General features: G+C 43.5%; 7 protein-coding genes and 1 long non-coding RNA gene across 10 annotated transcripts in view; 5 read left to right on the top strand and 3 right to left on the bottom strand.

The window, feature by feature from the left end:
* Positions 1–4,257, top strand: part of LOC137905388 (cytochrome P450 2K1-like) — a 4,750-nt gene extending 493 nt beyond the window's left edge. Inside the window, exons 3-9 of one of the 2 annotated variants that reach the window (XM_068749624.1) lie at positions 101–250; positions 398–558; positions 1,756–1,935; positions 2,038–2,179; positions 2,414–2,598; positions 2,670–2,811; positions 2,885–4,257. In XM_068749624.1, coding sequence (XP_068605725.1) covers positions 101–250; positions 398–558; positions 1,756–1,935; positions 2,038–2,179; positions 2,414–2,598; positions 2,670–2,811; positions 2,885–3,072 — 1,148 coding nt within the window. In that variant the 3' untranslated portion in view covers positions 3,073–4,257. Of the gene's footprint in view, positions 1–100; positions 251–397; positions 559–1,755; positions 1,936–2,037; positions 2,185–2,413; positions 2,599–2,669; positions 2,812–2,884 lie in introns of both variants that reach the window. The other variant, XM_068749625.1, reaches the window with a different exon arrangement.
* Positions 4,258–29,466: 25,209 nt separating this feature from the next.
* LOC137906167 (uncharacterized) lies at positions 29,467–30,775 on the top strand. The gene is made up of 3 exons (XR_011105875.1): positions 29,467–29,513; positions 29,589–29,656; positions 30,322–30,775. It is a non-coding gene; the product is annotated as an uncharacterized lncRNA (long non-coding RNA).
* Positions 30,776–36,605: 5,830 nt separating this feature from the next.
* On the top strand, positions 36,606–39,417 carry LOC137905697 (homeodomain-interacting protein kinase 3-like). The gene is made up of 6 exons (XM_068749947.1): positions 36,606–36,672; positions 37,199–37,322; positions 37,417–37,536; positions 37,674–37,843; positions 37,924–38,022; positions 38,118–39,417. Exons 1-6 carry the CDS (start codon positions 36,647–36,649, stop codon positions 38,257–38,259), a joined length of 681 nt encoding a protein of 226 aa, XP_068606048.1. The 5' UTR covers positions 36,606–36,646; the 3' UTR covers positions 38,260–39,417.
* Positions 39,418–43,121: 3,704 nt separating this feature from the next.
* hmox2b (heme oxygenase 2b) lies at positions 43,122–44,787 on the top strand. Its single transcript, XM_068750475.1, has 5 exons — positions 43,122–43,189; positions 43,265–43,382; positions 43,510–44,001; positions 44,154–44,277; positions 44,659–44,787. Exons 1-5 carry the CDS (start codon positions 43,122–43,124, stop codon positions 44,784–44,786), a joined length of 930 nt encoding a protein of 309 aa, XP_068606576.1. The 3' UTR covers position 44,787.
* A 2,989-nt stretch (positions 44,788–47,776) lies between these two features.
* dnaja3a (DnaJ heat shock protein family (Hsp40) member A3a) lies at positions 47,777–51,997 on the bottom strand. The gene is made up of 11 exons (XM_068750474.1): positions 51,796–51,997; positions 51,088–51,224; positions 50,915–50,998; positions 50,600–50,806; positions 49,955–50,107; positions 49,718–49,865; positions 49,335–49,399; positions 48,964–49,092; positions 48,764–48,879; positions 48,521–48,618; positions 47,777–47,914 (listed from the first exon to the last, which is right to left on the bottom strand). The coding sequence occupies exons 1-11, from the start codon at positions 51,995–51,997 to the stop codon at positions 47,892–47,894; spliced, it is 1,362 nt and encodes a 453-aa protein (XP_068606575.1). The 3' UTR covers positions 47,777–47,891.
* A 415-nt stretch (positions 51,998–52,412) lies between these two features.
* LOC137905323 (mitochondrial import inner membrane translocase subunit TIM16-like) lies at positions 52,413–138,434 on the top strand. 2 transcript variants are annotated; one of them, XM_068749548.1, is made up of 32 exons: positions 52,413–52,472; positions 54,037–54,133; positions 54,333–54,413; positions 54,624–54,694; positions 54,920–55,106; positions 56,147–56,223; positions 59,863–59,913; positions 73,357–73,440; positions 74,238–74,320; positions 115,165–115,170; positions 129,392–129,446; positions 129,590–129,647; positions 129,739–129,884; positions 129,991–130,089; positions 130,173–130,262; positions 130,347–130,515; positions 130,625–130,800; positions 130,879–130,987; positions 131,078–131,164; positions 131,293–131,435; positions 131,621–131,725; positions 132,025–132,110; positions 132,236–132,377; positions 132,451–132,540; positions 132,661–132,777; positions 132,889–133,024; positions 133,544–133,635; positions 133,824–133,910; positions 136,698–136,782; positions 137,435–137,571; positions 137,914–137,979; positions 138,275–138,434. In XM_068749548.1, exons 1-32 carry the CDS (start codon positions 52,413–52,415, stop codon positions 138,353–138,355), a joined length of 3,153 nt encoding a protein of 1,050 aa, XP_068605649.1. In that variant the 3' UTR covers positions 138,356–138,434. The 2 variants fall into 2 exon arrangements, with proteins under 2 accessions (XP_068605649.1, XP_068605650.1); XM_068749549.1 differs by lacking the exons at positions 52,413–52,472; positions 54,037–54,133; positions 54,333–54,413; ... (23 more) ...; positions 133,544–133,635; positions 133,824–133,910 and adding an exon at positions 136,358–136,460.
* Positions 94,187–96,293, bottom strand: vasnb (vasorin b). The gene has a single exon (XM_068750271.1). It carries the CDS (start codon positions 96,291–96,293, stop codon positions 94,212–94,214), a length of 2,082 nt encoding a protein of 693 aa, XP_068606372.1. The 3' UTR covers positions 94,187–94,211.
* A 3,393-nt stretch (positions 138,435–141,827) lies between the features above and the next one.
* Positions 141,828–142,828, bottom strand: part of glis2b (GLIS family zinc finger 2b) — a 3,420-nt gene continuing 2,419 nt past the window's right edge. Inside the window, exon 6 of the mRNA XM_068750318.1 lies at positions 141,828–142,605. Within this exon, the coding sequence (XP_068606419.1) occupies positions 141,869–142,605 (737 nt within the window). The 3' untranslated portion in view covers positions 141,828–141,868. The remainder of the gene's footprint in view (positions 142,606–142,828) is intronic.

Genomic DNA, 142,828 nt, shown 5'->3' with positions numbered 1-142,828 from the left:
AAAACTGTTTAAAAAATATATATATATCTATTTCGGTGTTTAGTCTTTTACATTCTAGACAATACACATACAGTTTTTCTTTTTACCTCATATTTAATAGGGATTCTGTTCGCAAACGGAGAAACATGGAGAGAGATGAGACATTTTGCCCTCACCACCCTGAGAGACTTTGGGATGGGCAAAAGAATAGCAGAGGATACAATCTTGGATGAGTGCAGCCACCTGATCCAAAAGATTGAAGAGCACAAAGGTCAGGAGCTAAAGGAAGTGATCATTCATAACAGGCTGTGCATTAATTATTATTCATGTGTCTGTCCTGAGATACATATTTGCACCTTTTTTTTGTTGCACTTCAGTCTTGCTTACACATTAATTTGTTCATGCTACCACTTCACAGGGAGACCGTTTGAAACAGCACTTCCTGTCAATTATGCAACATCAAATGTCATCTCGGCCATTGTTTATGGAAGCAGGTTTGAATACGATGACGAACGCTTTACAGACATGGTGAAAAAGGCCAACGAGATCATACGAAATGTTGCCTCTGCACAAATCCAGGTATGCTTCTTAAACTGCACACCGCAATAATTTAAATCAAATGTGTCAGAGATGAAGCATCGTCATGATTTCTACAGCTGTGTGCTGTCATTATCACCAACAATCTGATTTTCTTCATTGGACATTCATCAGTATAAATGATAAATGATAAATGATCTGATCTGATATTTATTTAATGAGCTCCAGAGTTTATCTGGAGGCCAAATCCCTGAGTCAGACAGATTTGACAACGACCTGCTTTTTCATCAATGATGAGATGTTTGAATGTTAATATGATGGGAGAAACGTGTGGTAATTTCACACCATCTTATCTTTGCTGCATATCCTGTCATTGCATTCTGCGCGACTGCTGGCAGAGTGGACAGATGTACTCCTGGTGGTACGCCCTTGCCACAGGTGTGAAAGCATAGAACAGTTGCTGATGGCATTGAATGTATTGCATAACAAAGGCGTGGCGCATTACACACCTTTAATCCTTTTTTTAAAGTTCTCTAGCTCCACGGTTCATAAAATAAATCCCCACAACAATACAGGAGACTCAGGCTGTGACCACAGCCTTTGTCAGTATACAGACTGCAAAGTATTCAAAACAGATTTACAGATAAGAAGGTGAAAACAAAAAGAAATGTAAAACGAGTTAACAGGTGGCAGTATTATATAACACTGAAAATTAAAGAGTAAGGCCACACAATTATTTTATAAAAGTTTTAAGTTCCCACAGACTCATTTAATCAGGTTATAAATTACAACTATTTACCTGCTCTCCATAGGAGTCATAAAAATAAAAAAAAAGACTCCTATGGCACACTGTGGCAAATAAGTGATAACCATTGTAATAAATACAAATTGACAGAGTCAGTTCTGCACATAACGAGCTCATTGCATGTAATTATTCCCTTATTTCAAATAGTGGATAAGGGGATATTTGAATGCAGTTCATTTTCTTTAAAAAAACTTTGATGATATGGGAATGGCAATGTGGACAGTTTTGTAATCTGTTATTATAGATTGAGTTAAAAAAACAAACAGGTAAAATTACCTTCGGTCCTTGACTTCAATTGTGCACTTACTGTTCATGTGATCGGATTTTCAAAAAACTAAACAGCATACATTCGTGCCGCACAAACTTTTGAATCTATAAAGAGTATTATAATTATTCATTCATTAATCATTGTTGTCTTCTCTTTTGCATCACAGCTTTACAACATGTTTCCCAGGCTCTTCTGTCGGCTTAGAGAACGGCAGCTGGTGTTGAAAAATCGGGACCAATTTATCTGTAATAGCAAACATTTAATCAAGAATCTGAAAGACACACTGAACCCCGAACTATGCAGAGGATTTGTGGACTGTTTTCTGACCAGAAAGCAGAAAGACGAGGTAAGACTTTTAATCGTTTCCATTTCCACGCAACAATAATTAACGTTATTGATTAATAATGTCTAACCAAACAAACTGAGCTACGGGTGTTCTTTCTCAAAGGATTCTTGTGTGATGGAGACTCAGTACAATGAGAACAACTTGATTTATTCAGTCTCCAACCTGTTTGCAGCTGGCACTGATACCACAGCAGCTACACTGAGATGGGGTTTGCTGTTTATGGCCAAATATCCACATGTACAAGGCAAGGCCAGAGATGATACTTAGACATTTACGTCGTAGCCTGTGGTTGCCCTTGTATTTACCGGTATACATTTTTTTTTTAAATCCAAGGACCATGGTGGGTAAGTTTAGGTGCTTAATATTATAAGACAAAACACAAGCATAGCAGTTAAAACTGCTGGCAATGATGTAGATGCTTGTCTTATTAAAGTAAGGGCAGGCAAATAATATGAACTTACTGTTTTTCTATTGGCAGACCAGGTGCAGGAGGAAATGAGCAGGGTGTTAGGAGACCGTCAGGTCTGTGTGGTGGACAGGAAAAACATGCCCTACACTGATGCTGTCATCCATGAGACACAAAGACTCGCCAACATTGTCCCCATGGCTGTTCCTCACAGAACTACCCGAGACATCACCTTCCATGGATACTTGATCAAAAAGGTTGAGTGTTCATGTCGCCACTGAGAAAGAGCAAGACTGATGACAAATATACGCTCTTTGTTTCCTGATAGGGAACGACTGTGCTCCCCCTTCTTACCTCTGTCCTGTACGATGAGAGTGAATGGGAGAGCCCACACACCTTCAACCCTTCACACTTCCTGGATAAGGAGGGTCAATTCACCAGGAGAGACGCTTTCATGCCCTTTTCTGCAGGTAAAACAACTGCAGAGTTTGAGTTGTTCAGAAATGACAGCTAAACAATTTGCAAATCTCATGGTTCATATAGGTCGCAGGGTCTGTCTGGGAGAAGGTCTGGCTAAGATGGAGCTCTTTCTCTTCTTCACCTCCCTCCTCCAGCGATTTCGTTTCACTCCTCCATCTGGAGTTACAGAGGACGAACTGGATCTGACACCAGCTGTGGGCTTCACCCTTGCCCCTTCAGCTTATGAGCTGTGTGCAATCAGCCGTCAGTGAGGAAGAGAACGAGAGCATGGCTTTTTTTTATTTTCAATTACTAAAAACTGCACAAAAATCTTTCTATGAGTCCTACGTAGGGTATAACATGCTCAGCAATCTGGATTTTCAAGTCTAAAATTAAATCTATTCTGTTACTTTAAAATTGACAAGTTACATACAAAAGTAGTGGGACATTTTAATTATGTTGTTCACCAGCAAGCATGAATAATTTAGGAATTTACACATGATATTTCATAAAAATATATAACATTTGTCTTTGTATTTTTAGAATGAGAAAGTGACTTCAACATATATTCATGCATTTGTATCAGAGTGTTGGATTGTGCAGATTGTACTAAGATGGAAGCTTAATTTTTTATAAATTACAATGAATAGAGATAGTGTCATGTTAACACCTCAAGAACATCTAAAATTAATATAAACAATATTTTCACTTCAATCTTTCCATGGATTATCATCCGATTGTCAAGCAATCAATACATTCCTGCAAAATAATTAGATTTATGAATGCTTTATATTTCGAGCCTGCTATTAACAAAGTGATGATGATGATGAATATATTTATTAGATAGAATGTTAGCATACAGGTACAGTCACACAGTAGCATGTATTACAGTACAAATACAGTCAAACATCCTGTCTAAGAGGAGCATTTCAAAAAAGCCCTTGTGGGCTTGTTTCCGCTGAAAGTCCTTAGTACATAAATCATTGACATTTAATAACACAAATAAAACTAATATTAGATTACTAACTTGATGCAAAAGTCAAATAGAAAAACAAACAAACCAAAAACAATGACAATAGTCAAAATGACAATAATAAAGTCAAAACAATTATAATAATATGAACGCAACATGTCCGAAAAGGAGTAGGATGAAGCAAATTGTAGATTGTGAGAATCTCTAAGAAGCTGACAGCGTGAGAGGCCTTAGAAGCCAACCTTTCATCGCAAGTACACTGAAAGCTGGAGGTGACAAACAAACCTTAGTGGAGAAACTATTGGTAATGAGTTTAATATTCTGTCTGTCCTTTAAACATTTGGTGCATGTAATTCCTATTAAGTCCTATTTTACTTGCTTATATGTTTGTGTTGTTATCAAAAAGAGTGGATGCTTAATCAAGTCACGGTAATATGATTTAAAGTTGTTTGCTATACGCCAATAAAAATCAGAAGAGAACAAACATCCCTACAAGACCAGTGATCTCTGCATTTTACGCCTGGGCCTTCAGTGAGGTCTGACACAGTCCCACCCGAATTTATCCACCTCGTATTACCATCATTATGATGCCATGGCTCTAGACACAATACTTTTAGACAGAATTGCAGCGTAACTGCGTGTTGTGTCACCTTAAACATAGACGGGTGCAACAGACTTATATTAATATTTCCGAAGCATTTAAAATCAATATTTGCATTACTAAGAGTGTTAAACTAGGAGACATATTATGAAAATCTCATTTTTCCCATGTTTCTACACTATTATGTTTTGGGTCATTATCAACCGAAAAACAGCTAAATAAACCAGCCAGTCAATCATGCATAGTTTGCGGAGTTCTGTAATCACTTACTGAAACGCATCTGGCAGAAATCCCCCCCCCCCGTGATGTCACAGAGGGCGAACGTGCACATGCATGAACGTTCATTGCGTGCAAGCTGCTGTGTGCATGCAGATATTTACAGATATTTCATAAAGGTGTCTGGGAACTGTGATACCTTGTGGAAAAAGAGTATACGTGATCTTTAAATTGCTTGGGTACTGTCGAAAGGCTTTTAAGGGATTAATCTACAAAGTTGTATTAAGTCCACCAAAAAAAGTATGTGAGCTTTAACAATTAGCAGCGGTGTTAGAAGGCCGAGTAAACAAAGTTCCAGTCATTCTTTTCAACATAGCTGGACAAGGGAGTATAGATTTATCTCAAGAGGAGACTGGGCGATATGCGCCCTTTGCTGTGAAGGGCGAGATATTGAGACTGTACTGTTAAGAACCAGACAACGGAGGAGAGTTCTAACATTTCTCACTGCAAAAAAAACATGGAAACATTTGTGACGGAGACTACATGCAAGGAGGCTTTCATATTGACTGCGGTAAGTTTTGTGTGTATCCTGCACAAGACTGATTTATAGATGTGCACTATTATATACAACAGTCAACTAAGGCACCCGGTAGATACATGAACATTTTTAAATACTGCAAAAAACTGTAAAAAAAACACATCATTTACAAATTATTTTATTAAATTATAGTGTAAAGTGGCACGCGCCATGAAAAAGGCTGCCGATGTAAACTGACACTGAACATAGGTAGGTGGTTGTCACATCACATGACCATATTATGTGATTTCAGGCATTCATCCAATTTCAATTTATCCTGATGATAATCGCATCCCACTTCTGACCCCATGTCATGTAACTACACTGTAATTTCTGTATTCGCTTACAGCATCATCCTTTAGAGTTGTAAATTCAGATTTTCTGATCCAATAGGAAGAAAAGACTGAACTGCATTCAATTATTATCTACCGCTACGTTTCCCTTTTCAATTTTCAAGGCATTGGCAGTTGTGGATACCAGCAGCTTTTCTATTAGCATGACTGCCAAAGCATCAAAGCCAACAGCATCTGACAATTTTTCAGTTTGTCAGTCATCATCAAAGCTAAAAACTAAAGGGTGACATCAAAGGAAAAAAATATGATAATAAATCCTTTGAACATTTATTATATATACATCTGAAATATTTTGTGTTGACTATCTGAACAAGATGACAGGTAATATGGAAATAAATCTTAATGAACTGTAATGTCCTTTGACAAAACACTGCAATACTGATTTCTTCTCAACCCATGACACTAAATGAAATGCTTTTCTCTCACTAATTTTGACAGGAACTGAGGAAAGATTGACAGTCCAGCCCGGATTGTGCCGGTATTCTGTGCTTCAGAAACTTGGCTCAGGCAACTATGGCGAAGTGTTCAGCGGACAAAATGAGACCACGAAAGAGGAAGTGGTCCTCAAGATCTTTAAAAGTTATATTCAACTCAAATCCATAAAGAAAGAGGTAGATTCCATGTGATTTATACACAAGTTCTCTCCAGTTATTTGTGTCTGAATGTACTGTGACACTTGTCTATGTTCTCTCCTCAGATGTGCATTTTACATTGTTTGAAGACAAAGACTACCTGCAAATACACAGTCAACTTCCTGGAGGCATTCATGTACCATGAAAAGCCATGTCTTGTCTTTGAAAAGCTAGATAAGAGTATCTTTGATATGATGTGCACAGAAAGGAAGCCACAGTCTCTCCATATGATCCGGCCTATTGCAAAGCAGGTTTGTATTATTACCTCAGAGAATGGAGAATGAATGTTTTCATGGATGTTAGACTTGTTTTTAAAGTCTTGTTCGTCTTGTCTTGTCCTTTGGTGGAGCTTTACATATAGATTGTAGTATGGAGCCGTCCTATTCTTCAGCAAAACTGCTTCTTAATGGAAACCTGAATCTCAAACTTGTCTTTCTTGTTTGTCCCTGCAGTTGTTCCTCGCTCTGAATGAGCTAAAGTCGGTCAATATCGTGCATGCTGATATCAAACCAGATAACATCATGTTTGTTGATCAAGAACTTCAGCCATACAGGATCAAACTAATCGATTTTGGCTTGGCTTTAAAAGCCAGCCAAGCAAGGCCCAAAATGATAGTTCAGGCGATCGGATACAGGTATGTGTGCACTGCAAAGCTCTTTCAATAATTTAAACAAGCATATATGTTTCAATAAGACATACACATTATTGTTTTCATTGCTGCTTCACATTTCTCTTGCAATGGCTCATATTTCCTCAGGGCTCCAGAAGTTGTGTTGGGTCTTCCCTTCACAGAGGCAATCGACATGTGGGCAATTGGCTGCACCCTGGCATTCTTCTACATGGGTCGGCACCTGTTCCATCTGAATACGGCATATCAATATGTAAATATAACACACACAAATGTACATGTACACGCCTATTTAAGGACATTGTGCAGAATGTCAATTGATGTGACTGAAATATTTCTCTGCAGTTGGCGGAGATTGTTGAAATTCTGGGCCAACCAGATGACCAGTTGCTCCGTGATGGGGAATATGCTGATCGGTATTTCATCGAGGATCTAGCTGCTGATGATTCCACCTGGAAGCTCAGGGTTGAGTAACCCACTTATAAACCTTTGTTTAAATTGATTACTTTATCGAAACCTTTTTAAATTGGTTCTCATATATATTTTTTTGTATATGTGTGTGTCCTTTAGCCACCATATGCGTCAGAAGCAAGTGCAAACCCAAAGATCAAGTCTCTGTTCGACCTCATGGAAGTAAGCACTTTTTGTTGTATAAGATTAATTCATGGCAACTGGTCAACTGACATGAAACTCATCAATTCTAGACATACCCATCAAGTGGACCGGCTGAATCACAGGACAGGTTGAACTTCATCAAGCTTCTGAAAGGGCTGTTGTGTGTGGACCCAAAGAGCCGCCTCACTCCAGAAGAAGCTGTGAGGAGCCCGTTCATCACAATGGAGAACCTGGCCGGGCCCTTTCAGAACACCACATAGTAAGTGTCTCGCTACAGGTCTCTTGTTTTTTTAATGACTGATGGGGAGATTCACTAACTACTCTTTCTAAATTTTCCAGTGTTGCCTTGTCTAAGGACGCAATGAGAACAGTGAGTCCAGAGGAAGTGAGCCAAAAAGGTCTGATATCTTGCCATCCGACTTCTTGTATGTATTATATATTAGAGGCATGCCAATAATGATTCTCACACCAAGAGGTTTTCATTGTACTTAAAATCTCTCTCTGATGATTTCACCACAGGGAAACCCGAAGGAATACCGGTGGGTCACTCAGAGGATAGTGCAGCCGGAGAAGACCCACAGGACCTTTCCAATGGGAAAAAAGAACCATCAAAGTCAGGCAAGCTGTCTCCAGGTCTGGGGAAATTCCTGAAGAAGGTGAAAAGAATCTTCAGGAAAAATAAGGTTCAAAAATTACATCACGGGGTGGTGCCTCCTGTCTCAGAAGACAAAGTTCCAGAAGTGTGTTCTGAGGACAGAGGGGTACCACCTGTGAAAGAGGCCTGGGGAGATAAAGGAGGCAATCAAGAAAATGATTTCACCCCCGATACTTCAACACACTGTGGCTGCTGCTTTAATTTTAAAAGGACAATTAAGGCCTTGTTTCGTGGAAGCAAGGCCAAAAAAATTCGTCCAGTTAATTAAATTCAGTAAGTCGGACCTATTTCCAGAGCGAGTTGGACTCCGCCAGGGCTGCACTTTGCCGATTCTGTTCATATCTTTCATGGACAGAATTTCTAGGTGCAGCCAGGGCGTTGAGGGGGTTCGGTTTGGTGACCTCAGGATTGGGTCGCTGCTTTTTGCAGACGACGTGATCCTTTTGGCTTCATCAGGCCGTGCCCTCCAGCTCTCACTGGATTGGTCCGCAGCTGCATGTGAAGCGGCCGGGATGAGAATCAGCACCTCCAAATCCGAGGCCATGGTTCTCAGCCGGAAAAGGGTGGAGAGTAACCTCCAGGTCGGGGGGAGATCCTGCCCCAAGTGGAGGAGTTCAAGTACCGGTGACTTGTTCACGAGTGAGGGAAGGATGGAGCGGGAGATCGACAGACGGATCGGTGCAGCGTCTGCAGTAATGCGGACTCTGCACAGATCTGTCATGGTGAAGACAGAGCTGGAGTCAAAAGGCAAAGCTCTTGATTTACCGGTCGATCTTCGTTCTCCTACCCTCTGACCTATGGTCGACCGAGCTTTAGGTAGTGACCGAAAGAACGAGATCGCGGGCACAAGCGGCTGAAATGAGCTTCCTCCGTAGGATGGCTGGGCCTCCCTTAGAGATAGGGTGAGAAGCTCAGTCATCCGGGAGGAGCTCGGAGTAGAGCCGCTGCTCCTCCGCGTTGAGAGGAGCCAGATGAGGTGGCTCTGGCATCTATTCAGGATGCCTCCTCGACGCCTCCCCGGTGAGGTCTTCAGGGCACGTGCCACCGGTAGGAGACCACGGGAAGACCCAGGACACGCTGGCCTGGGAACGCCTCGGGGTCCCCCCGGGAGAGCTAGAGGAAGTGGCCGGAGAGAGGGAAGTCTGGGCTTCCCTGCTTAGGCTGCTGCCCCCGCGACCCGAGATGATTATTGCCTATTTCCCCAGGACCCTGCGGTCCCAACATGCTGGCCTGCTTGTGGTTCCAAAAATTTCCAAGAACAGACAGGGGGGCAGAGCTTTCAGTTATCAAGCTCCTTTATTGTGGAATCAACTCCCTGTTTCGGTTTGTGAGACAGACACCATCTCTATGTTCAAGAGTAGATTAAAGACTTTCCTTTTTAACAAAGCTTATAACTAATCGATGCAGTAATCAATATAATCAATATGCTGTCACTGGGCAGCATTGGTGGACACTGAGTTCTTCCCTCTTTATGGTTATTCATGTTATAAATATATGTGTGCAATCGTCTCTATTCTCCGTAGTCTTGTGCTCTCTCTCCCTGTTTGTCCCTCTTTCTCTTTCAAGTCCTTCTGTCCGTGGTGCTGCAGAACCTGGGCCTGTGTCCCTCACCGCTGATGTCCACGTCGCCGGCATTAGCATCTTGTTTTTGTCTGCTCCTGCTCTGTCTTGCTATCGCTTCCCTATCCATCTCCTTGTTTCTGACTCGCCTCCGACCTGCCATTCTCCCTCTCTCTCTCTCTCTCTCTCCCTCAACCCAGCCAGTCAGACAGATGGCCGTCCACCATGAGCCTAGGTTCTGTCCAAGGTTTCTGCCTGTTAAAGGGAAGTTTTTCCTTGCCTCCGTTGCCAGAGTGCTTGCTCTTGTGGGTCAAGTTGGGTTCTGTGCTTCCCTGCAGGTCTTTCCCTGCTAATCCTGTAAAGTGCCTTGAGATAACTTTATGTTGTGATCTGGCGCTATATAAATAAAACTGAATTTAATTGAATTGTGAACAATAAAATAAATCATAAAATGTTGGAAATGAAATTTGACATACCGTATTTTCGCAACCATTAGACGCACGTAAAAGTCTTAAATGATCTTCAAAATGTGCCGAACGCCCTATGGTCCGCGTGCCCTATGTTTTATTGTAAGGCGGACTCAGTCAGGCGCCTCACAGAGTATGGAAAGCGCTGGACTGTGTTAAAGCGGAGAGAGAATCCAGCATTAATGAATCAATGGAGGAAGAGGAGGAAGCAAGAAGAAGACCTGCAGCAACACGGCTCCTGCGATCTGCGACTCTGTGCGCGCTGATCTCACCGATACGGTCTAAACCGGAGTGAAGCTAGCTAACGCGCTAACGGGCTAACTAGCAAACAAGCTTATCATCGTCATCCCCGGTGGATTAACCAAAGAGCTCCAACCGCGCAACGTTAAACTGCGAGCTGCGTGGGAGCGCTGGATAACAGGAGAAGACAGTTTCACTCAGTGTCCATATTCTGCCTTAGTGCATATACCTTATTTATGAAGAAATCACTAAAATAATTCGCTATATCAGACGGTTTTGTCAGAAGTATACCTTCTGCTTCTACAGAGGAAACCCCACCCATTGACCTTCTGCCCATTATTTCATTGAGGGTTTTCCAGAGCTCTTTACCATCTCGCTTCACAGCATTTATTCTTTGGCTGTAATATTATTTTTTCATCAATCTATTTAGTTTTGTAACCTGGTTTCTCAGTTGACAGTACTTGAATCTGTCCTCAACTAATGCAGACTTTACTAATGTAGATTTGGCTTCGTCTCTTTCCTTCATGAGGCTCTTTAGAGTCTCATTCAGCCACGGAGCTGGTCTAGCTTTAACAAATACACTTTCGCATAGCGGCATGCTTATCAACAATCTTCAAGAATCTTTCCATAAAGATATTCAAAGAATCCTCAGCACACACACGTATACTTTCTGATTCAATTTTCTCATTTTTCTTTGTTAGATTGTCAATGTCCTTTTGGGAGAAATGCAGGCTGCTTCTAAGCTCAGGCTGCTTCAACAGATCCTTTTGTTGACTCATTAGATCTCGTACCTGTGAGGGTGGCACCAGCTCCTCTCCATTACTTTGGTTGAGGCTTTGGTCCTTTGGTGGCATGATGTGCTGAGATTCACTGCTAGGAAATCCTCAGGCTTCAGTAGATTCAGCAGGCCGAGATAGTATCCACCAACAATCTCAAAGTATGAAGATCATCCACCACTTTTCACTTGGTTTCTCATAAAGTATAGAGTCTCCGAGTGGATATTTAAAAAGGTATGGTTCTGAAAATAAAATAAAACCATTTAAACAAAGTTCCAAGGAATGGGATTGCCTTGTTTGAGAGTATACTATTGGTCGTGTAATATCCGAGCTTTGTCTTTCTGGTGCAATTCGCAGGGGGCTGACTGGGTAGAGATGGAGAATCAGAGTTGCAATTCTACCTCATTACAAGCATTGCTTTATGCCTCCTTGAAAAATAATAAACCCAAAGTCAAGAGTCTTGTGGTTTCCCATTCAGTTAAGATTTGGCATCAAATTAGGAGACATTTTAATTGGCAGGAGATCTCAACATTGACCCCGATCACACATAATCATGAGTTTGGTCCAGAACTCAGTAAGGTCTCATTTCATCGATGGAGAGCCAAAGGGATAAATTCCATGCAGGACTTGTATGTTAGTGGAAAATTCGCAACCTTTGAGCAATTGAGAGAAAAATATAAAATTGAAAATATGGACTTTTTCAAATATTTACAAATTCGTAGCTTTGTTAAAGCAAAATTTTCTGGTTTCCCCTCTCGGCCCCAATGACTCCGAGATGAACACTGTACTCTCAAAAGACCCGCTGAAAAAAGGTTCAATTTCTAAAATACGTCGTGAAATATCAGACAAAGAATACATGCCTTCACTTGATCATCTAAAGGAGGCCTGGCAACAGGATATCGGGATAAACATCACTGCCTCTCAATGGACTGCAGCTCAGGTCAACGTCCACTCATCTTCAGTTTGTGCTCGGCATGGACTTCTGCAGTTCAAAGTTTTGCACAGACTACACCTCTCTAAAGTGCGGCTCTCCAAAATGTTTCCAGGGGTGAACACTGCTTGTGACCGGTGTGGCCAAGAGCAGGCCACACTGGCTCATACGTTCTGGAAGTGTCCTGACATAATGCCTTATTGGGCCAAGATATTTAACATGTTGTCGAACATTTGTCAGACACAACTACAGCCTGATCCTGTGTTGGCATTGTTTGGAGTTCCCTCAGCCTTGACTGGTCTCTCGAACAGGCAAAAAACGGTTGTTAAATTTGTTACAGTGTTGTCTAGGAGATTGATCCTATTAAACTGGAAACAAAAAAAACCTCCGTCCTACTTAAATCTCTTAAATGATGTAATGAAGCACGTTCAATTGGAGAAGATTAAATTCGAACTGAAACGGAGGGTAGATGACTTTTATTTGACGTGGGATGCGTTTTTGGAGTACTTCAGCAAAAATAAACAGAAATAAACATACAAATGCATAGATATGACTAGCTTGACCCCCCCCCCCCCCCCCCCCCCCCTCACTCCTCCCACCCCACCCCACCCCTTTTTTTTGTCTCCCTTGTTGGTGTCAGTTTTTATTATTTTAATTATCAATGTAAGTGTGTATGGATATGTGTACATTGTATGTGTATGAGTATTTGTACATGCTGTACTTCAATGTTTTATGTGTTCATAAGAAAATAATAAAAAGATTTTGGAAAAAAAAAAAAAAAAAAAGTTCCAGTCATTCTTTTCAACATAGCTGGACAAGGGAGTATAGATTTATCTCAAGAGGAGACTGGGCGATATGCGCCCTTTGCTGTAAAGGGCGAGATATTGAGACTGTACTGTTAAGAACCAGACAACGGAGGAGAGTTCTAACATTTCTCACTGCAAAAAAAACATGGAAACATTTGTGACGGAGACTACATGCAAGGAGGCTTTCATATTGACTGCGGTAAGTTTTGTGTGTATCCTGCACAAGACTGATTTATAGATGTGCACTATTATATACAACAGTCAACTAAGGCACCCGGTAGATACATGAACATGTTTAAATACTGCAAAAAACTGTAAAAAAAACACATCATTTACAAATTATTTTATTAAATTATAGTGTAAAGTGGCACGCGTCATGAAAAAGGCTGCCGATGTAAACTGACACTGAACATAGGTAGGTGGTTGTCACATCACATGACCATATTATGTGATTTCAGGCATTCATCCAATTTCAATTTATCCTGATGATAATCGCATCCCACTTCTGACCCCATGTCATGTAACTACACTGTAATTTCTGTATTCGCTTACAGCATCATCCTTTAGAGTTGTAAATTCAGATTTTCTGATCCAATAGGAAGAAAAGACTGAACTGCATTCAATTATTATCTACCGCTACGTTTCCCTTTTCAATTTTCAAGGCATTGGCAGTTGTGGATACCAGCAGCTTTTCTATTAGCATGACTGCCAAAGCATCAAAGCCAACAGCATCTGACAATTTTTCAGTTTGTCAGTCATCATCAAAGCTAAAAACTAAAGGGTGACATCAAAGGAAAAAAATATGATAATAAATCCTTTGAACATTTATTATATATACATCTGAAATATTTTGTGTTGACTATCTGAACAAGATGACAGGTAATATGGAAATAAATCTTAATGAACTGTAATGTCCTTTGACAAAACACTGCAATACTGATTTCTTCTCAACCCATGACACTAAATGAAATGCTTTTCTCTCACTAATTTTGACAGGAACTGAGGAAAGATTGACAGTCCAGCCCGGATTGTGCCGGTATTCTGTGCTTCAGAAACTTGGCTCAGGCAACTATGGCGAAGTGTTCAGCGGACAAAATGAAACCACGAAAGAGGAAGTGGTCCTCAAGATCTTTAAAAGTTATATTCAACTCAAATCCATAAAGAAAGAGGTAGATTCCATGTGATTTATACACAAGTTCTCTCCAGTTATTTGTGTCTGAATGTACTGTGACACTTGTCTATGTTCTCTCCTCAGATGTGCATTTTACATTGTTTGAAGACAAAGACTACCTGCAAATACACAGTCAACTTCCTGGAGGCATTCATGTACCATGAAAAGCCATGTCTTGTCTTTGAAAAGCTAGATAAGAGTATCTTTGATATGATGTGCACAGAAAGGAAGCCACAGTCTCTCCATATGATCCGGCCTATTGCAAAGCAGGTTTGTATTATTACCTCAGAGAATGGAGAATGAATGTTTTCATGGATGTTAGACTTGTTTTTAAAGTCTTGTTCGTCTTGTCTTGTCCTTTGGTGGAGCTTTACATATAGATTGTAGTATGGAGCCGTCCTATTCTTCAGCAAAACTGCTTCTTAATGGAAACCTGAATCTCAAACTTGTCTTTCTTGTTTGTCCCTGCAGTTGTTCCTCGCTCTGAATGAGCTAAAGTCGGTCAATATCGTGCATGCTGATATCAAACCAGATAACATCATGTTTGTTGATCAAGAACTTCAGCCATACAGGATCAAACTAATCGATTTTGGCTTGGCTTTAAAAGCCAGCCAAGCAAGGCCCAAAATGATAGTTCAGGCGATCGGATACAGGTATGTGTGCACTGCAAAGCTCGTTCAATAATTTAAACAAGCATATATGTTTCAATAAGACATACACATTATTGTTTTCATTGCTGCTTCACATTTCTCTTGCAATGGCTCATATTTGCTCAGGGCTCCAGAAGTTGTGTTGGGTCTTCCCTTCACAGAGGCAATCGACATGTGGGCAATTGGCTGCACCCTGGCATTCTTCTACATGGGTCGGCACCTGTTCCATCTGAATACGGCATATCAATATGTAAATATAACACACACAAATGTAGATGTACACGCCTATTTAAGGACATTGTGCAGAATGTCAATTGATGTGACTGAAATATTTCTCTGCAGTTGGCGGAGATTGTTGAAATTCTGGGCCAACCAGATGACCAGTTGCTCCGTGATGGGGAATATGCTGATCGGTATTTCATCGAGGATCTAGCTGCTGATGATTCCACCTGGAAGCTCAGGGTTGAGTAACCCACTTATAAACCTTTGTTTAAATTGATTACTTTATTGAAACCTTTTTAAATTGGCTCTCATATATATTTTTTTGTATATGTGTGTGTCCTTTAGCCACCATATGCGTCAGAAGCAAGTGCAAACCCAAAGATCAAGTCTCTGTTCGACCTCATGGAAGTAAGCACTTTTTGTTGTATAAGATTAATTCATGGCAACTGGTCAACTGACATGAAACTCATCAATTCTAGACATACCCATCAAGTGGACCGGCTGAATCACAGGACAGGTTGAACTTCATCAAGCTTCTGAAAGGGCTGTTGTGTGTGGACCCAAAGAGCCGCCTCACTCCAGAAGAAGCTGTGAGGAGCCCGTTCATCACAATGGAGAACCTGGCCGGGCCCTTTCAGAACACCACATAGTAAGTGTCTCGCTACAGGTCTCTTGTTTTTTTAATGACTGATGGGGAGATTCACTAACTACTCTTTCTAAATTTTCCAGTGTTGCCTTGTCTAAGGACGCAATGAGAACAGTGAGTCCAGAGGAAGTGAGCCAAAAAGGTCTGATATCTTGCCATCCGACTTCTTGTATGTATTATATATTAGAGGCATGCCAATAATGATTCTCACACCAAGAGGTTTTCATTGTACTTAAAATCTCTCTCTGATGATTTCACCACAGGGAAACCCGAAGGAATACCGGTGGGTCACTCAGAGGATGGTGCAGCCGGAGAAGACCCACAGGACCTTTCCAATGGGAAAAAAGAACCATCAAAGTCAGGCAAGCTGTCTCCAGGTCTGGGAAAATTCCTGAAGAAGGTGAAAAGAATCTTCAGGAAAAATAAGGTTCAAAAATTACATCACGGGGTGGTGCCTCCTGTCTCAGAAGACAAAGTTCCAGAAGTGTGTTCTGAGGACAGAGGGGTACCACCTGTGAAAGAGGCCTGGGGAGATAATGGAGGCAATCAAGAAAATGATTTCACCCCCGATACTTCAACACACTGTGGCTGCTGCTTTAATTTTAAAAGGACAATTAAGGCCTTGTTTCGTGGAAGCAAGGCCAAAAAAATTCGTCCAGTTAATTAAATTCAGTAAGTCGGACCTATTTCCAGAGCGAGTTGGACTCCGCCAGGGCTGCACTTTGCCGATTCTGTTCATATCTTTCATGGACAGAATTTCTAGGTGCAGCCAGGGCGTTGAGGGGGTTTGGTTTGGTGACCTCAGGATTGGGTCGCTGCTTTTTGCAGACGACGTGATCCTTTTGGCTTCATCAGGCCGTGCCCTCCAGCTCTCACTGGATTGGTCCGCAGCTGCATGTGAAGCGGCCGGGATGAGAATCAGCACCTCCAAATCCGAGGCCATGGTTCTCAGCCGGAAAAGGGTGGAGAGTAACCTCCAGGTCGGGGGGAGATCCTGCCCCAAGTGGAGGAGTTCAAGTACCGGTGACTTGTTCACGAGTGAGGGAAGGATGGAGCGGGAGATCGACAGACGGATCGGTGCAGCGTCTGCAGTAATGCGGACTCTGCACAGATCTGTCATGGTGAAGACAGAGCTGGAGTCGAAAGGCAAAGCTTTTGATTTACCGGTCGATCTTCGTTCTCCTACCCTCTGACCTATGGTCGACCGAGCTTTAGGTAGTGACCGAAAGAACGAGATCGCGGGCACAAGCGGCTGAAATGAGCTTCCTCCGTAGGATGGCTGGGCCTCCCTTAGAGATAGGGTGAGAAGCTCAGTCATCCGGGAGGAGCTCGGAGTAGAGCCGCTGCTCCTCCGCGTTGAGAGGAGCCAGATGAGGTGGCTCTGGCATCTATTCAGGATGCCTCCTCGACGCCTCCCCGGTGAGGTGTTCAGGGCACGTGCCACCGGTAGGAGACCACGGGAAGACCCAGGACACGCTGGCCTGGGAACGCCTCGGGGTCCCCCCGGGAGAGCTAGAGGAAGTGGCCGGAGAGAGGGAAGTCTGGGCTTCCCTGCTTAGGCTGCTGCCCCCGCGACCCGAGATGATTATTGCCTATTTCCCCAGGACCCTGCGGTCCCAACATGCTGGCCTGCTTGTGGTTCCAAAAATTTCCAAGAACAGACAGGGGGGCAGAGCTTTCAGTTATCAAGCTCCTTTATTGTGGAATCAACTCCCTGTTTCGGTTTGTGAGACAGACACCATCTCTATGTTCAAGAGTAGATTAAAGACTTTCCTTTTTAACAAAGCTTATAACTAATCGATGCAGTAATCAATATAATCAATATGCTGTCACTGGGCAGCATTGGTGGACACTGAGTTCTTCCCTCTTTATGGTTATTCATGTTATAAATATATGTGTGCAATCGTCTCTATTCTCCGTAGTCTTGTGCTCTCTCTCCCTGTTTGTCCCTCTTTCTCTTTCAAGTCCTTCTGTCCGTGGTGCTGCAGAACCTGGGCCTGTGTCCCTCACCGCTGATGTCCACGTCGCCGGCATTAGCATCTTGTTTTTGTCTGCTCCTGCTCTGTCTTGCTATCGCTTCCCTATCCATCTCCTTGTTTCTGACTCGCCTCCGACCTGCCATTCTCCCTCTCTCTCTCTCTCTCTCTCCCTCAACCCAGCCAGTCAGACAGATGGCCGTCCACCATGAGCCTAGGTTCTGTCCAAGGTTTCTGCCTGTTAAAGGGAAGTTTTTCCTTGCCTCCGTTGCCAGAGTGCTTGCTCTTGTGGGTCAAGTTGGGTTCTGTGCTTCCCTGCAGGTCTTTCCCTGCTAATCCTGTAAAGTGCCTTGAGATAACTTTATGTTGTGATCTGGCGCTATATAAATAAAACTGAATTTAATTGAATTGTGAACAATAAAATAAATCATAAAATGTTGGAAATGAAATTTGACATACCGTATTTTCGCAACCATTAGACGCACGTAAAAGTCTTAAATGATCTTCAAAATGTGCCGAACGCCCTATGGTCCGCGTGCCCTATGTTTTATTGTAAGGCGGACTCAGTCAGGCGCCTCACAGAGTATGGAAAGCGCTGGACTGTGTTAAAGCGGAGAGAGAATCCAGCATTAATGAATCAATGGAGGAAGAGGAGGAAGCAAGAAGAAGACCTGCAGCAACACGGCTCCTGCGATCTGCGACTCTGTGCGCGCTGATCTCACCGATACGGTCTAAACCGGAGTGAAGCTAGCTAACGCGCTAACGGGCTAACTAGCAAACAAGCTTATCATCGTCATCCCCGGTGGATTAACCAAAGAGCTCCAACCGCGCAACGTTAAACTGCGAGCTGCGTGGGAGCGCTGGATAACAGGAGAAGACAGTTTCACTCAGTGTCCATATTCTGCCTTAGTGCATATACCTTATTTATGAAGAAATCACTAAAATAATTCGCTATATCAGACGGTTTTGTCAGAAGTATACCTTCTGCTTCTACAGAGGAAACCCCACCCATTGACCTTCTGCCCATTATTTCATTGAGGGTTTTCCAGAGCTCTTTACCATCTCGCTTCACAGCATTTATTCTTTGGCTGTAATATTATTTTTTCATCAATCTATTTAGTTTTGTAACCTGGTTTCTCAGTTGACAGTACTTGAATCTGTCCTCAACTAATGCAGACTTTACTAATGTAGATTTGGCTTCGTCTCTTTCCTTCATGAGGCTCTTTAGAGTCTCATTCAGCCACGGAGCTGGTCTAGCTTTAACAAATACACTTTCGCATAGCGGCATGCTTATCAACAATCTTCAAGAATCTTTCCATAAAGATATTCAAAGAATCCTCAGCACACACACGTATACTTTCTGATTCAATTTTCTCATTTTTCTTTGTTAGATTGTCAATGTCCTTTTGGGAGAAATGCAGGCTGCTTCTAAGCTCAGGCTGCTTCAACAGATCCTTTTGTTGACTCATTAGATCTCGTACCTGTGAGGGTGGCACCAGCTCCTCTCCATTACTTTGGTTGAGGCTTTGGTCCTTTGGTGGCATGATGTGCTGAGATTCACTGCTAGGAAATCCTCAGGCTTCAGTAGATTCAGCAGGCCGAGATAGTATCCACCAACAATCTCAAAGTATGAAGATCATCCACCACTTTTCACTTGGTTTCTCATAAAGTATAGAGTCTCCGAGTGGATATTTAAAAAGGTATGGTTCTGAAAATAAAATAAAACCATTTAAACAAAGTTCCAAGGAATGGGATTGCCTTGTTTGAGAGTATACTATTGGTCGTGTAATATCCGAGCTTTGTCTTTCTGGTGCAATTCGCAGGGGGCTGACTGGGTAGAGATGGAGAATCAGAGTTGCAATTCTACCTCATTACAAGCATTGCTTTATGCCTCCTTGAAAAATAATAAACCCAAAGTCAAGAGTCTTGTGGTTTCCCATTCAGTTAAGATTTGGCATCAAATTAGGAGACATTTTAATTGGCAGGAGATCTCAACATTGACCCCGATCACACATAATCATGAGTTTGGTCCAGAACTCAGTAAGGTCTCATTTCATCGATGGAGAGCCAAAGGGATAAATTCCATGCAGGACTTGTATGTTAGTGGAAAATTCGCAACCTTTGAGCAATTGAGAGAAAAATATAAAATTGAAAATATGGACTTTTTCAAATATTTACAAATTCGTAGCTTTGTTAAAGCAAAATTTTCTGGTTTCCCCTCTCGGCCCCAATGACTCCGAGATGAACACTGTACTCTCAAAAGACCCGCTGAAAAAAGGTTCAATTTCTAAAATACGTCGTGAAATATCAGACAAAGAATACATGCCTTCACTTGATCATCTAAAGGAGGCCTGGCAACAGGATATCAGGATAAACATCACTGCCTCTCAATGGACTGCAGCTCAGGTCAACGTCCACTCATCTTCAGTTTGTGCTCGGCATGGACTTCTGCAGTTCAAAGTTTTGCACAGACTACACCTCTCTAAAGTGCGGCTCTCCAAAATGTTTCCAGGGGTGAACACTGCTTGTGACCGGTGTGGCCAAGAGCAGGCCACACTGGCTCATACGTTCTGGAAGTGTCCTGACATAATGCCTTATTGGGCCAAGATATTTAACATGTTGTCGAACATTTGTCAGACACAACTACAGCCTGATCCTGTGTTGGCATTGTTTGGAGTTCCCTCAGCCTTGACTGGTCTCTCGAACAGGCAAAAAACGGTTGTTAAATTTGTTACAGTGTTGTCTAGGAGATTGATCCTATTAAACTGGAAACAAAAAAAACCTCCGTCCTACTTAAATCTCTTAAATGATGTAATGAAGCACGTTCAATTGGAGAAGATTAAATTCGAACTGAAACGGAGGGTAGATGACTTTTATTTGACGTGGGATGCGTTTTTGGAGTACTTCAGCAAAAATAAACAGAAATAAACATACAAATGCATAGATATGACTAGCTTGACCCCCCCCCCCCCCCTCACTCCTCCCACCCCACCCCACCCCTTTTTTTTGTCTCCCTTGTTGGTGTCAGTTTTTATTATTTTAATTATCAATGTAAGTGTGTATGGATATGTGTACATTGTATGTGTATGAGTATTTGTACATGCTGTACTTCAATGTTTTATGTGTTCATAAGAAAATAATAAAAAGATTTTGGAAAAAAAAAAAAAAAAAAAGTTCCAGTCATTCTTTTCAACATAGCTGGACAAGGGAGTATAGATTTATCTCAAGAGGAGACTGGGCGATATGCGCCCTTTGCTGTAAAGGGCGAGATATTGAGACTGTACTGTTAAGAACCAGACAACGGAGGAGAGTTCTAACATTTCTCACTGCAAAAAAAACATGGAAACATTTGTGACGGAGACTACATGCAAGGAGGCTTTCATATTGACTGCGGTAAGTTTTGTGTGTATCCTGCACAAGACTGATTTATAGATGTGCACTATTATATACAACAGTCAACTAAGGCACCCGGTAGATACATGAACATGTTTAAATACTGCAAAAAACTGTAAAAAAAACACATCATTTACAAATTATTTTATTAAATTATAGTGTAAAGTGGCACGCGTCATGAAAAAGGCTGCCGATGTAAACTGACACTGAACATAGGTAGGTGGTTGTCACATCACATGACCATATTATGTGATTTCAGGCATTCATCCAATTTCAATTTATCCTGATGATAATCGCATCCCACTTCTGACCCCATGTCATGTAACTACACTGTAATTTCTGTATTCGCTTACAGCATCATCCTTTAGAGTTGTAAATTCAGATTTTCTGATCCAATAGGAAGAAAAGACTGAACTGCATTCAATTATTATCTACCGCTACGTTTCCCTTTTCAATTTTCAAGGCATTGGCAGTTGTGGATACCAGCAGCTTTTCTATTAGCATGACTGCCAAAGCATCAAAGCCAACAGCATCTGACAATTTTTCAGTTTGTCAGTCATCATCAAAGCTAAAAACTAAAGGGTGACATCAAAGGAAAAAAATATGATAATAAATCCTTTGAACATTTATTATATATACATCTGAAATATTTTGTGTTGACTATCTGAACAAGATGACAGGTAATATGGAAATAAATCTTAATGAACTGTAATGTCCTTTGACAAAACACTGCAATACTGATTTCTTCTCAACCCATGACACTAAATGAAATGCTTTTCTCTCACTAATTTTGACAGGAACTGAGGAAAGATTGACAGTCCAGCCCGGATTGTGCCGGTATTCTGTGCTTCAGAAACTTGGCTCAGGCAACTATGGCGAAGTGTTCAGCGGACAAAATGAAACCACGAAAGAGGAAGTGGTCCTCAAGATCTTTAAAAGTTATATTCAACTCAAATCCATAAAGAAAGAGGTAGATTCCATGTGATTTATACACAAGTTTTCTCCAGTTATTTGTGTCTGAATGTACTGTGACACTTGTCTATGTTCTCTCCTCAGATGTGCATTTTACATTGTTTGAAGACAAAGACTACCTGCAAATACACAGTCAACTTCCTGGAGGCATTCATGTACCATGAAAAGCCATGTCTTGTCTTTGAAAAGCTAGATAAGAGTATCTTTGATATGATGTGCACAGAAAGGAAGCCACAGTCTCTCCATATGATCCGGCCTATTGCAAAGCAGGTTTGTATTATTACCTCAGAGAATGGAGAATGAATGTTTTCATGGATGTTAGACTTGTTTTTAAAGTCTTGTTCGTCTTGTCTTGTCCTTTGGTGGAGCTTTACATATAGATTGTAGTATGGAGCCGTCCTATTCTTCAGCAAAACTGCTTCTTAATGGAAACCTGAATCTCAAACTTGTCTTTCTTGTTTGTCCCTGCAGTTGTTCCTCGCTCTGAATGAGCTAAAGTCGGTCAATATCGTGCATGCTGATATCAAACCAGATAACATCATGTTTGTTGATCAAGAACTTCAGCCATACAGGATCAAACTAATCGATTTTGGCTTGGCTTTAAAAGCCAGCCAAGCAAGGCCCAAAATGATAGTTCAGGCGATCGGATACAGGTATGTGTGCACTGCAAAGCTCGTTCAATAATTTAAACAAGCATATATGTTTCAATAAGACATACACATTATTGTTTTCATTGCTGCTTCACATTTCTCTTGCAATGGCTCATATTTGCTCAGGGCTCCAGAAGTTGTGTTGGGTCTTCCCTTCACAGAGGCAATCGACATGTGGGCAATTGGCTGCACCCTGGCATTCTTCTACATGGGTCGGCACCTGTTCCATCTGAATACGGCATATCAATATGTAAATATAACACACACAAATGTAGATGTACACGCCTATTTAAGGACATTGTGCAGAATGTCAATTGATGTGACTGAAATATTTCTCTGCAGTTGGCGGAGATTGTTGAAATTCTGGGCCAACCAGATGACCAGTTGCTCCGTGATGGGGAATATGCTGATCGGTATTTCATCGAGGATCTAGCTGCTGATGATTCCACCTGGAAGCTCAGGGTTGAGTAACCCACTTATAAACCTTTGTTTAAATTGATTACTTTATTGAAACCTTTTTAAATTGGCTCTCATATATATTTTTTTGTATATGTGTGTGTCCTTTAGCCACCATATGCGTCAGAAGCAAGTGCAAACCCAAAGATCAAGTCTCTGTTCGACCTCATGGAAGTAAGCACTTTTTGTTGTATAAGATTAATTCATGGCAACTGGTCAACTGACATGAAACTCATCAATTCTAGACATACCCATCAAGTGGACCGGCTGAATCACAGGACAGGTTGAACTTCATCAAGCTTCTGAAAGGGCTGTTGTGTGTGGACCCAAAGAGCCGCCTCACTCCAGAAGAAGCTGTGAGGAGCCCGTTCATCACAATGGAGAACCTGGCCGGGCCCTTTCAGAACACCACATAGTAAGTGTCTCGCTACAGGTCTCTTGTTTTTTTAATGACTGATGGGGAGATTCACTAACTACTCTTTCTAAATTTTCCAGTGTTGCCTTGTCTAAGGACGCAATGAGAACAGTGAGTCCAGAGGAAGTGAGCCAAAAAGGTCTGATATCTTGCCATCCGACTTCTTGTATGTATTATATATTAGAGGCATGCCAATAATGATTCTCACACCAAGAGGTTTTCATTGTACTTAAAATCTCTCTCTGATGATTTCACCACAGGGAAACCCGAAGGAATACCGGTGGGTCACTCAGAGGATGGTGCAGCCGGAGAAGACCCACAGGACCTTTCCAATGGGAAAAAAGAACCATCAAAGTCAGGCAAGCTGTCTCCAGGTCTGGGAAAATTCCTGAAGAAGGTGAAAAGAATCTTCAGGAAAAATAAGGTTCAAAAATTACATCACGGGGTGGTGCCTCCTGTCTCAGAAGACAAAGTTCCAGAAGTGTGTTCTGAGGACAGAGGGGTACCACCTGTGAAAGAGGCCTGGGGAGATAATGGAGGCAATCAAGAAAATGATTTCACCCCCGATACTTCAACACACTGTGGCTGCTGCTTTAATTTTAAAAGGACAATTAAGGCCTTGTTTCGTGGAAGCAAGGCCAAAAAAATTCGTCCAGTTAATTAAATTCAGTAAGTCGGACCTATTTCCAGAGCGAGTTGGACTCCGCCAGGGCTGCACTTTGCCGATTCTGTTCATATCTTTCATGGACAGAATTTCTAGGTGCAGCCAGGGCGTTGAGGGGGTTTGGTTTGGTGACCTCAGGATTGGGTCGCTGCTTTTTGCAGACGACGTGATCCTTTTGGCTTCATCAGGCCGTGCCCTCCAGCTCTCACTGGATTGGTCCGCAGCTGCATGTGAAGCGGCCGGGATGAGAATCAGCACCTCCAAATCCGAGGCCATGGTTCTCAGCCGGAAAAGGGTGGAGAGTAACCTCCAGGTCGGGGGGAGATCCTGCCCCAAGTGGAGGAGTTCAAGTACCGGTGACTTGTTCACGAGTGAGGGAAGGATGGAGCGGGAGATCGACAGACGGATCGGTGCAGCGTCTGCAGTAATGCGGACTCTGCACAGATCTGTCATGGTGAAGACAGAGCTGGAGTCGAAAGGCAAAGCTTTTGATTTACCGGTCGATCTTCGTTCTCCTACCCTCTGACCTATGGTCGACCGAGCTTTAGGTAGTGACCGAAAGAACGAGATCGCGGGCACAAGCGGCTGAAATGAGCTTCCTCCGTAGGATGGCTGGGCCTCCCTTAGAGATAGGGTGAGAAGCTCAGTCATCCGGGAGGAGCTCGGAGTAGAGCCGCTGCTCCTCCGCGTTGAGAGGAGCCAGATGAGGTGGCTCTGGCATCTATTCAGGATGCCTCCTCGACGCCTCCCCGGTGAGGTGTTCAGGGCACGTGCCACCGGTAGGAGACCACGGGAAGACCCAGGACACGCTGGCCTGGGAACGCCTCGGGGTCCCCCCGGGAGAGCTAGAGGAAGTGGCCGGAGAGAGGGAAGTCTGGGCTTCCCTGCTTAGGCTGCTGCCCCCGCGACCCGAGATGATTATTGCCTATTTCCCCAGGACCCTGCGGTCCCAACATGCTGGCCTGCTTGTGGTTCCAAAAATTTCCAAGAACAGACAGGGGGGCAGAGCTTTCAGTTATCAAGCTCCTTTATTGTGGAATCAACTCCCTGTTTCGGTTTGTGAGACAGACACCATCTCTATGTTCAAGAGTAGATTAAAGACTTTCCTTTTTAACAAAGCTTATAACTAATCGATGCAGTAATCAATATAATCAATATGCTGTCACTGGGCAGCATTGGTGGACACTGAGTTCTTCCCTCTTTATGGTTATTCATGTTATAAATATATGTGTGCAATCGTCTCTATTCTCCGTAGTCTTGTGCTCTCTCTCCCTGTTTGTCCCTCTTTCTCTTTCAAGTCCTTCTGTCCGTGGTGCTGCAGAACCTGGGCCTGTGTCCCTCACCGCTGATGTCCACGTCGCCGGCATTAGCATCTTGTTTTTGTCTGCTCCTGCTCTGTCTTGCTATCGCTTCCCTATCCATCTCCTTGTTTCTGACTCGCCTCCGACCTGCCATTCTCCCTCTCTCTCTCTCTCTCTCTCCCTCAACCCAGCCAGTCAGACAGATGGCCGTCCACCATGAGCCTAGGTTCTGTCCAAGGTTTCTGCCTGTTAAAGGGAAGTTTTTCCTTGCCTCCGTTGCCAGAGTGCTTGCTCTTGTGGGTCAAGTTGGGTTCTGTGCTTCCCTGCAGGTCTTTCCCTGCTAATCCTGTAAAGTGCCTTGAGATAACTTTATGTTGTGATCTGGCGCTATATAAATAAAACTGAATTTAATTGAATTGTGAACAATAAAATAAATCATAAAATGTTGGAAATGAAATTTGACATACCGTATTTTCGCAACCATTAGACGCACGTAAAAGTCTTAAATGATCTTCAAAATGTGCCGAACGCCCTATGGTCCGCGTGCCCTATGTTTTATTGTAAGGCGGACTCAGTCAGGCGCCTCACAGAGTATGGAAAGCGCTGGACTGTGTTAAAGCGGAGAGAGAATCCAGCATTAATGAATCAATGGAGGAAGAGGAGGAAGCAAGAAGAAGACCTGCAGCAACACGGCTCCTGCGATCTGCGACTCTGTGCGCGCTGATCTCACCGATACGGTCTAAACCGGAGTGAAGCTAGCTAACGCGCTAACGGGCTAACTAGCAAACAAGCTTATCATCGTCATCCCCGGTGGATTAACCAAAGAGCTCCAACCGCGCAACGTTAAACTGCGAGCTGCGTGGGAGCGCTGGATAACAGGAGAAGACAGTTTCACTCAGTGTCCATATTCTGCCTTAGTGCATATACCTTATTTATGAAGAAATCACTAAAATAATTCGCTATATCAGACGGTTTTGTCAGAAGTATACCTTCTGCTTCTACAGAGGAAACCCCACCCATTGACCTTCTGCCCATTATTTCATTGAGGGTTTTCCAGAGCTCTTTACCATCTCGCTTCACAGCATTTATTCTTTGGCTGTAATATTATTTTTTCATCAATCTATTTAGTTTTGTAACCTGGTTTCTCAGTTGACAGTACTTGAATCTGTCCTCAACTAATGCAGACTTTACTAATGTAGATTTGGCTTCGTCTCTTTCCTTCATGAGGCTCTTTAGAGTCTCATTCAGCCACGGAGCTGGTCTAGCTTTAACAAATACACTTTCGCATAGCGGCATGCTTATCAACAATCTTCAAGAATCTTTCCATAAAGATATTCAAAGAATCCTCAGCACACACACGTATACTTTCTGATTCAATTTTCTCATTTTTCTTTGTTAGATTGTCAATGTCCTTTTGGGAGAAATGCAGGCTGCTTCTAAGCTCAGGCTGCTTCAACAGATCCTTTTGTTGACTCATTAGATCTCGTACCTGTGAGGGTGGCACCAGCTCCTCTCCATTACTTTGGTTGAGGCTTTTGTCCTTTGGTGGCATGATGTGCTGAGATTCACTGCTAGGAAATCCTCAGGCTTCAGTAGATTCAGCAGGCCGAGATAGTATCCACCAACAATCTCAAAGTATGAAGATCATCCACCACTTTTCACTTGGTTTCTCATAAAGTATAGAGTCTCCGAGTGGATATTTAAAAAGGTATGGTTCTGAAAATAAAATAAAACCATTTAAAAGCACTTTAAAAATATAAATATCAGGAGGATCAGGGTGTTGGCTCCATGTGTGACCACTTCCTGCTTGGAGATATTGTTAAACCGACTCTGCGGACCATCTGTGTGTGACAATAATGACAATAGCAATGCTGAGCTGCAAAAATATCAAATCAGTCAAACAAAATTGTTTACTTGGGAATATCTTCATGCATATAAAGCATAAAAAGATGTTGCTATAATGGGTTAAACATGCAAAACATTATTTGGTCATGTACAGTGAACTGTATTACATTCATATTACATATGATTGCAGAGAATAAAAAATATTTTGTGAAAAAATAAATTAGATTAAGGGTTGATGTTACATTGAAACGCAAACATTAAAAAAATTCACCGGGGAAATAGGGTCTGATGGTTACAGAACAGGTAAAGGTGATCACTAAGACTCCTTTTTGATCACTATATTTACATGTGAATTTGAGCAAACATATAGTCTTTTCAAAAGAAAATATGGACTTTGGCATTCAAAATTCACCAGATTGTAATGGTTTTGAGTGCGTGTCGCTCAGTTGAAGCCGTGAAGAGAAGAAGGTGACAGGCAGAAACTCACAGCCAGACTTGTACTGGGATTTCACGAACTGCTCGTCTTTTATTAAAATAACTCCAACCTTACCAAGCCCGGTTGTACGGCGAGTAACATTTCAAACATGAAATAATAGTTGCCAGCACTCAAACCACCACTGAATATTAATAATTGATTAATACTATGCTGAAGGACACCATCGGTACCCATCACTCCGCGGGGCGCCTGACTGAGTCCGCCTTACAACAAAACATAGGGCACGCGGACCATAGGGCGTTCGGCACATTTTGAAGATCATTTAAGACTTTTACGTGCGTCTAATGGTTGTGAAAATACGGTATGTCAAATTTCATTTCCGACATTTTATGATTTATTTTATTGTTCACAATTCAATTAAATTCAGTTTTATTTATATAGCGCCAGATCACAACATAAAGTTATCTCAAGGCACTTTACAGGATTAGCAGGGAAAGACCTGCAGGGAAACACAGAACCCAACTTGACCCACAAGACCAAGCACTCTGGCAACGAAAGCAAGGAAAAACTTCCCTTTAACAGGCAGAAACCTTGGACAGAACCTAGGCTCATGGTGGACGGCCATCTGTCTGACTGGCTGGGTTGAGGGAGAGAGAGAGAGAGAGAGAGGGAGAATGGCAGGTCGGAGGCGAGTCAGAAACAAGGAGATGGATAGGGAAGCAATAGCAAGACAGAGCAGGAGCAGACAAAAACAAGATGCTAATGCCGGCGACGTGGACATCAGCGGTGAGGGACACAGGCCCAGGTTCTGCAGCACCACGGACAGAAGGACCTGAAAGAGAAAGAGGGACAAACAGGGAGAGAGAGCACAAGACTACGGGGAATAGAGACGATTGCACACATATATTTATAACATGAATAACCATAAAGAGGGAAGAGCTCAGTGTCCACCAATGCTGCCCAGTGACAGCATATTGATTATATTGATTACTGCATCGATTAGTTATAAGCTTTGTTAAAAAGGAAAGTCTTTAATCTACTCTTGAACATAGAGATGGTGTCTGTCTCACAAACCGAAACAGGGAGCTGATTCCACAATGAAGGAGCTTGATAACTGAAAGCTCTGCCCCCCTGTCTGCTCTTGGAAATTTTTGGAACCACAAGCAGGCCAGCATGTTGGGACCGCAGGGTCCTGGGGAAATAGGCAATAATCATCTCGGGTCGCGGGGGCAGCAGCCTAAGCAGGGAAGCCCAGACCTCCCTCCCCCCCGGCCACTTCCTCTAGCTCTCCCGGGGGGACCCCGAGGCGTTCCCAGGCCAGCGTGTCCTGGGTCTTCCCGTGGTCTCCTACCGGTGGCACGTGCCCTGAACACCTCACCGGGGAGGCGTCGAGGAGGCATCCTGAATAGATGCCAGAGCCACCTCATCTGGCTCCTCTCAACGCGGAGGAGCAGCGGCTCTACTCCGAGCTCCTCCCGGATGACTGAGCTTCTCACCCTATCTCTAAGGGAGGCCCAGCCATCCTACGGAGGAAGCCCATTTCAGCCGCTTGTGCCTGCGATCTCGTTCTTTCGGTCACTACCTAAAGCTCGGTCGACCATAGGTCAGAGGGTAGGAGAACGAAGATCGACCGGTAAATCAAGAGCTTTGCCTTTCGACTCCAGCTCTGTCTTCACCATGACAGATCTGTGCAGAGTCCGTGTAACCCACATGAAAGATATGGTTTCCAAAACAATATACATAATTTAGAGATGTAGTTGCAACTCCTTGCCAGAAGGAGGCGCACGCGTCCGTGTTGCACTCAAAAAGTGCCGTTGCAGGCTCGCGCTCACTCATTCTGCTAAGACAGCGAAAGAGAACGTCACGCGAAATTGAAGAGAACCTTGGTAGGAAACAAGACTTATAAATTAGTAATCCATCATCACATTCATTGCTGTTATTAATAAGTGCTTGCTTGTTAGGACCGAATGCCATTGAACTGAACAGGGGAGCCGCTATCATCCAGCGGGCCCTCTCAACTTGAGCTCCGGTAAGCAAGCAACAAAGGCTAAAATGCTAGCGCTAGTTGCTAACGAGGCCATGAACCGTTAAGCTGTTTCTGGGCAAATAACACCTAGTTCTGATGATTACTTTCTAAAATAAACCAATCGGAGATATGATGCCATATATCTAGCAGTAAAATGGTATGTTATATCATTTAAATTGTAAAGAATGATTTGGAAAAAAAGACGCTAATAGCGCTAGCACAAAGCTAACAGCCAAGTTCAGTATCAAATTCAATGCGAATGCTAACAGCAGCTATCGACCGTTAGGCTAGCTATCATCTAGCTGCTGCAGTGACGGACTAATGCAGCATTAAAGCTGCGTCACACGTCATTCTGTTGACTGTTAAGTCATTTTATTGTGTAAATATGCCCTCATGCTGATTGCTATGACTTGGATTCAGTTCATTTAATTCTGAATGTTAAAATATGAAAGTTCCTGTTGAAATACAATGATTATATGATACTCTCTGATCTAATTGAACTTTTATAATTATTTGAAATATGTCTATGTTCAATTCATGATTGAATACGTGTGTGTATTTGAAATTGATTTCATATGGAAAATATATTTTCATTTATTGAAGTGATTTGAGATCACAAGATAAGAAGGAAACAAGATAGTAATTTACATTCTGCACTATGTGTGTAGATTGGTTTTTCTTTTAGCGGATGAAGACCGAATACAGATTCTGAACCCTGGAGGGTTCAGTGGCGAGCCGGTTTCAAAGAGACTGTGGACGGACCAGACGCACGGCGTGGCCAGCCGTGGGTTCTATCCTCAGAGACATCAGACCACCGATTCACTTGAATCACACATCATTACTGCAGACGCTGCACCGATCCGTCTGTCGATCTCCCGCTCCATCCTTCCCTCACTCGTGAACAAGTCACCGGTACTTGAACTCCTCCACTTGGGGCAGGATCTCCCCCCGACCTGGAGGTTACTCTCCACCCTTTTCCGGCTGAGAACCATGGCCTCGGATTTGGAGGTGCTGATTCTCATCCCGGCCGCTTCACATGCAGCCGCGGACCAATCCAGTGAGAGCTGGAGGGCACGGCCTGATGAAGCCAAAAGGATCACGTCGTCTGCAAAAAGCAGCGACCCAATCCCGAGGTCACCAAACTGAACCCCCTCAACGCCCTAGCTGCACCTAGAAATTCTGTCCATGAAAGATATGAACAGAATCGGCAAAGTGCAGCCCTGGCGGAGTCCAACTCGCTCTGGAAATAGGACAAATTTTTTTGGCCTTGCTTCCACGAAACAAGGCCTTAATTGTCCTTTTAAAATTAAAGCAGCAGCCACAGTGTGTTGAAGTATCGGGGGTGAAATCATTTTCTTGATTGCCTCCTTTATCTCCCCAGGCCTCTTTCACAGGTGGTACCCCTCTGTCCTCAGAACACACTTCTGGAACTTTGTCTTCTGAGACAGGAGGCACCACCCCGTGATGTAATTTTTGAACCTTATTTTTTCTGAAGATTCTTTTAACCTTCTTCAGGAATTTTCTCAGACCTGGAGACAGCTTGCCTGACTTTGATGGTTCTTTTTTCCCATTGGAAAGGTCCTGTGGGTCTTCTCCGGCTGCACCATCCTCTGAGTGACCCACCGGTATTCCTTCGGGTTTCCCTGTGGTGAAATCATCAGAGAGAGATTTTAAGTACATCGAAAACCTCTTGGTGTGAGAATCATTATTGGCATGCCTCTAATATATAATACATACAAGAAGTCGGATGGCAAGATATCAAACTTTTGTGGCTCACTTTTGTGGCTCACTTCCTCTGGACTCACTGTTCTCATTGCGTCCTTAGACAAGGCAACACTGGAAAATTTAGAAAGAGTAGTTAGTGAATCTCCCCATCAGTCATTAAAAAAACAAGAGACCTGTAGCGAGACACTTACTATGTGGTGTTCTGAAAGGGCCCGGCCAGGTTCTCCATTGTGATGAACGGGCTCCTCACAGCTTCTTCTGGAGTGAGGCGGCTCTTTGGGTCCACACACAACAGCCCTTTCAGAAGCTTGATGAAGTTCAACCTGTCCTGTGATTCAGCCGGTCCACTTGATGGGTATGTCTAGAATTGATGAGTTTCATGTCAGTTGACCAGTTGCCATGAATTAATCTTATACAACAAAAAGTGCTTACTTCCATGAGGTCGAACAGAGACTTGATCTTTGGGTTTGCACTTGCTTCTGACGCATATGGTGGCTAAAGGACACACACATATACAAAAAAATATATATGAGAACCAATTTAAAAAGGTTTTGATAAAGTAATCAATTTAAACAAAGGTTTATAAGTGGGTTACTCAGCCCTGAGCTTCCAGGTGGAATCATCAGCAGCTAGATCCTCGATGAAATACCGATCAGCATATTCCCCATCACGGAGCAACTGGTCATCTGGTTGGCCCAGAATTTCAACAATCTCCGCCAACTGCAGAGAAATATTTCAGTCACATCAATTGACATTCTGCACAATGTCCTTAAATAGGCGTGTACAAATGTACATTTGTGTGTGTTATATTTACATATTGATATGCCGTATTCAGATGGAACAGGTGCCGACCCATGTAGAAGCATGCCAGGGTGCAGCCAATTGCCCACATATCGATCGCCTCTGTGAAGGGAAGACCCAACACAACTTCTGGAGCCCTGAGGAAATATGAGCCATTGCAAGAGAAATGTGAAGCAGCAATGAAAACAATAATGTGTACGTCTTATTGAAACATATATGCTTGTTTAAATTATTGAATGAGCTCTGCAGTGCACATGTTACGGTTGTCTCTGCGTTGTGTGTTGGGTAACATATGAAGGTCCACACACGGCTGGTTTTGTCGTCATTTACTGGATTTATACAAGTAAAAGTACATTAGCACATCTCGGCATCATGGCTGCTCCTCTCAGCGTGTTCAAGCGAAGTGCTGAATATTGTACGGAACAATATAATTAAACATTTCCAACACGAACTGTATTGCAACTCAATATAACCACAGGTTAGCATTTTAAGCTAAGCGGAGCCTCAGCTTACTGCATAGAGATTAGCTTCATGCTAGCGGACTGCGTTAGAACAGAGCTCCAAACATGAAAACCAAATAAAATTAAAGCTGCGAGCAGCCTTGAGAGGTTCCTCGAACCCGGCGTACGTTGGGGCTTGGCGCACGTTGGGGTACGCGCTTATTCGCAATCCACAAATGTCAGAAACACGCGTACGTCCTCTGGACGTGACTCTGACGAAGCGTGTCAAGTTTGGGACCGATCGGACAATGTATGCTCCTGTTCCTGTAGGTGGCGCTGAGACCATCACCGTCAATGGCATGTACTCGAGTTCAGGTCTGGACTCTCATCCAGCGTGTGAAATTTGGAGACGGTCGGACCGTGTAAAGTGAAGCTCCAACAGCCACGCACGTCACGCCAAAACATCAAAGTTCGCAAGGCCGCCACGGCAACAGCGATTGGCGAAAACGCAAAAGCTTCGCAATTTAGCGTCGTCAATGAGTCGAGAGGCTGTCGCCCGACGTTGAGATCGATATCTCGAAACCTCTAGGAGGAGTATCGCAAAGTTCGAGACCTATAAAATGGTAAAATGGCACATTCAAACGTGGCCTGTGACCTCATCGTTTGATCGATCAAAAATCCCTTCGCAATTGAACGTCGCGGGTACTTGGCGATCACGTCACCAGAATTCGACGCGAATCCGATAAAGCGTCTGGGAGGAGTTTGTCAAAGTATGCCAAAAAACGTACATAATCCAATATGGCCGACATCCGGGTGGGCGGGGCTAAAGAAAGCCAATTACAAATATGTCTGGAATGACGATTTGGACCTTCCCACCAAACTTCGTGACTATCGGACAAACTACGTTCAAACTACGGCCTCCCGTGCGTTAGGGGGCGCTCTGGAGCCCCAGAAACACGCCGAGAGCAATCGCTTTACGAGCAGGTCGAGTTGGCCGATGTCCGTCTCCCGACCGATTTTCAAGAGTTTTCGCGTATGTTGAGGGGGTCAAAGCTACGCTACAAGGGAAAAAAATTCAAGGGGGCGCCAAAGAGCCAATATGCGACGTAACGTTAAAATTACACAATCAAATCCTCGGAAGTACCGTTGCGAACCCGCGCGCAAAGTTTCGTGGGTTTTCGTCGATCGTAAAGTCCTCGAAAACGCGTTCGTACATTTCAAATTTTCGCACGCCATCCAAGATGGCTGACTTCCTGTCTGTGTATAAAATCTCAAAAATATTTACTAGCCTCGGGACCCCCAGAGGTACGACGTACTCGGATTTCTCGACGATCCGAGTACCTTTTCGGAGAAACCAACTTCAGGTGGTGCTATGGAGCCCCCAATCCATATACAATTCCAATCAAATTCCATATTTAGAAACTAGACACCAGATGTGACACTCCTATATGGTTTCGACACCTCTAGGTGCCCGGGAAGTGCCTCAAAAAGCCATTTGAAAATAATAATAATTTCTCAAAAAACAATAGGTTCCTTGAACCTTCGTTCTCGGAACCTAATAAATGAAAACCGTGCTAGCGGAGCTGACTAGCGTTAAACTCGTAACATCAGCATCACAAAGAAACAAATAATTAAAGCTGCGAGCAGCCTTGAGAGGTTCCTCGAACCCGGCGTACGTTGGGGTAGGCGCTTATTCGCAATCCACAAATGTCAGAAACACGCGTACGTCCTCTAGACGTGACCCTGATGAAGCGTGTCAAGTTTGGGACCGATCGGACAATGTATGCTCCTGTTCCTGTAGGTGGCGCTGAGACTATCACCGTCAATGGCATGTACTCGAGTTCAGGTCTGGACTCTCATCCAGCGTGTGAAATTTGGAGACGGTCGGACCGTGTAAAGTGAAGCTCCAACAGCCACGCACGTCACGCCAAAACATCAAAGTTCGCAAGGCCGCCACGGCAACAGCGATTGGCGAAAACACAAAAGCTTCGCAATTTAGCGTCGTCAATGAGTCGAGAGGCCGTCGCCCAACTTTGAGATCGATATCTCGAAACCTCTAGGAGGAGTATCGCAAAGTTCGAGACCTCTAAAATGGTAAAATGACACATTCAAACGTGGCCTGTGACCTCATCGTTCGATCGATCAAAAATCCCTTCGCAATTTAACGTTGGGGGTACTTGGCGATCACGTCCGCTGCGCTCGTCAACTGTGTTTGTCGATGTCTGTGTGTGTGCGTGTGTGTTGTTGAGTGTCGGTGTGTGTGTGTGTGTGCTGTTGAGTGTCGGTGTGTGTGTGCGTGAGTGTGTTGGATGCCGAGGGTTGACGAGCTGCGCTCGTCAACTTGTCATCTTCTGCGTTGCAAAAGCAATAGCCCCTTACGCCTAGTATAGGCGCTCGGGCCTAATAATAATATTTTCTCAAAAAACAATAGGTTCCTTGAACCTTCGTTCTCGGAACCTAATTACACACCTGGATTTATACAAATAAAAGTACATTAGCACATCTCGGCATCATGGTTGCTCCTCAGCGTGTTCAAACGAAGTGCTGGCGGAGGGGAACCCGGAAATTGGGCAAAACCGCAGGACGGAGAACCAGGAGGGACAAAATACTCCAAATCATCAACACCCCGAGATGTACCTACATTAAAACAAATGAAATAAAAACGTGCGTAATTATAAAAAGGAAAACAAGACAAATACATTAATGGAAAATAAATAAATCCCCTTCATGCAGGATTTAACTGCATCCAAATTTACTCCGTTCATACCTGCCAACCAGTACGTTTTTGCCGTACAAAGTACGGTTTTTATGCATTCTAAGACGTGTACGGCGTAGAAGAACATCTGTACAGGAAAACGCAAATTTGTAGCGTCCGTCAGACGCTGAAACAAGGACGAGATGGGTCTCAGAACAAGCTTTTATTAATCGGTAACCCCGCCGCTAACAGAACAGATAGCCTCTCCCGTCTCTCTCACCCCCTCCCTGGATGCCTTCACTGACTCCCTGCAGGGTAGGAATTACGAAAACGAATACGAACTGTTACAGTCCCATCCGGTCTGCACCGAATATCAAGAAACGTGAAAAACATGTTTCCCAATCACAAGCCAGCAAAGGTTTGTATTTTCTGTCCCTGTTTGAAATTTAAATTACAAGCATCATTGATCGATACTTAAGTTTAGGTAAAATATCAAAATTAAACTGTATCCTAATTAATAATGTCCAACTATGTACATAAATAAACGCATTTGAAAAAAAATATATGGTGTAAGGTTATTTTGTATTTTGTAAAATACAACGGTTTGTAAGGCCATGGAGCCTTGGAGGTTGACAGGTATGTCCGTTACACACACACATACCTGTATCCGATCGCCTGAACTATCATTTTGGGCCTTGCTTGGCTGGCTTTTAAAGCCAAGCCAAAATTGATTAGTTTGATCCTGTATGGCTGAAGTTCTTGATCAACAAACATGATGTTATCTGGTTTGATATCAGCATGCACGATATTGACCGACTTTAGCTCATTCAGAGCGAGGAACAACTGCAGGGACAAACAAGAAAGACAAGTTTGAGATTCAGGTTTCCATTAAGAAGCAGTTTTGCTGAAGAATAGGACGGCTCCATACTACAATCTATATGTAAAGCTCCACCAAAGGACAAGACAAGACGAACAAGACTTTAAAAACAAGTCTAACATCCATGAAAACATTCATTCTCCATTCTCTGAGGTAATAATACAAACCTGCTTTGCAATAGGCCGGATCATATGGAGAGACTGTGGCTTCCTTTCTGTGCACATCATATCAAAGATACTCTTATCTAGCTTTTCAAAGACAAGACATGGCTTTTCATCGTACATGAATGCCTCCAGGAAGTTGACTGTGTATTTGCAGGTAGTCTTTGTCTTCAATTTGGAGTATTTTGTCCCTCCTGTCTCTCCGTCTTGCGGTTTTGCCCAATTTCCGGGTTCCCCTCCCCCAGCACTTCGTTTAAACGCGTGGAGGGGCAGCCACGATGCCGATGTGTGCTAATGTACTTTTATTTGTATAAATCCAGGTGTGTAATTATTTGTTTCTTTGTGATGCTGATGTTACGAGTTTAATGCTAGTCAGCTCCGCTAGCATGGTTTTCATTTATTTTATTTGGTTTTCATGTCTGGAACTTTGTGCTAACGCAGTCCGCTAGCATGAAGCTAATCGCTATGCGGTAAGCTAAGGCTCCGCTTAGCTTAAAATGCTAACCTGTGGTTATATTGAGTTGCAATACAGTTCGTGTTGGAAATGTTTAATTTTATTGTTCTGTACAATATTCAGCACTTCGTTTGAACACGCTGAGAGGAGCAGCCATGATGCCGAGATGTGCTAATGTACTTTTACTTGTATAAATCCAGTAAATGACGACAAAACCAGCCGTGTGTGGACCTTCATATGTTACCCAACACACAACGCAGAGACAACCGTAACATGTGCACTGCAGAGCTCATTCAATAATTTAAACAAGCATATATGTTTCAATAAGACGTACACATTATTGCTTTCATTGCTGCTTCGCATTTCTCTTACAATGGCTCATATTTCCTCAGGGCTCCAGAAGTTGTGTTGGGTCTTCCCTTCACAGAGGCGATCGATATGTGGGCAATTGGCTGCACCCTGGCATGCTTCTACATGGGTCGGCACCTGTTCCATCTGAATACGGCATATCAATATGTAAATATAACACACACAAATGTACATTTGTACACGCCTATTTAAGGACATTGTGCAGAATGTCAATTGATGTGACTGAAATATTTCTCTGCAGTTGGCGGAGATTGTTGAACTTCTGGGCCAACCAGATGACCAGTTGCTCCGTGATGGGGAATATGCTGATCGGTGTTTCATCGAGGATCTAGCTGCTGATGATTCCACCTGGAAGCTCAGGGTTGAGTAACCCACTTATAAACCTTTGTTTAAATTGATTACTTTATTGAGACCTTTTTTAATTTGCTCTCGTATATTTTGTTGTGTGAGATTAATTCATGGCAACTGGTCAACTGACATGAAACTCATCAATTCTAGACATACCCATCAAGTGGACCGGCTGAATCACAGGACAGGTTGAACTTCATCAAGCTTCTGAAAGGGCTGTTGTGTGTGGACCCAAAGAGCCGCCTCACTCCAGAAGAAGCTGTGAGGAGCCCGTTCATCACAATGGAGAACCTGGCCGGGCCCTTTCAGAACACCACATAGTAAGTGTCTCGCTACAGGTCTCTTGTTTTTTTAATGACTGATGGGGAGATTCACTAACTACTCTTTCTAAATTTTCCAGTTTTGCCTTGTCTAAGGACGCAATGAGAACAGTGAGTCCAGAGGAAGTGAGCCACAAAAGTGAGCCACAAAAGTTTGATATCTTGCCATCCGACTTCTGGTATGTATTATATATTAGAGGCATGCCAATAATGATTCTCACACCAAAGAGGTTTTCGATGTACTTAAAATCTCTCTCTGATGATTTCACCACAGGGAAACCCGAAGGAATACCGGTGGGTCACTCAGAGGATGGTGCAGCCGGAGAAGACCCACAGGACCTTTCCAATGGGAAAAAAGAACCATCAAAGTCAGGCAAGCTGTCTCTAGGTCTGAGAAAATTCCTGAAGAAGGTTAAAAGAATCTTCAGAAAAAATAAGGTTTTAAAAATTACATCACGGGGTGGTGCCTCCTGTCTCAGAAGACAAAGTTCCAGAAGTGTGTTCTGAGGACAGAGGGGTACCACCTGTGAAAGAGGCCTGGGGAGATAAAGGAGGCAATCAAGAAAATGATTTCACACTTTCCCACTTTCGCGAGCTTCCTGTAATATTCTGAACACCGGACTTCCTGCCGTGTTTCGTTAAAGGCCTATTTATTGTCGTTACGAGCCGTGTTTTGTTTAAGGCCTATTTATTTTCGTTACGAGCCGTGTTTCGTTGAGGCCTATTTATTGTCGTTACGAGCCGTGTTTCGTTAAAGGCCTATTTATTTTTGTTACGAGCCGTGTTTCGTTGAGGCCTATTTATTTTTGTTACGAGCCGTGTTTCGTTGAGGCCTATTTATTTTTGTTACGAGCCGTGTTTCGTTAAGGCCTATTTATTTTCGTTACGAGCCGTGTTTCGTTAAAGCCTATTTATTGTCGTTACGAGCCGTGTTTCGTTTAAGGCCTATTTATTTTTGTTACGAGCCGTGTTTCGTTGAGGCCTATTTATTGTCGTTACGAGCCGTGTTTCGTTAAAGGCCTATTTATTTTTGTTACGAGCCGTGTTTCGTTGAGGCCTATTTATTGTCGTTACGAGCCGTGTTTCGTTGAGGCCTATTTATTTTTGTTACGAGCCGTGTTTCGTTGAGGCCTATTTATTTTTGTTACGAGCCGTGTTTCGTTAAGGCCTATTTATTTTCGTTACGAGCCGTGTTTCGTTAAAGCCTATTTATTGTCGTTACGAGCCGTGTTTCGTTGAGGCCTATTTATTGTCGTTACGAGCCGTGTTTCGTTTAAGGCCTATTTATTTTCGTTACGAGCCGTGTTTCGTTAAAGGCCTATTTATTTTTGTTACGAGCCGTGTTTCGTTAAAGCCTATTTATTTTCGTTACGAGCCGTGTTTCGTTAAGGCCTATTTATTTTTGTTACGAGCCGTGTTTCGTTAAAGCCTATTTATTTTCGTTACGAGCCGTGTTTCGTTAAATCCTATTTATTTTCGTTGCAGCCGTGTTCCGTTAAATATAATTTGTTTCAATGTACCGGTAGACACCTGCGGCTTATTTTTTTACAAAATAAATATTTTTTTAAAATTCAGTGGGTGCGGCTTTTTCACAGGTGCACATTATAGTTCAGCAATTACGGTAAGGGTTTTTTTTCGTGGAAGCAAGGCCAAAAAAATTTGTCCTATTTCCAGAGCAAGTTGGACTCCGCCAGGGCTGCCCTTTGCCACCGATTCTGTTCATATCTTTCATGGACAGAATTTCTAGGTGCAGCCAGGGCGTTGAGGGGGTTTGGTTTGGTGACCTCAGGATTGGGTCGCTGCTTTTTGCAGACGACGTGATCCTTTTGGCTTCATCAGGCCGTGCCCTCCAGCTCTCGCTGGATTGGTCCGCAGCTGCATGTGAAGCGGCCGGGATGAGAATCAGCACCTCCAAATCCGAGGCCATGGTTCTCAGCCGGAAAAGGGTGGAGAGTAACCTCCAGGTCGGGGGGAGATCCTGCCCCAAGTGGAGGAGTTCAAGTACCGGTGACTTGTTCACGAGTGAGGGAAGGATGGAGCGGGAGATCGACAGACGGATCGGTGCAGCGTCTGCAGTAATGCGGACTCTGCACAGATCTGTCATGGTGAAGACAGAGCTGGAGTCGAAAGGCAAAGCTCTTGATTTACCGGTCGATCTTCGTTCTTCTACCCTCTGACCTATGGTCGACCGAGCTTTAGGTAGTGACCGAAAGAACGAGATCGCGGGCACAAAGCGGCTGAAATGAGCTTCCTCCGTAGGATGGCTGGGCCTCCCTTAGAGATAGGGTGAGAAGCTCAGTCATCCGGGAGGAGCTCGGAGTAGAGCCGCTGCTCCTCCGCGTTGAGAGGAGCCAGATGAGGTGGCTCTGGCATCTATTCAGGATGCCTCCTCGACGCCTCCCCGGTGAGGTGTTCAGGGCACGTGCCACCGGTAGGAGACCACGGGAAGACCCAGGACACGCTGGCCTGGGAACACCTCGGGGTCCCCCCGGGAGAGCTAGAGGAAGTGGCCGTAGAGAGGGAAGTCTGGGCTTCCCTGCTTAGGCTGCTGCCCCCGCGACCCGAGATGATTATCACCTATTTCCCCAGGACCCTGCGGTCCCAACATGCTGGCCTGCTCGTGGTTCCAAAAATTTCCAAGAGCAGACAGGGGGGCAGAGCTTTCAGTTATCAAGCTCCTTTATTGTGGAATCAGCTCCCTGTTTCGGTTTGTGAGACAGACACCATCTCTATGTTCAAGAGTAGATTAAAGACTTTCCTTTTTAACAAAGCTTATAACTAATTGATGCAGTAATCAATATAATCAATATGCTGTCACTGGGCAGCATTGGTGGACACTGAGCTCTTCCCTCTATGGTTATTCATGTTATAAATATATGTGTGCAATCGTCTCTATTCTCCGTAGTCTTGTGCTCTCTCTCCCTGTTTGTCCCTCTTTCTCTTTCAGGTCCTTCTGTCCGTGGTGCTGCAGAACCTGGGCCTGTGTCCCTCACCGCTGATGTCCACGTCGCCGGCATTAGCATCTTGTTTTTGTCTGCTCCTGCTCTGTCTTGCTATCGCTTCCATATCCATCTCCTTGTTTCCGACTCGCCTCCGACCTGCCATTCTCTCTCTCTCTCTCTCTCTCAACCCAGCCGGTCAGACAGATGTCCGTCCACCATGAGCCTAGGTTCTGTCCAAGGTTTCTGCCTGTTAAAGGGAAGTTTTTCCTTGCCTCCGTTGCTCTTGTGGGTCAAGTTGGGTTCTGTGTTTCCCTGCAGGTCTTTCCCTGCTAATCCTGTAAAGTGCCTTGAGATAACTTTATGTTGTGATCTGGCGCTATATAAATAAATCTGAATTTAATTGAATTGTGAACAATAAAATAAATCATAAAATGTTGGAAATGAAATTTGACATAATAAACAATTTTGAACTTTCACTTGTGTCTATTTGGTAACTTGTACCTTTCACATGTCTTTAATTTTCAGCAGCATCCAAAACCGGGTGAATTTTGAATGCCAAAGTCCATATTTTCTTTTGAAAAGATGATATGTTTGCTCAAATTCACATGTAAATATAGTGATCAAAAAGGAGAGTCTTAGTGATCACCTTTACCTGTTCTATAACCATCAGACCCTATTTCCCTCGTGTAAGTGTCATCTTGTAAAGTCCTGATCGTCCAGCTGTTCTTCTAACTCAGAGGTGGCTGGCAGGTTTTATAAGTGTCAGTTTCTATCTGATTTTTTAATGTTTGCGTTTCCACTGTAACATCAATCCTCGATCGAATGTATTTTTTCACAATATATTTTTTATTCTCTGCCGTCATATGTAATATGTTTTACTGCCATAATTTTCGTTTATCTATTTTCGTTTTTGCGTTGTGCATATTTACATATTTATTGTTATTTGATAGTTTCAGGGTCGGAACTATTGTTTAGAAAATGTTTTCCACACGTGCACTAATTAGTGATGCACGCTCGTTAAGGAGAAGTTACAGCGGAGTACGACCAATAAATGTTACGGTCAAGTTAAAGTCCTCGTTTCTGCCTCTAAGTAAGGGTCAGCCAACGAGGTATGTTATTTACGTTTACACATTTATTTATATGCAATTGTTGGTACTTTATTGTATTTTATGTTGCTTTTAGTTCGATGGCGGCGTCGTATGTTGTAAAGAAAGACAAGTCCTACAGCCTACATTAAACCCGCTATTGCCAGCAGTAAAAATAACTCTTTATTGACTTCGAACGGACAAGAAGAGGTGGAAGTGATAATATGAATGTAATACGGTTCACTGTACATGACAGATAGCGAAATCGGATAAATCACCGCTCCGGATGTAAACTGACCAAATCCCACTCTGGTGACGCCCCTAGCGCACTGTAGTCTGACACTGATTGGATTACACTGACATTCCACTCTGACACTAACCAATAATCACCCGCCCTATTGGTCAGTTTGAGCAACCCAATAAAACCGAGGAACAAGCACTAGCCAATCGGAGGGTAGGATCTGCAGCACGTCATCCTGTACTGTAGAACGCTGTCAGGGCTTTGATTTAGCAACCTGCCCGCTAGCCTGTGTTTTTGTCGACCGGATTACGTTGCGTCGCTGCCGACTGAAGGTTTGCAATGTCCTTGTGATGCCAAAGCTCTCTAACGTTATAATAGGAATTTGTGTGTATAAAGTTCATACTCTGGTGTATTGTTATTATGCTCGTCAAGCTAAAGTTTGTTAGCTTAATGAAATGGTAGCTAATTGTAGTCAGTGCCATCTGGTAAAGTTATTTAACATTAGTAAGTAGTAACATTAGCAGAACATTTATTTGTATCACGATTAAAGTTGGGATCCTATATTTAAATGAATTGATCACTTGATGTGACACATTTGACAACGGCAGTTAGCTAGTACTAGTACAACCTACCAGTAGTTCTATTCTTTGTGATTCCTCGTAAACGCTGGAAGGCCGTTGCTTTGTTGTATGAGCGGCCCTTTGTTTAGCTTTGTCCGTAGATCAAAGACTTTTCAAACAATGAATCAACTGGCAGGAGGCACCTTTCCGATGAGCATCATCTGGAAATGGGGTGACGTCAGCTCCCCTTTTCCCAGAGGAGGCCCTTGCTGCCTCTTTGTCAGTAATACAATCGCTAGACACTGAATTAGTTTTAGATCTAATTGGATGATGAAGAGAAAATCGAGAAAGCAAGTAGCTAGCTGTCCTGCTGTATATTTTGACTGTACCTAGTGTCTCCAGGGTGAACTTACTGGCAGACGGTCCGCATAGCTACTGCCGGCAGACACGATGGAGACATTGGCGAGCGCGTCTAATGGAGAGAAGCCTCTGTACGAGGACAAGGAAGACATCCTCAGGTAAATGCCCATCATTGTTGTGGATCAGGTCAGGACAAACTTTATACGTCATGTGTTCGTCTTTTCTCCCGCCAGTCCCGAGGATCTGTCTGAGATGCTGGCAGAAGGGACCAAAGAGGTTCATGAAAAGGCTGAGAACACCCAGTTTGTGAAGGATTTCCTCAGGGGACGCATCCGCAAAGAGCTCTTCAAGGTTGGTAGGGAGGAAAATCACTTGGAAATAAAGAAGATCAAAGATGAAATGGAACAAACGTTCTAATAAAACAAAAAAAAAGGGATTTGCAGAATTACTCCTTGACATCTCTTTCTCGTCTCGCCAGCGCGGCGCCGTGGCTCTCTACTATACTTACGCTGCCATGGAGGAGGAGATTGAAAGAAACAAAGACCATCCGCACTTTGCCCCTTTATATTTTCCCGCAGAGCTGCACCGCCACGAGGCCCTGGCCCGTGACCTTGAATACTTCCACGGCCCCGACTGGCAGAGTCGGGTCAGCTGCTCCGTTGCCACTCAGCGATATGTGGACCGTATTCACCAAGTGGGGCAGGAGAACCCAGTGCTGCTGGTGGCTCATGCCTACACCCGCTACATGGGGGACCTCTCCGGCGGTCAGGTGCTGAAGAAAGTGGCTCAGAGAGCCCTGAAGCTTCCGCCCACAGGAGAAGGCCTGGAATTCTATCAGTTCGATGCCATCCACAGCGCCAAGGCGTTCAAGCAGCTGTACCGTAGTCGTATGAATGAGCTGGAGCTCGACATGGAAATGAAAAAGGCGCTGGTGGAAGAGTCTGTCAGGGCTTTCCAGTTCAATATAGAGGTAGGCAGTAAGGGGAAGAATAAGAAATGTAATCAGTGTTTGGAAACACGAGTTGAGTGTCCGTTCTGTGGTGGTGAACCTGAAAAAAGGGAAGAAATGAACGGCGTGCGTTGAGCTTGACATCCTTGCATGCTGCATGTTTGTGCTGGCAGGTGTTTGCAGAGTTGGAGGAGATTGGAAAGAGCATCCAGGAGGATGTTTTAGATGCCGGGGTGTCTGTCCATGGAGAAATGGGTGGGGACATCAGCAAGTGTCCCTACCACGCTGCCAAAATGGGTATGGTTTCACACCCTTTCTAAGTGCTTTGCTTGGGTAGCGAATAGTTAAATGAGATTGAAGGCCTGAACGTAAACTTGAAAATCCCTAAAAACAAATCAATCATATTTGCTGCAGATCATTAAAATGTATGTCCAGTTGAGCAGAAATGCTGAGATGCTTTGAGCTGGCATAAATTTTGTGTTTTTCCTCAAAGGCTGTAAAAGAAATTATGTCCCCGATTCAAATGAATCTTTTTTTTAATGATTGAATGAATTCAGCAACAACATATTTTGCCAATATTCCTAATGTAAATTAAATAAGCATAAACGTGTTAGATATGGAGCCGACAATCTCAGGAAGAATGAATGTCCGATTGCCCTTTTTGTGCTCTTGATTCAGCGGCATCGGGTGGAACAGCGTACGTCTCTCAGCTCGCCGTGGCTCTGCTTCGACACCCAACAGGACAGGTCCTGTTTGCGACTTGGTTTGCTGCTCTGGCCGGATTGGCTGCGTGGTATCTGATGTGATTCCTTCATCACCGTGACGATGTCCTGCCGTGGGAGTGAGGAAGGAGACTAGAACGTCCCCCAGAACGATGGACCTTGCCAGGGCTTTGGATAAACGTTCTAAACGGCTCTGAGTTCATGTAACATTAGCCTTTGTTGATGATTATAAAAGCAACTTGGATCTGTTCCTTGCATGGAATTCCGACGTTCTATAGGATCAATTCCACCCGACCTTGTTAGATTGTTTTTTGTTTTTTTAATTCTCCTACCTAATATTAATCGACCCTCCAGCATGTGTCAATGTTTCTGAGTGTCTTCGGTAGGATTCCAAGACTTTCTTTAATAGTTTTGATTTTTGTCGTGGAAGTTCTAGCCATGAAAAAAGGACATTTTATTGTATTTTTGATTGAAACGGACACTTTGTCAGAACTTGATGGCTTACATGAGACGTCCGTGTAGAAAATCAAATTGGTTATGCAGATGTCAACTATTTCATGATGATTAACGGTTGCTCGAAGTGAATTCCACGGGAGGTGAAACACATTATTCACATGTTCTGCACCAATAACGTGACAGGATTTTGCTGGTCAGAATACTACGTTGTTACGAGGACTTTGAATTAGAACTGCAAAATGTGCACATTTTCACAAGAGACGGGAGGTAATGTAATAATGGCAAAAGTGAAAACAAGTTGAAAGTGTATTTGAAGTATATTTTACATTTAAAGTTTCAAACATGTGCTGAAATGTTGCAATGTTGTTTTTAAGTGTGTACTATAAGATAGTAAGACGCCTACACTTTGACCAGGGTATAATAAATAAACATCTTTCATACACTAGTGGATGTAGTGGGCATATGGCTCTAATCTGATGCACCTTCAGTTATATCAATCTAATGACATACTGTATGCATGGGTAAAGAATCTGTGATGACTGACTCAGTTGATTCTGGAGCCTCCATCAGGGCAGAGCTGCTGACGGGCGATGGCCGCTCATCTTGTGAAGGAGCTAGTTTTGCTATATAAAAACCAGCGTTGTGGTTAACTGAACGGCTGCAGGTTGAGTACTCACCGTTCCTTCTGCTGCTGGAGCCGAGAGCATGCATCAGCATCAAAGCCGTTGTTCTGATGTTTTTGATTCACGTGATATTCCCACTGCTTAATATTTCCCGAGGTTATGCTTCTGCCGGCGTTTGTCTGTTAGCAGGATTACGGATGGATGGATGGATGGATGGAGGAACTGTTTACATCTTATTGGCTGCTTTATCTTTCTAAAGAGTACCAAAGGTAGTGACTGCATTTCAAGCAGGTTCCTCTGTTTGCACAAATCATTAACACATGAATGGACATGGTGTTTCTTTTTAAATAGCAGAACTCATTCATAATAGTTCTCGTACAACTGAAGTGATTTCTGTTTGAGTCTCTGGTCTCGGATGACTATACATCATTTCTGTACATATGAAGGTTCAATAGACTGACTGCCATGCTGTGCCGTCCCATTGCCGTTATGTCCATGCGTTGTGTGTCAAAAAGTATTTCTGGAGCATTTGAACAGAATTAAATCTCACGAGTTCAATTTCTGCTCATTGATGGATTAAACCTTAAAATGAGTGGTAAACATGTGATTTGTATTTTTTTATTTCCACAAACTGTTGTTGGTCCATTTGTGTGCTTAACCGGACAAAGCTTTAGTAGTGACTGGCTAGAATACTCTCCTAATGCTTTTGCTGTCTAATGGAACAAACTGTTTTCCTGCTTTTGCAGAAATAAAGATTTATTTGGGCTGGTGTGTTGTTTTTACAGTTGTAGCCACATGGATGTACGCAAAGGTTTGACATTTCCTCTGGTCAGTTCGCAGCTTGAATCCAGACTGGAATCACTCCTGGTGCTCCTCATCCTCAGGGGATGAAGCCTTAACGCTGATTCAGCGGGATGTCACTGGTTTAAACTTTTCAACATGTATCTGACGAACACTACCGTATATTCCACGCAGTCGTGTTCAGATCCGAGAAAACTCCCATGAGCCTTAGCTGTACGAGGCTTTTCCCAATGTGAGCATGTTACTATGACAAAGGTTGGTGAATATTATAACGGCAACTTAATTTTAGCATCCAACTGTAAGATGGCTAGCATGCTAAATGTAGCATTTCAATCAAAGCACCTGGCCAGTGAAGTCAGGTTGTCTCCGGGCTGACAGACACATTTCTAAAGAACATGTATTTGCAAATAGGTACATTTCACAGAAATAAGCACTTTTATGACATCTAATACAATGTCTCTGCAAACATGCATTTTTTTTAATGTTCAGACTTTATTGGATCAGGTTGCAAGTTAATATTGTAAATATATTAAGACCTAGAAGAATTCAATGCAGTTGAATTAGCACAACTCCAATGAGTTATGAGCTTCTGCTGCAACATAGATGTACAATAGACCTCTTCTGCCACGTCGATTCAAATCTATGGTCTGTCGTCTACACACAAGTGCTGCGAAGATTAAGAACTCAAGTAAACTTGTAGTGGAAAAGGTTTCCAAGCGAGAGTCCCGTCCATCCGATTTCACAAATCAGGAGTCCGTGTTTTCCGTTTATCCCTCAAACACACACTAAACCCAAAGGTGCATCATCTGGTGATGTCCAGCCCGATTGGAACAACAGCAAAGAGAAGAACTGCTGAAAATAAAACCCAAGCATCCAAGCATCAAGGAAAGAATTACAGACAAGAGGCTAATTTAACCCCAAATAACACTTTTACTGCATCTGTCTCTAAGTACAATAATTAACTTTGCGTCACACGTTTTCACTGTGATGTTTTTCTTCTGATCAATAGAAAACCAAAATGTAGTGACCTAAGAGAAATAGTATTTTACTTCCCAAATGGTCTCTCTGGAATTTTGACAGGTGGCAAAGGGGATGTTCTCTGGTAAGTGGGTTCTCTCTGACAGAGGAGCAGAGGGGGTAATCCTTGTATCGCTGCAGGGCTGGGTGGTCGGGTCCAAAACGAGCCATCCAGAAGCCTCATCCAACAACCAGTGAGTACCGTACTCCTCAAACACCTGTCCTCTTTGAATGTGGCTGCTTTGCTTTATGGTGACCTCCCTCCTGCAGTCTGATCTACACACGAAGAACTTCAGTTCCACGACGACTTTTTACCTACAGAGACAAACACAAAAGTTCAACAATTACATTGATTCAGAAATGCCCACAGCTATAAAAAAAATAATAAAAAAAAAAGCCTTTAGCAGATACAAAGATATCTTCCCTCCCCACTAGTGAGGGGAGGGAAGGCTATGTGTGTATCTGAAGAGTATGTTGGTTTTTATATATATGTGTGTGTGTGTGTTACGAGCAACAGGACATACAGAATTCCCCCCAGGATTAATAATCCATCTGATGAAGTAAACATCAAGATCAATGCAAGTCTGTGGGCATCAGTGCTTTAATGGGGCAGCCACACACCAGATAATGATATCCTAAATATTTAGTGGTGCATTAGCCCTGCCTGGTTTGTGGCTGTCAAGGAATAACCCGTCTGGTGAATTCGGAGAAGACAGCCCTTTATTTAATGTATTCTTCCTCATGCTCGCCTTGCCCTGCCTCAGTGCTCAGTACCACTGCTGCCCCCACCTGGACAGAAACCGATACTGCATCATCCTAGTTTGTGACTAAAACCGCCCATCACAGATGTTCATCTACTCTAGGGAAACAAAAGCAAGCATGATCGGTCAGTGGGAAGTCCACCAGGGGCCGTCCTCTTACCTGTGGCCGTCACAGTGATGCCGTTCACCGTCCCCTCCACATCCATCTCGTCCTCCGCGTAGCCCATCAGCAGAGATCTTTGTCTGTCGGTCAGTGTCCTGCAGAGAAAGAGCATCTTATGATCCTTGACTAACAAATGATTTCAGAGAATCTTCTGGTGTTAATGCAATAGCTGGACTTGTTTTCTGTTTTTTAGACAGAAGTCCAGTCCAACAGGGTGGGTGCGTCCCCATGGAGTCTTACTTGGGTATTTTTATTTTGACATGGACATAATGGTCTCCGTAGCCGTAGCCACCGACTCGAGCGATTCCCTTCCCTGCCAGACAAATCTTGTGGTCCGTTTGGGTGCCTGCAGGTATCTGAAGTCAAGAACAATCCCATCATTCATTTCACCGAATGCTTCAGAACGGAACAGACGCCTGGGAACGAAGCCGTCTACTTACCGATAAGTTTAGCGTTTCGTACAGGCCTTGTGACCTGGCTGCACCGCCCAGGATGGCTTGTGCCACAGAGACAAACAGGCTAGAGTGGATATCTGCACCATCCCTCCTGAATATAGGACTCTTTTGGACCTGCAGACCAACTCAGAACACGTCACAATCAATCACACGCAATATTGAAATGGTTTTGAATACCAGGATGCCAGACGGATCGATGCCTCTTGCTAGATTTTTCTAAAAGTTGTTCTTGGTATTTATTTCTAGACTGGAACTGGAAGTAAAATGATCTTATTTGCATGAACAGATGATTTCAAACATTGAGCTATTTTTTTCTCCTTAGATTCCCGTTTTAAAAACATGTTTATTTCACTCACCCTAAATGTGATGAAGATCTCCTTCTTACCAACAGGCATTCTAACGGTCTGACCATCCTCCACACCTCAAAGTGAAAAGATACACCATTTACATTCTTCAAGTGCAAACCGAAAGCAGTGCCTGATTTTCTACTTTCTAGATTTAGGGTCGCCGAAAAACTTCTGAGGGTAAGAAAACTTTAACGACAGACTTCAGTTTAAAACAATTTTGCAATATTTTAACAATTCCACATTAATGATAGTTAAACAATGAATAATACGAGTCACATAGCAGATTAATCTGCAGCTGGGTGATGATCAAACTCATTCATCATGAGAACAAAAATGTCTTTGAGGCATCTACAGTTATTTTACAGTAGTGTAGGTATATAAGCGGGACTGACCAGCAGGCACAGGAACCATCACGCTCTTCTTCTGTTTGGTCTCTCCCCTCCCACGGCAGGAGTGGCAAGGGTCGGAGATGACCGAGCCTTTGCCGCCACAGCGGCGACACGTGGACCGCATCACAAACGGACCCGTGTTCACCGTCTCCTGCGTTGAGGACGACAAATATGCGCGTGCGTGTTGACGCCGCGTACGCAGAATAGACTTGGAAGGGAAAGGAGTGCTGCAGCTCTTACCATGCCGGAGCCGTTGCAGGAGTGACAGTGCTGGGCCTTAGAGCCCGGCTCGTAGCCCTTGCCGTTGCAGCTTTGGCACGCTGTGTTTACGTTAACGGAGATCTCTTTGTTGACACCCTTCGCTGCCTGAGTGAACGTCAGCTCCATGATGTACTGCGTCAAAAACAAAAAAAGACGCACTTCAGATTCATCGCTCTAATATAAAGGATTGTGCAATTAGATACATTTTGTGTAGAAGGGGTTGTATTTGTACTGCTGGTCACTTAATGTAGGGACATTGTCTCGGGGAGGGGGGGTTGCTATTAGTAACGTTCCTCTGAAGCCCCTCAGTGACTTTAAGTGTATGTTTGGAAACTATAATATGAAATTTTGGATTGATGTTGATATAATTTGCGCTGAAATAATCCCGTTGCTTTATCAACAAGAGCATCTGTTACTCAATGATTAAATATTCTGTCAAATATACAGCCTAGTTTGGGGACAATATCTTCATTGATTGAACTGAATTATATTTTTTGCCATTTGCTTTTTGTACTTTTATGCCGATTGACCGCAGCGCAGTGCGTCTTCAAGATCATCCGTACAGAGAACATTAAAACATCTCTGAAAAGCTGACTTGAAATGCACTACTTGGCTTCCACTGACCTCCTGCGGCTGATCAAACATGGCACTGAAGTCTCCATAGCCACGGCCTCCGGAGAATTCCCCAAAGATCTTCCGGAAGAGCTCCTCCGGGTCCACGCTGCTGGTCTGTCCGCTCCAGTAATGCTGCCCACCCCTGGCCTGACCAGCGTCGAAGCCTGCTGAACCGTACGCATCGTACTGCTTCCTCTTACCCTCATCACTCAGGACCTGCAGGAAGCACGCAGCAAGTTCATAAAGACTGTAATTTAATTCGATTGTTCGAATGTTAGAGATGAGAAACACGCGAGGTGAAATGCACAGTAGATGAAATTAAACCTCGTAAGCTTCAGCCAGCTGAGCAAATTTTTCCTTGGATTGCGGGTCATCTTTGTTGGTGTCCGGGTGGTACTTTTTGGCCATCTGAGGGATAGGAGACAGACAGATTGTCAGCTTCTGTGATTCCTGAAGACCCAGTATAATCTGTAAATGCGTGTCGGGAAGGGACGGACCTGGTAGTAAGCTTTCTTGATCTCTTTCTGGGTTGCTGTGCGAGATACGCCGAGGACGTGGTAGAAGTCCTGCTTCCTGCTGGACGGGGCGCTTGTGTGAAAGAAGAGTGTGCAGAGAGCATGGGGCGACCTGACACCTGAAACGTGGCGTAGCAGGAAACACGTAGAGACCATTAATTAACCAAAGATGGACAACGGCGTCATCAGAGGTGCGTGTGTGTCTATGGGAGGAAAAATATATATTAATAAAAAAACACAAAAAATGGCTGAAGAGTGTTTCATCTTATAGCATCCATTGCAGCTGAATTTTTGTTGATGGGATCATGACAAACGATGAAAAGCATAACATTAAAAACTAACGAGAGACTTTAGTAAAAATAATCCGGTGTCAAATCTGTATAATCTACTAAACCGATTGAAGGATAATGAAAATGGGGCAGAATAACTAATTGGCAATTCAATTTGGAATCAGGCAAAAAACAAACAAACAAAACAAAAGCAGTGAAGTCACATCTCAGGAAGGAGCCAGAAGATAACTGAATTATAATCCAATAAAACGTGTACAATAATTCACACAATAACAATAAAAATAGGGTAAACGCAGCTCACTTTACCTTTAATGTTTGTTTAACACTCAATCCTATTTAATCTAATTCCCAATAATCACAATTCGAGCCCGTCTTAACTTCGCCTAGGCCAAACGCTCACCTGGAAACCCTCTCAATGTCACCGCTCTCCCCGCACCGCCCCGCACCCGGTCCCCCCCCAGCGTCTCCGCTCCTCGCGTAAACAAACCGCGAACACCTCCATGGCGAGTGCAGACACCTGCACCGGCGGCCCTGAGCGGCCCAGAGGACACGACGACCGGAATCCAGCGTGAGGAAAGCCGAGCTGTCGCGGACGCCATCATCCTCTGAGTCCGGCTACATTGCGCATGTCCGGAACAGAACGCGCGTCACTGCAAAGATTTGAGTCAAGATATTACCCTCCGCAGCAGATTAAGAAACGTATCTGAAACCGGACCACAAAGGCCTAAAAGGAATTACAAATCACGCGGCGGCTAAAAGTATATATGTTACACTAAATATAAATGGAGTTTATCTGCGCAAACTAGCATCACAAGTCAAACATAACAAGGAAGGCTTGCGTTTATGACCCGGAGTAGCACGTGACAGAGCAGGGTATTGGCTCGACACCAAAAAAGAGACACTCCGCCCAATCGCCCGGCCCCGAAGCGCAAAGCGAGCGGACACCGCGCTGTCAGCTGCGGGAAGAGCCTCCGCCGAGACACCCGGAAGGCACGCAAGTCAGTGTGAGAGGGCAGGATGAATCGCTTCAAGACGTCAAAATTCAAAAACACCACTCCGAAAATCGCCAAGAAAGACGTGAGTAAGCCCATTGTCATGAATGGGCTTAGTAAGTTCTGTTAGCTAACATTAGCACTGGCTATTGGCTGCGCTGCCTGCAGGGGATGTTGAACTTCCTGGCTCTGGAAGGATGAGGCTCAAATCTGAGCCCGCAGTTCGGTATTCACGTGGACGACAGAAAACCAATGAAAGGACGACCAGTGTCGCAGCACATAGCTGCTAGCCTGCGTGGGACCTGGCGTGAATCTGATTGCAGCCTACATGCTTTACAGATAGAGTCGAGGGGAATGGATATTTGAGAAAAGTCATGAATTGCATCGCCGTCCATCGCAGCGCTTCTCTTTCCGGTGACGTCCTGCACGAGGAAACATGTCTGGACGCGATTGGAGTATTTGGCACACAGATCTGTGTTTCCCCCACTCAGAATCTGACACAGCAGCAGGCGGATTGGCTCCAAAGCAACAGTCCACAGAGTGTGTGTGTGTGTGTGCGTGTGCGTGTGCGTGTGCGTGCGTGTGTGTGTGTGTGTGTGTGCGTGTGTGTGTGTGTGTGTGTTTGGGGCTATCCCAGTGCTGAGCCCCACGTGACAGGACGGGAGCTGTCAAATATACAAATATATACAAATATACACTCTTTCCTCTGCCGAGCAGGCTCACGCGTTAAAATGCCGTCTGTGGGACCGGGTTGGCGTCTTAAGGATGAATCGCTGATGGGATCTGTTTTGCTAACACTTTGTTCTTTCTCCAAGCTGGTGTTGTGAAAGCGGTAGTGAAGTGTCTTCTGCTGTGCAATGCTCAGAGCGCTTCCACTTCCTCACTCAGAAGCACTTGATCAGCCGGATCCTTTGTCCACCTACGTTGTACATATTATGTATTTTTAATTTATTGATATTTTGCATCAATTGAGTAATTTATTTTTATTTTATTTGTATTGTTACACGTCAATGATTTATGTACTAAGGACTTTCAACGGAAACAAGAAAACAAGTTTTTTTTTGAAATGCTCCTCTTAGACAGGATGTTTGACTGTTGTACTGTAATACATGCTACTGTGTGACTGTACTTGTACTCCAACATTCTATCTAATAAATATATTCATCATATGTATTCATCATCATCCCATTTCGTTCATTGTATCAGTCACGTGGTAGTTTGAGCTCCTCAATATTATGAAACGGAAACTGTGTTGTTTTTTTTAAAGCTTTTTCTATCAGGATTCTTCAGCTAAGTTAATTTCCGCCGATCTTGAGTGGACTCATCATTCATCAAGTTTAACTGCACTCTAATGAAACTCTTGAGCTTCAGTTGAATTCTTTCTTCTGTCATTTTTTTCTGAGACTTAATGTGACTTAGTGTGTCTAAAAATGTGGCATAATATGGCCTCCTCTGAAGTCTATAACCAGTGCCTTAGGTTTTCCTATATACATGGAGGGATGTTTGTGTGACCTGTGTGTCTTGGTCTGAAATGAAAATAGGTGGCGGGGGGGGGGGGGGGGGGGCGGTCCAAAGTTCTGGGGGTGAAAGGATCTGATGCATTGTATCACTCTTCCGTTTTGATCCCTCACGCTAGCTTTTTGTTCCAGGGATGGATCAACAATGTCCAAGCTGGATCCTTCTCTTCACAGGGAAGCCACATCAAAGCCAGCTCCAGGCTGGTGGTCTTCAACACCGAACAGGCTGGTAGGCCGAGGAAACTGTGCCCTATAGCAATATCTGAGACGCAGTCCAGGCTCCGTCTGCGGGAGTCTCCGTCGTGTGATCGGTGCTTGTCTGTTGCTTAGAAGATGCTTTCGTTTGTCCAGTTGTAAAGCCAGAGATTCGCTGTGTGAGCTGGGGAGACGTTTTGGGTCAAAAACATTTTGTCTTTGTGTGTCTGCAGGTGGAGGAATGCTGGGCCTGACCTCAGTCAAACCGGGCTCAGATGGTCAATGGACGGTCTCCCACATCTCCTGCCATTCAGGTTTTTACTCATCTTTCTGTCAGGACGTCTGAGTCCTCTTCTTTCCCTCCCTCATCCTAACCCGTCTGCATTCATGCCTCCACTCCAGCATTGCAAGGCCATTCCTTTGAGACATTTCTCAACACTTGAGGAATGTTTTATTTAGAATTTAAAATTGTGACCATAATGTAATTTGTTTGCCATTTGCCCCCCCCCCCCCTCCTCTCTCAGATCTGGTGACTGATATGGACTTCTCTCCTTTCGATGAACTTTTACTGGCGACTTGCTCTGTGGATGAGACTGTGAGTCGGATGGGAGTGAATGTGGGAGTGTTTTTATGGAAGTAAAATGAATGCAGTTTTATTTCTTCTGTGAAGTGGTATCTCCACTTAACCCGAACACCTTAAAGCGTGCAGAAATTCTCTGAGGATTGTTTCCATCATGGCGGAGGGGATAGGAGGATGCGTAATGGCATAATGGTAATGCGAATCCCTGCTTTGATATTCCATTTCTGTGTTTGTCTGCAGGTGAAGCTGTGGCATTTGTGTGATCCAGAGCTGCAAGAGTCCAGCATTCCAGAGCAGACGCTGCGTCCGGCTCACGGGAGGCTGGAGCTGGTGCTTTTCCACCCCACCTCTTCTGGCTTGCTGGCTGTGGGCGCCACAGAGTCCCCTTTGATTTGGGATGTCAGCCGCCAGGATGCACCACTAGCAGGTAGCTATACAGCTGCAGATATTAGCACGTGCACACACGTGTTTTATGCACACTCACTTTCAATTGAGAGACAAACCTCAGCTCAAATGAATTTTGCCGTCTTTCTGTCGTACGTCATGCGCCGTCTGTTCCGTTTAACATTTCAGTCTCTGTCAGTTTGTCTTACGTGTTTCTGTGTGGCCTGTTTTGTTTCTTTGTGCAACATGGATCTGTATAACTGGAGCGCAGGGAAGTGGCTGGGTTTCTTTTTCCTTTGTCTTCACCGGGGACAGTCTGACTGACACTGCCTACGTCTTACAGCCCCGTGGCTCTGTCTGTGTGCCGGAGCAGCAGAGGTAATGTTTTGCTTTACAGTCTCATCGGACGGGCCTCAGGATGTAGTCACTATCCTTTGCCCCCCCCCCCCTCAACAAACACTGCTCCCTCCCAAATCCCATGACAGCTGGCCTGGCTGCTGCTGCTGCTCACTGCTGCTCAGACTTTTTCATGCGCTCTGCCCCCCCCCCCCCCCCCCGCACTCACCTTTCCTCATTCGTATGTGACGGAGGAACAATGTCAATGAAGAATAAGAATGGATATTTGAGTGGGTGTGTTTCATGGCAGATCCCTTTGTGTGTTTGTCTTAACACGTAACCCCCCCCCCCTCTTGTCATCTGTTTGGTGTTATAATGAAACTGAGCAATTTTAGCTGTGCTGCGCTCACTTCTGGAACTCATCCTGTGTCTCGTGCTGATAACGTCTCTGATTCGCTGAAACCATAATGACACTGTTTTGTGCAAGTCATCCATTTTTTTTACATTTTTATTTTATGTTTCCTGAATTCCACCTGCTTGAGTCATGGCTTCCTCTCTCCCCTGCGTTTTCTTTCTCTGCAGTGACCTCATAGATGTTTTTCTGTAGCGTTTTATTTCTCAGCTGTGTACACGCCATTGTTTTTGTATTCATGCTGGGCAGCTTCATGATTCCTAATTTTCCACCTTTTCAACTTGTCCCTGTGTAACGTCAACATTGCGCTTCCTCTGGATGATGTGTGTTTGCAGTTCTGGAGCAGCACAGTGACCAGCTGCAGAGTCTGAGCTGGAAACCGGACGGTTCCCTCCTGGCTTCCTCCTGCAAGGTAATGACAACTTGCACTGCTCCAGATGACGTCCCCGGTGATTGGCAAGGTCTTACGTTTAATTATAAAGCGAGTTTAATGATTGCGTTTTATTCCCCTGATAGTTCTGACAGCTCCCTTCATGTATGACCTTCCATCGGGTGGCTGTAGTGGCAGTATGTGACCACTAGATGCCACCAGTGGCTCATATTCAGCGCGGCATGCCTCAACTTTGGACACGCTCTTTATTTATTTGGTGTTTATTTAATCAATTAAGCTCATAAAAATGGTGCGTCTCAGATCGCACATTTAATGAGACATTATCATAGACTTGGGCAGCCCTGCAACATTAAAGTTATTAGCTAGTTTGTTTTTAATATGCCCATAACAATGAGAGAGAGAAACCTTGGCAGCGTTTGCTAAGAAGTCTTTGAAGATTTTCCTCCCGAGACAAAAGCACAAACGTGTGTGTGAAGGAAAACTTTATAAGGGATTTTGCTTTGTTTTCAAAGCACACACCTTTGCATGCCACTTTGAATCTACCTGTTCTGGTCCAAGATTAGTTCTTGTCACTGCTACTCTAGTTAAAAAGCTTTCAGAGGCAAGCTATGAGAATAAAGTTCATGAGTTTATCCATCCACATGGTATTTTTCTGATTGCTGTCATCAGGAAATAATTGCACAGCTTGAAGAGCGTTCCATTGGGGGCATTAATATTTTATGTAGAAGGAGGAGGAAGGCGGGAGGTGGTCTGGGTTTATGGGTCGAGGGCAAGAAAGACAGGTTTTAATGAAACTGCTTCATTAATATACTTTATTTGTGAGCGTTAACATAATTCTTGAACAGTCTTATACTCAGATGTTCCATCACTATTTTCATCTTTTTTGTAAGTGAACATAATACGATTGATGCAAGGATGAGCCAGAGGGGGGGGGGGGGGGGGGGGCTCAGTGTTTACTTTACAAACTGCCTTATGAGCTTACTTGTGCTCGAGTCGGACGCAACGATTGACCAGATGTGCATCCTAAGTACGTTTTGATGTCAGATGAACACACGTTGTTTGTCTGCGCTCTGACAAGGAACCAATTGCTCCAGCCGTCACAGGCCCGTGTCCCAAACGTGACATTTACCATGACAGCATAATCGTCCTCAGTGGAGCTACCAAGCCTCTCAGTGAAGCGTGAAAGAACAAGGTGCCTGAAGAGAGTGGGATTGGACCGGGGGGGTGGGCCTCGGAAGGTCTTGCCCTCCAGGGCTCTGTTGTCATTTAACCCTAGAGGCCCCCTTCAATCTCTCCAATTCAATGTATTAAATAGGGCCCGTCAACATGTGGGTCCAATCCCCCCTTGGTCTCCGTTGGGTAAACATTGAGGTATGGAACACGGGAGGGGGGGGGGGGGGGGGGGGGCTGTATTTAGCCGTATGATGCTGTGGAGAGATTGGCATGGACGCCACCTTGAGTTTCACAATGACAGCGCCATGCGTGTCAGAGCGAGAAGCATGAGATAGACGGTCTCAAACTGCCGATCACTCCAGGCTGTGACACTGGGAACTGTGGGAGACTGGGAACGGGGGGGGGGGGGGGGGGATTGTTAGCACAGTGTGTTTGTTGATGGACGGCGACAAAGAGGGATTGACGTTTCCTAGTGTCTTTGTGTGTTTGCATAAATAAATGCGAAAGTTGTGTGTCGGCAGAGAAAACCCGTTAAGAACAGCTTGAGAAAGAAGCCTCCGCTACTTTGATTAAACAGCTGCTGTCCCAGCGCGCACACACACACACAAACACACACACACACGGCTATCCTGGTCCTCCGTCTGCGTGTTTATGAGACGAGGATTGTGTGTCTGTGTGTGTGTGTTTACATATCTGAGTGTGTGTGTGGTGACTGGGTGGACACATCTGTGTTTGTGGTTGCACTGCCGGATAATTTCCGTCATCGTGTTTCTACAACAGTGCATGTGTTGGTTTCAAAGTGACTGGCCTAATATGTCAAATGTGTGTTTATATTTACGTGCAGTAGACGTGTGTGTGTGTGTGTTTGGTCAGAATCCATCTCCATAATAAAAGTCAGGAGGGGAATGGAGGAGAACGTCCATCTGTCTCATTCTTTCATTTCATTTGCTTAACTTCAATATTTTGTCAGGATGTTTTCTGCACACAACTTTCAAGATTTGTACTTTTTAGTTTCCATGGTTACAAATCAAATAGAGGCAGGGAGAGCAGTGAGCTTGTGTGCTCTGATGATTGTAGAGTCACAAAAATGAACTTATTGATTTAAAATTGATTAAGATTATGTAGGGCAGCATGGTGGCACAGTGGTTAGCGCTGTTGCCTCGCAGCAAGAAGGTTCCGGGTTCGTTTCCTTTCTGTGAGGAGTTTGCATGTTCTCCGGCTCCCTGAAATTGTCCGTAGGCGTGTGCGTGTGAACGATTGTCTGTCTGTGTGTGGCACTGCAATGAACTGGCGGCTCGTCCAGGGTGTGCCCCACCCCTCGCCCGCAGACAGCTGGGATAGGCTCCAGTAAATCCCGTGACCTGGATTTCGGATAAGTGGCTGAATAACTATTCCTAGCTCCGGTCGTGTTAGCATGTGACGCCTCTCTTTCTCAAATGTGATAGAGAACTGATTTTGACTTTGGACTGTTGTGCTGCCAAAAGAGGTTTCTGGACGTCAAGCAAGGCCGCGGGGGGCGGGGATTCGTTTCACTTTGTTCTATTGTTGTTTTATAGTGCTCTCCAACATGTCCATCGATCATGTGGATTGGAAGTGTGTGACTTGTTCTTGGTCCTTCATCTTTTGGCTTGGGCCGAGGTCACAGAGGCCTGACGATGCATCCTTGGTTTGAGACATTCAGGGTGGGCTCGGGAAAGGGTGTGTGTGCAGGCGTAGATGCTTGACTGTGTCACTGTCGGCCTCTTGATTCCTTCTGACGCTCGTGTGTGCAGCGTGAGCATTGTTTAGTCTAAGCTCTAATTATTATTACCTGCTATCAGCCTCGTGTGTCTCCTGTGATCACAGTCACACAGCAGTATTGAGTGACATGGCTGCATGAAGGCATGTCCCGGCCACAGCCTGATCCCATTAGGACCCATTTCCTCTCAATCACGCAGGAGCCTCTTTGATTGGCTTCTCTGATTGATGCCGAATGCGTGTGAGGGCAGGCAAGAGGCCACAGGAAGGTCACCGCTCTGCTGAAGACGAACCACTCGGGTCGCGCTGATGCATTAAATTCACAATCCTTACACGAACCAACACACTCATAGCTTCAATATGTAGTTTTAAGTATATTTCACCTATCCTCGTTAGTTTCTATCAAAGTGCTGGATGAGGAGACTTTTAATTTCTTCCTCTTTCCTTTGTGACAAAACTTTAATCTTGATATTCATATTCATATTTTAGGATTGCAGCCCTAACGTCTGTTCAGTACGGGCGTTGCGTCCCAATAAGCACAGGTTGTATTTGTGGATTTCCAGCGCTGTCTCTAGGAGTAGTTTTGCGCTGAGAATGAGACCATAGCTACCTGTTAATCACCACACGGACTAAATTATTTAGCAAAATCAACGCTTTTGAGTTTAGCGTTTAATAATGCTCTATATTTAATTATTTTTCTGCTTTCTTTCATCCCACAGTAAAGTGTACCTTTTCTTTCCTCTTGTCCAGGACAAGATGCTACGTGTGTTTGATCCCAGAGCCCAGCTGACACCCGTCCAGGTAAGTCTCTCCCAAAAAAGACTCAATCCCAACTCCTCCGTTTAACCCTCCAGCTCCTCCGTTCAGTGCCTCTGGCTTTTTGACTTTCCCCAGTGATGAACTAGCTTCCTCCAATATGAATCTATACTACAAGCCTGTAGCAGTTGGGACGCTGACTGGCAGATAATTTGTGTGTGTGTGTGTGTGTGGGGGGGGGGGGGGGGGCTTTGGGGATGACGTGTATTGTCTCGAGGAAATGTTCTCACACTTTTCTCAGAGCTGTTGGGCCTCCCTGGGCCCAACAGCTCTTATTTGTAAATGTGAGGAATATTGCAAAAAAAAATCTGCAGCAGGTTAAATATTAGAAGAAGAAGAATACCCGGAAGGCACGTCACACCTGTTTGGGTGTGTTTTGCTTGTGTTCATGATTCTTTGACATCTGAAAGTCATACTCTTTCTGAGAAAATGCGTTTTCAGAGAGGGGGGGGGGGGGCTGGGGAACATCAAGAAGAGTACACACTATTGTCTTTGTGGCATGCTTAGAGCTGTATGCTTTAGCAAAATGCAGTTCAAGTAGAGTGTGTGTGTGTGTCTGTTTGCTCAAGCGTTTGAACCTGGATGTTTGTCGGGCGTCAGTTTTTAAATTACGGGTGGGGAAAAAAAAACATCTAATCTTGGATGCTTTGTGAATCATGAAAGATGCATTTTGATGCACAAAATTCAAGAACTGCGGAAATTAAAAGCCAGTTGTCACCATTATGAATCCCTGTAATTGGGTCTGGGAAATTAACTACTAGCTGGAGTCAGTCTCTCAAAACTAAAGTGTATGCAAAGCATGTAGTGTATGCATTTTGCAGCAGCAGATTTCTGATGACCAGAAATAGGCGGGACAAGGCTCGGACATTCAGAGCTGAAGAGGTTGCCCCACGGAGTTGTAAGGGAGTTGTGGGAGGTTTTCTGCAATGCTAATTCTCCAGTGTGCTTTAGATTCAGAAACGCGAATCGGCAACATTTGAATTTGATGTTGTCTCAGAAGTCACGGTTCACATCATTAAAAATGTCCCTACCCCATTTGGCATGACCCCCCCCCCCCCCCCCCCCCATCAATTAAGAAAAGAGAGGAAGGTGTGCAGGAGTCAAACAGAGTACGTGTGTGTGTAAATGAGAAGGTTCCAGAGGGAACAGTGAGGTTACAAGGAGTAGACGTAAAGAACGGAGAGGACTTTAGGTACCTCGGGTCAAGAGTGCGGAGTGATGGAGAGAATGTAGAAAGGAGGTGAAGAATGGTGTGCAGGCAGGCTGGAACGGGTGGAGGAAAGTATCAGGTGTGCTCTGTGACAGGAGAGTGTCAGCGAGGATGAAGGGAAAGGTCTACAAGACGGTGGTGAGGCCAGCCATGATGGACGGCTTAGAGACGGTGGCTCTGAGGAAAAGACAGGAGGCGGAGCTAGAAGTGGAGGAGATGAAGATGCTGAGGTTCTCCTTGGGAGTGACCAGGTTGGATCGGATTAGAAATGAGACAACAAGAGGGACAGTGAAGGTCAGACGTTTTGGAGACGAGGTCAGAGAGGCCAGACTTTGAGGATTTGCAGTGTTAAACAGCATGAAGCATTCTGTGACATTACATGTTGTAACTGGTTCAACAGGATTCAGTTAAAGTCTTTTGTTTTATCCATTCTTCGTCCTGTGCAGAATGCCTCATCGTCATCAATCACTGATGAAGTTAAATTGGTGTAGCCCAGTTCACAGGCCAGATCCTCTGGAGTCAACTGTCCCATTTAAAGCCTTTTTTTTGAGAGAGCCTTGTTCTGTCTGCATATTGATGACAAAATGAGCGTTTCATTCACACAGTTATCCCAAAACTGGTATTCTCACACCATCTGCCAGTTCTGTCCTTTATCAAAGGCTTAAAATTTACGCCGTAAATTCAGGTGTCACAGAAAAGTTCCCACTCCATGGCTGGTATTTGCTCTTAATGTGCTGTTGGAACACCTGGGGGGTTTGCACAAACTATCCTTGCTTAAACTAACTTAAATCACCATTCACGAGTATCACAATGGTGGTTATCAACCTTGTTTGTTAATACAGGCTTTCTGCTTCAGGGTGTGTGTGTGTTCCCATAGAAAGGGCTGTTTGATGCGAGGTTTGACTCTTCTTCCACGCAAAATTGACCAGTGTACAGTGTATATATATAAAAGTCACATTCACATGTACTGGCATTTGTGTTCACCTTTCCACCGTCCATCGTCTTTGGACCCGGAGTGCCCTGATCCACATCTGGATCCATTTTTTGGCAGCAAATCAGCTCCCAGAATAACAAATATAATCCTACATGGTCTACAGTTGACATGAATTCCAAGTTATTTTAATGTGTGGTTGTTAAACTGTGTAAAAATATCATTGTCAATATTATGTGAAGCCTAATAAAATGAAAACATTCATCTTGTATATGCAACACTCCTGTGATGAACTTGGATTTTTTATTTATTTTGAACTAAATAGATCTATCTGCGACCATGATTTGTTTCCCATCTTATCCATGTGAAGAGCTCCTGAGCTGGGACACAGCTCCGATGTCCTGGTTCCACCCATGGCAACACAGTTGTGTGGGGCTGGCTCATCCTTGTGGGCAGCGCCGAACTGGGTCCTCCTTTAGCCAGGTGGGGTAAATATAGGTCCTAATTACAGCCCTTGCTGTATTTATGAGAAATAAGTCTGTGCAGGATAATTAAAGTCTTGGACAGGAGGGAGTACTATATACTGCATCTGTAATCACTGCAAGTGTGTGTACTGTATGTGTACACGAGCGTACAGACTGTTGTATTTAGGAAGCTTTGAGAGTGTGTGCTCATGTGGTATCCTTTAACTCGCTGCAACTGAAGTTATGTTGCTTGTCATTTGTCTCCTACGGTCTGTCCATGTAGGTGGAACCTATAAGCAAAAGTGCTAATATGTTTCATACATCTTTACGACGCATCTTTAGGCTTAAAACGGAAAAATAACAATGCCAGAAAATCTGTTTTTCACCCACACCAGGGCTGAGTCCTTTCAGCGAAGTACGCCTCGGACACAGAACTGTGAAACACAGAGCTATTGTGTCACAATATCTGTTTGTGGAGCGATGCCAAATGCCTTTGTTTGATTAAAGACCAATTACTTTGGAGACCTGGCTAGAGGACATCGCTTCTTTTTTTAAGAATTGTCACATTAGCTGTTTTTTTTAGCTCAACACTTGATTGGTCCTGTGCACACTATTCTGTATGCAAGTATGAATATGTGTCTTTCTGTTTACCTTGTGTTCTTCAAATTACAGTGCTGAAAATACCCCTCATAGTTTCGGGCCTGTGCTGGCCATAGAGCTGTCAATCTGTGGTCGCTGGAGGAGGAGGGATACAGGAAAAGGGAATAGTTTGCTCAACCTGGAGGCCAGATTCCTCCTTTTCAGGTCAAACTTCTGCTGCTTTGGGTGAAATTAGAGAGGACCGCAAGATGGAATTGGTTTGGACTTGAGGAGGGAGTGCTGGGCAGGGCCAAGGAAAAGCATAGTGGTTTCACTGCTATAGGTGGCTTAGAATGGCCCGCTATACCATCTTTTATATTGTGCTTTTTGCTTAAATTACACAGGCTGAACCCCACGGTTGTTTAATATCAAAATAAATGTAAATCAGACTCCACAGAAACATCCCTTTGTCCATGCAGTGACATATTCTTCACAACATCTCCGTCTGCCTTGTTGTTGTGTGACGAGCTAAAGCACTTATTGTAGCAGAAGAATGCAAGATTAAATATAATATACAAATTTCCAAATCATTTGTTGTCGTTTTCGCCATCGTGCACCCACACCTTCCCCTGATTTTAGACATTTCCTGTCTATAAATATCCCAACAGACAAAATACACCTGACAGAAAATATGTCTTTAATTATGTAAGGTCAAGCTGTGAATTTGTTGATGCTCGTGTGAGGGGTGTAGCTTTGTTTGGCCTTTTTTTTTTTTTACCTTAATAATGCTGTATCCTGTTTTTATTCACCTCTCAAATGAGCTCAAATTTGCAACTTTATAGACTCACCCCTGCAGTGTGTCTCAGTTTAAGCACAATCGCCACCATGTATGGTGCCTCATGCTCGCTCCTTTCTCCATTGGCCCCTGCTGGGTTCAGGAATTGCTAATGGCAATGATTAACTCATCCCAGATGCTGTAGCCCCACCCCCTTCTGTCTTCTCTTCTTCCTCCATCACTAGGCTCCCTGTTTTGCTGGCCGCCCATCTGTCAGTGTTAGTTATAGTTTGAGAGAATCTGGTCCTTATGAGGAACATGATGTATTCTGATCTGGACAGTTTTTCTAAACAGTGGCATAAAATCTGGATGGAGTCTGTCTCGAGTATGATTGATGCTCCAATGCGTTTTTATGACCCAACTGCTCTATGTCCTTATTTCTGTTATGAATTAAGATAATCTTGCCTTTGGTTTGGTTTAATGTCGTGCTTGAATTTCACTTTGTGTGCCTAGGTATAAACAGAGGGAGGGTGCAATGAAGGTTCATCAGTGTGGTTACTGGAAAAAGATGAACGGTGGGCGTGGGGGTCAAGAAGTTCATGCCGGAAGAAAGGATTTGGATGAATAAACTTAAGTTGCTTTCACACCAGAGTTGTTTGACCGGCACAGAGTTTGTCTCGTCGGATAGTCCGCTTCGTTTGGGCGGGTGTGAAAGCTCATCCGAACTCTGGTCCGCCTGAAAACGTGGGTCTCGGTTCGCTTGCAAGGGAACCCTGGTTCGGTTTGTACGCGGTGTGAAAGCTCACCGGACCAAACGCGGGGCCAAATGTACGTAGTAACGCTATACGCAGTGCATCTAGGGTGGAGGAAGTACAGCGCGCACTCCCATTCTTCTTTGTTTTAGGGAAACGTGTGAGAGCGTGTGCCAGCTGGAAGCGATGTGCGTTGTTTGTGAGTCGAGGCCTCATTAGTGTGCTGACTGCTCTGGGACAGTTTCCAACTATTTAAGGCCCTATGTGCACATGTGGGTGACACCTGGAGCCAATGATGGGTAATAATTAGCTTTCTCCTGGGATTTGCTACCTCATTCAGTGAGGTAATGTTTTCACCAACATTAATTTGTCTGTTTGCGGGATTGACCGGGGGGGGAATAAAATCCCAGATTGTACAAATTGATAAACCTGGGGGGAAATGAGGTGCGGCATGGGCTCCATTTGCACTTCTCCGAGATGAGCGTAGCATGACCAGAGGCAGATTTCAGTTACTGTATCCTGGTTTTAAAGTGCATTTCATATCCTGTGTTTTTAAGAGTTCAATCACTCCAGTGGTTAGGTAAGAGAAAACGGTGCTTTATATAAAAGGAGTCGATGTCCAACTCGGAGAAGACAATGCTCCTAAAAAAAAAAAGTGCAACTTGCTCCTTGTTAACAAGCACGCTTATGTTTTTTGTTTTCTAGGATATAAAGTCAAGTTGTAAGACATGCTCTGAAGGCATGAATGTAATTACTGTGAATAATTTAGTGTCTACGTAGCAGCTGGTGTTTGTCAAATACCGGAACTGTATTCATAAGAGTTTCCATTATTTCAACAGTCTGCTGGCATGAGCAGGAATATGAACAGGGCTTCCATATGGTTGTTGAATCTAGTCTGTCCAAGTCCCTCATTGTGAAAACAGATGATTTTATGCTGCGAGATTGGAGCAGCTCAAGTTGAAAAGCAGCAAAGTGAGGTTTTACTGGAATCTGACGATATGAAGCCATAAATTCTTGGTGAAGGAGAGAATTTTAATTTAAACATGCCACCATGACTACTTTGTAGAATACAGACCAAAATCACATAAATAGACTCAACAGTCTATCATGATCATTATTAGTAATTTTATTACCTAGAAGAAATGTTGATGTGTGTTTTTAAAAAAACAATAAAGTGGTATCACAAATTCTCATGGCTGTTGTCAATGAGTGAAGTTGTTATGGTTCGGTTGAAGTCATTCTTGTGAGTGGTGGCAGCTGATTAAGCTTTTTGTTAGCTGTGGCATTCAAGTTGTAAATAAGTTACCGCATTCTCTGCTGAGAAGGCCAACCTGCACAACAAGCCTCTGCATTGGCTAATGAGTTATCCGCTGCTCATGGATGTCCATATACTGTCTTGATAATTAAAAAGAAATATATATATATTTTCTACAAATGATTTCTCAAGTCCTTGAAGTTGATGCAGGGAAGTTCCGTTATCATACTCGGATTACAGAAAAGGAATCGTAGATTAAGAACACACTCCTCGCTACTTTTACTCCACAAGGAAAACATATTTAGTGATTATACACAAATGAAATGGACGTACTGTAAACACATGTGCCTCCTGAGCAAAACTCGCCGTGGACCATTTATTTCTTCTATTCAGTAATGTGGGGATGCTTTGAAGATGTGAAGCCTCTATGATGTGGTTTCAGAGAAGGGAGTACAGTACTTCCAACCAGCTGTTTCCATGGCAGCTATGAAAGAGCCACACAGGACAGCAGGCAGCGGAGGGTTGGGCTCAGCCTCGGGGATTGAGGGGCTTTATGGCGCCTGATTAGCTGTATGATCTGTGCTCCTGCTCTGTTGGACGCACCACGTCTTCCTGACAAACCCTTCCAAAGAATCACCTCTTTGTTTTTCCGGAGATTGCAGATTCTCGTCGTTGTCTCGGTTATCAGAATTCTTGCTTCTGTAATCAGTATCAATAGTGCCCTGTGTTTTCTGCCCCATGGATCTTCTAGATTTAAAATATTGAGCCACGACTTGCATCTCCGGTGTGTTTTTCCACTCGAACCTCAACCAGAAAAGCCTTCAAAAGCCTTGGTGATCCATGATGCATGAGCTTGAAATCTTTGCTGGCTCTCCAGTGCTTCTTTTGGACCAAAGCTGTTCCCTTCAATCATGCTAATTCCAGGGAAAACGTTGGCTCTTATTGAAGACTATTGTGACCTTGGGCAGTTTTGCCAGAGGGAAGTCTCTGCCAGTGGGCGCAATGCAGTTTGGTTCCAGTTGCCCAACACTGTGGTGCGATTTTTGTCCAATCCGTTGTCCCCTCCCAGAGAGGGGTGACCACAGCCGAAACAGTTACTGTTGACTGCCTCAGCCACACGGCCCAATTAGCACCGTGGCTCAATAAACACAGCTTTCTTGCCACTTCAGTGCTTCATTTTACTTAACAGGGCAGTTAAAATGATTTGTTGGCCCAGGCCGGACCAAAAGTCACAAAGCAAGTCTGCACTCCAAACCTAGTTTTAAAATCACCGAGGAGGATGCAGAGCTGAGTTTAGGAAACCGTTTCTGAGATCTGGGTGTGATTCATGTGTCTGATAATTATTAGACAATACAATTCTGAATTTCTTTTTTTTCCTGTAACTAAATATTTGTCAGGATTTAAGCATCTCTTTTTTGATATTCTTTAAGAGCCTCTCACCCTCTATTCGTGTCAAAACGTTACTTTGGTGATATCTATTGAATGAATCGTTTATGAATCCAGGTATTGGATGTACAGGACAGTGCGAAGTCAGTTCATTATCACATGGCACAAATAAAAAGAATATGAAACCTTCTGATTTCCACAATCGTAGCTGTTCTTTTCTGAGCCATCTGTGAAGTGCATGAATGTAAATGATGATGAGTGACAGACTGTAGCTTAGAAATGGTTGCAACAACGGCGGAAGAAAGGCTGTCCTTTAAAGCAGGGCCTCCGACACTGCAGCAACCAGCACATTTATGCATACAACTTTTCTATTTTTCCTGCCTATATTTTTTGCTGCTTGTGGAAAACCATATATCTTATGATGTATCTATCCTGGATTTTTTTTCCACTTATGCTACAGCTCTTTTTGCATTTTCCTCCAAAACAATAAGACATTCCCTTTCTTTTTACTACCATCATCAACTATCCAAAAGTGAGCCGAACTCTTGTTAAACACCATTTTTCCATCTACCTCTTCCTCTACCACCCCCCCTCCACCCCTTGATTTATTTTTCCATGGGATAGAATGACTCCTCGGGCCAAATTTCTTTTTTCCTGCCCTCTTAAAATACAGGATGACGTCTTTGTGGTGGGCAGTCTGCAGTGATCGGTCTCTCAAAAAGTCTTCTGTGGCCCGCAGACGCTGAGCCAGCTCCCCTGTCTGCCAGAAATGTGGCGTATCGCTATAGACATTGTTGAAGGGCTTTAGGCGTGGAGTTGATATGATTAGTTGATAGACTGATTATCAAAATATTTTGTCAATTGTTATCTATTAACAGTGCAAATATAATATTCTCCACTATTCACGTGGAGACATGTGCTACCTTTTCAGTCTTATTCATCACTTTGTGTATCTTAATATCGCAGGAAATGTTTTGAAACTCCTGGTCCAACAAAATAAGACATTTGAAAGAAAAGAAACTGTAATAATACTTTTTCATACATATTTCAGTTGTCTGCCATGCTTTCATTTTCCTGAAGCCAAAGATGGAAATCACAACAACTCTCATGACAACATTTCACTTACCACCTGATAAGTAAAGACATATAGTGTGTATTATGTCAAGGCGTGTGCTGTAGTGTTTGGGGAGTGTGTATGATGAAATTGTGAAAATCCTCCTTGATCCCAAAAGATGGATGTGCCTTTTGCATTAAACGTAAGGTTTAGTGTTCCCTTTCTTTCACTATTCATCTCATATCTATCCGTCCATGCTTGCTCCTATTACAGCCAGTAGAAAGACTGCAGGGACGGAAGAGAAAACAGAAATCCAAACTGCTGGTTGAGGGAAAAGGTGACTGGGATATCCCATTCTAGCTGGATTCTGTATTTAACTGGGGGTCAGCCCAATTCCTATCACTTGTTCCTCTCCTGAGGCTGAAGCTTTAACCTGATGTCTGGAGAGCAGATCTCGTAGCTCTGGTCGCTGTCTTGTTTGGCTTGAATCTCAGCTGTGTTTTTTTTCTGTGCAGACCTTTACACTTGCAAACACAAACGAATGACTGCAGTTTAGGCAGATGCGGAAAAGACAATGGTAGTAACAGGCCAGGTGGTATAGTCAACATGAGTTCGACTACAACAGAACGTTCTTTATTGTAGATTTTAATTTTGATAACAAAGAATAGTTTGGAAAATGTCGAGTAATAAATGAGCTGACTATCCTCTTCACGACGGCTCGCTTCTCAGATTTATGCTACTGCAGCTGCGCCTATTGATTTATTCTGTGTTGTCATTTCCTTATACTCTTCCTGCCTCACTTCAGACCTTGCACATTCATTTTAATCTTCAGAAAAGAGCAAGGAGAAGTGTGTCAAAGTAACTTCTGGACTTTGGAAGAATCGAATTAAAGTAAGATGGATCAGGTCTCTCTTGTAAAAAGAGATCTTGGCTCTCAATGGGACGAACCTGGTTAGATAAAGGTTAAAGAAAAAAAGAAAAATGTACCATGTATGAAATGTAAACCCCTGTTGGTCTCATTTTAATTACCACAATCAATATCAGGGTCAGCATCACTTTCTTCCTATTGTTTTCATCCATCTTTGACCTGCTCTCTTCGTGGTTAAATTAAATAGAATCGAGATCAGTAGCAGTCTGAAACATGCATTCCCATATCTCGATCCAGACAGTTGTATTGACGATGCTCCTTTGCCAGATGTGATCTGTTTTTGTAAGCCAGTCATTCAAGCGAGAGTAACTGATTCTTTCTTCCTCCTTTACATATTCTCTCCAGTCACGAACCGATTCTATTTTCTTTCTGTCCTTCTGTTTGACTTCCACCCATTTGGATGCTTTGCTAGGCTGCTAAGGAAAACATTTATCTAGTTCACCCCCCCCCCCCCCTCTTCTTGTCATGCCCCCATGCCCTTTTGTCTTTGTTTCAAATGTGTAGCAAATTCATTCATAATGAAGGCGGGGGTTTAGGCGAATGTGATTTAAATTACATTCATGGATAAAGAGGAGAAATACTCTTTGGCAATATGTAAACACGCACAGCAGATCCAGATGTGATGTCCTCTGGCTGCCCCGGGGTGTTAGTAGTAACGCAGCTCTCTCTGAAGGCTACGTTACGCTTCCTGAAGCTGAAACGCTGTTTATTGTGAAAAGGTGAGCGGAGGTCACTCAAAACCCTAGACTGCAGATGTGTCATTCCAGCCCACCTAGCTCTGATGACATCTTCATCAAAGAACTCGTAGCTGCGTGTGCCTTTGTATCCGGATAACAGATGACATCAGGCGTCGGCTGTGGGGTAGTCGGGTCGATTATTTTCCTTCAGCTCTGGAGCCGGTTGGCTCAGGCAGCTAACTATTACATTTTATTTTTAATGTATCTCTGGGTTGCTTTAAGTTTCGTACAGATGACCATGCCTTCCTGGTATCCCACTGATGGCTGTCAGGCTGCACCTACGCCAGTGAATATTTGTGTAATGACAAGCCACGGTTGCAACGAGGTTTGTCCAGTGCATCAAACGTATATTGTATATTTTTCTAATTTGTTGAGCATGCAGAGGTGTTAAATCATGTGTGCTTCCTCCTTTACACAGTTTATGTATTTCTCAAGATAAAGCCACGCTTTTGAAGGCTGCTTGCTGTGGGCAGTGTCTGTGCGTGGCTCAAAACGCCGATCCAGCTTGTGAGGTGAAAACCATCGAAGCTGCATCAGAATCAGAATAACTTTATTGCCATTGTCAATGAGGGTTCACAGAATAGGAATGCCACCACTAAGGAAACAGAAACCATTAAGTACAAGCTAAATATTTTTTTAAACAACTTTTTATCAGAGTTTTGGATGCCCAAACTTATTAACTGATATACCAGGAATGTTGGGGGGTGCTGCAGTGGATGGTGCTGTTGACTCACAGCAAGAAGGTTCTGCGTTTGATTCTTTTCTGTGCAGCGTTTGTATGCTCTTGCCGTGTCGGCATCGGTTTTCTCCTGGCTCTCCGGCTTCCTCCCACCTCTAAAAACATGCAACTTTGATGAATTGCTCATTCCAAATTGTAGGTGTGGGTGTTTGTGTTAGTTTCTTTCATGTGGCCCTGCAATGGGCTAGTGTCTCATCCGGGGTGTACCCCGCCTCCCCCCCCACAGCAAGCTGAGATTGAGTCCAGCAGGCCCATAACTCGCGAGGCAGATAAGCGGCTATAGACGGTTGTGATGGATGGATACCAGGAATGGGCGTTTGTTTGTATTTGGTTGCCTTGCTGGATATCCCCTTTTTGCAGTCATGTCTTGCCTGATGACCTTTTGTTTCTGTGCTGCCAATTATTTCTGCATGGCTCAAATTAGCCTGAAGGTGCGGGCCTTAGTTTTTTCCACCGAGGGGGCTGCTTTTCAGCTCTTCAGAAAGACACACTGGTCTCACACTCACTCAATAGATCAGCATGACTGAATATGGCAAAACGTTTAATTATGTCATGCTGATTCTTGCATGTGAATGCAATTTAAAATCTCCTCCTGCAAGCCAGCAGGATGAATCAGACCCTGATTAGATTAAAATAGTCATAGCTAAACTTGCTCCTACTTTGGTCAGAGTACCACTGCTGCATTGTCTTGCCCCTGAAAGGAAATTAGCCAGTTGTAATGAACAGTCCAAATAGCAATGAATTCTCTGTGTCTGTTTATATCTCGCCGCCTTTAGCCGTTCTCCTTGCATGACTCCTTTCTGATGTATTGCTTTTTGGGGGCCTTGGTTTACTCTGAACTTCTTGCGTGCTGCTTTGAAATGTCTCAACCGACCTACTTGCAACCGACCTCAAGTCAAAAGCGAGCTTAGTTACCTGCATGAGGCATACCAGCTGACTGTGAGCTGAAAAATGAGTCACAATTTACGTGTTTATTCGATCCAGGACTTATTATCAACTCTGTCAGTGCGTTTGGCAGTGTAGCTTCTGGAACATATTTGAGAGCCAGTTCAGAGTGAATTGTAAATCCTTTTAGTGGATAAATCTATTTATTAGCACACAAATGAGAGCAAGGAAACATCTGCATTGCATTTGGACGGTGTCAGATAAAATGCTGATATGCACAAAGATGCATCACCCTTGAGAGAGGGCCACAAGTACACTTTAAAACATTTCCCCTCAAAGCTGAGAATAATGCATTTGGATTCATCGACCTGTTTCATTCGCACATATTCAACTGACTGGCTGTGATTTGTAGTCAGTTCTTCTTCACTGTCAGGGAAGGTTTCAACACAAGAGTCTTGGAATAAGAGTCAAAAATGTCAGGAAGTAATCTTCAAACCATGCAACTCAGAATTGACAGATTTTTCTCCATTTATCACAGGGATGTGTGTAGTACGTAGCGTGTTGGATAAGAAGGTTTTTATCACTGACGAGTGTTCAACTATAAAGCTAGACCAAAAAAAGTGAATACCATAGTGAACTAGAAAAGCACTCTGAGAGCAAAGACCTCCACCCAGCAGCTCATTGCCCTCCTAATTGGATTTAGACCGTCCACATGGTCCACATCATCTTTATCTTCTTTATACGCCGAACCATGAAATGTAAAAGTGAATCGGAGTTGAAGTGCACTTTTAACATATTTCTGAATCCATAAATGGGGTCTTCATTGTTAAAATTAAATATTATTTCCTGACTGCATTCTGGACCAGATCCAGAGGAAGTTTGGATTAAAGTAAAGTTTGGATTCATAATGGACATCATGAGCGTTTTAATCCTTCTCTGTTTATCCTTATTTGTCCTACTGTTGGCTTTAGTTGGACCCACTGGACTCAAACGAGGTCCTAAAGTAAGCTGATGCAGGTTACTCCAGTTCTGAGCCATATAATAATGGTCCTGGAGAGAGGATGGGAGTATAGAGCCTTCGGGGAAATAAGACTCTGTCCTCCTCCAGCCATAAAAATGACAACAGTAATTTGATGAGACACAGTAGGTTTAGCGGCTTAAGACTCCTGTTGCATAGACACTCCCTCGCTGTTCTCAATCCTTATGGGAAGGCTTGGTGTAGTTCTTGTATTAGTACACAGATACAAAGTGACATCACATCACAAGTAGTTAGGACTTGACAGATGACCTCTGAATAATTGAATTTCAGGATGCTTTAAAGCTCGGGTTACTGCAGCCTAGTCCACTGTTTTTCTTCGACTTGACGATGCCCCTTCCACGTGCATCTTGACCATCTTTTACATGTTGTTTTTACAAGTTGGTACATTCTCCCGTTTCAACACTGAGGTGTTTTAAGATGCTACGTCGTCAGATCTAGCCTGGCTGTGTGTTTCGGTTGCATTCCAAACAAACTCAAAACTGCGAACATGCACACAGACACCGTGCCACAATTTTGTAATCTAAGCTGCACTCGGGGGGGAGGGGGACTTGAACTTCATCCAAAACCTTGAACTCTTCCTCAGGGTTATGTTTAGACGCAGGCTTGAGAGAAGTGAAAGCTGAAGTCGTGTGTTTTTTTATTTTCTTTCATATCTGATTAACAGTTGTGCAATTGTGTTGTGTTTGTCCCATAGAGTGCCAAGGGCCTTCAGAACAACAAGGATTCAAGGATCCTCTGGGCTAAAGATGACTTTTTACTCACTACTGGGTTTGATATGGTTAGAACCTCTTATTCATCGCTATTTTCTCCAGTGTTGTTGTTTTTTTTTTTTCATGAAACAGTCACTTGTTATATGCGCATACTACCCCACAGCCGACGCCTGATGTCACCTGTTATCCGGATACAAAGGCACATGCAGCTACGAGTTCTTTGATGAAGATGTCATCAGAACCACAACCTAGTTTCGGCTAAGTTGTGGTTGCTTAGATGTTAAATTGCTATCAGCGTTGTCTTTGGGCCGGTATTCAGTTAAATATAAGCAATTCAAATAAAATAGTATTTGCACATTAAACATTCATTCTAGATAGAATGCAAATATTTATCATGGTGTGGCTCCTAAGATGGTAATTTCTTTGATATTATAAACAGATTCATTGGTTCAGACTAAAAGGACTCTATTTGCTAAAAAGCCCTGCAGTATTTACTTACTGACATTTAAATGGCTCCGAATTTACTCCCTATCTCTTGAGCAAAATCTTAACGATAGCATCAAATGCAGAACAAGTTCATTTTGTACGTTGTGCAATAAAAATAAAATAAAAAATAAAAATCAATGAAATGTATATCATATGCCTCTAACAAGATGGTATAACTAGTAAAAATAAACCTCGTAAATAACTGCATCAGCTCAACATCAAACAATCATAGATCTATCCTCTTGAGAATGGCTGAACAAAATAAAATAAAAGACTCATTAAAATGTCTTAAACTATTGGTCCAACATTACTCTACTTGCTGTATGTCTCGTATAACTGCGTTTATGGTGACTAACCTCATGTCGTTGTTTGTGTGTAGATGCGTAGTCGCGAGCTGAGGCTTTGGGACAGCAGGAAGCTGAGTTCCTCGGTCGGTTCAGTGTCAGTCGGTGCTTCCAGTGGGTGAGTACCTCATCAGTGTAACTGTGTGCAAGTGCGATTTGCCTTACCCAGCATGCATTTTATATGTGTGGTATGTGGATATTGACATGTGGTATTTCCGTATATGGAGGAATTTATTGAGGGCTTCCATGTACTGAGAAGCTTCCTTGTCCGTGAATGACCCCCCCCCCACATTCCTGCTGGTTCCTGCGTCAGAGCCTTACACAGAGACTCCTTTCCTTTCTCTCTGTGGACAGAAGAGTGTGAAATGTTCATGTGCTCTGTGTATACACATTGGCACTATGGCTTCATGTCCACCACTTGTCGCTTTCTGCTCCCGACCTATGCCAATGGCTCTGTTTATTTTTCCAAACAAGGCTGCTGAAGACCCGAGGAGTGCACAAGCATGGCCAGCCTCCAGTCAGGGCATGAATGACAGATGGGAGGAGGAAAGGGATGAGACAGGGTGGGAATTAGGATTCCTTTTATAGATGCAACCCTTATATCTTAGTAGAGTTATGCTGCAGGCAAAGTCACTCCAAATTAGAGTAGATGATACTGTATTCAATAATTAGTTACACCGTCTGCCACCGTCATATTGTCATATGATGGTGTATCAGGCCACATCTCCTTCAGATGTCCTTCCCATCTTCCGTTCCTGCAGCTTTGACCAAGTCCCGATTCGTCTTTTTTTTTTTTATCCAAGCTGCCGCTACAGACAGAGGCTTCATTCTCATCGCCACAGCGGGAAGCGTCTAGAATACTGTCAGAAACAAACAAGGTTTCACGAGTTAAAGTGGGTGGAAGAGTAATCGAGTTCATATCACAACCAGCTAAAGATGGGCCAAACACTTTTTGAAGTTCAATAGCATTTAGATATACCGTAGTTTGCGATCAGGAAACACTGATAATGGAAATGGCTGGCTTGTTTCAAAGTAATCGGCAAATAAAATTATTTTTTTAAACCACTAATTTATAACACAAAAATTGTGTAGAGTTTTCTTGTGTCACACCTTCCTTCCACTCACACTAGCCAGTTTTTATTCAATGCCTTACTGTCTGTTTTTTTTTTTTTTTTTAATTTAAAGCAAAGGCACCACTATATTCTGCTGTCATTCAGCATGTTCCCTTCTGTGTGTGAGGCTATTCTCATATTCCCTTTGCCTCAGGGTTTTAAGTCTTGTTTCCCTGATTGTTGTCATGGCGGGGTCTTTGTGGACACTTTTGTTTTAGTTCTACATTGCCTTAGTGCTTTCCCCTCGTGCATGAAGAAGCAGCTATGAAAAAGAAGAATGAAGTCCATTTTATGGAATAAAATAAGGTTGAAACATACAAAAGACAACTGTCGGCCCTCAAAGTCAAATATTCATAGCGGGGCATTTCCTCCCTGTCATCTTAGCCTTGAGGTGCATAAAGATGGATTTGTTCTTTTCTTGTCTGTTTTTAATTAAAAGGCCCGCGGTCAACATGGCGTGTAATTGGAGTAGCGAGTTGGCGCATATCAGGTTAGCAGTGCTCGTCCACAACATTCGGTAGGATTGTTTTCTTTGGAGTGTCACAACACAAAAGAGGCCCAGGAGCATGAGCCAGTGAAACGGGGCTGTGGGCAGAATCTAATTTGGATGAAGTTTAATGGAGGGAAATGTATATTTTTTGGTTGGGGTTGAAATGGAGACTTAAAAATTGAGGGATGGAGGTGCATGTTTCTGAGAGGGGTGATTTTAACTGTGCAGAGGTATCTATTACTGCATACTCATTTTCCATACAGGCTGCAGAATTGGACTTTGAAGAAGTCCAGTTCTCTCTCTCTCTCTCTCACTCACACACACACACACACACACATAAATACGAACTATAATAATCAGTTAAATTTGACCTCCGAGCCAGCTGCAATTACCAAACCTGAAAAGTGGATCCGATTGCAACCAGCTTCATGGTTTGGATAATTATCAGGATGACCCCGAATGCAAGAACAGTTTGAGTCATCATGATAAATATCCCCACTCCCCACTTAAGCAGCAACACACACACAGATTGGCTTCGGTCAGCCTGACTTCACAAAGCAGACTTGTGTTGATGAAGTGTGTTCATACTGTTTTTCTGAATCGTGCATAAACAGGAATACGGGTTCTCTGATGGTGCAGTTTGTAAGAATGTCCTCAGAGGAAGCTGCAAACGGTCACTACCAATGCGCTACGTCATTTCCTCAAGCGTTCAAATGGGCACGTCGACCAATACACTCACACGTGTATCTTCTATAACTCTTTATAACTGGTTCATAACCTCCTGTACAGCAGCTTTTTCTTTTACTCCTGTATGAAGCTGATTAAAATCGACGTGCTCCGGTGCCTTTCAGTGTCCATCTTGCCAATTGGAGAGGACGCCTGTCCCTGGAGGGCCAACCCCTCTGTTTTTCAAACCCAGTCACAGGTTACACAAAGAATTCTCCCTCTTAGGCAAGCCGTGCTGACAGACGTCGCTGATGGCTGACAGAGAGGTAAATGCATGGGAGCGCCCCAGGTGTGATGCACATACTCGCACCCTCTTTTCGCTGCCATCTATTCATTTCTGTGTGTTTTCCTGCCAGGCTGGTGCCTGGGAGCAGGACCCAGTCACTGGCTGTAATTGAGCCAAACTCCGTCTAATCAGATGGATTGAGAAGAGGTCTGTGCTCCAGAAGGGAACGAGCCTTTTACAGAACAGTCCACCATTTATTCCACCCCAGCTCCGGCAGCCTAAAATCAGTCCCAGATGAAGGCTTTCCTGTGGGGATTAGGTGCAGCTGCAGCACCGCTAACCAACCCCCCCCCCCCCCAAAAAAAAAAAACAGCCACAGAATGTTTGAATGACAGTTTGACCTTTATCTTTTTTTTTAAAGTTCACAGAGAACAGCTTTTTCCCTTCATGCTCACCCCAGAAATGTATTTTTAAGGTAAGACTACTGTACAATATTCAGTTGATCCTCAGGGTCAAAACGGCGGTTTAACTCCCACATCCCCCACTCCAGGAAGGCCTTGGGGGATGGTGTAGGGTAAAGATGCTCTGCCAGAGAACCTGAACTCCGTTTTGTGACAGTTAAAATATTGAGTCTGGAATCTGTTAGTCATTTGGGGTTTCGGTTTATGATTCAGTTGAAGGGAGGCGGGAGCTTGAAGTCCCCTCGCTTATCATCTCTGAGCTCTTATTTTGTGGAGACTCTTGTGGCCACCTCAGTTTACTCCATAGCACCTCATTGAAGAAGTCTTCTGTTTCTTTTTAAATGCATGTGATCGACTAACTTAGTTAACGTCCTATTATTCACCGCCTGTGCTAACTTTCTTTCCCTTTCCTTATCCATCTACTGTCTGTCCGTCTTCTTTCTCTCCTATCCTGCACAGATGAAATGGAAGGGAGGGAGTTGAGTTTTTGAAGATGCTATCGTTTGGGATTTTAATTAATTTTTTATTTTTTTTATATTTTAGAGCACAGCTTAATGGAGCCTTCTAGAGCTGCTAAAAAAACAAAAAACATATGGAAGTATGTGGAGCTTTTGGCAGGGTATGTTTAATATAATTCACAGAAGGTTTTGATTTCATTCCGCAGGTATGCGGGTTTTGTGTGAACTCGCCAAAGAAGGAAAAATAGAAAACAATCTTCCCCTCTCACCTTCAGCCACCTCTTTCCTTCCTGCCCACCCTCGCCTTCTGCTCACCTTTATTTTCTTTTATGATTCGAATATAATTTCTGCGATGATTTGTCAAGCTGTTGTGCATTAGTTGGCAGTTGAGTATGTCTTAATTCTTTGAAAGTAATTGTGTAGAGACGACAACCCTGGAAGGCTTTTTTTTTTTTTTTTTTTTTGAACTTCACTCTAATCTTTCTCCGTTCTGGAGTTTGAAACTTTCTTTTGCAGAAACAGCAGCAGAGTTACACTTGCAGCTGCTGATACAGGTTTTTCAAACATCTGGAAAAATTTCTTTTTTCCTTTTATTAAAAAATTGCTGGCAATAAATCTTTTTCCTAAGGCCTTCATTCTACTTTGGGTCATTCCAAGTCCTTTCCAATACTTTTTCTCCTGGTCTGTGCAGTAGACAGCCAGATACGTAGCATCTGGTAGAGACGTGAAGAATTTATTTATATTTTATTTAAACGGCCAGATCTGATAGAACTGAGACTGAGAGACTTGTAGGCATCACCTCAATGTTGAAAACTGCTAAGGCACAATACGTGGATGCAATTCTGGCAGAGGATTTTAAAATTATTCTATCAATCCATCCACCGTCTCCTCTGCAAGGAAAGCTTTTCTGCTTTGCAGGTCACAGGAAATTATTATATTAATAATATATAATTATCCTGAATCGTTTTACTTATTTCAAAGTCCCATAATAGGCTGATTTAATTTGTGGCTTTTAATTCTTTTTATATGAAATTCTGTATTTAATTTGTCACTACATTTCACTGTCTTTCTAATTCTTGTGTTTTCATTACGCCCCTCCTACTCCTTCCCAGCTCCCTTTCAACACGTGTGTTTGTTTTATAAGGCTCATGATTGCCTCTTTCATGAGAATCAGGAACCGTGGCATGGCACAGCTCCCGTTTTTAAATCATGCCTTACGTTTGGACGCCAGTCACCTCCTGGAGGCCTGCCTCCTCTCTCCGCTGTGGTGGAAAGAGCAATTTGAACGATGGAGAAAAGTGTGTTTCCCATTAGCAGATTGCCTCCTCCGCCCCCCCCACCCCCACCCCCACCCGACCCACTCGGGGCCCTGCAGCCTGGCCTCCATGGCTACCTCTGGGACTGCTGCAGTTTGGCAGCATGTTGCGACACACCTCATAAGCTTGCAAAAAAATGAAGCTACAAAAGGCTGAATGGAGAAACTGCCACGATGATGGAAGCAGACAAACAGGAGTTGCTCATTTCTACCGGCACCTGAGGGAGGGGGGTGGGGGAGAAATAGACAGACTGTTTTAATTTCACAGTCCAAGATAACACATGACAAACTTTAGGTATTTATAACCACTAATGATTTGGCAACATGAAAGTCCACTTGATTCAAATTAGTTGAAGCCTTTGCAATTCCTAAAAAAATTGTTCACATTTATTGTTAGCTTTATATTTCAGCCAAAATCTATCAATCAGCTTTTATCAGGTGAACCGTGTCCATGTTTTTGCCTCTTTCGAAACACACTCCTTCACCTTTAGAGGGCCAAACACAGTTCAGTGAAAACTTGGCCTTGTCCAATGATTTTAGTTGCATTTCCTGACATCTGTGCTGCTGCTGCTAACACGCCATATGTGACTAATATCAGTTTCGTGCGTGGATCATGAAATGGCCCATTTCTCATCCACACCAATCCTCACAGCATTCTCCTTTAGTCCATGTTGACTTATCTCATCCGTCCATTGCACTTTCCTCCAGAACTACGTACATTTCATTGACTTCACGGGGATGGAAGTTCTCTCTGGACAAGTTGTTTCTCCAAATTCAAGAGCTGCAAATCTGGAGCTATTCAGAGACACTTTTTGGACAATATAAAATATAATAAATATTTATGAAATTCAAAATTCTCCTAGTTTTAATCTCCACACAACCCAAGACTGATCACACTCACACTAATTTGGTATAAATCTACATCCTTGAGAGTGTTGACAGTTTGTAAAGTAAGCAATCTTTTCACTAGTCCAGTTATTCTTCTTTTTTGTTTGTAATCTTTAAGTTCAGAAATGCACTCTCCATTTTTTTCGGCACACCAAATGTAGAATTATTTTATAGTAGTTCTTCATATTAATAAACAAATGTAGAATTACATACTGATTTCCCTCCCGGAATTGAATTTAAACATTAATACTGAGTTTATGAATTGTAACACACATGGCCAAAGAGACACTTGAGCTATCTCTCTATCTCGAGATATATTGTTTAGACAATAGTTACAGATTAATTTTAAATTCATCCAAAAATTTGTTGTGATGCCAACGCCAGTCTCTGGCTTTCTTAGCTTGAGGATAATCCATCTATGTAACATCAGCACAGCCCGTCCACATCTGGCACAATAGTAATGCTTTTGTTTTCCCCTGTAAGTGAATTTGAGCAAGGCTTTCTTTTGCTTAACAGACACAGCAGACTTGCTGGGTCATCTGTTCATTGTATTCTCTTTTGTTATCATGTTTTAAGCATTGGAACCAGTCGTCATCAGCCCGGCAATGGCAGTCCAGCTGTCTCGAACTGAAACAAAAAAGAAATCCTTATCAAAGGGGCTCCCCTATTGGTCAGTCACAGGTGCGCTATTGGCTGATGTCACTTCCCATGTGGGCCTCATTTGTCTACCCACACTGTGAAAACATGTCCATGTCAGTGAGGCAGGAGTAATAGGCCATGCTTAGTTTAATGGGGAAGTGCTGAGGCATGCCGCTGCTCACCATCACTCCGTTTCTACATTAGTGTTTTTTGCAACATAAAGTATGGCTGAATGATCTTGGTGCTGTATTCTGATACAGTATTCATGGAGTATTCATACATCAGAGGTTGGTATATGCAGTTTGGTGTGCCTCTATGTTGAAAGAAGTATTTTTATGTACTACACAATTGAGGAAATTGCTGCGTATTTGGACAGCAGAAAGCAAAATATAAGCAAAATAACTGAGCAGCTTGACTGCCAGTCAAATTTGTCATGTGTCATCAACAACAAAAGATGCTCCACATCTGGATCATGCCAAGGCAAAATAATTCCCCATTGTGCAAGTGAAGTTTGCACAATGGGGAGAATTGCATGAGGCAAGGAGAATATTTGGAGGGACCCTCATGATGAACAACGATTGGTCTTCAGTCTGCATGCTTTTGAAGAAACCTTCCCTGGTCTAAAATCAGTTCAATGTCCTCAGTTTGAAGTAAAATGTAATTATTTCTCGAACGTCAATCAGTCAGTCAACTATTATATGACAGCTTTGCAGGAGGCACAGAAAAGGGACTGCTGAATTGATTGTGAAGAGGATGACTCCAAGAAAGGCTTTTGGATTTTCTGACCCGTCGCTCCAATTGTGAAAGTCTCCAGAAGGGGCTTCCTGTCCTGGCCCCTTTTCTGTTCAATGAGCGGTGAGGACAATGTGGGGGCACTGCCCAAATGCACTTTTTCCTACTCGTCTGTGTATGCGTTGGGGGCATGTGGGGCACAGGTGTCTCTTTCATTGTCCAAACATGAGCTCGAGAGCTGCATTCCTGCCATCATGCTGGATAGGACACACACCCGCTATGTGCCACGTGGTCATACACACATGCATGCCTGAACCAATCTGCTCTTTATTTACCTTTTTCAATGCAAACAGACCATCGCTAAACAACATTCATCATCACACAGCAGGAGCGACCTGTGTCTTTCCTTCGCCACGCATTCATGAGCTTCACAGTTGATACTTTAACAAGATGGGAAACCTTATATCTGTAAGAAATTCCAGTTGTACAACCTGATTATAGTGACCACGAATAACATCTTGAAATTCTGCTTGATTGACCATAATAAAAACTAGGAAGCTGGGATAGGCTCCAGCAACTCCCGTGACCCGCAAAGTGGAAAAAGCGGTAGAGAATGAATGAATAAAATCTGTGCTAGGAAAGTCCTCTCCGTCAGCTCGTCTCATTTCTCTTTTTCTTCCAAACCTGGAATTATTTTATTCTCAAATCACACATTGTATAGTTGATGTTCACTTTATCCCGCTGTTTTTGCTTACCATTGGGCATCACATTTTTTCTCGCTGTGCAGCTTGATTCTAATACTAAGGGTGAAAGAGCAACTCCTTCATAAAGCACCTTAGACAAATATGTCTGGCCAATAGACCAGCCTTGAGGAAAAGGAATGGGGGGCATTGCAGGGAATTATTTAAAGTTCCTTCGAGTCCAAAAGAACAAAGGTGGGGAACTGCTGGGTCCTTCAATCCGACCCAACTGGGTGGTGTTCTAGCACAGTGAACCTTTCATTAGCACTGGGCTGGAAAGGAAAAAACAAACCCAATGAATGGGTGGCAATAGAAATTCATGCACATGTGTGCTGTGAGGTGGCCCGTGTTGTTTCTAACTGTTCTTTACAAATCCTGGCCATTATCATCAGTCCACAGTCGACTGACGCTGTTAAACTGTGGGGATCCACAGCTGGGAGCTGCAGGCTGGCCCCTCTCCACAGAAAGCTACAAGCTATAAGTCACTTTTATTTATATAGACCAAATGTTAAAAATCACAACGGCTCGGTGAGCTTTCAAGTCCATTCTTTGCACAACAAACTCAGTTCTTTAGCCATTGATTCGCATAAGACTGCCCCCCCCCCCCCCCCCCCCACCACCACCACCATGGATGCAATAATACACACAAAATGCGTAATTAGATACCCACAGCTGCTGGTTCAGATCCAATATCTGCATGAAGCAGCAATCTAGAAATACATAGTCCTGTTGACAAAGAGGAGTCGGAGTAAAAGAGGAACGCCAGAGAAAGGGGAGGGAGAAACACACATGCAGCTCCTTGACTACTGTCCATTCATGTCTTCTAAAGATCCCTAGTTGAAATTTTCTGCACATTTCACAACAAAACATTAGATGGAGGAGTGAAGACCTTCTGTCATCCAACCTACGAGCCCTCAGAAAAGACACGTTGCTTTTCTGTTGGGACGAGGAAGAGGTCACGTTTCTAAAATGTCTTTTTATGGGCACTGACTTTGTTGTGGGGTATTATACATGATACGTTTTTGATATTTTTCTCTCATCCATCTCATTTCTATGTTGTATTTACAACATATTGAATTGTGTTGCCTTTTGTGTTACTTCTAGTATCTAATTGGAGATGATATCAGGATGTTCAGGCATGAGAAAATTGTTTAAATGCTCTGCTTCTTAACTTTGCAAAGTTGTTTGTTTCAGTCTTTTTAATTCACTGACTTCGCTTCTAATCCTGCATGTTGTGAAACATATAGTTCCCCGACCAGAGATACGCATGGGGTAAAGAAGAAAGGTGAAAACATGTAATATATAAAATATGTTGCATCATATTTTCATCATTTGTTTTCCTGGGAGTGAAAGCAATGCCACACTTATTCCAGCGTCGCTTGTTAAGCTCATCTTTCTTTCTCAAGAGAAAATCTTTGTGTGTTTGGCTGTGACGAAGACGGTGATGTGATGATGTGAGACGTTGGAAGGGATTGAAATACCACTGCCGTCGACCGGGCTGGGGGAAATAAAACCACTTTACGATAGATGAGGAGTAGATGGAACAGATCTTTGTGAGTGAAGAGGTGGACAAAAACGGATCAACAAGGCAGCAAAAAAAGAGTGAGAAAACGTGTGCTACTAGTGAGCGGGATTTGGCACCGCATGCTCTGCTTGTGACCTTTTTGGTGGGTTTATATAAATTACATCCCGTCAAAGGGAAAATATGTGGTGGTTAACTGTAGAGGACCCCCACCCACCCATCGCCTCTCTTTTCCTCATGTCTTTCTGCTGTCGTTGACTCTTTTTCATCAGTGCACCATCCGTCTTTCAGACCTTCCTCCTAAGTCTCCTACCTTCACTTACTCTTGTTATTAATTCCTCATCTTTTCTCAGTTGTATTCGTTGGTTTCCCTCTTCGGTCAAACCATAATAAATGCAGTCCTATTTCATCCATTCATCACTTTTCCCTCCTCCATCTCAACCCTCTACTTGTATGTCTTTATACCCCCTCCCTCCCCACAGTTATGCTATTTTCTGCTGTGCATGGAGGATACATTTAGCTTGTGGTCGCTTGGGAAGCCGTTGCTACATTAGTATTGGGGGTCTGGCGATTTGCTGCCTCCAGCGATCCACAGTGGGCTCTTAACCATGCTGATACAGACTTTCCATTGGAGCGAACCTGTCGACTTGGGGTGCCTATAGGGATGCTCAGACGCCATGAGCTCACGCTGTGGCCACATCATGGGGTGGCTGGCAGGCACCCGCTCCGGCACGTGGCGTCAGCCTGTCCAGTGGTTGTCCCTGTTTATGTTTGTCTTGTGTGGTGGCGAGCTTCTCACTGCGCTGTAGTGACCATAGCACCACATAGTCCTGCACACCGTCCTCTCTCTCAAAGAAGAAGAAATGTCCGCCCCGACCCTGACCAAGCCTTGGACAGTTGTGGGCTGGAAGTGTCTTTTGGCATCTGTCTTTTCAGCTGGGCCGGACGGTGGTTTGCTGTGGCTGTGGGTCAGAGTTGAGAGCTTTGGCCCTCCTGAAAGGACTGCACTGCCGGTTTTGTGTGTTTTCCTTCAAATTATGTCTACTATAAATTGCTGCCTATCATTTAGCAAAAATCTTCTGTTTGGCTCAAGCAGAGTCATTCTTCTATTTCTTCATCGGATGTTTCTTGCACAGATTTCCTTAATGTTTTTTGTTTCTGAGTAATTTTTGATGTGCTTTACATGCAGCATTTCATTAAATATTACACGGGTCCAGGCTTAGGCATTTGTCAGTGTTTGTGTGAGTGTGTGTGTGTGTTTGGCAACACTTAGTAATCCTACAGCCAGAGCTTTGGTATCTCTAATATCAACAGGATTATCATTGTTAATAAATACCATTCTGTTTCCAAGCATACTTCCAGGAATTAAGTCGTCATTCACTTTTCTGTATTATCTATTTTTCTCCTATTTGATAAATACTTTTGATTCATCACACATATTGTAGAGTCTATAAACAATCCTGGATTTATGTACATGGATTTGTCCAAATATACCGCAAAGACAAACATAAAACTAGGCTTAAGGCACTTTTGACTCCAGAGCTATAGGGCAAGAGCATGTTGAGCCCCGACTAGACCGGATATGTAAACCAGAATCCTAATTACCAGACAACAGCCTGTAAATGTCTGTTAGTCATTTACCACCTCACTGCTAATCAGCACCCAGACACTTGTGACTATCCAGAGCCTCCCTCTGGACAGGATTAGTAGATCAACATTTTGTGTTGGAGTGTAATGACTCACTCCAAGGCACTCACCTTCCTCCATTGTCAGCGGTTAGAAACAACCTGGTGTTTGTTGGCAACCCATTCCTGCTGAGTTAAGAGTTCACATGCAGAGGTCAGGGGTCATATAGCCTCAAGCCCAGTGATGGCAGGATGTTTGAGACGGCCTTCACATTCTTGTCTGTTTCACGCTTCTGATGTAAACTGGCAGATTGAACCCAAAAGCACGACAGGAGGAGTAGGCAGATGACAGAAAGTCTGTATTTAATTCGGGAGTTCAGAATACCAGTTAACCAGTCCAGGCAGAGTCCTGGGATCAGGCAGAATCAGCACAAGGTAATCAGGCAGGAAAGTAGGATGAACACTAACAATCTGGCAGGGAGCTGTGGCTGAGCAGAGTATACATATATATATATAGGGTGGAGATTAATTGGGTGGGGAATGGGTTGCAGGTAACTGAGGAAATACAGGTGAAGGGGATAGGCTTGATTTAGTGCAGGGAGGCGGAGAAGGCTCTAAAATGACAGGCGATATTTCAGGGAAACACTCAAAATGGACAAAATAAATGTAAGCGTTGACAGAAGTCCTGACAGTTTGATGGAATTGAGATTAATGTGATTGATATGGATTACTGAAGTCAACCGTTGTGCCATAAAGATGTTCATAAAGATGCACACAGTTCCTTGTAACTTGTCTGTCAAGTTGTTTCTATATTACAGATATAAAACAATTTAATATTGTTAAAGCTTTCAAAACTTCAATCAAACTTGCTGTATAAGATGTATCTATGTAAATCATGTTGTCTGTCAACCACAGATGCACCATGAGCGCCCACTGTGATGAAAAGGATTACAGCGCATAATCCGTGCCTGTCGCCACCTTCCACTAAACACTCAGACATAAACACTCGGCAACAGTGCAGGAATAATGAAATTCACTTTGTAAAACATACAGTATTACCATGGTGCCACCCAATGTTCTTTTTTTTTTATTTCTTGAAAGGGGTGCTATTGCAATATTTCTATGAGGTATACCAACTTGCGCTGGTGTTGGTCGAGCTAATTTGAGGGAAATTGTTTTTTTGTTTCTGTTTTTTTTGCCTTACTTGGCCATACCCAAGGAATGCCCACCCACATTACAGCATAGCTCAGCTCAGTGTGAGATTGCACAGGAGCTCCAGCCACAAACAGTGTGGAATCTGCAGATGTGTATACACACAGCACAGCCATGGTGCAAGTAGAATTTAAAAGTTAGCACAGGATGTGTACACAGCAGCATTTGATGAATGTGTGCTGGAGTCTTAAGGGGGATGTATGAGACGACTGAATGCTTGACCCGAAGCCTTGCCCGACTTGCTCCCTGTCAGTGAGCTTTCTGTAAGTTATGGATGCTACACTCCTGCTCCTTATTTCTTTTTTTTTTTCTTTTTTTTTTACACAGCCAGGTTGTAAATGTTGTTGCAACTCTTGGAAAAACTGAAAGAATAAAAATGAGAAGATAAATAAAGTCAAGAGTAGACGGTAGTTTCCAAGAAAACCAGCCATTGTTGTTGCTACATCTTTTTTTCTGTTGTTAAAGGGAGAGATTTATAAGCACAAGAGCTTGCGTGTGGTCTTCGTTCCTGAGATAAGGGATTTTGGACACAGTTTGGGTTTTTTTCTTTGTCATTAAACTTCCAGCATTCATTTAAGATGCAATTTTACAGCAGTGGGCAGCAAGCTGCAATTACATTAATATACAAGAAACAAACAATCTTAATTGCTTGCTACACCCAGCCACCTCTTAATGCTTATTGCTTTTTGCAGGATATTACAAATAATCACTATTACAAATGTGTACTCTTTTTTTTCCCCCGTCCTTGTCTGTATACTGAATATTTCTTGTGCTGGTTCAGAGGTTTGCTGGACTTGTGAGGATGAAATTAAATTAAATCAAGATCGTTAAAACTCACGATCATTCTAGACTCATGTCTCAAAACCAGTTGGAGCAAGCAGCCATCTGTCAAAGTGCAGCAAATCTGTCAACATACAGTAGCGTGTGTGTGTGTATGTACTGCAGCCCTTTTTCTGCAAATTTCTACTTTTTTATTAGGCAGCACTGTTGTGGGGTTTATCTTTGCCTCCAAGTCATCCATGATTTTCATGGAAGTAAATATTCATCAAAAGATTCAGCAACCGTTGTTTCTGCAGGGCAACCGGGCTGCATAATTAATGAGCGCCAGTCAAACATCAAATGGTGGAAAATTCGGAGGGAAATATTTATGGAAACATTTCCTCAGATTAATCACAATCCCTGTGTCCTGTCGGCGAATGTTATTGATGACTCAGCCCTCTTCTATTTTCTCTTTTAGACCTCCAAACGCACAAGTCGTCAGTCGCAGGTGCAGCTGTATATGGGCTTGATAGGGAAGCGATATCTTTCTTCTTGTTTTGACCCACAATAAGTTTGTGTAAACACCTCACTAAGCATGGCCATAAATGCATAGTAAAAAATGTGCTTAGCAAAAAGATCTGTAAGCAGAGGCTTGTAGGCAGACCAGAAATAACGACTGATCTCATTTACTATCACTTGTGTGGTTTTACTTCGTTCTGGGGTAGTTAGGGGTCGGAACTGTTTAGTGTTCAGAAGAGATCCCGTGTCAATTCTGAGACTTCTTTTGGGGCCTTTTTTTTTTGGTGACAGTCACTGGAGCTCACCAGGGTTTTAAAAGCAAACCCTTCGCTTGCTTCAGATGTTTGTAGCTAATAGCTCCTTGAACAGCTGCTCAGATCCTCAATACCTCTCATGACAGCTGTTTTCTTTCTGAGGCCATGTGAGCTGACTAACCTTGGTCAGGGCGAGCTGACATTCAAACCTCTGCACACTCATCCCAGAGTCCTAATCACTACTTTAAGTTTTGTTTGCAATTCAGTGCCTTTAAAAAAAGGCACTGTATTCATTCATTTACCTGTAAATGGTCCTATACATGAATACACATAACCTCACTGCAGCCTCAGCACCTCATGAGTACATTTCCAAGGGTGAACACGCTGTTCAGTGGCCCTGCCTGGATCCCCCCCCCCCCCCCTCATCGCTCAATCTTCTCAATGTCATCTAATTATTTCCATCCTCTCCTTCTCGTCTTACAATATTCCTTGGATTGTCACATGATGGCTTGTGGTTTCTTCCCTTATGCCCTTCTTTGGGTGTGTTTTTGGGTGCTTGCGGTATCTGTAAGATCTGTTTTGGACTATTAGTGGATTTATGTTATATTTCCTTTGGGGTTCGCTTTCAACATCATAATTAATTCTTAAATTTGATGCAGGCGTATGTTCTACTGAAAACTCGAGTTTGAAGTTGTGATATTTTTGTCTTACAAAGTTCTAGTGCTATGTTAAAGAAAATGTCCTGGATCAGCCCCTTTATTCCAGATCTGCTCCAGAATCTAATAATAATAATAATACATTTTATTTATATAGCGCTTTTCTAAAAACTCAAAGTCAAATAATCAATTGGGCTCTTTCTTGGCCCGTTCCCCACCCTTTGACCAAGTTTTGTGGAAATCTAACCAGTAGTTTTCCTTTCATCCTGCTAACAATCCAGCATACAAAGAAAGGGACACAGGTGAAAACATAGCCTTCTTGGGAGACATAATAATTTTTAGTTGCAGCTGTGACTGTCATCCTAAAATGTCATATCTTGGTTTATGTTTTTTTTTACAGGTACTTTGCAATTATTGGTACAACTGAAGCAGACAAGTGAAATAAAAACAGCATATAGGACGAGGTGGTAAGAGCTTCATTTGTGTCCAGGTTACTCTGCAGACACGGAGGCTGGACAATGTTAAACACTCAAAATATGTCTGTGCTTGAGGCATCAGATGCAGCACAGGACTTGTGACCAAATATGTAGATAGCTTACCCAAACCCCGCCTCCCAGGTATGGGCAATTCTGCTGTGGCCATAAACTGATCTGGAACAGACCTGCATTTGCTCCACATTGGTCCAGATTCACTCCTAATAGACATCAGCATCGCCCAATTCCAGTGTGAAATATACAGGCCAAGGTCAGAGGAAACTATCTGCTCCAGGGAAAGCACAGAGCTATTTGTTGTTATATCAAATAATCTACCAAACCCAGGAATGTGGGATGAACTGCAAGTGTGCCAGCTGGTGTATGTTACCAAGATCTAATCCAAGGAAAATTCCTATTTTTTCTCCTGTTTCCTGTTTCTTCACTCAGTTTTTTGTCAGAACAGCATCTGAGCCACCTGCTGGCACAAACCAGCAGCTGGATTGCATGAAAGAAACCAGAAAGACATCGCCCCTCATCTGTTATTAGTACTTCAATACGATTTGAAAGGAGAGACGGTGGGATGTGGGGTTTTGTGAGCTGGAGTGGGTTCAGTAGGGAAACAAACTGAGGGCCAAAAAACTGGAGCCAGAGGACCAGGTTGGAAAAACAAAGTGGTGATGTGTTTTTCTTGACTCAGCTATTTTTCTCTCTATCCATTTAGTTATTTCTTTTAATCTGCATTGATTGTTGATTAGCTCGAGGCAGCATCATAGAGTACAGCTGGAACTATTTAGCTGGAGAAATGGTTAGTAAAGCATTTTCTACTACTTTCATCATGCATAGTTAGTCATGGATTACTCCATTGAACTTTTGTAGTTAATAAAGGTGGGAGGTCAGCTCTTATTTGTGGGCAGTAGGACTACTTGTAAGACGGAAAACAACGAGACAGAAAAAGTCAATTGAGAAGTGCAGAGAATAATAAAAAAGTCCTCCTGGCAGCTACATGTGCTTCACCCATCATCCTTGGCTGCCTTCTTGCTCCCCTGAGTTTGGAAACAAACCAAAAGAAGGAGAAGAAGTGGACAAAATATTTACTCTGATGTAATTTGGTGTGGAATTTTTCAGGTTCATGATTGTAAAAAAACAAAAAGCCTTCCTTGAAACTACAATAGGGCCTTTGAGCAGCACAGGCTGAGGTCGAGCGTCAAATTTGGCTCCCATCCAGGGACCAGGTTTCTCTTAAAGCTAGAGGAAGAAAAGAGTGACTGTTTTAAAGAAGCGAAGCAGAGAAGCAGGCACATGAACACACACTGCCTTTGTTCTCTTTCTAGAAAAATGCATGTATTCTTTGTTAATATTTTACTTATTTGATATCATCCACATATCCTAACATTACTTTGCTGGCAGTCCCTTCATTGAACACACATTAACTCACAAGTAATCCCCATCCATTGTACTCTCCATCTTTTTTTTTTTATATATTACATATAAAAATGAAGCTAAAAGTGTAACTTTTTGCAGCGTGTGTATTATGGTCCTGTTCAGACGAACCGTGGGGGAAGGAAACATAAGTTCCAGTTTATTAGACCTTCAGGGGGAGGGGGGTACTGTTATTCATCAGAAAGTTTTCTCACTATGAGCGAAGAGATGTTAAGAATGCCTGCATTAATGGAATGGTGCTGTTTTACGTGTTTGTGTCTTGGCGTGGGACATTAAAAAACAGCTCCCGGCTATGGACCAGTATATTTGTGCATTTGTTTTTAAGTACATGTTTGCATGAATGCTGCATCGGCTCCCTACTAGAATCCGACCTGTAAAACGCTTGGGTGGCCACCCTGTTGATGGTGTGGGATTGCAAGCAATGCTCATCCATTAGGTTGAGACCAGCGAGACATCCACGGGGGTTAAATTTACTTACAGCGTTGAAAGGTGTATTTTTAATAACCTTGATTTCCATTCTGCCTCCAGCTCCAGTGATGGAGAATTCCAAGACCTATTTCTCACTGTAACACACTCAACACTCCTCTTGTAAAATATTTGGGTGGCAGTGAAATGTTTAAAGCTGGAAAGAAAATCAACTTGTATATTATTTGCACCATCTTGAAATGATCTTCGGGGCATCATCTGTCTTTGTGTCTGTCCATTACTCTGGTGCAGACTAGTAAGTATCTAGTCAACTGTTAGATGGATGACCTTTGATTTTTCTATAGCCATCCTTCTTATAAAAAAAATAAAATGCTGTGACCTTTCCTCTAGTACCCCTAGGAGTTTGGAATCTGTGTTTTCGAGTGAAATATTTCAACTGTTGGGTTGCCAAGAATGTTTCTACCCATAGTTAAGCCCTGCCCCACCATAACATGTAAAAACTTTATTGAACCCCTGACTTAGTTTCTCTTTTCTTCTATTCCCATCAGGTCAGATTTGCAAGTTGTGCAGCACTTCAGTTTATGAGCAAATAATAATAACTATACTTTTTAATTACCGGTATGTATTCATCCTTTGTGAATATTTATTCTTTATACACTCTAATATTGCACACGTATATGCAGGAGTATACACGTGCACACACACACATACACACACACTATAGACTTACAACTGTGGCGTGATGGGCAGCCCCGGAGCTGAACTGAGACCTCTCCACACTTCCTGCTGTGGTCCATCCTGCAGTTTAACCAGCCACTGTGTGGTTTCTAAGCCAAATCCCTGTTTACTTCTTCCCGGTTATGACCTTTCATGTGTGAGGCAAACATGATAACCACTACACGATGAAAACTGCGTATGATGCTCTAAATGTGAGCTTGCTAACATGCAAAATGCAGATAGTGAAATACAGCCTCTCATTGCATAGCTCTAGAAGCCAAATCATGTTTATAGGATGTGAAAAGTCTTACATGCGCTCACACCAGCCACTAATAAAAGTGCACGCATTATTCACAAACATTTTGATTTATCTTTGAAAAGTATACGTAGTATCCCTTTGATAAACATTCATAATGACTGTGTAAATTTAAAATCAATGCCATATTAATCTATAAATTTAGGAGGGAACCGTGTGGATAGAGAAATAGTGACGTCATTGGTCTGAGTTTCTTGTCCGTTTCATTTTCTTTTTTGTGTTTTTTTACACTATGTGCCAATATGGATTTCAGTCTGATCAAATATCCACATACATTACACTCTCAAGGACTCCAACATAATTATTCCTGCACTTGATCTGATCCTTTGTTTCTTTCTCTTTCCTGGATTCCCCCTCGTTTGGCAATCTCTTTTGCGCTGTTGAGTGATGCCTTAAAAGAATGGCAAGTTAATGACAAACACAATCCCACCTTTGCTGGTCAATCCGATCCTTCTTCTTACAAGCAAAATGATGAAACAACCAAAAAAAAGACAACTTTGAGCATTTGATTTTTAGATATTCATTTAATGATGATATCACTTTTTTACTTGTAAAAATATGTTCATAAAATAATACATCAACAAATAACAGGAAGCTTCCCACAATAAACAGGGAAAAATTAACCAACACATTGAAAACACTTTATCTTCAATGCATTCTATTTTACAGACTCATTTTCCAGTTGTATTGCTTGATTGTTTATTTTTCACGTGGTTTCTCAAGGAATTCTATTAGCATGAAATTGCTAATTTTGCACTGGGAATTCTGTAGGTAGGTAACTTATCAGATATTCACAGACGTGTCTTTGGTGTACTTGCTTCTAAGTAGTGTTGTTTTGGGCTTAATGCACTCCAAGGCATGCAGGCATGAGGAGTAAGTGATAGCAACTTGATGTCTGCAGGTATTTGCACAAGACAGAACATGCACTTGCATTATCACTGGATTGACAGACCTGCAAATGTGTAACACGCACACACACACACAGAGCTCAGGAATCTTTTTAAATCCTTATCTGCTCTACGTTCACACATGGATGGATGGCACTCTGTGTCTGTAATAATTACCTTACAGTGGATCTCCCACTTAGTAAATCCTGTCATCCTTTACAGAATATAAATAATAAAACGTTTGCTGTGCTCTGTGTCTGGCTTTTCTATAGTTTGGTTGGGTGCCAGTGAGCAAAACTGAGAACCTGTTCATACTCAAGAAAAACACATCACACAATCACTATTCTTTTGCTTGTTGTACGTTTTCTCTTTCACTGAATATAAATAATAAATACATTGTCTTTTTGCTGTGGTAAAGATATTTGAGTTCATGTGTAAGTAAATCTCTAACCTGGATGTTACTGTGCAGCATTGAAAGAGAACGGGTTCAGTCAACTGCTTCTTGCTGTACCTTTTGTAATTCTGCTTGACTTCTCTCTTTTTGATGGTTAAGCAGGCTGGGGCTTTTGAATCTAGAGGGGGGGATTTGGTCTTGAGTCTGTCCAGACTAACATCTACTTAGACTGTCTGACATTGTGGGGCAAAGCCCTTTTATTGTCTCTACTAGTACCAAACAAGTTTTAATCTTCAAAGATTTTAATCTGCTGTTGTGTCTGTTAGTCTCAAAAGGTGGGGGTGAAGGGTATAGGGGGCTGTTAGCATTCAAAATGTTGCACAGAAAATGCATTATGACACAGGTATAAAAAAATATATACAAAATCACAAGAGTTGAAGAGCTATATAAAGCTACAAGCATTGTCATCTTTTTTCTGCGTAACATCATTTGGTGTCTTAAAGCTCATTCGCAGCAAGCACTGATCCCTTTTGGGCACATCACAAAGAGTTACAACACACAGCACAAATGACTGCTGATACCATTTAGGTGGATTGATCTGAAGGAGGAGAAAAAGCAAAACAAGCTGATTTCATTTCACTCCCCCTTTACGAACATTTAAAAAGACAGTATGGAGTCACTACGTCCCCCTAACTTAGTTTCAGCCAATGACAATTTGCCATCAGGTCCAGCATTGTAGCATAAGAGCTTGTAGCCCCAGCAATGTGAAGAAGGAATATGCGTCTTGCAAGTGGAATAGAGGCACTCTTAATGCTTAGTCCAACAAATGTTTCTGAACTTGTTTAATGTCGACTTAGACAGATGACATTGTATTAAATACATGTTCCGTTTCCCCTTCGCTGGTTGGCTGGTGGATTCTGTTTACTTCTTTTCAGCATCAGTTGCTTCTCTTTGCGTTTCACTAGTAAGGAAACTGAGCAGAATTAGAATCCTCTTTTAGGTCTTAATGGTAAACCCAAATGTCAAAAGTAGGAGGGCTTGTGTAAAGATGTATTGTTATTTGATGTATGGTGATCCTGTAGTAGCAAGACCTCATATTCCAGATTTCCATTCTGAACAGCGGGTTCAGGGATCATAAGTTGAGGTTGTTTTTGAGGCAATGCCCCATTCTCCAAGCCAGTCTTAACTCCATCCAACTCAAACTGAGAAGGGTCACGATCTAGGTCCAGGTGGCCTTTGGCCCTCTTTCTGCGAAGATAGCAAACTACTCCCACTGCTATTGCTATCAGTACCAGCAATAGCAAAATAGCAATTGCAGGCACAAGCATCGTGGTCAATTTCTGGTCGTCAAACTGTGCACCATGGCCTCTGATGCTCTCAGTGGTTGTTTGGGCCTCTGTGCAAACCCTGTCTATGCCATTAGGAGCACCTAATGGACTAGCACATACAGTATAGGTGGAGTTGGGCTTCAAGCCTCTGAGTCTGTACTCTGGGAAGGATGCTGGGAGGCTGAGTTGAATTGGTCGACGATCTGGCCCAGAAAGATTGCGATAGGTTAGGCGGATTCCACGGATGTAAGGCCGCATTTTAACGTAACGGTGGAGATCTAGCAGTATTGAGGTTGCACTTGCTTGATGTGAGCTGATTTCTTGTGTATCTGCAGTGACAGTTGCCACAGGAAATGAAACTTCAGGTGCCGAAGGTGGGTGATGATTTTGGATTTCACAATACATTCCAGAGGTACCTTGTGGGCAGGTACACTCAATTTGACCATGCTGGTCCAAATGGCAAGTACCCCCATTCAGACAAGTGTTAGAGGGACAGAAATTATGCTCATTTTCTTGATCCAAACTGCTACTACTGGGAGATGGAGGGGCAGGGAGCAGGGGATAGTCAACATCTTTTCCCTTGGGGTTGTCACTGGCCCTGAAGACTGGACTAGCTCTAGTTGTACTTGGGATGGTGGAGGCAGAATCAGGCAGGGTAGTAGTAGTTTTGACAGTGCGAGTGGTGACTGTAGTTGTCGTGGGACAGCCAAAATCCCTGTGCTCCAGTCTTTCCAAAACCTTTCCAGCATTGAAAGGTGGGAAGTGGCAGCGAGTCTCTTCTGTTCTCTCCAGGGTGATGCTCTGGGCTCTAAGCCATCTCGGAAACCATGCTAAGTTGCAGCGGCAGTTGAACGGGTTCTCTGCTAGTGTGAGCTTTCTGAGTTGGGGTAAAAGCTGGGAGAACTCTTCAGGGAGGCCCTGCAAACTGAGGCTGCTAATGTCCAGTTCTTGGAGCTCCCCAAGATTTTGAAGGTCCTGGACCTTAAGAGGACCCATTGGGTTTCCAGCCATACTGAGGTGAATCAGCCCATTGGTCTCCTTCAGCACTGAGGGGAAGGACTCAAGTTGATTTCCTGAGATGTCCAGTTCATGAAGATTCTTCAGACTAACTATTAGCTCCTTATTCAGGCTTTTGAGCCCAACTCCCCCTAACTTTAGTGACTCCAGATTTGGAGTCTGCAGTTCTGAAGGACCCAAGGTGGGTAAAACATTGAAGCGAAGGTCCAGCAGCAGAAGTTGAGGCATCAGGAGAGCAGGCAATAATGTCAACTGGTTGCCCTGCAGTTTAAGTTCCAGTAGGTGCTCCAAGTTATTAAAGGCTGCAGGGTGGATGGTCTCAATGTGATTACTATACAAATAAAGGCGTTCAAGTAGTGCCGTACCTTTGAAGCATTCATCTGAAATGTAGGTGATCTGGTTGGATGACAGGTCCAGGTTTCTCAAAGAAGTTAAATGTTCAAACACCCTTTCAGGAAGTTCTGACAGTTTGTTTTGACTGAGGTCCAGCATTTCTAGATTCTCCAGGCCTTCAAAGTCCTCTGATGACAACTGCTCAATGCCATTGGAAAAGAGGTAAAGGCTTTTTGTGGATGGATGCACTCCCTTTGGAATGGTAGTGGAGCGTCTCTGGTAACATAAGATGGATTCTGGTGTGGAGCAGGAGCAGTCATTTGGGCACTTGCTGGACAAGGTTCTATCAGGTAGGATTAGGAAGAGCAGAAATGGCATCATCTGAATGAGAAAGGCCTTCATGATGTCGACTCTCTCTCTCTCCATAACCAGCCTACAATAAGAAAAAATAACAACATTCAGTCATTTTCATAATCATTCAAAGAAATACAGTAAAGGCTGACATTGTAATCTGCAGTGTCAGAACACATGTAGTATCCGGCTGTTGCACCAAGAACTGTGTGGCAGATATATTACAGTGGTAATTTTCATTTATTAACATATTTTCTACCTTTGTTGTCATATTTCCGTACAAGGTGATTTATTTATTCAATATTTGTTTCTTTGTGTTTCAAAGGGTGAGATTACTGTTAATGTTTAACCAACTCTCTTTGCAGATCAAAAGCAGTCTTTTGTCACAAGCTCTCTCTCAAACAATAGGGCTATAGTTATGACCTCTGCCTCCAGAGGTCGTCTGCTGGGGAAGAAGCTGATACAGTGGCGCCGTGCCACACTTCTTAAGATGAGAAAAACATTGTTTCCTTCTGTAATGAAACTACAGATAGCTCCACACTATCCCACACACTGTGGCTTGAGTGGCATCATTGTTAAGTGTTCTCACTTTGTTTATGACAGACGCCATAACCTGACACAGCATTTAACAAATCCAACTTACCCCCCCCCCCTTTAAAAAAAGAAGGTATTATAAGTGAAAGCATCGAGTTTGCTGTCTCTTAAGTGTCATTGAAATTGCAAAAACATGCAAAACATATATCCCTTTGAGTGATTCACCATAAACACTGCTGTGGTTTCTCCTGTTTCATATAATCATACCGTGTGAATTCTTGAGTGGCTGATGGCCTGCCATGCAGCATGTGGCTATGCATCTGTGGACAATTTACTTTGTCGCACTCTGAACTTAAAGAGCAGCTTCTCTGAGCACCCTGAGCTTATTTTCCCTGATTAGCATCGCATAAATAACAGACACTTTACTTTATATTGCCAGCAGACAAACTAAAACCATAAAAGAAAAAATATAATCAGAAAGATGATATTCTGTGATTTAATGGTCAAACCTTACAAAGCAAACATCCTAGTAGAATTTCAACGCAGTTCTTGAAAGGAAAAAGGGAAATGGACAAAGAACAAGTGGACATGAAGAACATATTTGCTGAGAAGGTTTGTGTTGTAGTTGATTCAGATGTATCAACTCATGAGCTGGCATTTATTTTCCTTCCCTTTCAGAATTTCATTTTGTTCCTCCTTGCACTGCAATCTCCTTGGAAAGATTACCTTATCTCTTATTTTTAATTCTCCAGTGTATAGATTAAAAGCAATCACAGGATTTGCTTGAACCTCATTATTCTCATGAACTCTTTTAGATATGGCAGAAATGTTGCTCTCTGGAGCCAAAAGCCAATAAAATTATCATGCTCATGACTCGAGGCTTTTTAAAGTCAGCTCCTGCGATCACCAAATAAAACTAACTAACCTAATAAACCCTAACCCTAACATTAGCAGAAAGTTATCCCATACTTTACACGTTGCCTGGGGTAGTACACTTTATCAGGTGAGTAATTTCATGCACAGATTTTGCCTTAGTGGCTGGGGAAAGGTCCACAATGAGAATATTTTATATGCTACTGTTGGAAATACAAGTTTGAGTTACTTTGTGGAAATGGCGATGGGGCAAAGGAGCAAGAAAAAAAAAAGGAACACATGGATGCAATGCTGCATGTGGGTTCACAAAGGAAAATCTGGAAAGATAAGCAGGAGAAGAAGGTGAGATACAAATGATCTCAGGTTTAGATCATCGTCACTGTGAGCATATGTACGAGGGGTATCATTCGTGTCTGAAGTTGTCCTGATATCCTTTCTTCCGGTTGTGGAGAAACTTTGGTATGATATGTCGGTGCCAGAACATACAACAACATGAAGGCAGAGAGGAATGAGAGGAGCTATGCAGATAAAACTGAGAATATTTTTCTTAGAAACTCAACATGGTAATCCTGCTGTAGCTCCCTGGAGCAAGCATGTTTATTTGAGTGCGCCTCATTCCAAACTGGGCCGGGCACATCTGATAACCCAGCGGAGGAGAGACTGTTGGAGGTGGACTGGGAGGGGGGGGGGGGGGGTGCTCAGTCAGTGAATGCTGCCAGATCACAGATAAACCATAGCTTGATAATAGTTTCATTCTTTCTTTTCTCTGGATAAATTATTTAATGCAGGTCTTGTCAGCAGGATGACATAAATCACAATCACGGCATCACTATTGTATGGATCCACAGTGGAACATAGGCCTGTATAGCTTCACTACTTTGAAGTGAATGCAGGTGCATGATTGAGAGAGGGCTAGTCGAGAGGCAGGCCTGTCATCCTGATCAAGGAACAATTCCCATTCCCCACTTGGCTTACTCCTTCTCTCTTGAGTTGTAATTTCCTTTTCTCTCCCCAGTGTGCTTCTCGAGACATTCCTGAGACAGGCAGCAGCTGAGTTTGAAAGTTCTGCCTCATTGCCTTGGCATTGATGGATTAACAGCAGGCTTTCCTGACCTTTTTAAACAGACGATGGATCAAATGAACAATGATGTCACTTAAAATCCTCTTTAAAAAAACAAAAACAAAACTGGAATGTGGTGCTAAAAAATGTGGTGTCTTCAATTGCACACATATTCAAGAGCAAGGACAGAATATGGGTCACCACGTTGTTAATTATTGTTATATCTGGGATTTCTTTGTGTGAGTGAAGGATCTGATTATTGAGGAATGCATTGAGTTTCCTGACATGATAAGGAATAGAACACATGCTCAGCCACTTGAAAAGAAAAATTAGGAGCAAAAAGAAAAGCATTTGAAAAACATTTTTCTCCTTCTGCTCACTTCTTCTGTTTCTTCTTTCTTTTCAAGATGAGAAGAAAAAGAAAGCACAAGTAAGGGAAGAGTGGAGACAAAAAAGAAAAGGTTTCTGTCAGCAGGGGCACCCGGTTAGAGTTGGGAGGGGGGTGGGGGGGATAAGGCCTGGCTTTAAGAGGGAGAAGTAGATTTTGGCAATTAATTCCTGGCAGGCCAAGCGTCAAGAGGCCTTATGTTCAGCGCTCAAGGCCAACACAGGGGGACAATAAAGACTACAAGAAGAGGTAGAGAATTGTGTGTTCATGTCTGTGTATGGAGGTCAATATGCATTTCCCTGGTACAGCAGACTGGAATTGGAGGTGCCTCAAAAAATCAGTGTGTTGTTGGTCAGTTTCCTAGGGTGTACTATCAAAATGTGCTGTTTTTGCAGCAGCTCATGTGAATCCACTACAGTGGTACAGGGGAAAGATTTCAGCATGAATAATGCTGCTGATGTCAGCCTCTTTCACATGTCCTCTATTCCCATTCCTGACCGTAATACAGGATACAGGACTACTCCAAGTGATTTCTCCCTATTCCCATCCCATGCTATCAGTCCTGGACCCTTTTAAGCACAATCCAATCCAAGCAGTGTGCTACACAAACACAGCCGATTTCAGCCTGACAACAAGAAAAGACTCTACCATACTCATAAACATTAAACTAACACACAGGATCCTGTTAGACATTCTGCCTGCTTCAGATTGTAGTTTACTTGTCTTAGACATCTTTCGTTCCATGCGTTTTGCTTCCTAGACGAGATGCAAAGAGCCTTGTTATTGGTGGCAAAGGGTTCCCTTTTCATCTCAGGATTTATAGTTTTCACCAAGCCTTCTTATATGGACAGTGTGAAGCATTACCATTATACCCTGCAGCTGTAGGACATGAAAGAGAACATAAATATACCGTCCAGGGGTCAATGGGAGGGTAGTGTAATAGTAAAACTCAGAAAAACAGTTACTTTTTGCAGGACTGTAGGAGAGATGCAAGGCATTTTGAGGTCCAGGTCAGCAGTTACATTTTTATACACTGAAGATCTGTGTTTAATCGTAGAAGATTAACACAAAATACAAATAAAAAGTAATTCCAGGACAACACTCGGGTGAACAAAGCCCATTCAGCAGAGAGCAACTCGGCAAGGTCACAAGTCAGCCTCTAGATTAGTGTTTCAACTGCTGCTCAGCCTTCTGTGTCCTTTGTTGTACCTTTGCTCAGGCAACACATGTAACAGGCCTTGTTTGACATAAGCACACATCCAGCTCCGGTTACATGTACACACATGTATACCTGAATCTCCTCAGTCCATGTCACCACAACAGGTGTATTCTCGGCTCCTCCGAGGCAACATGAAACCCAAAACTAGAGTGTGTCTAAGTCAGGGACCGGCAGTTTTTTTCATGGCGCGTGCCACTTTACAATATACGCAAGCACAAAGTGCCAACACTTACTTCTTTAATGAAATCATTTGAACGTAAATGATCTGTCTTTACATTTTTATTTTTTTTGCAGTATTTAAACACGTTCACTGAACTACCAGTCTGAGGAAGAGAGGGCAGATGAGGGAAGAACAGAAACAGACAGGATTGTGCAGCCAGACAGCCACGCTCTTTCAGAGTCGGAACTCTGCAGTCTGATTGGTAGAGGGGAGTGGCAGTATGAGTTCCAAAAGGAAATGTGGACCATTTCCCTCTGTTTTATTGCTTAAGTAAATCATGGATGGCGCTATAGATGCTAGACTTGATTTAGTTTTTATGGAGGCTCATGGGTACTAAACACAGGATGTGTGGGGTTAGGTTGACTCCTCCTTCTTCTTCTTCTCTCCTGTGTCTCTTGAGCACAGCATTCTCTTGTTTTGCCTAGCAAGAAACGTCTCAACACTGACACTCATCTGTCATCAGCGCTCATCAGGCACTGTGACCTGTCGGGACAGGTAGCCATTGAGGTCACAGTCACCTTTCTTTCATAAGGGCACACACAAAGACATCTTTCTGAGGTCTCACATTACAGACACTCAAAGGATTTTGGTGCACCACTGACAACTTGGGCTTTCATCTTTTCTTAATTCTCTGTTGTGCATGAGCCCACTGCTTTTTGTAATTTTCTGCATTGTGCAAAATTGGGTGATCAAGAAGCCGCTCTTATACTTAAAATATACAATCCTTCGATTCCTCAGATTCTGCGTTTGGACTGGTTTCAAACGGTCACATCTGATTGGAGTAGAAACACAAACAAAATGTCTCCGGTTTGCTTACGCTCTGCCTGTCACTCTCCATTTCACTCTTTTTAACTTTTTGTCTCTCACAGTGCAGCAGGCCACACCACGACAGTCATGTGAGTCCCAAAGGATCACATCCGACCATCTGTACATCTTGACAACAGTTTTTTGTCTGCCTGTTTTCCTTATAGGGAAAAAAAACTGAAAAACTGGCTTCAGGCAAAAGTCTTAAAATACACCTGACAGGACCTGGCCTCTAACAAATACAGGGAATTGCTTGCGCTGCATTGGAGTTTGTGGTTCGAAGAGTCCGGATGGACCAGTTTTAAAATTCATTCACAATTCTTGTCTGATACGCATGCACTGACTTCACAGTATGAATGCAATGCTAGTTTGCCATCTCGTCACTGACGATGGAGGTTCTGAGCTTCTTTGCCAGGTTTGAATTATGTTTTTCATCATCCCAGCTAGAAGTAATAAAAGTTACAGTATGATAAAAGCTCTCTCAAGCTCAGAGGACTATGAGAAAACAAGCCATAATTACTGGCTGGCTTAGACTGTTGTCAAGTACACTTACAATTCTAATGCTTCGTATAAAAGATCAAGAGATGAACCACAATGGATGGTGACGGCTATTTAATCTTTGTTGCAACAGCGCTTTTTTTTGAGTGTACCCTTGATCAGAGGGTATACTTCAGTCAAGCTGCTGGCAAGCCTGCTGACTATCTTTGTTAGACAAACAGGATCCTACAAACTCAATATTCACGTGTCAAAATCATCTTGCTGCTTAGTAACTGTAGTCCAACTGCATTTTTGTCAAACCTGACATTAAAAGTCGATCGATACGGCCATGCCTACGAAATCACTGTGAAACAGTTCACTTGATACTTGACTCATCACACAAGTATTCCTGACATCTTTGTCTTCCCGCTTTGCTCCTCCTCCAATTATCCGTTTCCTCTCAGGTTTGTTGTTGTGGCTGGTAAGAAAATGACTGGAATCTTATACGGGCATATGTACTCAACAGGGGCCTGTCTATCAGGCGCCTTGTGACGGTCTTGTAGCTGTCAAAATGTAAGCCGGAGACCTCTAGAGAGAGAGAGAGAGAGAACTCCTGGCAAAAATACTATAATACAGAAAATGAGAGACGGTTCACTCATTTGAATCCAGCCAAGTGTTACTGAGCAGAATTAAAAGGAGTTAAGGAAGTTGCATTAACCGTAGCACTTCCTGTTTGTGTAAGATCTTAAAATAAAACATGAATTATGATAGTTCAGTCAGGGAGAAGGCGGCTAGTGATTTAAAAAGGGAAATGTGTGATTTATTGGTTCTTATTTACAATGACTCATCAAACGTCATGTGATGAGTAGAAGTTATCATGGCATCAAAGTTCAGTTGTCTGTGACATTGTTTAAATAATGTTGTGCACATACGATACTGAATGTGGAGCTTTTTTTTTATTTCTACAGAGCAGCTTCCGTCTAAAGGACAGGTATGATGCGGCTCTACCGGTTTTTCAGGCCTCCAGCCCCCTTCCTTTTTGTATGAGTTACCGTTTGTGATTTTTCTAGTCAATCTGCCCCGTGGGCTTTTGAAAAGGAAGAAGAAGAAAAAAAAAAGTAGACATGTGCCACACAGGACAAGATTAATGGGAAACAGAGATGAGTGGTGCTGATTAGGATATCACGGAGGAATTTATTGTGAAACTAATGATAGTGTTCAAGAGGCCCGTTCCCAAACCAGCAGCCCAACAACACTCCTCCCCCACCACTGGCACTGGCATGCTTCCTTTCCATGGCTTATTGCAATACAGTAAAACTGTCCTTTTCTTTTCTCTCTTTAGATATATCAGACGTGATGAATTATATCTTTCACTTCAGATTTTCTCCTGCTGGAGAATAGTTAACTCCTTTATTTTATTAAATCAAATTCAGTCCTCAGATAAATGACAGGATCCAGTGAGCCAAATTCCGTCTTAAAGCCCTTGTCTGATGAGCTCGCCGACTTGCATACTCAATTTATTAAACAGGTGAGCCCAGCCTTGTATGAACACATATAGAGACATCAGTCAGCAACAGCCTGTTAAGATCAGCACTGACCATCGGCCTGCAGCAGGTGCACATTAACAGAGGATTTCTGGCATTCAGAAACAAGCCAGGTGAGCGAGGTTAAGGTGGAGGGTGGTGACAAATAAACATTCATGTCTTCATATAGTATAAAGCTGCTGGATGAACCTAATAGTGCATTTCAGGAAACGTAAGAATCCATCCCATTAAAAACATCTACAATTACTTGATCGTGTCCATTTACTCCGCAAGGTAGAAATGATAGGGGGGGGGGGGGGGGGCACGGGTTCATATAATTTGTAAGAAGACAGTAAAACACTGGTCCATCAAAGAAGCCTTTACCCTGAGGGTATTTATAAAACTGACTTCTTATTTTGGGTTACATGGAAACACAGACCTATGCTTCAACTACACAGTTAAAGATTTGCATCTGTATATCTGTTCCCGGTGGGGTTAATAACACTCGCACACATGCTATACGGAGATATTAACTGGTAGAACACCACAGAAGAAGAGACAGATGATTTATTATTGTGTGATGAATCACAATTTATATAAATAAAAAATTGCTTGCCTCTTGTTCACATCTAGTCAAACATCACTAAATGAGCACAGCGGATTCCTGAGCTCTCTCTGTGTGTGTGTGTGTGTGTGTCTCTGCACATTCGTGTGTGTGTGTATATGTGTAAGAATATCATGGAGCAGCCTTGTTTGCTCTTCCATGTTTGCTTTTGAGTAGAAATATTAATGAGTAACGTACTGAATGGAGAGGCTGTATTAATGCTGCTTGCCACTTCCATGTCAAATAATGTGTATATACAGTATATATATATTATATACTATATATATATATATATATATATATATAGCTATGGGTCACATTAGTAGGAATTACAGAGAGCTAACTGCGATTCATTTGGTTTATACTCGGAGGCTCATGTTCAAATTCTATTACATATTTAAATGCATATATTTAGTGCTCATTGTAATTCAGATGCAACCAATAATACATTTTAAGTTAATTTCTTTGTCCCACATGCATGAATTTGTTTTATCAGTACCGATAGTATTTGAGAGACCGATGGAGCAGCCAATACAGCATTTTTCTTGAGGAAAAACCTAATTCAAAGTAATTCTCATAATTATTCTTATTCATGTGCAAGGAGTATAGGACCAGCACAGGCAGCAGTTTCACAGACACACTGTGACACGCACATCTCATATGGACTGTACATACGATTCCACCATATACAAAAAATGTGAAGTAATAAAAGTATTATAAAGATAATGTACTACATTTCAGGCTCACTTAAGAGAACTGAAAGGAATTTACATCAAGCTTAAAGGATTTTTGGCACGTGATCAAAACGGTCACACCCTGGAGCCTTGTAGACGTGAAGTCAGCACTCAGGGAACAGGAAGGTAAAACACAGAATATTCAATACGATGCAATTCATTTTAATGTCTGCAGGCTTTGGTGGTGAAACTTCAGGGTTGAGCCAGACACTGAGGAAGTGCAATAATTAACATCCTGCAAGGACACACACCATGTGCAAATTCATTATCCTTAAAACAATTGTGGATGTCTTACAAAGGTCATCTCAGAAAGAATTACGCTGCACCGTCATTGCGCTGCCTTTTTGTCTTGTTTTCCCTGCAGAGAATTGGGCTGAGGCCATAAGGCTGCAGTTTATCAGGGGTAGCAGTGCGTCTCCACCGGCCTGAAGCTACAGTCTTTCTCTATGTATGTGTTGGTATTTAGAAGCCCAGACCGTCCCTGTCACAGCTCATTGCCAAATAGCACACGGCGCAGGAATGAGGCATGACTCCAGTGGGTGTAGATGTTTCCTGGTCTGGGTTTAGAGTTGTCAAATAAGGCTCTAGGAATGTCTAAAGATGTACGCAATGCAATTTGAAAGAGTGTCACAGAATAAACTAAAGCGTGCAGGTTTATCCGGCCAGCGTAGTAGGATCATTTAATCACTGATGAAGAATAATTATTGTTACATAACTTCAGCATCCAAACAGGAATCCTAAAGACCATGACTTCCTCCAGTCACTTTTTTCGCTGAGCCCCTGTATGTAACCCCACGCAGCCTCGCTGCCTCCAGTAAATGCAGCGTGTGTGTTAAGAGAGCTGCTTTTGTTCTCCTGCCAGTCTTGCTAAGAGGCACAGAGTTGTGTGAAAGGACCCCATTGAGGAAGCAGGGTGTTACGGTTAATATAATAAGAGCCGCTAAAAATGTGTAATTTGGATTTCTGGAAGCAAATTTTCAGAGTCTCATTATGACTCGTGTCAAAGTTGAAACTTTGACTTTTTTATGATAATCGACACGTAGTTCTATTGTAGTAACAGACTATTCATAATATTGGTAGCTGGCCACATCTTGTTCAAATGGCACAAACAGTCAGCTTGAATATCGTTCCTCACTCACCCAGAGAAGAAGCCTCCTCCTATCCGCTTTCTCCCCCCTTTATGGCTGCAGGTCTCCGTACTCTGAAAATAGAACGAATCGTTGAACCTGTTAGCAAATACTTTGGACTTGTACTTTTTGGTCTTCTTTCCACTTATTTGGACTCCACCCCCTGTCAGGCATTGTTAATGGCACGCAACCCAAACAGGAAGTATTTTGGCTGTTAATTGGTCAGATTCCAGCTGTGTTTAGGAGCGTGCTGAGTGTTGCTTGGCCTTGCAGCAGCGCCACAGAACAGGAGAGGGAGGAATGCAGGCCGACCACTCTTCACTCTGTCAGCTCCTTGTCCCGTGGTATCGGGCCATCGGCCGTGGTTAGAAAGCATCTCTGTGCATGTGGAGCATTGTCTTTAGCCCCCCCGCGCCGCTTTGAACCCTCTCTCATAAATAGTTCACAGCACAGATCCTGATGTGATCTGCCGGACGAGTTGAGATTCACGCTACTAAGCTGGTGAGATAGGCTTTCCCTCAGGAGAACATCCAAGGTCACTATTGTAATTGTGATTTCATTTCTTCAAAGGTTTTGTTTGTTTAGAATAATTGCTTACACTGTGGCTTTCAGTTTTTTGAATCCCAAGAACACTTTTGATTTTATGCGACAAAGTCGGCTGAGCCCAAACTGCTTACTTTTTCTTTTGTGTGTGTGTGTGTGTTGTTAATGATTAGCTTCTCATTATCCATAACCACGGAATGATTTGCTGTGCCTCGTGTTTGTCGCTTTGAATTGTGTTTGTTGCTTTCAGTAACAGACATCTTGGTGTTGTGGAACCATAAATATGAGCCACGTTTGTGATTAATGGATAGACGTCTTTGCCAGTGGGCGGTCATAAAACAGTTTATTCTTCGGTCCCATCTGTGCAGCACAGACATGCTGTTAACTGTACCCCTATTCACGCTGAACTCACCAGACTCACTCCTCCAGTATGTTTCCACTTAACTGTGTTTTTTTTCTGCTGATTCAAACAGTATGTGGAAGTGGAAAATAGAATGACTGAATCGCGTTTGTAACACCTGAATCCTCTATTTTCCTTTTGCATTGCCATGTTCACCTTTAGTGCAGCGTTTACGTCTGAAAATAACACGTCACATTCCGGGGGTTCGGTTTGGCTCGCTGGCCTGATATAAGACCTTTTGCTGCACAGAGGATTTTATGCATGTTTTTCTGTTAGCTCAGCGCAACAAATGCATCCCTGCTACTGGTGGAGACTGTCCATCTTGTCTGTGTGTGTGTGTGTGTGTGTTATGAGTGGGATTCCGTACACTGACCCGGTCCCAGAGTTCACCGTCTTCCTCTCAGACCAGTAGCGTAAATCTTTTTCTTCGTGCAATTAGATGCTCAAAAGAAATATAAATCATGACCATTACTGCACTGCTCCTTCGCTGACTTTAGCACTTTTTAAGGAAAATAAAATGATCGAAAACAATATTACTGCCTTGTAATAACTCCAGCTTCTGCCTCTGCAGCTTTCCATGAGAAGTTGGCCTTTAATTTGTGCAGACAGCACGCTGCCAAATTGTTGGTGGTACCTTTTAACCTTCTTTGGCGACGATTTGTTTACCGTCATATTTGTTCTCTTTTGACGGACCGGTTTTTATACACTCATTCCCTTTTTTTCTTTTTGTGGACTGACACTTTTCAGCTTTTCAGTTCACTATAAGTTTCTTCTTTTCCTCTGTGTTTGTCTGTTAAACATAAATATCTCCTCACCCTTCGCCCTGTCTGCTTCTTCTTCAGTATCACTCCTTCTCTTCTCCAACATGATTCAATCTCTTCCAAGCGGACAAGCCTGGCGTTCATGTTAGAATCACTCTGTCGTGGCATCATCTACAGCAGCCATCAATTTGTCCAAATTACAGCTCAAAACATCGGTTCAAAAACCAAATCCTGATGTGGATTCAAGAGAAAGAATTGTCATGTTTTTCCGCGCGGGAGACGAGCTGTGACTTGTGCTGTCATACCTGCTCAGCTTTTGATTGTAGCATTGAATGATTTTGGTTGGGATTGATAACCGCTGGTATGAGGATGGATACGCGCCGGATTTCGCACGGATCCACGCGCCGGTTTTCTTCTTTCTCGTTGTAATCATGATGGTGACAGAAATAGACATGCGTGAAAGGGGACAGCAGACGTCCAACATCGACTGTAGGACAAGAAGGAACCTCTGCATGTATACGCGACAACCTTTACCAGAGTCTGCATCGATGTCTCGGACATTCGACACACACACACTGACCCACAGGTACACACGCCTTAGAAAGTTCACTCCGCCGTCTTATCATTCAATCCATACTCTGTGAAACGTTAACAGCTAATGTTCATCTCAGTGGTTTAATATTTGACCTTCATCTCAAAGCGAAATCTCTCGTCCTCTTTTTGCTTTGACTCAACAAAGTGTCTCTGAGGTCTTTGCTTTCCCTGTCCAAAGCAAGACCAGGTTCAAGGCTTATTTCCTAATTACAGTGCAAACAAGAGGTAATTACAACCTCAGATTAAGTGCTGTTTCTTTTTTTTTTTTTGGCTGCCCACTGAAATGCAGCAATTTGTGGTGGTTTTTCGGGATGAGCATCCTCCCTCTCATCCTCTCTCATCAGTCATTCCCCATCTGTCTCTCGCTTCTCTGCTCGCCGTAAATACTTCACAGGAGCTGGGGGGGGATCTTTCAGATGCAAAGCTTTTATGGCTACTGTGGCTCAGGGGCTCATGCGCTTTAGAAGACAGACAAGCTGGTAAAAAAGCTGATGACAGTGAGCATGTGTGTGTGTGTGTGTGTCCATGGACTCAGGGGACAGCAGTTATTTGGGGTTCAAGCTCGAGCTGGGGCACTCCAAAGCCATCAGCTCCATGTGTGTGTGTGTGGGTATGTGCGTGTGTGTGTGTGTGTAGGGTTTTGAAGTGGTTCTTCAGAACACATCATTTGGCTGCAACGGCAAGTCCTTCTTCAATTTAGCTTGGCAGGCGTTCAGGCTGGGGTTTGCCTCCACATACCGCCTGGCCAGCATTGATGTGTGAGGCCGAGGCCTTTGAAGCTAATTTAAGGTGCCTCTTCCATAGAGTCGCTCTCGCTCCTGGTTGCCAAACAGGGCCGTGCATCACCTGAGTCATTTGTATGTCTCTATCTGTCACTTGCCCCGGCGTCTTCCTAATTGTGAAGAGCCCAGAGGAACAAAAAACGCATTCACACACTTCTTCCAACCCCATTCTCTCTGCCTGCTGTTTGAGAGTCTCACTCTCATCCTCATCTCATTCCGCCACCTTCCCTGCCCCCCCCAAGGCCTCCTCGCCTCAGCACCTGACTTTTAACCCTCTAATCCTTCTGGTGTAGAGGGTGAGATTCATCAGGCTCTGCCTCTAAATTTCATAAAACGGCGACCTTGCTATAAGAGGCACGAGTAGCATGTTTGAAGAAAAACAAGCGAGAGACATGATTATTTAAAGGAAGATGTTTACCAGATCTTTTTTAGCCATACTGCCGAACCAAAAAACAAAAACACCACTGTAGATAATCCAGATTTAGCGATCTGTATTCTTCTTTTCCCAAGATCTTTGGCGCAGATAATGAATTGCCAGCCTGGATCTTCTGAGAATGAATAAGCGCTATCTGACATAATGTTGGAAACCGGATTCTGGGATGGTCGTGTGGGTTTGGCATCACGGTCAGTGTGCTGTGACAGAAGGCCTGAGCCTAATTGTTTAAATTGGGTTTTATACCAGAGGACTCCTTCGCTTTAGTCATACTTTCCGTCCACAGACCAACATCGAATTGCAAAGAAATGTCCTGTGGGGCAGGAATAATCCACCCAGTGTGCCTGACTAAATGCTCACACATCACACACCATTGCACATTTTATCGTCATTTTGTCAACACCTATTATGCAACTAATATCTTGACAAGCTGTAGCTTTGATTTTTACATCTCAAGTTGGGAAGAGGTGGCGAGACTATACCCTCTTCATCCTCATGTGCATCATTTATATCCATTCCGGCTCTCAGAAGAAGTATCTCCGTGTCAACATAAACACTGGAGATAGCCGCTCTATTGCCTTTTTAATTTTTACAATCTGCAGCATGGCGGTCTGAAAGTTCCCCACATCAGTGAAGGATAATTGGCCTCCTGTGGCTGTTTGCTGTGTCTGGTCACCTATTATATATCAGCTACCACCGTTTTATACTATCAATGATACGGCCACTTCTCCTACAGTGACAGCCATTAAAAAAAAAACACACACACACGGCAAGGAAACAAGCAGTAAACCAGTGTAAGGGTTTAATTGCAGGACCATTGGAGGAGTATTGACTGTTTTGCCCCCAGTTAAAAATTAGGAGATTTTCTATGCCTGTTTGGGGAGGGAATATACAAGATGCTAATCTGACTGCAGTGTTTAAACACCTGAGGCAATATGAATATTTAACCCCTGCTACATCTGCATTTAGAACTTTTGATTATTTCAAGTGGTTTTTGACTGGAATTACATTTAACTATGCCTGGTTCAATTATAATAAACACTTGTGTAGTTGGAAAGTTAATTCTACTTTAAAAAAAAAACTTGGGACTAGAGCATGCTCCTTCTCAGAGACTCAGACATTGATATAATGTTCGTAAAGCTGAACGATATCATCAGAGAACATAATAACAAACAGCTCCTTAGTGATTGTACAAATATGTGCTGATCTCACTTGATGTTAGTTAATGAGTGGAGAGGGTCACTCAGAATTCAGGAGTCTGACTCAATCACTCTTGCGCTACTCAAGGTGAAGAAAACCGAAAGTCTAGTTTTCTGGACGCAACTCAGCATCTTCATCTGATTGAGGTGTTCAACTTAAAATTTGGGTTTTTGAACCTCTCTGTATGTCAGACAAAAGTATACAGTTTAAATATGAGAATAGAGCTGGTAAACAGCATCTCTTGATAATTTCATCCAACTCACTGCTTGTTTGTGACGGGCCAAATCTCATCACGAGAATCTGGTTTGTAGTTCACGCTTCTGAAAACACATCTATAGACGGGTATGATTTGACCCCGACACTCGTGTCCTGTTGACCTTTCTTCACGTCCGTCCCTGTACGCGCAGAAGCAGCTGCGCGCTGCGGTGAGCGCGGCTCGGTGCGGTCCAGACGCTCGGCTCGGCCCCTGCGTGCTGCGCGCTGCGCGGCGTCCTGCGGTCCAACGCCAGCCCAAACTCATTACCGCCCCGGTTATAGAAATGTGTTTCATTGAAGACCAACTCCGCTGCCATTACGAGGCGCCCAGATACATGGATTTAGTGTATTGCGTTAAAATTCTTCCTCAGTTGTGTTTTATGACAGTAAAACACACTGAACGTTAAAAGCACAATTACAGAAGCGCGATTATTTTAGTGACTTTTCACCAAGATATATTCTTATATATAGTCGCCATTTATTGCCCAACAGGTAAATGATCTTATTACCTGTTTTTAATGAGAAATTTACTTTACAATGGGTTTGGGTTTTGTCCGTTGTGCCTGTGTTTGTTCATTTAATCCGCCCAAGAACTCCTTAATCCCGTCCTAAACGTTCCAATCCCGGAAAATGCGTGTCGGTAATGTATTAATTAAATCGGGGAAACTCTTACCCTGAACTTTGAAGAAATGAACTCGCGAGTCCAGCCGCGCTTCGGTCTTTATCCAAACGCAGCTGAGGCGATTTAACTCCAGCCTTTGTACTTTTCGTGTGTGCACAGTGAAGAAAAGTTTCTGTGAACACATTAAACTTCGTAGCAAAAACGGTCTTCCCTCAAATCCTTGGAGAGGTACGCCGGACCCGCGCGTAATGGAACGCACTCTAGTGCTGCTGCCTCCCCTGGACAGAAAGCGCTTTATTGCTGCGTTGAAGGGAGGGGCGAGACGCACCGCAGCAGCGCGCAGTGCCGCGCAGTGCCGCGCACTCCTCGGAGCGGAATGCCAGCCTTCTTTCAGTTTTAGATGTTGATTAACGTCAACCTGCACGGCCGGTGAGCAAGAAACAGTGAGCCACCGCTTTACTGCCCAGGGAGGCCGGTTCCGCTCATTATTGCGTTTTATTCAGCTCCTCTCACGCATCCAGACACGTTGACAGCACTAATTGCGTGATCACACCGACCCAAATTTAGCGTATCATTACAACCTCAACTTGTTCTAGAGTACATTTGTGGTTCAGTAATATTTGTGATAAATGTCCAAAGAGGTGTCAGGAAAGATTGGGAGCAAAATTAGAACACAATAAATTGACTGGAATAATATCCTATTAATAATCTGTTTGCAAAAATCCACATCACAAAGAACAGTTGAAATAAATTAAGGCAAAAATTGTTGATGTTTTTTTTCATGATCGAAACCAAATGCTGCCTTTAATGACTGCTGCTGCTCAGAGCATGCATTTGGAAGACTGCCAGATGCTGGTGTCTGTCTGTGCATCGAGACTAAGCAGCAGCAGGTTGTTCAGCCCCCCCCTTAAAAAACACAAAAACAAACTACTGATCTGAAATATTCCAGAGATGCTCGTCAATAAGGGATTTTTGAGAGCTACCTATGCGGTTACCAATGATAAAAAAAACAGTTAATAATATCTGTTTTATTCGGTTATGGAAACTCTTGATAAGGAATATATCGTGCCTGTAAACCTAATACACAAATGGGGGTCACCGTTTGGTTCGTTCACTGATCCATATTCAAAACGGGGAAAGCGATTGAATGTTTCCTAAAACTATAGTAACAAACTGCCCGCTGGCAGCTGGCAGCCCGTTTCAGTGTCAGCCAGTCCCAACTCAGTAGAGTAAGGCGATATCTCACAGGAACTGTGTCGCCGCCAATGTGTGCTTTGAGTCACACGTCACAGAACTCAGCAGAACTCCGAAGCCTCTTGTGTATACAGTACTACATTATTTGTATTGGTTTGACGTACTGCTTCAGTTTTCTCCACGTGTTGATAAGAGACAAAGAAAAAGACATTTCTGTTGCTGTCACCCTCCCGCCGTTGAGCTGAAGGCGGAGAGATTCTCAGCAGGAGAAAAAAATATGACAAACAATCTCCCTCCGGCCTTGAGTTCATCGCATGCGTCTCCTTAAACCACCTCCAGACGAGGAACGCCCGCGTTCAAACTCCTTGTGCCACGCTTATGTGTTTTGCTCGGTTTACTTTCTGATAGCTGTCTCCATGCAGTCTGTTGCTGCCTGTTCCTGCTCTTCTCCCTCTGCCCCCTATCGTAGAGGAGTTAATATGTGCAACACACGCTTGGTACCATCTGCAAGCCATTACAGTAAATTGCAGGAATAGAGAAATGATTTCACGCATGTCCTGCAGGGTCCAGATGTGTCCCTTCAGTCACAGCCACAACTGGGGTTTTAACGCCAGCGAGATTAAAAGACGGGGTAAGAAATCAATCTTACTGTGATGTCCTTATCACAGATGTACGAGCCCCACAAAGCCAGCGCTCTGTTGCCAACTCATTTACTCAGTAACTAGCTAGACCACCAGGACTTAAACGGTTTCAACCAGGCAGCAGTGATGGTGGGTTCTTCATCTTAATTATTCAGCTTGTCTCGGGTGGGCGGTGAAGACAGCCGTCATCTCCAGATGAGCTCAGTTTCTAGGCGGGAGACTGTCTTTCATTAATCTGCAGGATGTTTAGACTTTGCTGAGCAAACCTTCGGAAAAGTCCGTTTTGCTGCGTCTTGCCACGTATTGTTCCCACTCGAAATAATTAAATAGATGAATAAAAAAGAAAAGCAACCCAGTATAAAATACAGAATTTCATTGCCTGTGAAGTGATGATGGTTTCGGTTCAGAGTGACCATAATACGGCGTTTATGAAGCCCTCGTAAAGGTAATTACAAGGAATTCAATGATGACAGTAGTTAAGAAACAGAATGATGAGATGCAGTAGAGAGCTAGAAGCTCTTTTTTGGGGGGGGGGGGGGGGTTGACTCCTCCAAGTGAATGATTCTAGAAGCACTATATATATAACACAATAAAACTACATGGTAACAAGAAACTATGAAAGACATTCCTCATGTACATTTATTTCTCAGGGCTTTATTCAAGTGACTTCATCGTTTGAGAGGAACGTTCTCTGAAATGACCAGACCGGCCTGGGCTCTGTATGACGGGACGGTTGCAGGCACCTGGCCGGTGCTGTAAATCACAGTGTAACATCAGTGCTGCGTGTCCCGTCACCACTTTAGGCCGTTAATCTCCCTGGCTGTGTGAGAGGTGGCGAGGCGGCATGCAGTCCACTCCATTACGCTGCCCAGGGGAACCAGTAAAACGCTGGTTTGCTGCCGAGTCAGTGCCGACCTGCTAATGGTTTAAAGCTTAGGACACTTAGCCGCATGGCAAAATGTTGCTTTCTTATGAGGTGAGTGTGATGTCTTATTCTTGCTACCATTCTTTTTTTTTTTCTTCTAGAAATACATAACCCTAAACCGTTTAGCTTTTTTTAGATTTTATTATTCGCCCTAGTGTTTCATCAACCAGCAGACGTTCTCCTTCTCCACCCGAGTTAGGCCCTAATCCCCACCTCATTTTTGGCTGCTCTTCTCATTTCCTTCATCGTTTCTGAGTGCATGAGTCATTTTCCTCCTCCATTATAAGTTATGGTCACTTTTATTCTGCGGCTCAACTTTACAGTATGTCGAGGCCATTGCTGCCTAACATTTATAAATCCTGTGTGCGCTGCAGATCTAAGCTGCACACAAGTTCATTTCTTCATTTTCTTAACCGCTTAATCCAAAATCCGGGTCACGAGATCTACTGGAGCCTATCCCAGCAGTCTATGGGCGAGAGGCGGGAGACACCCTGGACAAGCCGCCAGTTCATTGCGCTGCCACACAGACAGACAAGTTTAATTTGAATCTGTGGCCTTCTTGCTGTGAGGCAACTGTGCCACCGTGCTGCCCGTGCACACATTATTTTATTCGTTGGTATATTCGGTGGTGAAACAGAGGTCCCCCACTCCAAATGACTGTGTCAAATTCCATAAACATCGGTCAATAACAACCGAGATATTGAGGAACACATTTTGAAGCTCCATTGACTGCAATGTTACCGAAATGTTCAAACTAATCCACAATCCAGGATCCAAAATTTAATAATATGTTCCTGGTAACATTCCCAACATTTCCTGAAAATGTCATCAAGATCCGTCCAGAAGATTTTAAGTTATCTTGCTAACGGACGGAGGGACAAACAAATGCTGGCGATTACATAACCGCCTCGGCGGCGGTAAATATGGGCCGCGGGTGTTGCTGGAGCCCATCCCATCTGACTACGGGCAGGAGGCGGGGTACACACCCCGGATGAGACACCAGCTCATTGCAGGACTGCCTCTCGGCTTTCAGTTATCGGTTAAATCATGTGCGTCATGATTGATTCACTAATTTAATTTTCACTTGGTCACATTTTGCCTTTTAGTGAAATGCAAAATGAGCCATTGAGAGAGAGTAAAGGCCCCTTTTTTATTTTTGGAATGAGAATTTCTTGTTGTTTTTAGATTGTTTAGCTTAAATTATTTGTTGTTAAAAAAATAAATAAACTTCCGTTTTTATTTGATAAAGCTTTTGGTTCGTAATCATTTTGCTGTGAACTCTATTGTATGCTAGCCTAGCGGACCACCATGAAGATTACAGCTGTATTCATACGAGGCAATCATACCCTGTGTGTCCCTTCAGATAGATGAGCCTGTCTTGGTTTTAGCTGTATGTGTTTTCTTGTTTACAACATGTCTGCGGTGGTGTTTTTTTAATTTATTTTAACTTCTTGAAAAATAGTAGCAGACAACAGACACAGAAGCAAACCCTGCAGCAGTGATATAAAGCCAAGGAGAGAGGCAGATCAAGCATGGGAGAATGCTTCACCACAAAATGACATTTCACTTACTCCATTATTCACCACATTGTCAATCAAACAACAAACATTATGTCTTTGGAGGGACTTAAGTTGGTTGGATATTTTTTGTTTCAGCTCCAAAAAGCAATCCATCAGATCTCTAAAAGCTGATTGGGTGGCACAGTCAAAGGATGCATAAAGACACTTTTGTCCAAATTCCATGAATTTTGCTCTGTGACAAACCTGTGGCTGAGGAAAACAATTCCTGCTGTGAAATGATAAATTGCGATCAACTGAGTGGAACAGTTATGATACTTGACTGATTCTTGGAGCTCTATACATTACCCAGAAAAGACGTTGGTGTGTGATTATGTAATTCATTTCTCAGTGGGCTGCTTTTTTTTATTTATTTTTTTTTCATCGCTCAGTTGGGGTAGGAATGTAAAGTATTAGTCATATTTTGCACTCATCAGCACAATTAGTGAGCACAAACGCAGGAGGATGAGGGTAGGAGCTGTTTATCGGATCAAGTGCTCCTTTGGAATGATCCTGGGAAGAGTCCCATTCCAAAGCCCAACTTATTATAAGCGTGTGATCTTTGTACTCATTTAGTATCTACATACGTATTAGTATCTGTTTTCTGTAGATGCACACACCCCCCCTCTGCCTTCACACATAAACGCGCTCTGGCGGCGGTATGTGTGCACCGTCATGAGACATGACGGGGACCTCTTCTCGAGGCCACCTTTCCTTCAGGTTGTTTGTGGGAAGGAATATTATTCAATACTCCTGTGAATGGAATCTTGGAGCATCCACGGTTAATTAGCCAGGCCTCTGTGGGAACCTGGATGTGACAAAAAAAAAAAAATATATGACCAACATAAAGATGATTGAGTGCAGTCAAGTTCCTTCTGTGTGAGAACAAGTGGGGCGTTCCAGCGGGACGTGCTATAAGTTAATCAGCCTCATAAATCTGTCTGCGGGAGAGGAAGCGTCGGGATTACAGCAGTGCCAAAACCATGTTCACATTTCATGCTCTTGTTTACCTTCTTTAGTTCATCTTTGGTGAATTGGTGCAGCTCGGGAGGGGGGGGGGGGGGGTCCGAAAGCGACGGTTCAATCTCAGTTATCTGGGGGGTGAAGAGGCTTTCAGCCTGAATGCCACTTTGCCCTCTCTCACCATCCATTATTTGGCATTGGGCAGGAACCTCGCTTTGGGAAACACAGAGAGAATGTTCTTATTTGAAATCTTTCTGCTGCTGGTTTGTCTCTTTGTTTATTGTCTTGTTTTTGTGTTATTAGTTTATTGTCATTATGACTGTGGGTTTTTTCCTATGGATTTAGACCTAATTTGAGCACGTTGATGTGAGCTAGTTAGGCCAATGAAAAGCAAAGAGAAAGCCCTTGACATAAAGACCAGAAGAATCTCTGCACTGGGCTTTTAAGGCAGCGAAGGCGAACACACGGAGATCGAGGGGGGGGGCGGGAGGGGGGGTTGAGCGGTGGTTCGCTTTGAGGTTTACTGGTCTGATGACTGCACAAGCTGGCGCTTCTCATTAAGGGGAGAGACCGAGACAGACAACACAGCTGGCCAGCGCACGCTCAAAGCTGAGGGAAGCCATTACGGCACATTTTATTGTTAAGAGAATGAGGAATCCATCATACATAATAATGATGAGTTTCCCAACTATATCAGTCTGATTGAGAACATATTTCCTCTAGCAGCTCCGTGATTTGTATTTCCCTCGCCTCCCTCGCCCTTTAAAGTGCGTGTGGCTGCTGTGTCAGCTGTGGTGCCGAGTATTTGCGGATAGAGCAGTTATGGCCAGTTTATCGCGGCGTCTCGAGGTAAAACCGACGGCCTGCTGCTATCGCTGTGACTGATAAGAATGATAGAGGGTGAGAGAGTGCAGAGAGGAGATGAGCTATCAACGGGGGGGAGAGGTTAGGTTGAAGGGTGAATGTGTGTGTGTGTGTGGGTGACCTCCCCCTCTTTGGTTCTTCAGTGGGTCACCAAAACTGGCATTTTCCCATGTTCCTCATTCAACTTTTTTTTTCATTTTACGTTAACATTAAATTCCTCCTTTTCCACATCGAAACGCATTTGTGTGTTTGACTCGATGCTACTGGCCTTCACTGTGCAGAACTAAAATTGCAATAGATTGTTTTCACATCCATCTGCTGTCTTTACCTTTAAATCATCAACTTGCACATGACAGCTTTTGTGATTTAAAAACTACCGGTACGCCTGTTAAACCTTGATGCACCCATTTTGCTAAGAATGGACTTTTTTCAGGAGGCGTCCTTTGATCCAGAAGTGAAATTGAAATCGTCATTGTTTGCATATTCATGTCTCAGTGAATATTTGCAGGAACGTCTGCTGCAGTCGGCCACAGAGGCTGGGACTACTCACCTGAAATATAAACGCAGATATATGTGACATTATTTTAAGAGCACCTGGCCTTCAGCACCAATCAAACAACCAACCGGTTCGGTTCTTTTGATGATCGCCCTCCTCACTCCACCAGGCAAACACGTACTGTTTTGCGAAAACAGGATCTATCCTGATGACAAAGAAACTCCACAGAGGAGTGACTTAAGTGTGTTTATAATTAAACACTAAAATAAGGTTGAGAATTGAGTTGAATTGAAATGTAGAAAGAAATAAAAAGAGTAAACCGTGTCTTAGCAATAGCACAACAACAGACAGACATTTAAACTGTCAGTCTGGTATGCCAGGTATTGAGTAACAGCGACATACCAGTGGCTTTAATGCAACTCCAGCTTAGTAACACAATGTTCACCACGACTGCTCTACATTCCCGAACAGAGAGATTACAGCAACTATGTGACACAGGTCACATCAGGTAAACGCCGCTCTTCCAGGTGGCTCATTTGCATATTTGAAGGGAAGCATTTCAGGTTCCGTCTTTGGCAGCTGTTCGGAACTCTGCCGCTCTCTTACCTAACATCATGCGTATGTTGCTGCCTTGTTTAACAAGGATTTATTTCTTCTCTTTCTGTTTTCCTGTGTCATGTTTTTTTTTTTTACGTTAGGATATAATATCTTTGTGAAGCCGTTTTGAGGCTTGCCCAGACAGTCATTGTGTGATTTGTCTCTGAAATGACCTTCCCTACTTAATTAAACAAGGTTAAATCAAAGCAAACCCTCATGCACACATATAGCAAGCCTTCCTTTGGCTGTGGCACATGGCGCTGATGGCTGGAAGAGATGGCTGTGTTGGTGTAGGCTTTAAAAAAAAGAGAAGTTGATTAAACGAAGAGAAAGAATAAAGGAGATTGTTGTGCAACTATTGTTTTTACTCATTTTAAAAGCTAAATGCAATTGTCATTTTGGTATTTTTTCCTGTCTTGTCAAAAACATTTAGCTTCATCCGTATTAAATCGGCTGTTCCAGCAAACGGCTCAAAGCTTTCTCGTCATGTAATAGTGCAATGGGGCCTTTATAAATGCATGCTGATTGTTCAAATCCTTTGGCTAAGAAGGCAACTCCAAAAGAGTTTGTTCGTCTTTGCATTGATCTCCCTTTGCTTTCGACCACAGCCTCGTAGTTCACTGAAGTTCCCCTCATACGGGTGGCTACACAGCATGGCCTTCCTCCACACACTAAACTGTGTGTGTATGAGGGTGTGGGTGACTAAAGAACGGAGGGTAATGGGGGTGGATCTTACTGTAGCAGCTTCAGCTCACGATGGCAATCAAGTCGAAGCAGCGGCGTCCTCTGTGAGGATCTCTATGTCGCTTTCTCTGTTATGTTCCGTAACCCTCCCGGTCGTAGCATGATAGAGCTCAAAGCTTTTTCATGATGACATTCATTCACACACACACACACACACGAACACAAGGACGCACATATCTCTCGTGATTTACTACACAAATGCGACCTTATCTCTTGCAACGCTCTTCCTCGCTCAGGCTCCTTCTTTTATTCTCCGTCGGTCGGGCTCTGCTACAGTAAATCTTCTCTATTTAGTGAGGGTTTTATTGGTTTTCACTGTACATATCCCGGCTTTGCTCATTAAAATGGGTGATTTAGAGTCGCGGCGTTGAACCCACCAACAGTAAAACACAGACTTTCGTGTGCAGTTTGTCGACCCAGGACAAACGGAGAAAGGAGAGGCCGAGGTCTGATACTTCTCAGGCAGAAAGTAATCAGAATACTTTCATAATCCCATAGGGAAATTATATCAGCAACAATGCTCCACTCAACAAAGAAACAGAATAATTAACAGAATGTACATAGTGCAGAAATAGATAAAGAAAACAATAATATATACACATACTTAACAGTAATAGAATTTTACAATGATGCATTGTAAAAATTAAATGAACAAATGACATTCTACGTCGTTCAGTTTTTGTGGGGGGTGTTCTCAATCCAAGTGTCCGTGTGCTTCTTCGTTGTACCAGGAGCTGATGGAGGGGGTGGGTGTTGTTATAAAGGGCGTCAGTGTTCCGAGCCCAGTCCAGTTTATTGTCTATGCGTACTCCCAGATATTTACACCATTTCCTTTGTCTTTGCCACATTGAGCTGCAGGTGGTTTAGCTCAGACCATTAATCACAGCCCTGTACTCAGCCCCCCCGCTGATACATCCAACTATAGCCAAATCATCAGAAAACCTCTGAAGATGGCATGACCCTAACCGATAGCTGAAGTCTGTGGTGTAAAGGGTGAAGAGGAAGGGAGCGAGAACAGTTCCCTGAGGCGCCCCAGTATTACTGATCACCCTGTCTGACGCGCAGCTCTGCGTCCCGGTGGAGGTATGGGCTGTCTCGGAGCAGTCTTGTTTATAGCTTGTTTATATATTTTGTTGGTACACTTTAATTGGATGACTTTATTCAGTCATGAATGACATCCCAAACTCTGTTGTGCGATTTCTCAGAAGATTGCTTTTGTCACCGGCAAAATAATCCTTTTTTGTGTGTGTGTGTTTATAAATGCTGGAGATGCAAGATATTCATCTGGCAGGAGTGGAATTTCTGCCCTTGAGAATTGAGAGATCGACGAAGGAGATGAGGGTGATAATGTGGCGTCTTTGATGGACCAGAAAAAGCACGTTTGGACACACATTCACAGCTGGCGAGATGTCCGTATCGCTCAGAGATGAGTCAGATTGCCTTGTTTTAAAGACGTGCGTCCTGGTAGACAGGAGTGCCGATTGACTCGGTTAACTGACTCTGATAAAGCACGACTATGAGACACCGTGGAGTCAAAACACGTGTGAAGGGCATTTGATAAAAGGCGCTCTGTTGAACGCCTCGAGAATGTTTTTGCAGCTCTAGTCAAGTTGGAATGGAAAAAAGTTTTTGTAGGGTTTATAGCACTCTCCTTGCTTTGTTTTTCTGAACTCTCCCTCTCAAGTCGACCCTCTAACTCATTTGCACGCTTATTACCCAGGGTTGAAGAAAAAACAAGATTAAAAAGTAATGATTTGTGTCCATAAATTACTAGGTTTTATGTTTCGAGCATTTCCAAAAATCCTGTTCTGGCTGTCCATGAAGGGAAGTCTCTCTCTCTCTCACACACACACACAGACATTAGGGTGAGAATGGCCTGGTTTGGATCATGCAATGTCAGCTTTGGATCAAGCGCTGCCATTATTTGAGGTTCGATGTGAGCCAAAAGCGCTGCTCAAGAAGCGTCCGGATGGTGTGATGTCGCAGCCCATGTGCGGCGTCTGCCAAACCGTCGGCCTCGCTGGTCTTTAGCTGCCGAGTGGCCGTTGGAGAGGCACCGCAGTCTGTTGAGTTGGACACGATTTCAACAGGGCCACAATTCATTCATCAAGATCATTTTGGTGGGTTGTGTTTTTACAGCCGGCCGTACTGAGAGCTTCAGTCTGTGCATCGAATCGGGGCTTTACCACGGTAGGAAAAGTTGGCACCGAAGATTAAAAATCACTTCCAATTTGTTCCATTTGACAAATCAATGGACAATGTGGAGGGACTGCTTCAATAGAGCCAAGTAAAAGCAGAACTTATGATCTGGCCGTGGTATGCAAATACCAAATATCTATTGATACACAAGTGGTTTTATTAATTCATTGTTAGATTTATTATCTGAATCTCCCCCCTTGCCTTGGTGTTATTTTATTAAAAGAGAAAGACTCCGATTCTTGTGGCGTGTGAAGGAGCGGGACCTTTGGGAGGCAGAAGTTTATTATTGAAAGGGGATAACAGTGGAAAAGTTACACAACACTCTCCTCCACAGTTTGCACTCAAGGTGGAAGTCGCACAAAGAGAGGATTTTTATTTATTTATTTGGCCAATTTTCACTGCATGAATCCTTTCTTTTTTTTCTGGCGTCTCGTGTACTGTCAAACGTTTGCAGAATTTATGTCTGCGTCGTTGGAAGAGATTCTGCCTATCGAAGCACATCTTTAAAATATTAATATTTCAGAATAATCCATCAGCTTCTGGTCAGATGAGGAAAACAGTCCCCCCCCCCTCACTTCCACTGAAACGTGATCTCCCGTCTGCGTTCAGCATTTTTGCTGCAGCCGTGACAAGAACTGGACTTTCCTCCGGTGACCTAATAGCAGAGTGTCGTTATGGTTTTGAACCCTCACCTCTTCTTTTTGCGTGCTCTGTGCCAACTCTTCCTCTATTCTGTTGTCTGAAGCATCCGGAGGTTAGTTCCCAGGGCCCCCGCCGTCAGGTCATTTAATGGTCATCTAGCCAGGCTACTTGATGCTGAACCCCAGGGGTTAATGTGGAACGTGTCTCTTCCTGGACTCAGCTGTCATCGAGCAGTAAACGGCACTATGAAGTTACACCTCCTACATTAAGATGCAAACAGAAATGCTCTTCGGGGTTGGAGGTATCTCTATGTATGCCCAACCACAAAGGCTTTCTTCCTTCTATAGTGTGCATTTTAAAGCTTTATGTTCCTTAGTGGGACTTTGGCACCCTTGCTGAGAACCACCCACGTCTCACTACAGCCCTCCTCCATCCCAACCAGCCCACGGAGCAGCACATCAAGCCCCCTTTATGAACAATGACCTGGTCGGTTCATAGGTCAGCCGGTCTAGACCAGTTTACCACACCTTTACAGGTCTTCCTGAGTGTGTAAGTGTGTGTTGTGCAGATGTGTGTGTGTCAGATTTGTCTATGGGATTAACCGTTTTGGGAGTTGAAGCCCTGGTTTTCTCTTTGTGTGCCACATGTATGATGTGGGGGGGTGTTTAATTGGGAACTTGTTTTTCTTCACATACTGTATTTACATTTTTTTGCACAGATTTGATGTGTAGCTTTTGGGACTACCTCCTCCTATGATTGCGTCAGTCTGAAGATGGAGCAGTGCTGATTCCTGCTTCCTGAGGAGAGAAAGGGTATTATGGTGTCAGAGGGGGTTGCTGCAGACCTGTTGACACTGGATTTGGGGAGTTTAATTAAATCCTGCATGTTCATGCATGTGTGTGTGTGTGTGTTGTTAGGGGCCAGCAGACGAGGCCTGATGAAGCAGCTTGGCAGGCTTTCTGAGATCCTTGTCGCTGGTGCTCAGACACGGCCACAGCTGGCCTCTCCAACAACAATCCGGGCTTTTCTTCCCTTCTCAGGAACGTAGCACGTCAACTCTAATTCCCTTCTAATGAACTGGACACTAAAAGTAGCTAAGCAGGCAGGCCTTGCACATTTATTAAACACACACACACACACTGGCAAAATAAATTATGATTGAAGTACAGTGGAGAAAGTGTGTTGCTGAATAAGACCATACTGCAGCTTGACTTAAACACCTGCGGAGGATCTTTGAACTTAGAAGCAGCATTAAAGACCACCCCAGACAGAGCTGTCCTTCAGCCTCTACGATGGCATGAGAGCCTACAGTATCCACAGTGTGTGTCTTTTGTGTATTACCGTTGCTTTGAAGGCACAGAACCCAGGATTAGTTTTTCTGAATGCCGTGTAATAACACATTTAGCTGTCTTCACCGTAATCCTCAAAGACACTTCCAGAAATCTGGGTAGGAAAAATATTCTCTCCGATTTACACAAAAGGTATTTTAAGGCGTTATCAATGCACATCCTTATTGAAATGAGGTGGGGAAAACGGAGAGTGACAAAAGTTTTACTAGTTTTACTTCTAGATACTTGTCATCAATGTATATTTCTGTACCAAATGAAGTGTTTTTATGTCAGTCTTGTCAGTCAAACTCACTTTCGCCTCCACCAATTAAGAAATAAAGTCACAGTTAACCTGGAAATGGATCAGAAATCTCTCCAGTCATACTGAGGGTGAAAATGTTTATCCAAAAGACGAGGAGTTACTTGGTATAAGATTCTGACAGACTTAAAACGATTATGCATGAGTGGTGTAAACTGTACCGAGGTGCTTTTCTTTTTGACCTGATCGCATCTGGTGCCAGAGAAGCAGTTCAGCAATGTTGCTCCTCTCGTCAGAGTGAAACGAGTTCGATGATGAGGATGCGACAGCACAATTACAGAGGTTTTATCTATTTTTGAACTTGCGAGTTTACAAAGGTGACAAAGCTCATCAGCCGTGATCTTTTGTTTTGCTCGCTTTTGGTTTGGTTTGTTCTATTTAGGTGAATAGTTATGCTTTAAAGTTTACAGGGAAAAGCTCTGCCAAACCATTTGTTTTTGCTGTTTACAGGATCTTTCCACAATCTTATGACATGTTTGCCCGCGAATCTCCTGTGGAAAGCATTTATAGTCTTTTATTTCTTTGCAGTGCAGCATAAACCAAGCTCGGATTTGCCATCCTGGAAATGGTTTTTACAAGTCCGGCGTTGTTCTGTTATGAATCTCATTTAATCACCGGTGAATTATTCCGCACCACTCCTTCTATTGTCGGGATAATGCGAACACCCGATGGGCCTGCCGCGTTTGTGTGCGTAAAACCATTAGCCGTGTCTAACTCCTTCACACAAGAGAAATAACCGTGAGCCAGAAAGAGTGCGTTCTGTCAATAAAAACGGAGAGCAGGCCGGGTTATCACAGGAGCAAACGGATAATCTGCCATCACATGAGCCGTCATTGTCAGACAGTGATTAGGGAAATAGCTCATGTGGTCACACGTTTAAATGGGAGATACAGATGATTAGTTTCCACATATTTTTACAGATACTTTTTTTTGCCTGCAATTTATAAACATACCAAATTATGAATCTGCTCTTTTGTGGGAAATATCAAATGGAGCTTCAAACGTTGTTAGAAATTAATGGATGGTTTCAATCGATTTCACTGTTTAAATTTATTGCACGAGAAGAGAAGATCTGATTGGCTCACCACTTTGATTCAGGGTAAAATATGTCAACAACTAGACAGACTACCACAAAGCTTTGTGCTGTCATTCATAGTCTGCAGAGGATGCACCATCGGGATTTAGGGTTTTCCTTTGTTTTCTCTCTGCTGATAGTTTTCTTGATCATGAATCACTTTCTGTTTAGATTATTTGGAAAATATCATCATGATAACGTGCTAAATGAAAATGGTTCTCCATTTTAAACCTGCTAGACGTAAGCATGTTAACGGCATGAGCGTTGACAGCAGCATTTAGCTCAGTCTCAGGACCGCGAGTAGCGAGTAGCGATGGGGGCATGACACCAGGATTTACGCTCGAATCAGTCAACACATTAGGATTCCAAGAAAAACATTGGCGTCAACTGCAGTCTTAAATAAGTAATCAGGGCCGTGCACTGTGGTCTCTGATCCCAACCCAAAATACACTGAGTTTGATGTCAATGTGAATGCAGGAAATCAGGCTGGCTGTTTATTGAACAGATGTCCTCTTAACGTTTTAATTGTAAAATCAGTGGCTCAAAGCTCACAACTTCATGTCCGCTGTTTATGTCGTAATGTGCCCCGAGTGGCCTCGTGGCCTGCTGCCATAATCCAAACATTATTTTATCGCCAAAGCCTGTTCCAGTTTCAGTCTCAAAGTCGCTGCTGGCCAGAAGGAAAAAGCAGAAGCCTTCTGGGAGAGCCGGACGAGCTGCAGACCAGCAGTCTATGGAGGCAGGGGGCCTGATAAAGTGGACTGTCCTAGTTCACAGTTCAGCAGACCCTTCACCCTCAGAGATATACTGCCTCAGAACTCACTCCCACCGACGGGATGATATAAGCAGGGGACTGATAAAAGGAGAAATGGTTGAAATGAAAAGTGAGATGTGTGGTGGAGACCACAACTTGATTCAAAGTTTGACCATGATGACCGGTTTCCAACACTGTGGAGAGTTTCTGCCGCGTTTCTGATTTGTATCTCTCACCTCCAGTTTAAGGTTAAGTCAGAATGGTTGGGATTTGAGGTTCACCCCCCCACTGGGAACTTGTCAAATTTGAGCGGTCATTTTGAGCTGTAGTTAAAAATCACACACTGGCCTCAGAAAACTTTGCAACATGTACAACATGTGGCATCCTCTGTAATTAGATCAATTCACATGGAGAATACCTACGCGAGAGGAAAAGAGGAGCGACCACAGGAATGGCTGCAGAGGATGGAATCTGTTGTAGAAAATAACATAAAATAGTTGTCATATATAGAGTGGATGGAAATAGTCATGCAAAACCGTTAACTGCAGACTGGTGCCCCTGAAAGTTGTTGTTCTAGATCTTTCCAGAGCTCATTTTGATCCTGCGTAAACCTGAATAAATTGAGAGGTGGACGGCCATCTGCTTCGGCCTCTCTTTTGGCAGCTCTCAGCTTTTGACTGGAGACGAGGATGTTGTCTCACGCCCGAAGAGCGTGATCTCATCCAACAGAGAACAGTTCCTTTGACTGATAGCGATCTGGCCGTAGCTCGAGCTCATAACCTTATACCTGTGCAGGCTCATTTCATTAGCTCCGCCTTTCCTCTGTGTATAATACACTGCTGTGTGCCTGATGCTATCAGAACATCTGGCTGTGCCTTCATGAGTGCACACAAGTGAGTAGTGTGTTTGGTATGTGCATTTTATTTTTTTAATACTTGGACATATTTTGTTGTGCTTGCAGGGACATGCACGGCTTTGTAGTCTTTCGATGGCATAGTTGCATAACATTCACTAGAAGGGACACTGTTACGTCATGTCGTGCACTGAAATCCAATGGAAAGCCATTGCAATTTGTCTGTTGCTGCGTCCTGAACATTCTTCATCCGTCGTGACGTCTTTGGGCTGGAAATCAGTTGTTTATGTTTTTAGAATCTAACTTGAAGTATTTGTATATTTCTATATTTAAAAAATATCTTGTTATCTGCACTTCAAACACACACATTCCGCTGTCATCCCTCTATCCATTCACCATGACTCAGTTATTCCACTGATTTACACTACATTATCAAACGACAACACATTCTCATAATCATAATTGACCTGGACTTTCTCATATCCAGAAACACGCAAACGCACATTAAAGTATCTTAGTATGCCCGTCGTATCTGCTTGTGCTGAAGGCTGCTGTCATGGCGGAGGATCATTTTATGAGTTTTATTTGGTCTGTGTGAGAGAGCGATGGCAGATAAGCTCGGAGGCGGGACAGGCTGCTCATCACACGGCTGGAGGAGTCTTCTGTCTACTAAGGAGCTGTCCCCTTTTACTCCTAAGATAACATAGTATAATAAGATATTTTTGCTGTCTGTTTGCAGCCTGTCCTCTGTGAATAAACGGGCCTGTAAATGTTTACTGCCAGAGTCGACCAACGTGATGAAGTGTGCGACGTTCGCCCCCACAATTAACCCTGCAAGACTGTAACTGTGCACCCCTATAAATGCATGTGCATATACATCACTCAGCTACATTAATGGCTTCTATATGTATGTTTCTTGCGCGTAAATATGCACACGCATGCCCGTATGTGTGGGAAAATGGGCTGGTGGTGCGGCGGAGCGTGAAATCAATAGTAAACAGGGGCCATTATGAGCGATAAAGCGCCGCTCCCGTTAAGTGACTGCTTTTACTGTGAGAAAGCCAGAGATAAGGTGAAGAGAAAGTGAAGGCAGTTTGGAGAAATAAATGGGATTAGAGGCACAAAAGAAACCGTGAGGCATAAGGAAAGGAGGCCAGGAAGCGAAGAGTGCTGTGGGAATGGAGGTGTTTAGGGACTGTAACACGGGAACGCCGTCACACTTAGCCATGCGTAGGGTTAGAAGGAGGTGGAGAGAGAGGAGGCGCATGTCTGGAGCAGGACTGTTTGGTCGACATATAAAGACGGATGAACGAGAGATGAGGACCTTTTAATTTCCATTTACCCGGAAATGAAAAGGTTTTTCGTGGATTGGATCTTTTTGTATATTCTCCAGTGGGACAGTTGATCATTATGGGATCATTTTATTAACTGCTGTGATACTGTCCAATTTTCAGTGCTCTCATGAGATTTAATTCATGAACTATATGTCAATCGCATTACCGGCTGTAACTATTTGCCCTTCTCTTTCATTATTGAGCGCACGTTCTTTGTGTATTTATGTAATTATCAATGTCTCAATGCGTATTATAGTCTGTATTGATATTTAGTACTTTCATTTTAATCAATGCTTTAGTTTCTTTAAGTCTTAGACTGTGCTGTCTGTTCTTGCACTCGAATTTCATGATCAATCTGGAAAACAAACAAAAAAACTAGACTTTATACCCACAAATGCAAATAATTTTCTGAGCTGACAGTGTCATATTGCCAAGCTGAAACTATTGCGTCATCAGTCTTGTCTTCAGCTTTTGGCAAAACCGCCAGGAGAAAAAAAAAAAAGACGATCAAAAATGAAAATGACACCAAAAAGGAAAAAATGTATTAAAAATGCACAGGATCCAAACGATTCCGTGACATTAAAATCTCATTTACTTTCCCAATCCCTCGTTCTCCCTTACTCATATCAGGCAGATGGCTGTGGAATTGCTCAGTCCGCCACGTGTTGATTATCTTTCTGATTTCACAAGCAGAAATGTTATCGACTTTCCTCACAGATCATTTTTATTGTCAGGGGAAACTTTGAGAGTTGTTCCATCGGAGCTGGAGCCGATCCCAGCTGGCTATGGGCGAGAGGTGGGGTACACCCCGAACGCGTCGCCAGCACATCGCGGGGGACGTGCGGAGACGGACGACCATTCATACACTATGGACAATTTAAACTAATCAATTCACCTAAATTGTTATGTTTTTTGGAGGTGGGAGAAAACCGGAGCGAACCCACGAGTACCCGGGGAGAACGTGCAAACTCCCCACAGATAGGATTCAAACCTGGTGCCTTCTTGCTGTGAGGCAACAGCGCTAACCACTACGCCACCGTGCCATCTCTATCACTTTTAGATCAAAAATGACATGGTGACATCCTCATTGGCTCCACCACACATCAGGCGATCTGGTGGTGGATGCTTCGATTTGTAGGGCTCATGGGAACGTTCAGAACAATGACACTGGTGGAATAGGGATTTTCCTGATTAACTATCAAATTAGTAGCGACTACTAACATCTAGAGTTTTCATGATCAATGAGTCCTGTTATATGAGGGTCATGGGGAGCCGCTGTTGCTTTTAGGAGCAGTGTCGAAATGGGGAAACCAAGTCGCCTCGCCGGAGGTTTCCGGTCTCTGAATGTTGTTTCATCAGACATATTCTTTTCTATTTGCCTGACCTGCAAACATTAGTATAAAAAAAAAAAACATGACACCACAGGTCATCGGTTCAGAGCACTTTACATATAATATTGAGCCTACAGCGCCACCTAGTGGCACTTCTGCGCATGATTTGAACTTCTCAATTTCTTGTCCATCTGTTTTCTTTCAGAATGCTGATCCCTCTGTTTGATGAGGACACTGGTCTGCTCATCCTGGCTGACATGGTGAAGTGAATGCCCTACTATTATGCATTTTTGAAGTTAAAACCTTGAGAAAATGTGTGACATATTAAATATTTATGCCTGGTGTAGTTGTGTCAGAAATCAAAAATGCAGCACTCATGTATGAAAAAGTGACTTTCCCACAGGGAGCCATGGGCATCGACTGTTTTGAAGTGTCCACCTCTGAACCGTTCCTCTCCCAAGGTAGAGATTGGTTATCCATCTGATCAGATTTTTACTGCCGCCCCTCCTTGTGTCTGATTTCTCAATCATTTTTTCTTCCTGCATTCTTTAGTGGGCCACTGTTTGACAGACGCCTCGACACGAGGAGTTGCCATGGTGCCTAAGCTGGCGATGGATGTCATGTCCTGTGAAGTGATGCGCATACTTCAGATGACGGACAACTGCATCGTACCGATCAGCTATCAAGTCCCTCGGAAGGTGTGCGTGTGCGTGTGTGTTTTTTACAACACCGCCGTAGCGAATGCTCATGTTTTCTTCGGTGTTCCATTCATGAGAATCGGCCTGCGCTCCCGTTGTCTTCCAGCATTCGGGTCAGGAGTTTCATGATGACCTTTACCCGGATACGGCGGGCACAACTCCGGCCATGTCCGCTGAGGAGTGGTGGCAGGGGGGGAACAAGCAGGTGAAGCGTCTCCACTCTCAGACACTGTATTGTGTCTTTGCATTGCATAAATGCATCAACCCATCAGCTGTGTTTGTTCTCAGGTGGAAAAAGTCAGCCTCGACCCGGAAGAACAGCCCAAACCAAAGGGCCGGTTACCTCCAAAGGAGGTGGCCAGAGGAGGGGGCAAGGAGGTGAGTCATTCTGACCTGTTCCTAACATTGGTGTGTAAAGGTTTGCCCTTCTTAAATCGTGACATCTGTCCTTCTGTTCAACAGGATCCACGTGGCGGCTCCACCTCCAGTAGTCCTCTGAGCACTCCTAGCAGCAGCGCTGCCCCATCACGCTCTCCCTCATCCACCTCTGGCCTCTCCTCAGGCTTCCTCCCCAGCCCCAGCCCCAGCCCCAGCCCCAGCCAGACTGCCAAGGCCATCCAAAACATGCTGGGTAAGAACCAGCACACACCCAGAAATGCTGACACCACAGTGAAGGAGAATTCTTCATTTTGGTGTCAGCATTTAAAAAAAAAAAAAATGTTTCTCTTGCTCTGATTCAGGGCCAATCTCCAAGTTCCGTCACATCCAGGGTTCAGTGATGCACAGGGACACGCACATTACTAACCTGCGTGGCCTCAGCCTGACGACGCCAGGCGAGTGTGATGGCTTCGATGCCAACCACCAACGCATGGCGGTGCCTCTCGCCACCTCTGGGGGTCAGATTGCCATCTTTGAGGTATGGCAGACACCGGATTCTGAAAGCGCGCAGCTATTCTGAGCGTGAGTGCACTTCAATGACTTCTCGTCTCCTCAGCGCTCGCAGCCCGGTCGGCTCCCGGACGCTTCCCTGCCCACCATCCAGAACGCTGTCAACGTGGCTGACTTCTGTTGGGACCCTTTTGACCCAAACAGGCTCGCTGTGGGTCAGTCGGCACACGTGCTGCTGGATAGTTGTGAGCATTTGCAGCCGGATGTACGATTTAACATGTGTATCCGTCTCTGCCCCATGCTAGCTGGGGATGACGCAAAGATCCGAGTGTGGCAGGTACCAGAAGGTGGGCTGAAGGAGACCTTGACTGAGCCTGAGCTTGTTTTACAAGGTAGGACCAAGCCCCGCCCACTGACTGCCGCTCAGTTTAGTTTCTGTGACATCATTGAGCGAGCTGACACATAGAAGGAAGAAGCTAACGATAGCTAGATGATTGACGGCCGCTGTGACCCCTCTTAGGCCATACGGAGAAGATTTACTCCATCAAGTTCCACCCTCTGGCTCGTGGACTGCTGACGTCCTCATCCTATGATCTCACAGTCAGACTGTGGAGCCTGGACAGCGGAGATGAACTCAAAGTCCTCACCGGACACCGGGACCAGGTGGGTGACCTCGGCCCAGGCCTTGAGCACATTGTCATATTCACAGGCAAATATGAAATGTAGATTTCTTTTCATGTTGGACATTAGGCCATCCAAAATGGATGAGGATATGCATGGGTCTGCTTCCACGCAGGCGAATGCATCAAATGTTTGCGTTGACATTCTTCTTCCTCTTCTATATTCAGATCTTCAGCATGGCATGGAGCCCAGATGGCAGGCTCCTGGCTACAGTGTGCAAAGATGGGAAGGTTCGCATCTATGACCCACGCGGCTCCACCGAGCCAGTGCAGGTATGTCTGAGTCATTGACACAGGAGGATGCAATAGAAGAGATGGGAGTCGACTTATATCCACCGTTCATTGAACAACACTTAGCTCTGCTGGGCTAGCATACAAGGAACACATAAAATTAGATTGTAGTGCATGCAGATGGGGCAATATTTTTCTTGTCAGAGAAGTGTTTATAAAAAACAACCTTAGTCTGAGTGTTTTAGAAGCTGCAGATCAATCACTTCAGAAAACCCTGGTTCTTTTTGCTTCATGTCCTAATTAGATCCTGACCCAAACACTTTGTCTTGCCTTTCTTCCAGGAGGGCCCTGGTCCTGAGGGCCACAGGGGAGCTCGGATTGTGTGGGTATGTGAGGGCAAGTACCTGTTGGTGTCAGGATTCAACAGGTAATCAGCATGGCAAAGCCTTTTTTTTGTTGTTTTTTTAGACCACAAAGCAGGCAAATTAAAATTAAGAGCAGTCGGATCAATAGTCGGCAAGTCACAGCTGATTCTTTCCTGTTGTCCTTCAGTCGCAGTGACAGAGGACTCTACCTGTACTCTGCTGACGTCCTGTCCTCCGGAGTCATCGTCAACACCCAAATCGATGTGTCCCCTTCCACCCTCATCCCTTTTTATGACCCCGACACCAGTCTGCTCATCCTCACTGGAAAGGTAAGCCTAAGAGTCATGTTCACGCCAAAATTAAAATAGGAGGAGTACACTGTGAGCTTCGTTTGTCTTCCAGGGTGATACCAAAGTACACATTTATGAGCTTGTCCCTAATGCGCCCTACTTCATCGAGTGCAGCAGTTTCAACTCTCCTGAGCCACATAAGGTGACAACTCTCATTCATTTCATTTTTGTGGTTGAGTTGTTAGTCGTCATGCTCCTGCTCAGACGCGATGCAGACTGCGTTGCTGTCTGTACCATCTTCCGGATTGTTTCCTCTCTGCAGGGTTTGGCCTTTCTGCCTAAGACGGCGTGTAATGTGCGTGATGTGGAGGTCGCCGTGGGGCTGATGCTCACCAAGACGGCCATAGAACCAGTGGCCTTCAGTGTGCCGAGGGTCAAGGTGGGCTAGCTCCACCGCCTTGTGGACTACTTTCCCTGTGATGGATATTTCTTTAAGAAAAATGTATGTAACTTAAACTCAGTCGCTGGAACGTCGTGTCTCCGACTGCAGAAAGAGTTTTTCCAGGATGACGTGTTCACAGACACGGCAGTCTGTTGGGAGCCAGCTCTGACTGTCTCTGATTGGCTGTCTGGATCCAGCGGGCAGCACAGAAAGATCAGCCTGAAGCCAAAAGATATGACTCCAGGTGCAGACACGCACCACGGGGTTAATAGAGATTATGCAACACCCATTGTATATTAGGTTTGGAGTATCTTTTTTTTTTTTAAATGAGGACTCCATGCAAAAACTCCAAGACATGCAGCACAGCTGAACCTAAACCACATAAGTAAATGACTGCAGTTAGCTCAGTATCATAAACAACACCAATTGAATGCGATAGAAAATATCCAGTGGTATTTTAAAAGCATGGACTTTGCCCGGGAGAAATGGGCTAAGGGCTGCTGATATCTGGATATGCAATAGTTTCAGTAAAACCGTGTTGAGATGTTTTACTTTGAGCTATTTGAACCGTGTTTCTTAGGTTTGTTTCCTGCAAACAGCTGATGCACATTTTGCCGGTAAATCTAATATATAAGATTTACCGGTACAGTGATAAATCCAGCTCCATGCATCATGCGATCTTGTCTAATGCCGATGGATATGCTTCTGTCTGCAGACAGCAGAGATCAGTATTGCTGCTGATAACTGTGTGTGTTCTGTGTAGTGAGTGAAGCCCCGAAAGAGGCTCCAGTCAGGAAATACCTGCCCTCTTCTGTTTACCTGGAGGAGAAGACGGACGAACAGAAGAAAGAAGAGGTGAGAGCAAGAGGAAATACTGCACTGTCGTCCGGTCCCTTAAGAGTTCTGTCCACACTATGCCGTCTATTCAAATACCAGAAGTACATATTATCAATGTTAAATACGCACACATATGGTACACGGAGTACTTTCTGAGAAGTTGTTTTACTATCAAGTGTGTGTGTGTGTGTGTGTGTGTGTCCCAGCTCCTCAGTGCTATGGTGGCTAAGTTGGGGAACATTGATGACCCGCTGCCACAGGATTCTTTCGAGGGGGTTGACGAGGATGAGTGGGTGAGTCTGGGTGATGAAGATGAGACTCTAAAACAGATTGAACATCTGGCATGTCTCTGCAGTAAAAGTTGCCGACGTGATTATCCTCACTCAGTCTCTTCTATTATGACACAAAACACAATTTACAAATTATTTTCTGACTGTATGAACGTTCATGTGTGACTTAACACTAATTCATTGTACATCTGTTCCACTTGTGTCCTCCAGGATGACTAGAGGGAAACGTCATCCTGCGTCTCGGTTATGGTGCCAACAGCAGAGAGAACAAACCACTTGTCAAAATGCCATTTTTGCATGCGATGGTGCCGTCCACCTGACCTCTGAGCTTAATCAGCAAACATCTCAGCCTGCTGCAAACGCAAAAGAACACTGCACAATGTGAACGTACGAATGAAAACCTCAGTGACTGTAACTTCTAATATCGGTTTGTTCCACAGTCCTTTGGAAAAATCCGATGTCTGGGTGTCGAGCTCATCATGTCAGTCAGAGATTTTACAGAAGGAATTCTGGGATAAATCTGATGAAGTAGTCACTTCCTCAAAATAAAATGAAGATTAGAAATTCATTTTCGAAAACGAATCCCACTTTATGAGATGATGTAATAATTAATATCAGGGGAAAAAAATAATTCAGTGCAACAGGAAATAAACAGCAGATAATCGAAGCAGTTAAACGTGACGTTTATCATTGTAACACATATGCTCATGGTTTGAACATGACGATAATGGCCTTTTCTTGTGGACCAGTCTTTTATTGATTGATTAAGATTCCAGGTTTTACATAATGGTTGCTATCAGGGTGCGTATTTATCTCAGCAGTGGACCACAGCTTTGGGTTTCGTTGTTGTTTTTTTGCATCCTTTGAAAGTGATGAAACGAAATGATCACGTTGGATCATCACATCAGATAAAGGAAACCATCGTCTTAATATTTGGCCAGATAAAACACGCGCATGATTATATTGAAGCCTGCAGCGGCTTCAGGTTCACCCGTCTTCAGGTTCGGACACCAATATTAACTTCCCTTTGTTAGTCAGTGATCAAATGAGATATAACATGATATTGTATGCGCTAGTTTGATTTTAATGTTTTTTTCCAGACATGGGGGTCATATAATGGTTTTAAAAGTAGGTGTAAAAGGTCAACGTTGTGCATTAACAAACCAGAGGGGCCTTTGTGTACTCCAAGATGATTGTTTCTGGGCATTTCAACTCTTAATCATGATCTTAAATGGCCTTTTGATTCTTTTCTCTAACTAATCATGGTGTTTGACAATAATGGGACAGTATTAATTTACGATGGAGCATGTAATTTTCCAATCAGGGATACATCGGTGCCAATAACAATCCGGCCAGAGACCCTCAGAGTGTTTTTAACCGCAGCCTCTGATGGACTGGAATAAACCATCTCTTCAGTGTGATCACGTTGCACACGTGAACGGTAGATGTTGTCACTGTTTGTGTGAAGTTGAGTCGTATGTGCTTGAGATTCTCAAATGCCACACACTTTGTAATGTTTGTATTTGAATAATTTGCCTTCTGTTGCGTTAAAAAACAACTTCCATTTTATAATGTGAGGAAAGAGTTGTTGTTTCTTTCTGTCTTGCTTGTGTAATACTTTGTGGGGTGGGGTTTAAATACGGCCTTATAATAAACACCTTTTGAACCCAGTACTACTCGTCCTTCTGTGATGATGTAGTAGATTGGCTCCTAAATGGGAATACCGGGAACAACAACATGGGCTCTTCAGGACAAATTCAATTGATTTTTATTTCTTTATTTCCAGATACAATAGGCAGAAACCTTAATCAGAACCCGGCCATCTGCTTTGACCAGTTGAGTGAAGAAAGAGAGGGGGGGGGGGGAGTGATGGAGAGATAACGACACAGCAAGAAGGAGAAAAAGAAAGACAAGACAGAGAGAACATAATGCATTTACAACCAACACTTGGGGTCCACAGAGTTCTAGTGGGACAACAGAAAATACAATGGATTAAATGTGCATAGTTAAACATTTCTGAAACAATAAATAGACAAATGACTTGCAAGTGTCCTGTACTATAGTCGTAGTTTTTGGAATGCCTTCTACATATCTAACTGGGAGAAAATGATAAAGATAAATCAATAAGCATAATCATCAAATATGTTAAACTTAGGACAGTGAAGTGCCATACTAGAATCAGACAGTCAGGCTTGCGCAATCTCCTCTGGGGGGGTTCAGAGATATTTGAACCTTTATCTGTCAGTAAAATATCTTTCAGCATTCAAATCGATTTATTTTAGAACGAATACCGGTATATTTTTCTATCCTACTGCCTTCAAGTTACATTTATTTGCTGTTGGTTATCGTATTATGGAGTCAGTGCTGCTGCAGGTTGGCCTCCTTGCCACAAGGTGTCAGTATTACAAATCCTACCGTCGGTATCGTTGTTCTTGAATCTGTGACGTCGTTGTTTTCTTGAACTTTGACCCCCGCAGTCACCTTCATTACCTTCGATGTGTGAGAGTAGAAGTCCGCCGCTGTCCGGAGGAGCTGTTTAAATATTATGACATGGTGAGAGCACCGTCTAAAACGATCATGTTTATGTTTCCACGCCGACGCTAGCGAGGCACAGCGGTGTGATGCTAGCGTTGACACGAAGAGCTCGTTCAACGCAGTTACAAAATGCATGTTTACACCTTAAATTGTTTTAGAAATAAACCGGAACAAATGTGAGTCAATGCCTAAACTGAGAGGATGGGAAGATTCCCTCGTCCTCTTCCGTTCTGAAGCTGTGTTTCGTCTCTGCAGGCGAAGTATCTCGCACAGGTCATTGTGATGGGAGTTCAGGTGGTCGGGCGGGCCTTCGCTCGGGCATTACGTCACGAATATGCAGGTAAGAGTCACACGAGTCGATCCCGCGAGCTTCATGTGTGGAGCTGAAAGTGCTTCACAATAAAGACCAAATCAGGGTGAACAGCCTTTGTTCAATAATAATAATGATAATTGGGTTTGAAGCCACATCACTGCCCGTTGTTTATTCCATCTGAAACATGAGCACCATACATTTAGCAATGTTTTCCTCCTCAGTATTAGTTCCACCAGTGACCCTCCTCTTCGTGGGCTGGTACAACCAGCTTTAGGTCAGGGGTCGTCGTTGGCTATTCCACAACTGGGATGTCTTCCTCTTCCTCAAACTGGACATAGGATTAACTGGATAAAGTTGTGGGGGGGGTTTTAAGCTTGTGTTTACTCACACAAAAAAGTGTGGCTAAAGCGTGCAGATAATATAGAGTAAGGATCAACAATTTTATCCTGTAAATCCCACGATGTCAAATAATAATGCACAATAAAAATGGTCATTGCATCTTTCAACTTTATTCAACTCTTAAAAATAATCCCAGAATTGTTCATTTGGGTTCGGAGAAATGACTTTATTTAATGTCAGCCCTCCTGGGTTGCAGCTGTGTGTGTGGAACGAATGGAAGATTGTCGTTTTGGTCGTCTTTCAGTGATGTGTTCGTCGTGTGCTGCGTTTTCTCTCGTAGCAAGTCAAGCTGCGGCTAAAGCCAGAGGTTGCTCATCCCAGGAGTCGGCTGCAGCCTCGAGTATCTCCGGGATGAGTCTGCAGGAGGCCCAACAGATCCTCAACCTCTCCACACGCTCTCCTGAGGAGATCCAGAAGGTCCTTGTCTTTAATTTACATTAATTGCAGCGCACGTTTGCTACCGTCAACAAAAGCCCAGGTTGCTCTGACTGCATACATTTTTACAACAACGCCTCCTTTCTGTTTGAAGAAGTAATGTGGTCATAAAGTATTATCAGGGTTAGTTAAATCTAGCGCTCTCAAGTAAACATCAACGCCATGCAACGTGACTCTCCGGAGGTGATGAGTCATCGGCCTCAACAGCAACTTCCTTTCACCCATCGTCTGAGAAAATGCGTCGGCATGTCTTTGCTGCTGCCGCTGCTTGAAGTGAGGTCTGAAAGGTGGAACGTGATTACAGTTTTGTTTTCTTTCTTCCAGAACTACGAGCATCTTTTTAAAGTCAATGAGAAGTCAGTGGGCGGTTCCTTTTATTTACAATCAAAAGTGAGTATCGTGTATCTTTGGATGTAACAGTGTTTTACTGAACTCACCAGTCAGTGATGGTTTAACTATTCAGAGGAGAGTTGAGTCCAGTGTTTTGCGCTAATCACACATTTCAGGTTCTCAAGAGTTTTGCAACACTTCACTGAATATCCTGTACTGGCATTAATATAAAAGAAGAAAAAAAATGCACACCGGGGATGGATTGAGGGTTATTGGGCTAGTTTCTGAAATGAACGTAAATATAATAAATAATAAATGTATCAGAAAAACTAATGGAGAAAATGTTTTCGTCCAGGTGGTGCGCGCTAAAGAACGTCTAGATGAGGAGCTGAACATTCAGAGGCAACAAGAAAAGAAGCAAAATGCAGAAACATGAAGAATCGATGATCGCCCTGACGTTCCTCACCGCGTCCTCTGTAAATTATAAGTAAATAAAATGCCTCCCTTTTTCTGTATCCTCGACTTCGTGGCATTTCTTTGGCGGGGGTCAGTTTGAGAATAGAAGCACAAACTTAAGAGCCCCGGGTTCTTGTTCTTTTTATAGCCATATGTAAAATGTTCTTTAATATTATTGAAACCCACACGGTGGATCTTAACGGTAGTGATCAGAGTGCGATGCTTTTATTTTCACCTTCTTCGTCCCGTGCATGTGAATTCCTGTCTTGTTATTTTGCAGTGTGCAGAAATGAAGACGAGTTGTATCAAATACAAGTTTATTAAACATTTTTCTTTTCATTGACATTTTTTATCAATATCGTAATAGAGTTCCTCTAAAACAGGAGAACACCGCTATGTTGTACCGATTGGAGACTTTTACAACTCTAAAGTTCTGCACGTTCGACCACAGAACATGATGCCGGGAAAAATATATATTTTCATATCTTTTTTTTTTATATAGTGTATCATTTCTATATTTTACCTATAATAAAAAAGGCACTTGGAAAAATTAAAATACTGACTTGATCTCACAAATGTGCAAAAAAACAACTTGAAACAGGCCTTGCGTGACCTTAGTCTTATCATTAACCCTTTGTGCAACGCTGGCACTTCACTAAATGGCACCCCTTTACGATGGATACTAGCCGACTAATGTAGATTTTGTTCCCAGGATCTCAGTTCCACTTGTCATGGCATGATACAAGTGTTACCAAAAATCTCCAGGAGCAAGTATCGCTTTTGTAATAAGACTTTTGGATGAGCCAATTTAACAACAGAAGGTGGTGTGGACGATAGCTTTTGCTTCCCAATACGATCAAAGATTAATGCTGTACATGGAGAAAGGACAAGGCAGCATCTCCATATCTACACGGGCTATAAGGAGTACAAAAGTGCAGTTTAATACAGACTGAGCTCAAAGGGTTAATGGGTCATAGAGCTTATTTGATATTGAGGAGTTGTGGATCCTGTTAGGATCCGTGTCGTATTCAGCTTTCTGCCGCTGATGATGAGTCTGTCCCTGGCTTCGGAGAGAGACAGCCCGACAAGGAGGAGGAGGAGGAGAGCTGTGGGTCTCGCTGTTGCTACGGAAACGGTTTCTAGCCTACTTAACATCTGTTTCTGATGACGTCACATGCCAGGATTGTCTACCCACGACAAGAGATTCTATTCAGTAACAAGCCTGAGCCCAGAGACAGACCACTGGGGGGGGTGACAAAGAATTACTGAGGCAGAAACACAGGTAACGTTAATCTCAGCACTCGTCTCCTGCGTACGCAGCTCGTCCTCAGACATGGAGACTGGATCTCTGTCGGTTAAATCTAGAGACTCCAGAGGCCTAGTTTTCTGCAGGCTGGAATATCTGAGAGAGATACTGGGAGCTCCTGGCTTCAGAGCCGTTGGAAGGCTCGGTGTCCGGATGGACAGATGGGGGGGGGGGGGGGGCGGCTGCCCAGCACAGCTGTCCTCTGCCTCATTTACGCTGGTGGCATTTAGCGACGTCCCTCGTGTCTCCCTATCCCCTGTCCATTCATTTATTCATTCAGCCAGACCTCCTCCTCTTCGCTCGCACACTTGGAGGCCATGTTTCCACCGACAGGCTGTTTGACGATTGGCAGGATTATGGGAATGCAGCAAAGAAGAACCGTATGCATTTTAGAGTGGATGTTATTGAGTTAGTTGTTTATTTATTTGGAATTATTTTCTACCTTTCTGAGTTTGTTTGTATGTTTTAATCACACACAAAGTACTTGCAGCTCAGTGGGCATCAAAAACTGCTGCGATTTGAGCAACACACTAATGCTAATAATATGCTTTTATTGTTTTTCAACTTGCTTTAGCTTTTAAACGTACTAAGATTTGCTAATAAGCACTAAACTGTTGCGATACTTCAGTCTGGACTACTGGGAAAGACTGACTTTCCTTGGAGCCATGCCGTTAGCTTTTAGCAAAAATACGCAAAAAGAACTTTAGTTAGAATTTGTTTCCTGCATTAAATACTGCAATGATGTGTTGGCCCTTCAGATTTCTCCCAAACCAGTGGGATGCCTCAACCCGTAAGACGACTCATCCTCGACGGCAGGAAGCTGAGAGCAGAGCAGCCGCTGCAGAACAAAAGAAGCAACTTCAACATCTGAAAAAGAAATGTCTCGTCTGAACAACGGCATAAAAAAAATAGACAACAATATATAACACCAATAACTGGTTGTGTCTAAGACTGGGTGATGGCGAAGATCACCAGCATAAGCAAATGGGGGGGGTCCAGTTAACTTTATTCATACGCAGCAAAACAAGCCTGGAAGGACCCCCCCCCCCCCCGTAGAAACACGGAATAAGAGCCAGCTAGGTTTTAAACAACCACGACTTGGCAGTAATATCTCATCAAACATGTATGGAATAGAGAGTGTATTAAGTGCCCGTTGCTGACTGCTTAATGGAAGTTAAATGAGTCCCCACAAGACAGAAAAATGAGGTGTGGCATTTGGGGACACACCAGCGCCTTCAATCTCAAGTGTAAAAGTAAAAGAAATGATCGGTCATTGACCGGTGATTGGACACCAATTGTCTGTCTCGGGTCCTCGGTTCCACGTGTCCTAAAAGCCCCTAGTCTGCACGCCGGGCACACATTCCTGTTGGTCACCTTCCCTAAAATGGGAATAGATTGTCAAAAGTGCTCTCTCCCAGTTTCTGTAACGCTGGCGGAGCTGAGAGCTTAGCAGCAGTTTTGAGGTTTTAACACTTCAACCAGTCGACGCTATTAAGTGCTTGTGTCTTAACTGAACGGTCTCGGAGACCACGTTGCAGCCAAATCCGAGACCGTCTGAGTTCACTTGCTTTGGTTACGGCAAGCCTGTCTGAATCATACCAATCACAGCGGCCTGTGAAAAATAGGTCCTGACTCTACAGTCAGCCGTCGAGGATCGTATTATTACTCTGCGCGTTTGCCTAACTGAGAGTGCGTCGTTCAGTTTCGTGGTGCGTCTGTCTCACTGCAAGGCTGGAGGCACGCTGTAGCCGGAGGACGGTCGTTTAAATACTAATCATTGAATCAGGAACAGCTGATCCGCTTGTGGCTCCAGTCCACAGAACCAGCAAAGAGGAATGACTAAAGTACAAAATAAGAGCGCAAAAAGATGAGCCCATCGTCAGGCCTTGGGAAATACAGAGCAGTTCTTGGGCCCCGGGTTCAGTGTCCCATCCGTAGCGGGGGCTTGCGTTGTCTCCTTAATTCCTGTGAGGTGTGGCGATATCCTTTTTTTTTTATTGCCGTTTTGAAGACGTTTCTGTAGTTTTCACCTTTTCCAGTCTCTCTCTCTGAAATGCTTAAATCTGATTGTGCGAGTCGGTCCCGATCACCTTTGACCACCCGTTCCCTCATTATGGCGTTTACCCTCCCCTCCCAACCCCCTGAGCAGTCCTGGAATGTGTGTGTGTGGGTGTGTGTGCGTGCGCATCAATTGACCACAGCTGGCTTGAGCACCACAGTGCCTGGAGGGATGACAACCCAAGACATGGGATCATGGGGCCCTCCTGTGGAGAGGTTCAGGACCCCCCCGGTCACCTTATTCTTGGCCTCCTCCCCCCGGCCTTTCTTGAGCTGCTGGCTCTGGGCCCTGCGCTCAGAAGAGGCCCCCAGCATGGGCATCATTGGCAGACGCAGGGTCGAGGAAGGGAACGCCGAGGAGAACATCGCCGTCTTGGCCAGGCCCAGCGGGGAGCTGTGGAATGACAAGAGGGGTCCCATGCTGCCTGCAGGTGAGCTGGGGCAGCCCAGCGCGCTGAGGTCCAGGGGCCGAGGACTGAGAGGGGACAGAGGCAGGGCACCCCCCAAACCCTGCAGAGCACGACCTCCGAGGAGCGCAGCCGTCGCCCCCGGGATGATAATGTGAGCAGCGCTCACATAAGATAGCTCGGAATCCTTTCCCCCATCGCCGGCAAACCTCCCACTCTGATTCCCCTTCAGACAGGAGCCCACCCCACCCGGGCAGCCGTGCTCCTGAGGAACAAAGTGGCCGTGGGCCTTGATGTGTTTGCGGAGAGAGCTGGGGTCCGTGTAGCGCTTCAGGCAGCCCGCCATCTTGCAGTAGTAGGGCTTGTCCACGTAGTGTGTGCGCGTGTGCTTGAAGCGGTCGCTGGAGTTGGAGTAGCGCTTGTTGCAGCCTTCGTACGGACAAATGTAAGGTTTCTCACCTGCAGCGGGGGGGGGGGGGAGGAACCATCGGGACGCTCAGAGTCAGTGAACTGACAACTTCACTTGCCAACAACATTTAAGAAATGAGTCTAACTTTGTCAGATTTACACACAGCTGGTCGTCACTTAGCAACCGAGTTACGCTCCTTACAGTTTAACGAAACCAAACTACGCGGTGCATTCAAGTGCACTCCGCTAATCGTAACTTCGCTTCCTTGGCGCT

Source organism: Brachionichthys hirsutus, chromosome 16 (genome assembly GCF_040956055.1).
Source record: "Brachionichthys hirsutus isolate HB-005 chromosome 16, CSIRO-AGI_Bhir_v1, whole genome shotgun sequence".
NCBI lineage: Eukaryota > Metazoa > Chordata > Actinopteri > Lophiiformes > Brachionichthyidae > Brachionichthys > Brachionichthys hirsutus.
Note: the sequence above shows the minus strand (reverse complement) of the source record. Positions and strands in the feature narration are given on the sequence as shown.

Coding starts and splice junctions, on each gene's coding strand:
- LOC137905323 (XM_068749548.1), top strand. CDS start 52,413: ATGAATCGCTTCAAGACGTCAAAATTCAAAAACACCACTCCGAAAATC. Junction 54,414..54,623: donor CCACATCTCCTGCCATTCAG/GTTTTTACTCAT, acceptor CTCCTCTCTCAG/ATCTGGTGACTGATATGGAC. Junction 130,516..130,624: donor GGCCATCCAAAACATGCTGG/GTAAGAACCAGC, acceptor GCTCTGATTCAG/GGCCAATCTCCAAGTTCCGT.
- vasnb (XM_068750271.1), bottom strand. CDS start 96,293: ATGGAGAGAGAGAGAGTCGACATCATGAAGGCCTTTCTCATTCAGATG.
- dnaja3a (XM_068750474.1), bottom strand. CDS start 51,997: ATGATGGCGTCCGCGACAGCTCGGCTTTCCTCACGCTGGATTCCGGTC. Junction 50,999..51,087: donor TCAAGAAAGCTTACTACCAG/GTCCGTCCCTTC, acceptor CCTATCCCTCAG/ATGGCCAAAAAGTACCACCC. Junction 47,915..48,520: donor CATCACTGTGACGGCCACAG/GTAAGAGGACGG, acceptor TTGTCTCTGTAG/GTAAAAAGTCGTCGTGGAAC.
- LOC137905697 (XM_068749947.1), top strand. CDS start 36,647: ATGTACTTTTATTTGTATAAATCCAG. Junction 37,537..37,673: donor ATTCCACCTGGAAGCTCAGG/GTTGAGTAACCC, acceptor CATCAATTCTAG/ACATACCCATCAAGTGGACC. Junction 38,023..38,117: donor ATCTTGCCATCCGACTTCTG/GTATGTATTATA, acceptor ATTTCACCACAG/GGAAACCCGAAGGAATACCG.
- hmox2b (XM_068750475.1), top strand. CDS start 43,122: ATGGAGACATTGGCGAGCGCGTCTAATGGAGAGAAGCCTCTGTACGAG. Junction 43,190..43,264: donor GACAAGGAAGACATCCTCAG/GTAAATGCCCAT, acceptor TTCTCCCGCCAG/TCCCGAGGATCTGTCTGAGA. Junction 44,002..44,153: donor CTTTCCAGTTCAATATAGAG/GTAGGCAGTAAG, acceptor TTGTGCTGGCAG/GTGTTTGCAGAGTTGGAGGA.